At 34.5% G+C, this 144,179-nt stretch overlaps 1 protein-coding gene across 1 annotated transcript; it reads left to right on the plus strand.

Moving 5' to 3' along the window:
* Positions 1-45,392: 45,392 nt before the first annotated feature.
* Positions 45,393-107,968, plus strand: MTPN (myotrophin). The gene is made up of 4 exons (XM_051963424.1): positions 45,393-45,726; positions 77,875-77,988; positions 78,896-78,979; positions 104,713-107,968. The coding sequence occupies exons 1-4, from the start codon at positions 45,655-45,657 to the stop codon at positions 104,797-104,799; spliced, it is 357 nt and encodes a 118-aa protein (XP_051819384.1). The 5' UTR covers positions 45,393-45,654; the 3' UTR covers positions 104,800-107,968.
* Positions 107,969-144,179: the final 36,211 nt, after the last annotated feature.

The raw sequence follows: 144,179 nt of genomic DNA on the forward strand, positions 1-144,179 counted from the left end.
CTTACCCATCCTGAGCACATATCTCAAACTTCACTAGCCCTGTCTTCCCCTTCTCCTCACTTGGACCTCATATTCCTAGATGTCAGAAATCCAAAATCCATTCTTATAATCTATTCTCACTTTATACTACCACTTTCTTTTTTTTTTCTTTTTCTTTTTTATTTATTAATATACATCGCTTCATGAATCAGGTTAGGAGAGAAAAATCAGAACAAAAAGTGAAAAACCATGGGAGAAAAAAAAAACAAACAGAAAAAAGAAGTGAATATAGCATGTGTTGACTTACATTCAGTATTAGTTCTTTTTCTAGATGCAGATGGTATTTTCTGTCATAAGTCTATTGGGATTGCTTTGAATCATTGAATCCCTGAGAAGAACCAAGTCTTTCATAGTTTATTGTCACATATTTTTGCTGTTATTATGTACAATGTATTTCTGGTTCTGCTTGGTTTGCTCAGCACCTGTTCATGTAAATCTTTCTAGGCCTTTCTAAAATCAGCTTGTTCCTCATTTTTATAGAACAATAATATTCCATTACCTTCAAGTACCACAGTTTGTTCAACCATTGCCCAACACTGATGGGCATCTACTACTTTTCCAATTCTTTGCTACCACAAAAAAAGCTGCTACAAACATTTTTGTACCTATGGAGTCTTTTCCTTCCTTTATGATTTCCTTGGGATATAGACCCAGTAATGGTACTGCTGGGTCAAAGGGTATGCACGATAGCCCTTAGAGCATAATTCCAGATTGCTCTCCAGAATGGTTGTATCATTTCACAATTCCACTAGCAATACAAGTGTATAAGGTTTCCCACATCCCCATATCACCACTTTCTGCTGAGAGCATTCCTCCACCAAAAATGGGGATCCAGTGTAACAGACAAGAATGAATGGTGAATCTAGAATCAGAAGCTGTAGGTTCAAATCCTGGCTCTATTGTTCATGACCTATATGACTAAGCAAGTTATTCTGCCTTGTGGGATGTCAGCTTCCTCATCTATAAAATAAGCATCCTATATTAGAGAACCTCAAAGATTCCTTTCAGCTCTAAATCTATGATCCCATGATTCCCATGGCACTGCTTTGATCTCTTTATTTCATCCAATTTTGACTTAAAGAACCATCCACGGCAATCTCCATGAAGGGAGTGTCTGACATTTGGATAATCTTCTTAATGGACTCAGGTCAAAGCAAGGGATGAGAACAAAGTAGTGATTCAGATTCAGGGTGTTGGCTTTTCATGGATGCAAATGCTAGTGGTAATAATTAAAATACATACATTGTGAAAGAAAAATGTTGATAGGATGATAGTTTTAGATACTGAAAAACTAGAGTGTTGCATTCATTAACAAAAAGAAAACTGGATTAGTTCTATTTTGAGTCCTTTCACCAGCTATGTGACTTTGTATTCTTCTGAATGTCATCTGAAAAATGAGAAGAATGCTTGTATAATGACTCCATGATGTTATTGAGAAATGTTTTTATCAACTGTAAAGTAAATATAAATTCTAGTTATTATTGGTAACAAAAAATACAAGAAAAAACTAAAAATCTTGGTTTGGTTGTATAAAAGTAATGCTAACTCTAGTAATTTACATGAACTTCATATGATTTCTATTGAGATAATGGAAACTAATGTGGAAATCTCATGGACTTATACACATAGAGGTAGAAGAAGCATCAGGGTTCAACGCATCCAACTACCTCCTTTGACAGATGAAGAACCTAAGATCCATAAAGTTTAAGTGACAGTTGCTCAAAGTTACTGCACTATCCTGGGGTCATAGATTTTGAGCTGAAATAAATGAATGAATGAAGAATTTACTAAATGCTTACTATGAACAAAGCCCAGTACTATATGCTGGTGACAAATAGAAAAGTAAGATTTGCTCACAAGGAACTCACATTCTAATGTTGGAAAGAACAAATTTAAAGAGTTTCCAATCACTTCATTTTGAAAAAGAAACCAAAGCCCAGAAAAGGGAAGTAAAACCAAGGTTACAAAGCTACCTAACTAGTAAATGACAGAAAAAGGATATGAACTTTGAGTCTTACCTGTTTCAGGCCAGCTGTGCTACTCAAACTTGTTATAAAGTGACCCATATTCTACATGGTGAATTTTGAAATGACATTTTGTCTCTTCATTGCTTTTTTTAAAAAGACATCAACAAGGTCTATCTTGGAAAGATTAAATTAATTGGCTCAAGACTAGAAATATGATTAAAATCATAGCAATCCTATTTTGAGAACCGAAAGGAGCCAATCATTTTTGTCTCTTGGCCTCAGTCTCTACATCTATAAGGAATGAATGGATGGGGGCGGGGCAGAGCCAAGATGGCGGAGAAGACACATGCACCATTCTAAGCTCCCCTTCTACTCTCACTACTAATTACCAAATTCAGCCTCAGAAATAGTGCTTGACTGGTAAAATCCACAAATATTGGGAGTACACAAATTTTCAGCCAAAGATAATCTGGAAGATCACCAGAAAAGGTTTGTCCTGTCGGGCGGGAGCAGGCCAGCACAGGCAGGGAGGTAGAATGCAGAGGCTAGCACACTAAGCAGACCCGGGCAGGGGTAATCTCCACAGGTGGAAAATTTGCAGGGGGGACTCTACCACAGGTTGGCTGTTCTGCTTTGGTTGCAAAGCAGTAGATCAGCAGAGAAGTAACATAAATGTCAAAGGTAGCGTGTACTCCAAGAAACACTAGAATCTAACAGGATCTGGCTACATCCACCCAGCACCAGAAGTGACTTAACACAGACCACAGCACAGCTGTGCAGCCGCATTCTGTAGCACAGGGCTTTTGCCCAGGGCAGCCACAATTCTGCAAGGGTTGTGGAGAGGAGGGGGCTTTGCCCGGGGCAGCAGAACTTCTGCAGCATATCTGTGCTTCCCAGGGCAGAGACACTTCTGCTGTGGGGCTCTTCCCAGGACACTTCCACAACTCTACTGTTCTTTACAGCCTGTTTGTAGGACAGCTACTGTCCATATATCTATCCCTGTTCTGTAGAGATAGCTGGTAACCTCCTTGCCCTGAAGACATACCCTAGGGCTTTTTAAAAAATGAGTTTAAAAAAGCCAAGTGAATTCTAAACATTGATAGCTTTTATCCAGAAAGAGAGCAAATGGAAATCCCAAGAAGACTAATAGTAGACAGTCTCCAGACAAAACCCCAAAGACGATGTAACCTGATTCTCATTACATAAGACTCTCCTAGAAGAAATTATAAATGATCTTAAAAGAGAGCTAGAATAAAAATGGGGAAAAGAAAGTGAAGCTCTGCAAGAGAGTATGGAAAAGGCATATAATTCACTGAATGAAAAATTTGATAAAGTGGAAAAAGAAAACAATTTCCTGAAATGTGAATTGGAAAAGGTAAAGAACTCCCAGGGAAACAGAATGTGTGAATTGGAAAAGATAAAGAACTCCCAGGAAAGTAGGATTTGTGAATTGGAAAAAGAAAATAACTCAGTAAAAAAAAAAAAAAAAAAATTAGTGAAATGGAAAAAAATTCCATAGAGCAAAACACTCATTTAAAAACTCAATTGGACATATATAAAAAGAAGTTAAAAAAAAAAAAAGCTAATGAAGAAAATAACTCGTTAAAAATCAGAACTGAACAAATAAAAATTAATGATTTGTTGAGACATCAAGAATCAGTCAAGAAAAACCAATATATGTATGTATATATATATATATATGTATGTATATATATATATATATATGTATATATATATATATATATATAGAGAGAGAGAGAGAGAGAGAGAGAGAGAGAGAGAAAGAGAGAGAGAGAGAGAGAGAGAGAGAGAGAAGAGAAAAAAATATATTAAATATCTACTTGGAAAAATAACAGACCTGGAAAATAGATCTAGGAGAGATAATCTGAGCGTTATTGGACTTCCTGAAAATTATGATGAAAAAAAGGGCCTAGACACTATTTTATAGGAAATCATCCAAGAGAACTGCCCAGATGTAATAGAATTAGAAGATAAAATAGGCAGTACTGAAAGAATTCATCTAACACCTTCTGAAAGAGAACCTAAAATAAAAACTCCAAGAAATATTATGGCTAAATTTCAGAACTATCAAATTAAGAAAAAAGTATTATGAACAACCAGGAAAAAAAAAAAAAAAACAATTCAAATACCAAGGAGCCACTATAAGGATCACTCAGGATCTAGCAGCTTCCACATTAAAGGATCAAAGGGCCTGGAATATGATATTCCAAAAGGCAAAAGAATTTGGAATGCAGCCAAGAATAAACTACCCAGCTAAATTGAGCATTTTTTTCCAGGGAAGAAGATGGACATTCAATGAAACAAGTGAATTCCATTTATTTCTAAAAAAAAAAACAAAAACAAACAAAAAAAAAAAACCAGAGCTAAACAAAAAATTTGACCTCCAACTACAGGTCTCAAGAGAAGCAGAAAAAGATCAAAAAAAAAAAAAAAAAAAAAAAAAACTCTTGAGTATTGTATTTCTGTTATGGACATACATAAAGAGTATATGTATAATTTGATTTTACTGATATAACATTTTTAAAAGGGAAGTACAAGTGGAAAGGACATAGTATCAGAAAAAGGGAAAAGGGGAGATAAAATGAGGGAAATTATATCTCAAGAAGAGACAAAGGAAACCTATAATATCTGAGGAAATTTAGAGAGGGGGAGGAGGAACATTATGTGAATCTTACTCTCATCAGATTTGGTTCAAAGAGAAAATAATAGACATGTTTGGTTTACAGAGAAACTTCTCTCACCTCATTAAAAAGTGGGAGAGGAAAAGGGAAAAGGAAAAGAGTAATAATGGAAAGGTATAAGAAAGGGGAAGGAATTCAATGGAGGTGGGAGGGATTCTAAATAGGGAGAGCTGCGTGAGACCAGTGGTACCCATAAGTTTAATACTGGGGAGAGGGAGAGAGGGGGAGAAGGAAGAAAGAAAAAGAAAAGCATAATCTGGGAATAATAAGAAGGCAGGAAATGCAGAATTAGTAATTTTAACTGTAAATGTGAATGGAATGAAGTCTCCCATAAAGTGGAGGCAGATAGCAGACTGGATCAAAAACCAGAACCCTACAATATGTTATTTATAGGAAACACATTTAAAAGAGGGTGATACATACAGAGTAAAGGTAAAAGGCTGGAGCAGAATCTACCATGCTTCAGGTGAAGTCAAAAAACCAGGGGTAGCCATCCTGATCTTAGATCAAGCAAAAGCAAAAATTGATCTAATTAAAAGAGATAAGGAAGGAAACTATATCTTGCTAAAGGGTAGCATTGACATTGAAGCAGTATCAATACTAAACATATATGCACAAAGTGGTATAGCATCTAACTTCCTAAAGGAGAAGTTAAGAGAGTTGCAAGAAGAAATAGACAGCAAAACTCTAATAGTGGGAGATCTCAACCTTGCACTCTCAGTATTAGATAAATCAAACCACAAAATAAATAAGAAAAAAGATAAAGAGGTAAATAGAATATTAGAAAAGTTAGATATGATAGATCTTTGGAGAAAACTAAATGGAGACAGAAGGGAATACATTTTCTTCTCAGCAGTTCGTGAAACATATACAAAAATTGACCATATATTAAGACATAAAGACCTCAAAATTAAATGCAGAAAGACAGAAATAGTAAATGCATTCTTTTCAGATCACAATGCAATAAAAACTACATTCGACAAAAAGCTATGGGTAAATAGACTAAAAAGTAATTGGAAACTAAATAAAATCATCCTAAAGAATGAATGGGTAAAACAGGAAATCATAGACACAATTAATAATTTCACCCAAGAGAATGACAACAATGAGATACCATACCAAAATTTCTGGGATGCAACCAAAGCGGTAATAAGGGGAAATTTTATATTTTTAGAGGCTTACTTGAATAAAACAGAGAAAAAAAAGGTCAATGAATTGGACTTGCAACTTAAAAAGCCAAAAAAAGATCAAATTAAAAACCCCCAATAAAATAATAAACTTGAAATTCTAAAATTAAAAGGAGAAATTAATAAAATTGAAAATACAAAAGAAAAACTATTCAATTAATAAATAAGACTAAGAGTTGGTTTTATGAAAAAAACAATAAAATAGATAAACCTTTGGTAAATCTGATTAGAAAAAGGAAAGAGGAAAATCAAATTATTAGTCTTAAAAATAAAAAGGGGGAACTTTCCACCAATGAAGAGGAAATTAGAGCAATAATTAGGAGTTATTTTGCCCAACTTTATGCCAATAAACTAAATGACCTAAGTGAAATGAATGAATAGCTTCAAAAATATAGGCTTCCTGGATTAAGAGAGGAGGAAGTAAATTGCTTAAACAGTCCCATTTTAGAAAAAAGAAATAGAACAAGCTATTAATCAACTCCCTAAGAAAAAATCCCCAGGACTAGATGGATTTACATGTGAATTCTACCAAACATTTAAAGAACAATTAACTTCAATGTTATATAAACTATTTGAAAAAATAGGGAATAAAGGACACCTACTAAATTCCTTTTATGACACAGACATGATACTAATACCTAAACCAGATAGGTTGAAAACAGAGAAAGAAAATTGTAGACCAAGCTCCCTAATGAATATTGATGTTAAAATCTTAAATAAAATATTAGCAAAAAGATTACAGAAAATCATCCCCAGGATAATACACTATTACCAACTAGGATTTATACTAGGGCTGGTTCAATATTGGAGAAACTATTAGCATAATTGACTATATCAATAACCAAATTAACAAAAAGCCATATGATCATCTCAATAGATGCAGAAAAAACATTTGGTAAAATCCAACATCCATCCCTATTAAAAACACTTGAGAGTATAGGAATAAATGGACTTTTCCTTAAAATAATCAGTAGCATCTATTTAAAACCATCAGTAAGCATCATATGTAATGGGGACAAACTGGAGTAAAACAAGGTCGCCCACTATCACCATTACTATTCAATATTGTATTAGAAATGCTAGCTTTGGCAATAAGAGTTGAGAAAGAGATTAAAGGAATTAGAATAGGTAATGAGGAAATCAAATTATCACTCTTTGCAGATGATGTAATGGTATACTTAGAGAACCCCAGAGATTCTACTAAAAAGCTATTAGAAATAATCCATAACTTTAGCAAAGTTGCAGGATACAAAATAAATCCACATAAATCCTCAGCATTTTTAGACATCACCAACAAAATCCAACAGAAGAGATACAAAGAGAAATTCCATTCAAAACAACAGCCGAAAGCATAAAGTATTTGGGAATCTATCTACTAAAGGAAAGTCAGGAATTATATGAGCAAAATTACAGAACACTTTCCACACAAATAAAGTCAAATTTAAATAGCTGGGAAAATATTAAGTGCTCTTGGATAGGCCAACCAAATATAATAAAGATGACAATACTACCTAAACTAACCTATTTATTTAGCACTATACCAATCAGACACCCAAAAAACTATTTTAATGATCTAGAAAAAAATAACAACAAAATTCATATAGAAAAACAAAAGGTTAAGAATTTCAAGGGAATTAATGAAAAACAAATCAAATGAAGGTGGTCTAGTTGTACCAGATCTAAAACTATATTATAAAGCAGCAGTCACCAAAACCATTTGGTATTGGTTAAGAAACAGACTAGTTGATCAGTGGAATAGGTTAGGTTCAAAGGACAAAATAGTTAATAACTATAGCAACCTAGTGTTTGAAAAACCCAAGACCCCAGCTTTTGGGATAAGAATTCACTGTTTGACAAAAACTGCTGGGAAAATTGGAAATTAGTATAGCAGAAACTAGGCATGGACCCATACTTAACTCTATAAACCAAGATAAGATCAAAATGGGTTCATGATCTAGGCATAAAGAATTATATTATAAATAAATTAGAGGAACATAGGATAGTTTATGTCTCAGACCTGTGGAGGAGGAAGGAATTTGTGAGCAAAGAAGAACTAGAAATCATTATTGATCACAAAATAGAAATTTTTGATTATATCACATTGAAAAGCTTTTGTACAAATAAAACTAAGGCAGACAAGATTAGAAGGGAAACAATAAACTGGGAAAACATTTTTACAGTCAAAGGTTCTGATAAAGGCCTTATTTCAAAATATAGACTCTAATTTATAAGAAACCAAGCCATTCTCCAATCGATAAATGGTCAATTTTCAGATGAAGAAATTGAAACTATTTCTAGCCATATGAAAAGATGTTCCAAGTTATTATTAATCAGAGAAATGCAAATTAAGACAACTCTGAGATATCACTACAGACCTCTTAGATTAGCTAGGATGACAGGAAAAGATAATGCTGAATGTTGGAGGGAATATGGGAAAACTGGGACACGGATACTTTGTTAGTGAAATTGTGAAGCCATTCTGGAGAGTTTGATCCAGCAGTGTTACTACTGGGCTTATATCCCAAAGAGATCTTAAAGAAGGGAAAGGGACCTGTATATGCAAACATGTTTGTAGGAGCCCTCTTTGTAGTGGCTAGAAACTGGAAATTGAGTGGATGCACATCAACTGGAGAATGGCTGAATAAATTGTGGTATATGAATGTTATAGAATATTATTGTTCTGTAAGGAATGACCAGCAGGAGGATTACAGAAAGGCCTAGAGAGACTTACATGAACTGATTCTGAGTGAAATGAGCAGGACCAGGAAATCATTATATACTTCAACAACAATACTATATGATGATCAATTCTGTGGCTCTTTTCAACAATGAGATGAAGCAAATCAGTTCCATTTGTTCAATAATGAATAGAACCACTACACACTGCGAAAGAACTCTGGAAAATGAGTATGAACCACTATATAGCATTTTCAATCCCTCTGTTTTTGTCTGCTTGCATTTTTGATTTCCTTCTCAGGTTAATTTTATGTTATTTCAAAGATTGATTCTTTTTGTGCAGCAAAATAACTGTATGACATGTATACATATATTGTATTTAACATATACTTTAACATATTTAACATGTATTGGTCTACCTACTATCTGGAGGAGAGGATGGAGGGGAGAGGGGAAAATTTGGAACAAAAGGTTTTGCAAGGGTCAATGCTGAAAAAAAACCCATGCATATATCTTGTAAATAAAAAGCTATAATTTAAAAAAAAAAAAAAAAGAATGAGTGGATGGGACCCAGGATTTCAAAGATCCCCTCCTTGTACTAAAACTGATCTAAGAGTAGTTCTGCCAAATCTTGTCAAGAAATAGATGCAGTATAAAATAGTAACCAATTTCCAGCAGGGGGCACTGAACCCATTGAAAGAAATGGGATAAAGATATTTGGAAAATCAATATTACCTTATTCCCTTCCATATACTTAACTCCTACCCCTGAAAAAAAACATTTCTACCTAAAAGCTCCTAGTATGACAACATAGGTATTACTTAGTGAATCAGAGAACGTATTACAAGGAAATTAAATGACTCAGGAAATAGTTTGGGGTCCATATTGAATTTAACTGAATTATCTCTTATGAATATGGTTTACCCCACCCTGGACAATTTAGGACTCTGAGATGTGATGGGGCAGGATGAGCAGAAGTGTAGCACAGAAGAGATGTCTCTCCTCTGCACCTGTTCACTAGTAGCCAACAGCAAAAAAACTGTTTAAGCTATAGGTCAGTATACTATCCTAGGGATCTTTTATCTGAATATTTGGATGGAATAAAGTGGGAACCTAGAGGAGGAATGTTGTACAATGAATTTGTTAGGGACAGCTAGGTGGCACAATAAACTGTGCCAGACCTGAAGTCAAAAAGACCTGACCTTGGCTAAGTCACTTAACATCTATTTACTTCAATTTCCTCATCTGTAAGATGAGGATAATAATAGCATCTGCCTATGTGAGGTTGTGAGGATCAATGAAATAGTTATAAAAAGTTCTTAGTACAATGCCTAGCACATTTTGTTGCTGCTATTCAGTCATTTTTCAATCATCATTGACTCTGTGACCCCATTTGGGATTTTCTTGGCAAAGACACAAGAGTGGTATGCCATTTCCTTCTTCAAATCATTTTACAGATGAGGAAACTGAGGGAAATGAGACTGAGTCACTTGCCTAGGGTCACAGAGCTAGTCTGCATCTGAGGCCAGATTTGAATTCTGGGAATGAGTCTTCCTGATTCTAAACCCAAAACTCTATTCACTCTGCCACTCAACTGTCCAAGCATTAAATAAATGTTAACTACTGTCATGGTCAACTAGATCAGTTTCAATTCTAATCTATGAAATACTATTTTTTAGACAATTTTAGAACACATTAGGGTGAAAGAAGAAGCCTGCTTCACCTTCTGTCCATCCCCTACTAAATCATAATTCCCTCCATTACTCCTATACCCCAAAACATTATATGTCTCTATGTCTATAAACATATAGCATAACTAACTTATTTATATAAGCATATAAACACCAACCTGTTTATACTATATATACTAACTCTTTCTATCACCATTTTCATGGTTACTTCTACCCTCTATTTTCCCAGTCAACAACTAGTGAAAAAGAGAGGAAACCCATGAGATAAGTCACAAGGATGATGTCTTCATCACTACTCAGAGTGTCATAATCTGCTGATTGAGAAAGAATGAGATAAGTAGTGGTAATGTCTGTGTAGGGGAAACAGAGCTGGAGTGGGAGTCAGGAAACTGGTTACTAAATTCACCACAAATTAGTTATGGAAGTCATTGTACAGTGACTCCTACATTTATCAAAAAAGGGCTGCTACTCTCCTCCCCTCTGCCCAATGAGAGCTTCTCCAAGGTCTGAAATGTATCCTGTTCTATGTCCCTGAGATAAAAGGTACTCATCAGTTAGGAGACTCTCTTCTTGGAGGTAGGAAGGTTCACATTTGAATCTTGCCTTAGATACATACTAGTTACATGACCCCAAGTAAGTCACCCAACATCTCTTAACCTCAGTCACTTCATCTGTAAAATGAGAATAATAAAACATCTACCTCCCAGAGTCATTGTTTTGCAAACTTTAATTGTGCTTTTTATATATTAGCTATTTTAATATTATTATTATTTCAATAAAAATTAGTTCTTTATTCTGACCCCAAGCTTTGTGCTTTGAAAAAAAACAAATTATCAACACTATTCTTTCAGAGATGCTATATAAACATATAATGGAATTATAACATCTCCACAGAATGGAGGTTTATCAAACAACAAAATAGAGACAAATGGTGAGCAAGGATTGTCTGCAACATATTACTAATCAAGAATTGCAAGAGGGTCTGGATAAGTCATCCTACTCATTTAAAGACAGAATGGATAAAGAAATCAAATCCTTGAAAAACAGAAGTAGTGCATTGGAAAAGGTAAACAATTCTAAGGAAAATAGAATTAGTGAATTGGGAAAAGAAAATAGCTCTCTAAAAAATAAAATTGAGAAATGGAAAAAAAAAATTCCATAGAACAAAACAACTCACTTAAAAACTCAATTGGACTCAAGGAGACACCAAGCAAAACCAAAGTCAAGCAAAACCAAAAAAAATGAAACGATGGGGAAAATGTCAAATACCTTTTTGGGAAAACAACAGACCTGAAAAATAAATCTAGGAGAGATAATCTGAGAATTATTGGACTTCCTGAAAAATATAATGAAAAAAAGAGCTTAGACATTATTTTCCAGGAAATTATCAAAGAGAACTGCCCAGATGTTATAGAAACAGAAGGTAAAATAGACATTGAAAGAATTCATTGATCACCTACTGAAAGGGGCTCTAAAATCAAAACTCCAAGAAATATTGTGGCTAAATTCCAGAACTATCAGACCAAGGAAAAAATACTACAAGCAGCTAGAAAAAAAGAATTCAAATATAGAGGAGCCACAATAAGGAAATCTCAGGATCTAACAGCATCCACATTAAAGGATCAAAGGGCCTGGAATCTGATATTCCAAAAAGGCTAAGAAACTTGGTATGCAGCCAAGAATAACTTACCCAGCCAAAATGAGCATTTTTTTTTTCCAGGGAAGAAGATGGATATTCAATGAAATAGGTGAATTTCATCTGTTTCTGATGAAAAAACCAGAATTAAACAAAAAGTTTGATCTCCAAATATAGGACTGAAGAGAAACATTAAAAGGTAAAAAGAAATCTTGGGAACTATATTTCTGTTACAAATATACATAAAGAACACATGTATAATTTGTTCAAGAAACTAGAGGTGGGAAGGAAATTATACCAGAAAATTAGTAAAGTGGGGGTGCTACATCCCACGATGAGGCAAAGGAAACCTATTATATCTGAGGGAAAGAAGGAACAGGGATGAACATAGTGTGTATATTACTCTCATCAGAATTGGATTAAAGAGAAAAATATTAGACATATTTAATTTACGGAGAAACTTCTCCCACCTCATAGAAAAGTGGGAAGGGAAAAGGAAAAAGGAAAAGAGTAAGCTAAGCAGAAAAGAATACAGAAATTGTGAGGAAAAGGGGTAAGAAAGGGGGAGGAATTCTAAGGCAGGGGAAGGGATACTAAAAAAGGGAGGGCTGTGAGAAGCAAGTGATGCTTACAAGTTTAATATTGGGGAGGTGGGGCAAGGGGGAAGGAAAGGAGAAAACCATAAGCAGGGGTTAAAAAGATGGCAAGTAATACAGAAGTAGTAATTTTAACCATAAATGTGAATGAGGCAAACTACCCTATAAAGCATAAGCGGATTGCAGACTGGATTAAAAGCCAGAATTCTACAATATATTGTTTACAGGAAACACACGCGAAGCAGGGCAATACATACAGAATAAAGGTAGAAGGCTGGAGCAGAATCTACTATGCTTCAGATGAAGTCAAAAAAAAAAAAAAAAAAAAAAACCAGGAGTACCCATCCTGATCTCAGATCAAGCAAAAGCAAAAATTGGTCTAATTAAACAAGATAAGGAAGGACACTATATCTTGCTAAAGGGTAGCATAGATAATGAAGCAATATCAAAATTAAACATATATGTACCAAGTGGTGTAGCATCTAAATTCTTAAAAGAGAAATTAAAAGAGCTGCAAGAAGAAATAGATAGCAAAACTATAATCATGGGAAATCTCAACCTTGCACTCTCAGAATTAGATAAATCAAACTACAAAATATATAAGAAAGAAGTCAGAGATAAATAGAATACTAGAAAAGTTAAGCATGATAGATCTTTGGAGAAGACTAAATGGAGACAGAAAGGAGTACACTTTCTTCTCAGTAGTTCATGGAACCTATACAAAAATTGATCATATATTAAGACATAACCTCAAATTCAAATGCAGAAAAGTAGAAATAGTAAAGGCATCTTTTTCAGATCACAATGCAATGAAAATTACATTCAATAAAAAACCAGGGGAAAAATTGACCAAAAAATAATTGGAAATTAAACAATCTCATACTAAAGAATGATTGGGTGAAACAGCAAATCATAGACATAATTAATAAACTTCACCCAAGAAAATGAATATAAACTGCTTGCATTTTTGTTTTTCTTCCCGGGTTATTTATACTTTCTGAACTCAATTCTCCCTGTGCAACAAGAAAACTGTTTGGTTCTGCACACATATATTGTATCTAGGATATACCGCAACCCATTCAACATGTAAAGGACTCTTGCCATCTGGGGGAAGGGGTGGAGGGAGGGAGGGGGAAAATTGGAACAGAAGTAAATGCAAGGGATAATGCTGTAAAAAATTACCCTGGCATGCGTTCTATCAATAAAAAGTTATTTAAAAATTAAAAAAAAAAAAAAAAACTTCACCCAAGAAAATTACAATAATGAGATGTCATACCAAAATGTATGGGATGCAGCCAGAGTGGTAATAAAGGAAAATTTTATATCTCTAGAGGCCTACTTGCATAAAATAGAGAAAGAGAAGGTCAATAAATTGGGCTTACAACTAAAAAAGCTAGAAAGGGAACAAATTAAAAATACCCAGTTAGACATTAAACTTGAAATTCTAAAAATAAAAAGAGAGATTAATAAAATTGAAAGTAAAAAAAAACTATTGAATTAATTAATAAAACTAAGAGTTGGTTCTATGAAAAAACCAACACAATAGATAAACCCTTAGTAAATCTTATTTTAAAAAAGAAAGAGGAAAATCAAATTGTTAGTCTTAAAAATGAAAAGGGAGAACTTGCCACTAATGAAGAGGAAACTAAAGCAATAATTAGGAGTTACTTTGCCCAACTTTATGCCAATAAATTTGATAACTTAAATGAAATGGAAGAACACCTTCAAAAATATATCTTACCCAGATTAACAGAGAAAGAAGTAAATTGGTTAAACAGTCCCACCTTAGAAAAATACAAAGAACAAGCTATTAATCAACTGCCTAAGAAAAAATCCCCAAGACTAGATGGATTTACATGTGAATTCTACCAAACATTTAAAGAACAATTAACTCCAATGCTATATAAACTATTTGAAAAAATAGGGATTGAAGGAGTCCTACCAAATTCCTTTTATGACACAGACATGGTACTGATACCTAAACCAGGTAGGCTGAAAATAAAGAAAATTATAGACCAATCTCCCTAATGAATATTGATGCTAAAATCTTAAATAAAATATTGGCAAAAAGATTACAGAAAATCATCCCCAGGATAATACACCATTACCAACTAGGATTTATACCAGGAATGCAGGGCTATGCTAAAACTATTAGTATAATTGACTGATCAGTAACCAAATTGACAAAAACCATATGATCATCTCAATAGATACGGAAAAAGCATTTGATAAAAATCAAAATCCATTCCTAATAAAACACTTGTGAATATAAGAATAAATGGACTTTTCCTTAAAAGAGTCAGAAGTGTCTATTTAAAACCATCAGTAAGCAGCATAGGTAATGGGGATAAACTGAAACCCATTCCCAGTAAGATCAGGAGTAAAACAAGGTCGCCCACTATCACCATTACTATTCAATATTGTATTAGAAATGCTAGCTTCGGCAATAAGAGTTGAGAAAGTGATTAAAGGAATTAGAATAGGTAATGAGGAAATCAAATTATCACTCTTTGCAGATGATATGATGGTATACTTAGAGAACTCCAGAGATTCTACTAAAAAGCTATTAGAACTAATTCACAACTTTAACAAAGTTGCAGGATACAAAATAAATCCACATAAATCCTCAACATTTTTATACATCACCAACAAAATCCAACAAAAGAGATACATAGAGAAAATCCATTCAAAATAACTGCTGATAGCATAAAATATTTGGGTATCTATCTATTAAAGGAAAGTCAGGAATTATATGAGCAAAATTACAGAACACTTTCCACACAAATAAAGTCAGATTTAAATAGCTGGAAAAATATTAAGTGCTCTTGGAAAGGCCAACCAAATATAATAAAGATGACAATACTACCTAAACTAATCTATTTATTTAGCACTATACCAATCAGATACCCAAAAAAACTATTTTAATGACCTAGAAAAAATAACAACAAAATTCATATAGAAAAACAAAAGGTCAAGAATTTCAAGGGAGCTAATGAAAAAAAAAATCAAATGAAGGTGGCCTAGCTGTACCTGATCTAAAACTATATTATAAAGCAGCAGTCACCAAAACCATTTGGTATTGGCTAATAAATAGATTAGTTGATCAGTGGAATAGGTTAGGTTCACAAAACAAAATAGTCAATAACTATAGCAATCTAGTGTTTGACAAACCCAAAGATCCCAACTTTTGAGATAAGAATTCACTATTTGAGAAAAATTGCTGGGAAAACTGGAAATTAATATGGCAGAAACTAGGCATGGACCCACACTTAACTCCATACACCAAGATAAGGTCAAAATGGGTTCATGATCTAGGCATAAAGAATGAGATTATAAATAAATCAGAGGAACATAGGATAGTTTACCTTTCAGACTTGTGGAGGAGGAAGAAATGTGTGATCAAAGAAGAATTAGAGATGATTATTGATCACAAAATAGAAAATTTTGATTATATCAAATTAATAAGCCTTTGTACAAATAAAATTAATGCAAACAAGATTAGAAAGGAAACAATAAACTGGAAAACATTTTTACAGTTAAAGGTTCTGATAAAGGCCTCATTTCCAAAATATATAGAGAATTGACTCTAATTTATAAGAAATCAAACCATTCTCCAATTGATAAATGGTCAAAGGATATTAATAGACAATTTTCAGATGATGAAATTGAAACTATTTCTACTCCTATGAAAGGGTGTTCCAAATCACTTTTGATCAGAGAAATGCAAATTAAGACAACTCTGAGATACCCCTACACACCTGTCAGATTAGCTAAGATGACAGTCAAATATAATGATGGATGTTGGAGGAGATGTGGAAAAACTGGGACACTGATGCATTGTTGGTGGAGTTGTGAATGAATCCAACCATTGTGGAGAGCAATTTGGAATTATGCCCAATAAGTTATCAAATTGTGCATGCCCTTTGATCCAGCAGTGTTACTACTGGGCTTATATCCCAAAGAGATCTTAAAGAAGAGAAAATGTTTGTGGCAGCCCTCTTTGTAGTGGCTAGAAACTGGAAATTGAGTGGATGCCCATCAATTGGAGAATGGCTGAATAAATTGTGGTACATGGATATTATGGAATGTTACTGATCTGTAAGAAATGACCAGCAGGATGATTTCAGAAAGGCCTGGAGAAACTTACATGAACTGATGCTGAATGAAATGAGCAGGACCAGGAGATCATTATACACTTCAACAACAATACTGCATGAGGATGTATTCTGACAGAAGTGGATATCTTCAACAAAGAGAAGATCTAATTCATTTCCAATTGATCAGTGATGGACAAAATCAGCTACACCCAGAGAAGGAACACTGGGAAATGAATGTGGACTACTTGCATTTTTGTTTTTCTTCCCACATTATTTTTACCTTCTGAATCCAATTCTTCCTGTGCAACAAGAGAACTGTATGGATCTGCATACATATGTTGTATGTGGGATATACTTTAACATATTTAACATATATGAGACTGCCTTCCATCTAGGGGAGAGGGTGGAGGGAGAGAAGGGAAAAGTTGGAACAGAAGTGAGTGCAAGGGACAATGTTGTAAAAAAAAATTACCCATGCATATGTTCTGTCAATAAAAAGCTATAATTTAAAAAAAAATTGCAAGAGAGAAGCAACCCAAAAAATGTTATCAGAAAATATACATAACTGGAAAGTAAGAGGAAGTACTTGTAAAAGCAAGAGACAATGAACTGTTCCTATATCCCATTGCTATCAACACAAGTCAAGAATTAGTTGATAAATATTTAATGCCTATTATGTACCAGGCATTGTGCTATAAGTACTAAGCATACAAACAAGGGGGAGGGAGAGAACAGTTGCTGCCTTCTTGATCACTCTGCAGTCTAATACTGTTAATCAACAACTTCTCCTGAATACTATCTCTTCTATCTAGATTTCATGACCCTGTACTCTCCTGGTTTTCCTACCTGTTGGATATTCCTCCTTAATCTCCTTAATAGGATGTTCATCAATATCATGTCCTCTAACTATAGGGGTCTCCCAAAGCTCTGTCCTGAGCCTTATTCTTCTATAAAATTTCACTTGGTAATCTCAGAAGTTCCTGTGGATGCAATTATCATTTTCATGCAGATGATTGTCAAATGTACCTGTCCAATCCTAATCTCTCTCCTGATTTCCACTGTCCCATCTCCAATTGCCTATTGGACATCTTGAATTAGATATACCATAGATATTTTAAACTCAAAATGTTCAAAACTAAATACATTATCTGTCCTCCTAAACCTTCCCCACTTCCCAGCTTCTGTACTATTAGGGATACATGATGGCATCCTCACAGTCAAGCTAAAAACCTGTGTCCTTTATTACTCACTCTCTCAAACCCCATATTCAATTAACTACCAAACCCTTTTGATTTTGCCTTGGTAATATCTCTACTAAACACCTGCTTTTATCAATTTACACCTAGACTATTGCAAAAGCCTACCTGTTGTTCTCCCTGACTCAAATCTCTTCCCACTCCTATCCATCTACATTTAGTTGTCAATGATATTCCTCAAGCTCAAGCCTGGTGCCATTCCCTCTATTCTACAAACTTCAGTACCAAATACAAAATTAGCATTTAAAACCTTTCATAACATAGCCTCTTCCGTCTTTTCCAGTCTTCTCATACTTTACTCCCTTTCATATGATTCAATTGGCCTCCATGCTGTTTCTTGCATCCAATGCTCCATTTCCCAACTAGAGTATTCCCATTGTCCATCCCCCATTCCTGGCATCTCTCTCCTTATGTATGCCTCCTACTTTTCTAGCTTCCTTTAAATTTCTGATCAAGTCCTACTTCCTACAAGAAGCCCATTCTAGTCTTCCTTAATATCAGTACCCCCTTCTGTGATTATCCCTATGTATCTTATTTGTACATACTCTTTCCATATGTCTTCTCTCATTAGACAGTGAGTTTCTTCAAAGCAGAGACTGGCTTGTGGGTTTTTTGTGTCATCAAAATTTAGCTCAGTGCTTTGCACATATTAGGAATTTAATATATGCTTGCTGACTGACAAACTAAATGACAAGGCATGGATAGATTGTAAGCTACAAAGAAGTATGGACATGCATATAACAGTAGGATTCTAAAAAAGTCTTGACAGGTTGGAGCAGTAATTATCAACTTTTTTGTTGTAAGGACAGTCTTATACTCTTAAAAGTTATTGAGGGGCAGCTAGATAGCACAGTGGACAGAACACCAGGCCTGGAGTTTGGAAGACTCATCTTCTTGAATTCAAATCTATCCCTAGATTTTATTACTAGCTTTGTGATCCTGAGCAAAACAGTTAACCTTGTTTGCTTCAGGATCTTCATCTGCAAAATGAGCTGAAGAAGGAAAAGGGCAAATGATTCAGTGTCTTTGCCAAGAAAATCCCAAATGGGGTCATGAAGAATTGGATACAATTGAAGAACAACAAAAGAATTTTAATTTATATCTATCTTTTTATATCTATCAAATTTACCATATTAAAAATTAAATGTGTTGGTACTTTTATGAAAATTGTCTTGGCTTCAAAGACATCAAGGAGTCCCCCAACCACACTTTGAGAATACTGGGACTAGATCATTGGATTCAACTTAATAAGATGAAATTCAAGAGGGATAAATGAAATGTTTGGCACTTTGGTACAAAAAAAAGCAACTTCGAAGTATTAGATTGTAGAGGGCCATAGATTTTAGGCGAACTCTGGGTGAGGTATAAGACCCTTCAGCCCAGAGGGAACCTGCTGACAATGTCTGTTAGCTCTCATCTCCCCTTGGGGGCATCTCAGCCTTCATGAGATGGCTGTTCTACTTAAAGCATAGATACTTGAAGCAAGGAGGCAACTACAAAATAATAGCAAGGTGCTTATGTGGCCCCCCCATACACAGCATTCTATAGTTGGTGCGTGCCTAGTATAGTTAGCACATATGCAGTGTGCTATAGTGATAGAATTATCCTAGGGTATTTAAGGTTGAGAAAACTTGAAATAAATGGACTCCTTTTTGGACCATCCACATGGGTCCTACCCCATCACTCCTCTCCTAAGATCAAGGACTCAGCCTACTACCAAGATCCTCCAGAGAGCTAATCTAGATACTACATTAGATGAGGGAAGTCAGAGATAAACAGACATCTAGTCATGTTAGTAAATATTTAACAACTAGCTCTTGAGGCTGGAGCAATGTGGAACACACATTTTCTCAAATCTAGAGAATCAATAAAATAATCACAGAAACCCAGGTTTGTACTGAAATGTGAACACTCACATTGAAATTCTAACAATCTTTGGCTCTTGATAGAGAGCCCGTATGCTCTAGAATTCTAAAAAAGATATAGAGATTTTGTTGATTGAAAGTTCAATATGGGTCAATGTAATATAGGATTTGCATTAAAAGAGAAAGAGAGAGATAAAACTTCCAGAAACATGAAACCTATAGTCCTATTGTATACTACAGTGGTTAAATTTCATCTGCAGTCCTATGTTCAGTTCTGGGAAATAAGTTTTTGTTTTGTTTTAGTTTTAGTTTTTAGAAATCTTATTTAATCCATCTTGGAATATGTTTAAAACAATTCTGAACTCCTTATCTCTCCCTTTAGAACTTTTATTTCTTCTAAACTTCCATATTAATATTCAGCAAATCACCATCTTTCTAGTAATCCAAGACCATGCCCTAGATGTCATTCTCAATTAGTCACGTCTATCCTTCTATATTCAAATTGTTTTTTTTTTATTAAACTTACTAATCTTCAAAAGATATGCATGGATAATTTTTCAACATTAATCCTTGAAAAATCTTCTTGGGAACTAAGTTTTCAGAATGATGTTGATAACTGAGAGACTTTCCAGAAGGGAATGTGAGGAATAAAGGGCTATGAGTCCCTGTCATAAGAAATTTGGTTGAAGTAATAGAATATGTTTGTCCTGAAGAAGAACAGGGGCCAGAGAGAGGAAAGGGAGGAAGAAATATGATAGCTGTCTTTAAACATCTAAAGAGATGTCTCACAGGAAAAAAAAATTAGACTTATTGTGTTTGGAAGAAAAAGGCAGCAGATCCAAAAGCAATAATGAAATTACAGAGATAAATTTAAATACAGTATCAGGAAGAGCTTCCTAATAATTGGAACTCTCCAAAAATCCAGTGAGATATCTTGAGAGATTTCACTGAAAATCTTCAAGCAAAAATTGAATGGCCACTTGTTGGATATGTTATAGTGAGAGTTCCAACTCAATATATGGGTTGGACTAGTTGGTATTGAGATCCCCTCCAGTTTTAAAATTCTATGAATCTGTGATTCTGACACAGATTTAACAAAGTATCAAAGCTCTGAATTGAAGTTCTGGTTCTTGAACCTATCTTAGCTTTTATGGCCACTACCTACTTACTAACTCAAATTTATCTGTGGTCCTTTTGCTAATACTAGAATCTTATATGGCTCTCGTGAGCTTAAGTCCCTTTCTATAGAACCTACTCAATATATTCAATTTTGTTAAGCTTGAAGCCCTGTGTTGCTTCTTCCAGTCTTTTTAAGGACTGGAACCTTGCCTCCAAATGTCAGCCTCTATCATTGGATTCCCACTTGTTGATACATATTTCTCAAGTTGATTGCCTGTTTTTCTGCTTTCCTATTACCTCCTTGCCTTCCACACAACTCCCCTGACACCATACTCTGATACCTGCCTTCTTAGATACTCTATTCAACACTATTGAACTTCCTTGGTACTGACTGCTAACTCATCCAGATTGCTCTCTGTAGCTTCCTGACATGTTAGTTATTCGCTAAGGCTACTTTCTTCTGGCCCCAGCGGAGACCTAGGTCAATTGCCAGATCTGCTATTGGCTACAAGAACCTATGTAATCTATAGTTGCTGGTGATCACAAATATGAAAAGTTTGCCTTATACAAAGCTCTGGTATTGACTTTACAATGTGAACTCCTAGAACTCACTTTATACCTATAAGCTATAGTTTTCTTATCTATAAAATGAGGAGGTTGGACCAAATGATCTCTAATGTCCTTTCCTAATTTAAAATTCTATGAATCTCTTAATTTGATTCTCTGAAAATCCAGCATAAAAATAGAATGACTAGTAAACTGAGGTGGTGTATGCTGGAAAAAGAAAAACAGATCGAGAACCCTCTCACTTCCCAAAACTATCATGGAACTGTCTGAGATTCTCTTTTACCTTCCTTCCTCACTGGAGAAGTTCATACCTGCCTCTTCCTAAAGCAGGTTTGATTTGAGGTAAACAAGGGTTATCTAGTGAGAAAAGCTATTTCTTGTCTTATATGATCGCAAATAAGTCACCAGACATCCTTTTGCTTCAGGATATTCATCTGTAAAAAGTGAGGACTAGATTAGATAATCTCAAAAGTCCCTTGTAGTTTTAAATCCTATAAATAATTTTTCTATTATAAATATATCATGTATATTGTCGATCTGGTATAGGAAATGGCAAAGTAGAGGGAGGACAAAGTCATAGAATCATGTTTCTAAGCATGAGGCATTCTTTAGCTGGTAATTTATTTCTAGGCATTTTGCATATGGAATATTTTCATGGGCTTATTTGTTTTTTTATGGAGAACAAGCTGTTGTCAACAATCAAAGTGATGGATTATTTAAAATGTTCATTTCATGTAGTTTACAAAACATACTATAAACTAAAATACTATCATTGCTACCTTTCTATTTTGCATATTTTAGCAAGACCACAGAACAATACATTTAGCTATGCATAATTCCAGGTTGATTTCTCTAACACAATGCATTCAACAGTCATATTACATTTAAAGGCAAAAAAGAAAGCACAGAAAAGTAATTCCTTTTTTAAAGAAACATTTATTTTCAACTTAGGTTGCAAGTGAATGCTGCAAATTCTACAATATTCTACAAAATCGTTTTTGTTCAGGTAAAATTCCCATAATAATCATGGTATGGGAAGTAAAAGCATGAAAATGAATCTTTTCATAAATTGGATGTTAAACTATACCATTATACCCTAAATGTAGATCTCAACAGTTTATTATTCAAAACAAAGCTGTCAATCAAGTTGTACTGTATTTCCATATGAACTTGATGTAGTTTTATACATTCAAAGCCTAAAATTTTGTAAAAAGAAAGAAAAGTTTGTTTTTAGGACTTTTTATGGATAAATTCTATAATCCCTGGATATTAATTATGTAACAACCCAAAATTGATTTCTTTTTCTTCTTTGACATTAATTCATGGCAAAAAATGAATCTTTGAAGAACCCCCATTCAGTTCCTACCTCTAATAATACTTTATGAGAATGGAAAATTTTTCCCTTTTCTTAATTGAAAAGTTTTTACTCTATCTTTGGCCATAATAGATTTATTATGAGTTCATTTGACAGTATGGAAGACTGTTTTCAAGGATTCATGATTTGACGTTTCTATTATAGAAGGTCTTCCACCCCTAGAAATTCATGATTCAAGGTTTCAAACATCTGAGTGTCCCCATGCAATAGTTTTTTGCACAGTATAGTGCAGAGGTCTTAGACAGGAAAAGAAGCAGATGGCAAAGGGTTGCAATACTTTATTTTACTCAAAGCAGATTAGTTAAGGGGTAGAGAAAGATAGGGAGCAAGGGATTACAAATGTAGAAAAGGATTGGCACAAAGTAGCCAAGGAGATATGGAAACCCTCTCCCCAAAATATATATTAAAACATTATTTTCAGTATACATATGAATATACATTTACAGAAGTAGGAAAGGCCCTCTGCTAATGTAAATAAGTAACTATTCAGTATATTCTTAGAGAGCTAGGATGTATCAGAGGCCAAAAAGAATTGAACACAGATAAGTCTAAAAGATCAGATTTTTATCCTCTGCTTCTGCCTGATTGTCATGTGTCATATGGAATTTGGAGCCAGAGGACCTAGAGTAAAAAGATAGTTCTGCTACTTTTGACCTGTTTGACCTTGTCAATCCCTGTCCCTGTGGGCCTCAATTTTCTTATTTGTAAAATGAGGGGTTAGACTAAGAAACCTCTAAATTCTAGACTCCAAAGAGATTCTAAACTCTCTTTGGCTCAAAATCTGTGAAGCTAAGTGGCTCAGTGAATAGAACATTAGACTTGGAATCAGAAAGATTTATCTTCCTGAGTTCAAATCAAGTCTCAAACATGAATGACCCTGGACAAGATGAATGACCCTGGACAAGTCACTTATCCCTGTCTGCCTCAGTTTCCTCATCTGTAAAATGAGCTAGAGAAGGAAATAGGAAAGTATTCCAGTATCTCTACCAAGAAAACTTCAAATGGGGTTACAAAAAGTTGTACACAACTCAACAATAAAATGAGCCTATGTTCATGTATAAATACACATATACATACATATAGCCTATGTATACTTTTATGTACATAAATGTTTCAAGTACATAATCTCTGTTTATGTATGTATGTGAGAAACACATGATTTCATCCACAGAAAGGAAGGAAGAAAGCAAGAAACATTTACTAAGCACCTACAATATACTAGACATTCTGCTAAACACTTTACAGATATTTTAACTGATCTCCACAACAACTTTATAAGATGAATACTATTATTATCTCTATTTTACAAATGGGAAACTGAGGCAGAGTTAAGTGACTTGCCTACATCATACAGCTAATAACAAAGTGTCTGAGATAGTAGTTGAACTCAACCCTTCCTGACTCCAGCCTCAGCATTCTGTTGTGCCACCTCCCTGCTGAGAACCAAGAGATGGCAATATTAAAAAATAAAAACTTAAAGAAAATATTGAGAAAAAGATGATCAATGGTTTCAAATGCTACAGAGAAATTAATAAGCATCAAGATTTTTAAAAGACTATAAGATTTGACAATTAAAAAATTATTGATAATTTTGGAAAGAGATATTTCAATTGAATGATGAGGTAGGAAGTCACATTGAGGAGGGGTACTAAGAAAAGAGAGAAGAAGCATAAGCACAAATTGAAGATGATTTTCTCAAGGAGTTTAGCTATGAAGAAGAAGAGCAGTATAGGATGATAAACTGATAAGACTGGTAAAGTAAAGTAAGGATTTTCTTAAAGATAGAGGATATCATGGGATCTGAAGATCAAAGATAATAAATAGAATGGAGGTGGAGTAATTTGCTGGAAAATTCAGTAGTGGTCTGGATCAAGGTCACAAAAAGAGGGGTTTATCATAAGTAGAGCAGTAAGTAAAAATGCTTGGTGAATGGCCTCAATATTTTTGGTGAAGTATGAGGCAAGGTTAATAGATGACAGGGTCAGGGGAATGAGTACCATGAAAGGCTCAAAGAGAAATGAGGCTTACTTATAACAGCCAATGTGGAGAGTGGGTCAATAAATCAATTAGTGAGGAATAGAATGTTTGCCTGGTTGCAATGGGGACCCAGTTGAGATTAGAAAACAGACATTTTAATGGGCCAATCAGTGTGTTCAACTGGCTGTGTTCAACAGTCAACTGGCTGAGCCTACTTGCTGGGCAAAGTGGGAACCATCATCTTTTCACAAATTGCCTGCAACCTGAAAAGATACATCCCCTCTACTAATCTTTCCTTTCCACCTATATATTGCTGCCTAATATCTGAAAAGAATTTGCTCTGAGTCCAAATTCCTAGACATTTCTTCCACTCATTTATACCTTACCCATTCCAATAATTCATTGTCATTCTTCAAACCCCATTCTTTACCCTTTACTGCTTGTTCTTTTAATCCTATTCCTTTGAACCCAGGATTCTCTGCCAAAATTTCTCTCGAACTATCCACCCCTTCCACTGTGCATCTTGAAATGATTGCTTCATGGGTAACAATTTTTTTCATCCTAAAGCTTTCTCTTTCAAACTATGTCTATCTCATTTGGACCTGGCTCCCTCCTGATAACACAGCCTCTCTAATCACTCTTTCTAGCACCAGTTGCACTTTCAATTATAACCTTTCACAATCACTACTCAAAGTGAATGAGTTGGAAATTTCCTTACTCCCAATTATCATTTTTGGACTCTTCTGCTACCTCTGTCTTTCAGTAACTTCTTCTTTGAAGTTCATTCAATCCATACCTGGCATGCAATCAAAATTCTGTAGCTGCTATCTACTTGCTTCCAACAAACTGTCCTTTGTTCCTGGGTGAATTCAATATCTGACTCACAATCTTTCTCTCCTTTCCAACTCCTACTTTCATACTAGGGTATATCAACAAATATATGAATACTGCCTCAACTCTCTAACCTCCAACCTCCTCAACTTACTCATTTCCCCATGACTTATTCCTCCCACCCAACTGAATACTTGTAAGGGTTCCACTTCTATGTTCATGAAATCTAAAATTCTATTATCTGACTTCAATCTTGTTCCATGCCATCTTTCCATCTGCTTTGCAACCCAAAACCCTATCCTTCATTCTCATCACAACTTCCAATTCTTTCAATCCTCAATAATTTTCCAAACTCTCATCCCTGTACTGGTCACTCTCCTTGCTTCTCTATCTTGAGCTGATGATATACTACTTCAGCTCTATACTGTACTCTTTAATTGAACCCCTAAACTCATATAATGTTGATCTTGCCCTGCCAAGAATCGATCTTAGACAATTCACTCCATTTGCTATCTTTGTTAGTACTCACATGCTGCCAAATAAACCTGTAATAAACCTTTTCTCACTCTATTATCCCTATTCTCACACTAATCTTCAATTTTTCACAGTCTACTGGCTATTTTCTTACTTCCCACCTGCTTGTGCCTTTACTATCCTCAAAAAAAGATTGACTTGACATCCAACTTGGTTATCTATCATCTCATATCATCAGTTTTGTTGTAAATATTTTGAGAAGACTAATTATAATTAGTACCTACACTTCTTTTTTTCTCTCATTCTCTTCTTCTTCGCTTTCTATAGTTTCACTTCCACTGTCATTTTTTAATCTGAAACTGATTAAATATTAGAATTGGAAAAGTGGAAAGCTAATGACTCCATGAGACATTAAGAAACAATAAAACAAAGTCAAACAATGGGGGGAAAACAGAAGAAAATATAAAATATCTCCCCAGAAAAAAAAACTGATCTGGAATATATTTCAAAAACAGATAATTTGAGAATTATTGGACTGCCTGAAAACCATTAATAATAAGAGTCTAGACATCATATTTCAAGAAATTATCAAAGAAAACCGACCTGATTATCATGGAGTTGGAGGACAAAAATAAAATTGAGAGAATACCAAAATAAAAATTTCCAAGAATATTATAGCCAAATTTCAAAGCTCTCAGATCAAGAAGAAATACTTCAAGTCTCCAGAAAGAAATACTTCAAATACTATGAAACTACAATCAGGATCATACAAGATTTAGCAGTTACCACATAAAAGAGCAGAGGGTTTGGAATATATATTCCAGAAGGCAAAGGAGCTAAGATCACAAGAATAAACTATCCAGAAAAACAGTATAATCTTAAGGGGATAAATTGGAAGATGACATTGGATTAGAATACTTTCAAGCATTTCTAGTGAAAAGACAATGGCTGAAATTTAAAAATTAGACATTTAAACATAAGATTCAAAAGAAGCATTAAAAAGGTAAATATGAATGAGAAATTATATAGGACTTAGTAAGATTAAACTGTACACTTTCCTAAGTGAGAAAATGATACAAGTAATGCCTACAGACTTTATCTTCATTAAGGTAGTTAGAGTTACCTGGACAGAGTATGAGTATGAATTCATAACGTTGGAATGATCTCAAAATAAAAATGAAAAGCTGAAAAAGAAGGGAAAACTTCCCCACACATAAAAGATACATAAGGAAAAGTTTTTATAATGGAGGGGAAAGTGGACAAGGGAAACAGGTAACACTTCCTCTGATCTGAACAGATTCAAAGAGGGAAATATAAATGTATGGGAATATACATATCAGATGTATATGTGGATGTGTTTTCAACACATACACACACACACACACACATTCATCTTGCTCAATAAGGAAGTAGGAAGGGAAGGAATAAAGAAAAAATGGGCAGAATAAGGAGGAGGGCAACTAGATGGCATAGTGAATAGCACATCAGGCACAGAGTCAGGAAAAATCATCTTCTTGAATTCAAATCTGGTCTCAGACTCTCTTACTAGCTGTGTGACCCTAGGCAAGTTAATCAACCCTCTTTGCCTCAGTTTCCTCATTTGTAAAATGAGCTGGAGAAGGAAATGGCAAACCACTCCAATCTTTTTGCCAAGAAAATCCCAGAGTCACAAAGAGTTAGAAACTACTGAAATAAATGAATAACAGTAAAGATTAAAGAAGGCAGTAATCAGAAACAAAACAAACTTTTGAGAAGAGAACAGGATTTTAAAAGAGGACAACTATAAGAAAATAGAATTGAGGGAAATAAACAGTTAGAAATTGTCACTGTGAATGTGAATAGGATTAATTTACTCATAAAACTGTAAAAGACAGAAGAAAAGATTAGAAACTAGAACCCAGCAGAAAATATGATGGTGCTTAGAAAACCCTGAGAGTCAACTAAAAAACTAGTCTTAATAATTAAATGACTTTAGCAAAGATATAACATATGAACTCATCAGCATTTTTACATAGATACTTATATTTGTATATAGATATACTAACAAAAAAATCCAACAGGAAGTCTATTTTCTAAAATACACCTAGGAACTATGTGAACAAATTACAAAACATTCTTCACAAAAATAAAAAAGGATCTAAGTAATGGGAGAAAAATTAATTAATCACAGGTAAATCAATATAAATATAATAATGCAATACAAAAATGGCAATACTACTTAATTTACTTATTCAATGCTATATCAATCGAATTACTAAAGAATTACTTTATAGTTAAGAAAAATAATAATAAAATTCATGTAGAGAAATAAAAGGTCAAAACTATCAAGGAGATAGTGGGGAGAATGGGGAAACATTAAAAAAGGGGACCTAGCAGTTACAGATCTCAAATTATATTACAAAGTAGTAATCACCAAAATAATTTAATATTAGATAAGAAATAGAGTGATTAAGGGAATAAATCAAGTACACAACAAACTAACAAATGAACACAGTAACGTACTATTTGAGAAACCCAAAGTTCTTTGGAGAGAGAACTCACTATTTGACCAAAAAAAAAAAAAAAAAAAAAAAAGGCTGAGAAAATAGTCTAGCAGAAACTAGGTTTAGACTACCATTTAACACCATAAATAAGCTCAAAATGACTACATGGTTTAGACAAAAGTGGTGATATAAGCAAATTAGGAGGTCACAGAAAAAATTATCTACTGTGTTTCCCTGATAATAAGACCTATCCCGAAAATAAGCCCTCCCCTTACTGTATAAGATTCCTCTAAAATAAGCCCTCCCCTGAAAATAAGCCCTATTGAGATTGCTACTGTAGTGAAGATGATCCCCTGAGCTACACACTACATTACTGTACCCTCTGTATGCACCATCCCCTTCTACCCCCCCCCCCCGGGTGAAATGCATGCCACACTCCAAGCTGCATCCAATCAGAGATGCAGCATTGAGCGCGTCATCCTGTTCTTCCCCAGTGATTTGCTTGCTGGCTCCATTGAGAGCAGTGCCACGGAGGAGAGCTGAGGCAGGACAACATAAAAACCCGGTATGTAAGCGGGAGTGAGGGGGCATGATGGAGGATAAAAGGGGCATGATGGAGGATAAAAGAAGAACTCAGGGGGCATGATGGAGGATAAAAGAAGAACTCAGGGGGCATCATGGAGGATAGAAGGAGCACTCAGGGAGCATGCTGGGGTTAAAACATTATTGAGGGGCATGATGGAGTGAAAAGAAGGACTGATGGTCATAATTTTATTATTCTGTCTACACAGGTCACCTGTGTTTTGGCAATTCGTTTGGATGGAAAGAAAGCCACACCTCTAATCATCAGTAAGGGCAAGAAAGATAAGATTGAACGTGTATCAGGCATTTACATTCTTGAAACCGAAAAAGCCTGGTGTACACAAGCCGTTATAGAAAGTGGGTTGGTTTAATGCTGCCACTTGATATGCGAGGTCAGCACTCACCGCGCTAAAGAAATGAAGAATTTCCTTGCAGAGAAAAGAATAGATCAAGTAATGATTCCTGCAGGAATGACTGCCTATCTCCAGACCCTTGATATTGCAATAAACAAGCCATTCAAGGACCATTTGCGCATGGAAGTCAATGACTACATTGAAAATAGAATGGAAAGAAATCAGCGTGGAAACTTTGTGAAGCCCTGTCTGCAAGAAGTCGTGACTTGGGTGAAGAAGTCATGGGATAAAATTACTGACAGCTGTGTCGCCAAGGCACTACGAGCAGGTTACCTGGACAAGACATGTTCATTTAAAGAGAGCTATATTGCTGGACATGACAGATTAGGTCTACTTCTTCTGAAGGAAATAGAGGAAATAGACATCCAGGACAGAATTCAGGGTGATGGACACTTATGACGATGTTGTTGAAGAAGATGACATGATCATTATTGAATAAAAGTACTTTTTTTTGTTCACGTTTACCTGTTTATTAAAATTGCTGTCAATGTTCATTAAAATAAGCCCTCCCCTGAAAATAAGCCCTCTGGTGTTTTTCTGTCCAAAAAAAATTAATAAGACAGTGTCTTATTATCGGGGAAACACGGTATTATATCTCTGGATAGGGGAAGAATTTATGAGACACAGAAACATAGAGAAGAGAAAGACAGATAGTCAAAGAAAGAAGGAAAGAGAAATAGAATCAGAGAGAGATTTACAATAGCTAAAGGGGATAATTTTGGTAACAAAATTTAAAAGTTTTGTACAAACAAATCAGTGCTGCAAAAATTAGAAAAAAGTCAAGAAATGGGGGCCAGGAATTTTACAGCAAGTTTGATAAAAAGCTTGTTTCTGAAATTCATAAAAGATTTATAAAAATAATTAATAAAAATAATATAAAATAATTCATAGAGATTTACAAAAATAAGAGCCATTCTCCAATTGATAAATATTCAAACTATATGAACAGTTTTCAGAAAAGGAAACCAAAGCTAGTAATAATCTTATGAAAAAGCTCTAAATCACTAATAATCAGAGAAAGGTAAATTAAAACAGGTATCACCTCACAACTATCAGATTGCTAACATGACAGATAAGGAAAATGACAAATGTTACAGGGAATGTCAAAAAATAAATACATTAATGCATTGTTGATGAAGCTGTGAACTACTCTGATCATTCTAAAGACTAATTCTGAATAATACCCAAAGAACTATAAAACTTTGCATACTCTTTAATTCAACAATACCCCTACTAGGTCCCTATCTCAAAGAGATCAAAGGAAAAGGAAAAGGACTCATATGGACAAAAATATTTATAGCAGTCCTTTTTGTAGTCACAAAGAATTAGAAACTGAAAAGTGCCCATCAATTAGGGAATGACTAAGCAAGTTCATATATCAAGTGTGATCTACCACACCTCCAAAGGCTTCATTACAGAAAATGGTATCCATCTCTAGAAAGCTAATAGAGATTCAGAGTGCAAATACACTTTCTTTACTTTTTTGTAATTTTTTTCTTTATTTTTCTGAATACAGACATGTGTTATATGATTTCATATGTACAGTGGGCACCATATTTCTTGCTTTTCAACAGGTGAGGGGCTGGAAGAAAGGAGATAATATGGAACTGAAAGCAAAAATAAAAATAAGCAATGTCATACTACCCCTAAATTTATATAGAAAATAAACTTTTAAGTCTTTTCAACCTGTGTCAGTAAGAAGCAATGGAAATGTTTTCTTCTATATATCTTCAAACCGCATATTGTTTTTCCCCTTTGAAATCAGAAATGGGAAAACTCAATTAAATAAAAGTATACTGGTTGATTTAGTGGATTTGATTTAGCTTTCATATTTTAACATTTAGGGGATTTAAGTTTCTGAGTTATTGGTGATTACAAGGGGAAGGGGAAATTGCAGGGTTTTTTTTCCTTTACTAATAAGTCATTAACTATATATTTTGCAGTAATATAAAGCCTGTGCCAATTCAGCACTCAATGGTTGTTGTATGATAAGCCTCTCACTCTTAAAAATTTAATTGTCCAAATTAATTATTTCCTTGGAAGATGTTCAACATACAGATATTTATTTTCTTTCTATGGGATAGCTAGCTATGATAGTTTCTCTCAGCATGGACAGTTGGATGTTTTACTTTTATTTGTTATTTGAAACTGGTAAACCTGGTACAAAGGATTCCTCCATATTGCTGAGGCTTCAACGTTTACGTTTATGAAACAGAAAAGGATCTGGATATATATCTATGAGCCCCCCGATTTATGAAGATTAGTTGCTATTGTGATATTTTAAACCCTCTCTAAATTCAACTTAGAATTCTTCAATCATCCTTGACCTCTTTTTATTTCTCTCCCCTTCTTCTTCCCTCTTTTCTTCCTCTCCTCCCCTCCCTCTCCTCTCCTCTCCCTTCTTCCCTTGCTCTTCCCTCTCTCCCCCTCCTCTCTCTCTCTCCCCCATCTCTCTCTCTCTCTCTCTAATTTAGCCTACACCTCTATAGGAAAGTAGGAGAAGATAAGACCCTGTGATAGCCCCTATTCTAGTGGACCACTTTTGTGTTCTGCCTTTCCATGGAACCAAAAGCTGTATCCCATACCTACTTTCCCTGAGTTACTATAAGCATGGTTAGCTTGAAGGTGGCTATGTCCAACTTGTGGAAGTCCACAAGGTAAGCATAAAGACAGCAGTCTCAAAAAGGAGTAAGCATGTTCTCCCAAAAAAAACAAGTTTCTCAGTCCCTAAAATACCAATACCCTCGTTTGCCCCACACTATTTACATCTCTGATTCCCATGATTATGGTTTTATAAACTTCATGCTAGAACAATCATAGAATTAAAAATGTAGAGCTAAAAGAATCTTCAAAGTCATCTATCCAACATATTCATTTTGTTGAAAAGAAAACAGAAGTACAGAGAGGTTATATATCTTGGCCAAGGTTACACAATTAGTAATACACAGAACAGGGATATAACCAGGTCATTTGATGCCACAGTCATTCTAATCCTTTCCATTCTACCTTCTTTCCATTCTCAATTCAGTTAATATCAAGCAAAAATCATAGATATGCAAACATATTGTCTACAAACACCTTTCTCCTCCTCATCTCTTTCAACTCTTACTCTGTGAGTTGGATAAAATGTCCATTCTTTTCTCTTATCCATCCTTATTGTTCCACTTATGAGTCTACACTGATACCAATCATGATTGATAAATATGAATAGTGCTGATGTCATCCCTATATTAAGGAAAAAGCAAATTACAAAGTTTAAACTATAATTAAAGTAGTAGTATCATCAAATTTTAGAGTCATAGAAGGTATCTACTATTCTTTATTAGGTCTTTACAAGTCTATATCTTCCTCTCATTCTCTAATGGAACTTGTTTTTCCTGAACTCCTTTATATTAAGTGAAATGTTTTTATTCGTTTTATACTATTTTGTTAAATTACTAGTACTAGATACAAAATTATCATTTTACTATTATTAAACTATAGATGTACAATATTTCAGCTACATTATGTACTAAATGGGACTATGTGGGCTATCTATAAAGAAAGTACAAGTCATTCTCAAAATAATAATTGTTACATGGGCAGGACTGATTAATATAATTAATGATTATTAATTATATTGGTTTATTCATTGCAAAGAAATAATTATAACCAGAAAAATAAATTATTATTAGACAGTCTCCATCATGATACGGATGTAACTTTAGCCTGAAAAACACATTCATTTTTAGGAAATTCCTGGATTGAAGAACCTATATTGATTAATTGAACCTCAGCTTTGTCCATTCTTATATATGGCAGGATATATATCAATTAAGAAAAATTGGGAGTGGGGTGGAGAATATAGCTAAGTTGATTGGGGTCAAGTGTAGAAAACATAAGAAATTTCAGAAATAGCAATTTATTTAACATATTTGTTTAATCCATAATTTACTCAACATATCTTAGAAATTCTCTTCCAATATTTTTCACATCTCTTCCTTCTTAATTCCTTCCTCAATTCATATCGATCCTATATCATATTTAAGCTACTGAAATAGTTTCCAAAACTTGTTCCCACCCCTTGCATTCTATACCTCCTCAAATATATCCAACATACAGTTGCCAAATTATCTTACAATCCTTCCTAATTACAAAATCACCCTCTCCTAAACCTTTGCTTAAACTTCAATAGATTCCCACTACTTATTAAATGAAATGCAGGTTTTTTGAACTGAAATTCAAGGTCTTTAACATTCTAGTCCTAATCGAGGGCTATCTGGTTTTTTTTATCTTCCATTATGCCCCTATCTTTTCTTCAATGAAATAGGAATGACTCACCCCAAATATGTGACATCTCCCACCTGTGTGCCTTTATTCATGTTATTCACTCAGGATCATAGGGTCATAGTTCAAGCCCCTTCTTTTAAAGATGATGTAATTAAGACCCACAGCAGCTAAATGATTTACCCATCACGGAGGATTCAAAAAAGGGTCTTCTCACTCTTGTGATGGCTTTATGACCTAATCATCTCCACCTCTTGAAAGCCAATCTGTTAAAATCCTCTGACCAAGAAAATAGGGAACTGCTCAGAGCATACAAGGACTTTTTGCCACAGCTTTTATTTTGGACCAATTCACAAATTATTTGGACCACTCACAACCTATGAAATGCATAGTGCTCTGCCTAGTAGAAGCTATGATTTAAAAGTTTTAATGAGTCAAGTGTCTACTTGTAATTGGTGTTAAGTTACAAAATTGTATTTCATTATCACAATCAACCTACTTTTTTGTAATTTTTTATTATTATAGCCTTTTATTTACAAGATATATGCATGGGTAATTTTTCAGCATTGACAATTGCAAAACCTTTTGTTCCAATTTTTCCCCTCCTTCCCCCAACCCCCTCCCCCAGATGACAGTTTGACCAATATATGTTAAATATGTTAAAGTATATGTTACATACAATATATGTACACATGTCCATATAGAATCAACCTACTTTTTGAGGGCATTTGCCTCAGAGAAAAAAGACATCTAGATACAAGACTTAATAGTAAATAAGGTCCAGGCAGAATATGGGCTAAAACACCAGGAGATTCAATCTTGTTTAAATACCTGTAGAGAAGTAGAAAGGTAATGTGGCTATGTTGCATTTGAGATTAATATTGTATAGGACCAGGCTGTTCTAGTCATATTCATTATAGTTCACCTAAGTCAGAAATAAAAATCTCTCTTATATGCCTCATGCATTCCAGGCATATTCTCTCCTAGATGAACATAGACAGGTATATTACTCTCTTGATCTACACATAATTTGTATCAGTATATAAGAGCTACTTGAATCCAAAACTCATTTCTTAGTGTCAATACATCAGCTTAGATCATTAATGTCTGTATTGATATTGTGACCTGTGCTTCCAATTTGCTGAAGCAAACATATAAAGGCAGATTTTTGCTGAATAAACCAATGAGACTTTGCTTTATGAATTAGATTTTTAGAGATACCATAAACTCAACCTAATATGACAAAGTCACAGCAAGCTAAAACCATCTCTTAATAAATTTAACTGGGCATAACTCCCAGAGAACTCAAACTCAGCAAGTGCTAGCACTTTGGTATAATGAGTGTATTTACAACAGAAGCCTTTCAGAAGCTATGCATCTTCTTTTGGGAATTAGTCTTTTGGGAACTTCTTTGAGAACTGATTAACAAACATTTATTAAGTATCCAGTATTGTCAGGTGTTACAGTAGCCACTGGGGATAAAAATTAAAAAAGTGAGTTAGTGCCTGGCCTCAAGGACTTTACATTACTAACAACCACACTGGTAGTGGTCCCCTAAGTTTGCAATTTTTAGGTCAGCTACTGATTAGTTTTGTACATCTCTAATGTAGTTAATGCATATTATTGTGCTTCAGGATTATTGGTCTTTTATCCTTCTATTACCCAGTAAGCTCTGTAAGGGCAAGAGTCATGTCCTATCCAATTCTGTATCTCTCTCCACCCCTAGCACTTTGCAAAGTATTTTGTACATAATAGTTGCTTAATAATTATTGAATTTAATTGAACTTCTCAAATGGTTTAAATTTCGAAAAGCCATGAATAAACGACAAATAAAGGATGTAACATGCTATTCCAGGCAATTATACTTTTTCTAGAAAAATAAATAATTGTGAAAATAGTATGGCAAGTAACTATTGATAATCAAAAAAGTCAGATTTAGAATACTACATGAAGAAATACTCATCTATTTATATAGTTATGCACCTACTCACCAATCTTTAACTGTAATCCATCCTGAGATGTTTTTATTATCTCTGAGTCCATACTCTTCACTTTAGGCAGGTAAACAAGACCTCATTGACATAATTCATCTTCTTCCTAAGATAATTCCTTATACTTGATTCCTGACAAGTACTTTACCTTTCTCCTATGATAAATGAAGAGGTTGAAATTCATAAGCTTTGAAGCTCCTTCCAAAGCTAAATCTATGATCCTATGAACAGTAATAACCAGGCTCATCTACAGTAAATTCTCTAACTAAAGGTTTGCTCAGGCCTTACTCGTTCATTCATGCTTTATCTCAGTGAAAGAAACTGCTCAGTCCTTTTTGTTATACAAGTTTATAAAGCACAGTATATTCCAGGTGATTGTACTAGTCAACTAACAACATCAAGAACAATTCTAATTAAGCTTTGTCCAGACTTTAAACTTACAATCGTTAACATTCCCTAATTGTTTGCTCACAACTCAATTATTTTATAGATCCAGAAAATATCTCCTCAATGTAAGTTAATATTTTTGACTTTCCTTGAACCTGGGACAAGGGGAAAGAATTCTTGAAATGTTCCAGCTAGCAGGCAGAGTGACAAGGAAGGCTTTTACAATCTTTACTATCTCAAGGCTATGGTGATTATCTCAGTGTCTTTCAAATATCCCAGTGCTCTGCGAAATACAAGAATTCCTAGGAGATAATAAAAAGGGACCCAAGATTCTTTATGACTGTCTCACTGACTTCCATCCCAATGTCCATGTGTTCTTCAGGTAAATCTGTTCCTTCTCAAATAATAAGCTAAAATCCTGAAAGTCCTTTGAAACAATATATAATGGGATTTTTCTTGTTCATCTCAATTTTTATCAATGTCCCTTTAATGCTTATGTTTCTTGGTGGTCAATAATGGTGTAATGATATTGCTTTGGTTTGGTATTCTGAGGACTCTTAAAGTACATAGATTTCTGTAGCAATTATCAGCACTTCCATTCACTGATTTCTTTTATTCATTCACTCAAGAAATTGCAAAATTCTGCCTTACTCGGAAGGACAACATTCAGGTGTTCACACACACAAACATATCTCTTTGCCTACTTTGGTAAGAAGAGTGATTAAAACAAGAGAAGAATTCAGATAGCTATCACATCCCTCATCTCCTGTTCCTATCCTGGAATCAATCCCATAAAGACTAATTGTGTTGTTGCATGGATCTGTATATTTGTTCTGCAGTTTTAATCAACATTCTATTGTTCACTTCATCCCTTCCTACACTGAAAAGGGCATGACCATGACAATCTACTACTCTATGTTCTATTCACAACTCCTGTGGCTTCTTATGCCATGATTACCACTCCTTATTGGCTCTCCCTATTAAAATGGAAGTGCCTTAAGAAGACAGTCTCATTTTTGTGTTTGTATTTGAAGTACTGAATATATTGTCATATGGTATTCTTTATATTATTTACTTAATTATTGAAATTTTTTTATTTAAATTTTTTTCTGAACCTAAACACCAAATAAACTAAACTAACTATGTGCAAAGGAGAAGGGAGAAAGAGAATTGTATATGAAACTTCAAATTTCTATTCTATAGCTTTCTTTTCTTTTAAATATGTACTTAATTCAAAATGTAATTTTCAAAACTATACTGTTTTTCTGTTCTTCCATCTGGCCTTTCTTCTCCTATCCTCTATTCCATGAATATTTTTTAAATGTTTTAATGAAGGAGGAGGAAAGAGAAGGGAAGTGAATAAGCATTTATATAGTGTTATATGGTGTTATTCTGTGCTAAAATCCTTACAAATTTTTATTTGTTCTTATAACAATCCTATGAGGGGAGAAGAAACTACAGGAGGGATAAACTAAGAAAGGTGAATGATCCATAAACAACAAATATATGTTTAAGTGACTTTATGAATATGCCATCTATATACATATTTATATAATCAAAAACTACAGAATTTAGGGGAAAAAAACCACTGAGATTCTTAGTAGATTCTTGCAAATGAGAGTAATATAAAGCAAACATAAAAATGCAAAGGTAAATAAAAAAATTAATTTATATATTCATATGAGTTCTTTAAAACATGGATACTGAACTTCAAAAAAGTCGTTCACCCAGAAAAACATTGTGAAAAAAAGTCTTACCACAAGAAATCATATAGAATAATTTTCTAGAAATACTTTAAGCAAACAGCAAAGCTTATATAGAAAGAATTCATAGAGTATCAACATAAATAAACCCCAAGTTAATTCCATCAGGTCACATAATAGTGAAATGTCAAAACTATAACATCAAAAAACAAACTTTGCCAGTCCCAGGGGAAATTCTTTCACATTAAAAAGTGAATCATTCAGAAAATCACATGATTGCCCCATGGTTACAAAAAAACAAAGAAAAATTAAATGATGTTCCAAAAAATAAAGATTATCAACAACAAATATATTTGATGTGTATTTATAGATATATGTTATATGTGTACATACATATTTGTATATATGCATGTACTTACACACATATGCAAAACTAAAACTAAGCATCAAAGGAAATAAATAGATGTTCAGTAAAAGGGAAAACATTTTAATTATTTGTCTAAAAGAACCCAGAAGTGAATAAGGAATTCTTCACCCAAATTCATTGAACAATAAAAAGTTAAATACTTTTAGACTATACTCAAAGACTAAGAAATGTAATATGTGTTTTCATGTTACTAAGGTTGGAGTGGAATAGGGATACATTTTTGTTTGATTGATTTCCTTCTTTTTTAAAAGAAAATTTTCCAAGTAACAACAAGAAGGCATGAAGAAAATTACTCACATAATATAGTGGTATCAAACTCAAATGAATATGGAAGAGGGTCACAGGATCTGTGAAACTATATATTAATGATCCCTGTAGACCACAGTTTACTTAGAAAAATCACATGTTAATGTTACCTGTGTTTTGTTGCATTTTCACTTATTTTGTTCAACATTCTAATTACATTTTAATCTGATTTGGGCTGAACTCAGAAGTGTTATGGGCCATTTATAGTGTTTTGATCATTGTCATCAAAGTTAAAACAGAAAATAGTTAAAAGCAGAAGAGGTCAAGTAATTCATTTGAAGAAACAAGATTTAGAACATTTAGAAAAAAAGATAGTTTTTATATATAGTAATTAATGGAGCAATAGCACTTTTATATCTCAAACTATATTGTGAAGCATTATCATCAAAACTCTATGGCACACGTTAAAAATTGTTAAAATAGTATCAGTGAAATATACTAGAAAAGGAAGATTCAGAAACAGCTGAACTCAATAACCTAGTGTTTGATAAACTCCAAAATATCACTTATCATTGAAGTAACTCCCTATTTGACAAAAATTTCTAGAAAGACTGGAAGGAATTAAATTGAGCCCAATATCTTATATCATACCTTCCCTCTGCTAATCATTTCCCATTTATCCTGTATATAGCTTGTTTGTAATATTTGTTTTCTTGTTGTCTCCTCCATTAAATTGCAAACTCTTTGAAGACAGATGTTGTGATAGGGGAGCTACCTACCCGTGGCTGCTGGAGGTCTAACTCAGATCTGTAGAATAGATCTCTTCATGTGAGCAGATGATGATGATACAAGGAGACTGAGAGGCAGTTGTGTTCTCTGACCTCTCCACTGAGAGGGAGTTGCATTGTCTAACCTTTCTCCTCTTCCCTCTGACTCTAATTTATTTCATTCCCCATCCACAAGGAACATCTATGTCAGCAAAGGCTGCTTTGCAACTCCTTCAGATGTTATGATTCACACCCAGCAGGGGTCCTCAAACTTTTTAAATAGGGGCTCAGTTCACAGTCCTTCAGACTGTTGGAGAGCCAGACTATATGTTTTTACTATAAACAATTACTTTGTTTTGTGGTTCTTTAAATAAAGAAACTTCATAGCCCTGGGTGAGGGGGATAAATGTCCTCAGCTGCCGCATCTGGCCCGCGGGCCCTAGTTGGAGGACCCCTGCTAGAGGCTCTTAGAGAATTGAACTGTCCCTTCACTTAAGGATGATCCTTAATAAATAGGTATATCTTTTACCTCTTTTTGAATATCTGGCACTTAATTAATGCTTATTGACTGAGTTAATGGACACCACAATAAATTCAAAATGAATATTTCAAATGAATATTAACATTATAAATTTTAAAAGAGACTCAGAATAGATCCCTTTCATATCTACAACTAGAGGAAGAATTCTTAACCAAATGTAACAAGTGTATGTCGTATCCAAACACATTGTAGCACCTCACATTTCACAAAGAGTTGGTCAGTAATTGTTCATTTCAATCTGCCTTCACAATGATAGGTTTCTTATTCCAAAGAAATGCTATCACATAGTTGCATTCAAACTGTCTCTGGGTCCTAAGGTTTATACTGTTGTGGGGAAAACAGAGTGGTCTTACTTGTAAGTTTAGCTTTCAAGTCCTGATCAATGTGCTTTAATCTAAACAAACCAGCTATGATTTGATAATACTTTTAGATTATAAGCTTGAACGTTTATGTAAAATATGGCAAATAATAATAACATGTATATGTGTGTGTATATATACATGCATACATATATATAAGCATGTATAATAATAATAAATATATCACAATCACTCATAAGTCACTCTCCCATGACTGTATTTAGTATCTCAGAGGGAAACCTGACAAGAAAACAGGAGTGAAGAAAATTCATGTTCTTGAAGTAACTCACAGTTCTAAATTATAGGCTTTGAAGTCATTAGGCCGTTGAGGAACATATATGCCACATATAAATGCTCTCCAGCAGACTCTTACAACTCTTCTGATGGGCAAAACCTCTTCTCATTGGCTCTCAAACTAATAAAGCAATTACAAGTTCTTTCATCTAATAATCACCCTTAAATATCATATCTTATTATTTAACTAGTAGTTCTCTTTCAGCCAAAGAACTGAAAGCTCATTAAATCTATATTTTTTCTGGGATATAAATATACCAAATACAGACAGATACAGATACAGCCTTCTATTAAGCATTATGCTATATTGTCTAATCAACTTGAAGCAAAGAGAGTTCATTGCAAAGTAATTAAAGATGATTTTTTGAGCAAGACAGACAAGCCCAGCCAATTATTCATTCATCTGGATTCTGAGTCATACAATTAGATATCCCTTTCAATATAACCAAGCTATACAACTATTTTCACCAAACCAAAGAAGATATCAAAGAACAGCAAAGACAGGAATATAGGGTTGACGACCATGTGTCTTGCTTGAATTTCTTTTTAAAACACTCACATATAGAGACAAGAGAGACACAGAGAGACAGAGACAGAGAGAAAGAGAAAGACAGAGACAGAGACAAAGAGAGAACCTGAGTGATACTGAAAAAATAACAAAATCAATATCGATTAGCTAAAAAATCTAAATAATAAAAGATATAATAAATTAAATACAAAACTCTAGATGTCATGGAAGCACAACTTCTTATCCAATGAGTTCTAATCTCTCTTCAACCAATGAGCAGCTTGCTGCTGAAATCATGTCAGCTATTTCTCTGGTAGTCACCTCTTTTCACAGTGTTTCTACCCCTGGTTCTAGGCCAGTCAATCTTCTTCATTCACTTCTTCACCCTACATTCTCTAGAACTCCATGACTCATTTTTCACTTGATATTAAAGACTTACCAAATATACTTCATGAAATCAACAATCCTCATTTAGAAATTCTATAGCCTTCAGTTAGATAATTTTTCATTGTATGTTCCTTACCTCCTTGAATCACAAAATATGTATATGCAAATGATCAGAGAGTCTAAAATGCTTTGCAGCTTTAGCTATTCCATAGTCTTCAAAGAGTCAATTTAACAAAATGAACCTGACAATTGTTTCATACTTTCATATTTTTGTTTTATTAATTTGTTCAAAATAAAAATTATTTATATGCACACCTTTAAATTTACATTGTTCAAATTTAAGAAAACTCTTAGTTTTCTCCCTATTGTCCCTCACCAATATCCCCCAGCTATTAATGCCTTCTACTCAGAAATCAACACCTACTTACTCCATTTATATCTTGTAAACAAACTAGTTGTTTCCATGTTGTTTCCACTCATTAAAAATGTGGGCTCTTTGAAAGCAGGGAGTGTTTTTGCCTTTCTTTGTATCCCCAAGTTTATCATGGTGCCTAAAACACACTAAGTGTTAAATAAATGCTTGGTTACTGACTGGTTGGCATTGCCTACATCTTTTATAGAGGAATATAGCTTATGCCACAATTAATTTTCTATTCCTTCTATAACAAATGTGTTCAAGACTTTCTGAAAATTGTGTTTCTTTAACATTTAGATTTTACTGAGTTTTTATTGAACCAAATTTCTTGCTCTACTCTTAGGCATCATCTATTCTATGAAAAGGGAAATACTTTATATCCCTTATTAGTAGAGGTCATTATCTGTCTTTTCTTATACAAAAATACACTTTTGCCCTTTTTATTCATCATTTCTATAAAGCTAAAGTAGTGATGCCAGTTCCAGTAGAAAAATATCCCTATGGGGCTGCATATTGAATTAGAAAACTACAAATTGACAATATCTATGTTGTATTGTATTTGTATTTATCTTATTAATTATTCCTCAATTGCATTTCCCAATTCTTGCGAAACTTGACACTTCTGCCTTACAAGAATAATAACTTTCACAAATACAAGACAAAGTGGATTACAAAAAAGGGGATAGAAATAAAATTTTAAAACTTAAAATTTAAATTAAAATGATTTCATTTATTGAAGTTAAAAGAATTGGCATGAACAAAATTGGCAGGATAACACTAAGTGTTTGACAGAGAAAAAATCTTTGAGACAACTATAATAACATTCTTATTAACAAACTAAACAGACAATTGATAGACATACATAAAATTAAAAGACAGTTCATAATGAGTAAGTAGTTGAGATATAAACAGTGATCAAAAGAACTAAAAACTATCAACTATTATATAAAAGATGGTTCAAAATCATAAATAATCAAATGTTTATATAAGGATTGACAACACTAAGAGGGGAGGGACAGTAAGGGATTAAGAGCTTCAAAAGAAGTGAATAAAATGTCTTTAGTTTCTCGCTCTTGCCTTAGATGGGGGGGGAGGGGAGAAGGGCGGGGCGGGAAATTAAGAATAGGCTATTGTGAAACAAATCATAAAGGGAGAGCCCTCTCCCAACAAATTAATTCACATTATTTTGTGTATATTTTGTATATTTTTACTTATACACATGTTTTCTGTTTGGGAACATGTTATCTCTTCCAATATAATGTAAGTTTTTTGAAGTCAAGGACATCACTCATTTTTATCTTTGTATACCAAACTCTAGCAAACTGCCTAGAACATTGGTTGATACATTTTTCTTACTGATTCAAAAGAATCTAGCCTTAATTGATGTGTTCCCATCAAGAATAAAGTTATTTTATGGCATTTCAAACTTACTAAATAAACAAATTAAAGCATTAATTCACTTTGAAAAATGTGAAAATTCAACTTAAAGGACCTTGCAAGCTAAAATAATGAGACAGAAATACCAATGGCAGACTGGAAAAAATTTAGATTAATTCTGTTAGAGAGAAGTATTTTTTTAAAAGAAAGAATTTTTGGAGTGGCAAGTATGGAATTAAGCAATCTTCACATATAAGAGAAATCCCAATAATCTTGTGTTGGAAGATGAAGTATTAAGAGGAGAACATAGGAGGATTCTAAATCCTCAGAAAAGGGAAAATTCTGAAAGTTCTCTGAAAATATTTCTAGTATCATAATATTAAGCCATCAAAGTCCTTTCCATCATCATTAGTTGAATTTTCTAGTGAATTTACTAGAGATTTCTATTCTATGAGGACACATCTCTAACTTGTAAAGACAAAACAAATCTTGTGTCCAAACAAGTTTATGAGAAAAGTCGCTTTCAATTTACAGATATTTCTATTTATAATTAACATTACTGAAATATATCCATTCTATATAACAACAAATATCCATACTATATTACTGAATGAAGTCTTTGCTCTTTGAAAGCATCAAGCTATGGGACGTTTACCTTCCTAGTTACCTAACTAGACTTCCTAGTTTTTTTGAGTCAGTTCCATTTTTGATAAATTTCACCCAGTGGGCATTTGCCTTCAGAAAATTCTGCCTGCTCCCAAGTTATTGGCTTTGAAAACATCTGTAGAAAAGCCTTGAAGTACTTTCTGTTTCCATGGTATGACCAAAGTGCTATTACAGCACTTTGGACTCTGAGAATCTTCTGGAGCATGAAGTTAGCTATGGGAAAAAACCAAGACTCAAAACTCAAACATGCTTTAGAGATCATATAAGATATGAGGCTGAAGGAAAGTATTCAGCCAAAATTTCTCAGTGCCTCTCCTTCACTAACAAGTCAGACTGGACTTAGTCCCACTCTGCTCTGCCTCCATATGTTCTTTTTAAACTATCTTTCTTTCACTTATTGTGTTGAATGAGACTAAATTTAAATCTGAAATAGATAATGGAAAAATATTAGTTTGGATTGAGTAACCTCAATTTTAGGCTTAGCTTTCTGCAAAAGATTTCTGATGATCAAAGCATGGGTAGAGTGAATCTCTTGAGTTTTTTTTATATATGGAGCCCAATTGGCCATTCTTTGCCTCAGTTGCTACCTAGTCTTAATCACTGATAGGGCATTGCTTTAGTCAAATGAGACCTGTTAAAAGACCTTAGCTTTAAAAGGCCAAGATTTCCCACTGTATCCTGGGCTACATCCAGTCATCCTGATCCGTATCTTGCCTGGACACAGATGGCTCCGAGGGAGAAAGTAAGGCTACTGACTTTGCTCAGCCCTGTTACAATTCATTTGTATTACATGGCATCAACTTTTTCATATAATGAACCTGAGAACAAAGGACAAACGTCGGTAAAATACAAACAGTTATAGTTCTTTAGAAGCTAACACCAAGTTCCCCTCCCAACCTTTTTATATATTTTTTTTTTTTGGGGGGGGGGGGTTTTCATTCTCTATGGTCTAACCAAAGGACATCCTTTCCTCACATAGGACAGTCCATTTCCCTCTCCAGGACACCGTACAGAGGATAAATTTTCCAAGTCTTGAATGCACTCCCACCTCACATCTCATTAGTTCAGCTCGGGTGTAACACTCTCCATACAAGTTTCCTGATCCCTCGGCAGCTAGTCGACGTTTCTTTCCCCAAATTATTTGTAATTTTGTACTTGCCTTGGATATAATGTTGTGTATCCTTTTATATCCCCATGGGTGTTATTTCCCCTAGTTGGACATTATCTCCCCAGTGACGGGAACATACCAGATGCTTAATAAACGCCTAACTGATTGATCCTTCCTAGCTTTAGGAGCACCTAAAGTCTTCTACAATTAATGGCCTTCTCCATCATCCCCACTATTGCCTCCTCTAAGATTCAAATCATTCCACCAGCCCCCTGATTTAAATGCGCCTGTGCAAGGAGCCCAGTCAGTCACTAACAATGCCCCGCCCCTTCCAAACCCCGTGTTCTCGCTGGTGTCTAGGGCGGGGCTTTGATCCGGGCGCCGCAGGGTAGAAGGGGAAGAGGAAGCTGGGGGCGGATCACTGGGGAGTAGGGTGGAGCGTGAACCGGAAGTGGAAGAACCTTCTCCCTTTCCAGGCGGATTCCGTTTGGCGCGGCCCCCGGCTCTCAGAGAACTTTCCTTCTCCCGGCTCCCGTGGTTGCTGCGTCCGATCCTCTTAGCCAGCAACCCTGCTGTGCCGCCTTCAGTCCGGGCTTTCCCGCCGCCGCTGCCTTCGCTCCTCGCCCTCCCGCCCGCCGTCTTCGTTCCTACTCTCCATCCGGCCGGCCCCGCCGCAGTGATGTGCGACAAGGAGTTCATGTGGGCTTTGAAAAATGGAGACCTGGATGAGGTGAAAGATTATGTAGCCAAGGTAAGCGTGGGCCGGGAGAGTGGGGGCGAACCTCTGGGGACTCGGAGAGGGGCCGGGGAATGGCCGGCGGCTAACATGGGGAAGGCTTCTCCGCCAGGTCCGCGACGGGGAGGGTCACCTCGAGGGACAAGGGCAAGTCGAGAGCTTTAGTTCTCTCCAGAAGATAGACTGAGTCCTACTCGCTCGGGTCAGTCAATCAAAATTACCATCTTCTCAGCCAGCCAAGTTGACTTCCCTGAAATGTAACCCCATTCAGCAACCCCAGACTCAGGAAGGCTGGTTAGCTGTAGTCACATCCACATCTCCCGGAGAAACTCTTTGGGTTAGGCCGTTGTCCCGGCATTTCTTAAGACCTCTGTGATTGCTATTAAATCTGTGTTGAACCCACTGATAGTGAGAATAAAGTCATCCAAGTGGATTAACCGGTGTACCTTTCTTTAAAAATGTTGAGCCTGACATAGCTTGAACGTATTCACAGAAAATGGTAGTTTTAAAAATAGCATAATTCTGAAACTAATATCGTTTTAAGGAGCCTTATTTTGGGTGTGGCTCTTTTCCTCTCCCCTGCCACAATACAAATATACTTTTATTTCAAGTGGTAAGATTGTTAGCTGACTTATGTTTAAAACATCTTAGCAGTTTTTTGCTCGAGTATCAATCCAGCCTTCTGACTGATAGCATCCAAAATACTTGTCTAATAAATAGGGTTGTTCAGTCATAGTTTATTTGGTGTGAAGAGAAAAACAATTTACAACCAAATCCACATGTATAAAAATTGAATCTATATTGTCCCAAAGAGAAGTATTTAACTATCTCAGTTGTTTTTTTTATCAAACAAGTTACTGTTTTTGTAGATGTGACAATGTAATTTTACTCCTCCGTTAGTTGCTTAAAAGAACTCCAACACTAAACACAACTTTTAAAGAAAGTCATAAGTTCACAACAGATACAAACATAAGGCCCATATAAATTCTTGTTCCTCTGTTGAGCTCAAGAATTGACTTTTTCTAAGAAAAATGAACATTTGTTTACCATTGTCTTTTTTTTTCAAGTCAGTTGCCTATTAGGAAGCAACAAACAAGTAGAATTAGTGTTTCTGAATGTTTAAACTATCTAAGACCTTGTGGACAGCTAGTAACTTTTTCCACTGTCATATTCCACTCCGCATCATTTAGGCCTTGCTATCTACTCTGTCAGTTATTTGCAGCAGATTATGATTACTATGTTGTGCTTACTCCCCAATAGCATTTTGAAGCCAGATTCCATAAATTGGTCAATATGAGTTGAATAATAAGCAACTATATATAATTCCCTGTCATTATATTGAAGGGGTTAGATTAAATCTCTGAGGCCCCTGACTTGTGATTGTGGTCCTATGAATAATACAATGTTAGATTTAGAATTGGAAAGGACCATGGTCAATCAGTCCAACCCCTTCATTTTATAGATATGAAAACTGAGGCCCCAGGAAGGGTAAATAAATTTGATTCAAGATGACTGAAACAGTTTTAGAAAAGTAACTATTCCATCTCATATCATTTGAGTTCCAAATCCAAATATTTCCCCCACTTCATCTAATTGACTTCACAAACTAAATCTAAAGCTAGAATATTCCATAAAAACCAACTGTTAGTATTTTCGAAAGGTCTAAATACATAAAATATCTTTTTTGAGTCTTTTATGTTCAAATAGGTTTCTTTTATGAATTAAAATGTCAGTTTTAATTGCTTGATTTGTGTGGAAGGAAATTGTCTATCCATTTTCATTTCTCTATATCCTTCTAATGTATTAGGGAGGAGAAACAGGAGAGAATAAGGAATGATAGTTTGACCTAAAAAGTTCGGATATAATAATACCTTATAAGCAAAACATTTAATTTTTCTCTTTCTTAGATTTCTAAGTGTGATTTTACTTATGTCTTAAGCAATGGAAAGTAGTCAAAAGCTTGTATTTGCTGACCACTTCTTTTTTTTCTCAGCCACTTTTCTTAGTGTCTTCCACTGAAGTCCTACCTTTATCGTTTATTTATTCGCTGGCAAAACTGTTCATATGTATGTTTAAGGTTTTTTTACATAAAAGTATATATGTGTGTCATGCTATTTTGGCTGTCATAATTAGATATGAAAACTAATTAAAAATTCTTCCTCCTCTACCGTACCTATTTTGAAGATCTTCTGACATTTTTCACATGCTAAGACAACCCTTTTAGTTGACCATTCCCTCTTTAAATTTGTATTTAGGAATATGTGGCTTCCCTCAATCAGTTGTGCCTCCCCTTTTTGCCTTACCTCAATCTGCTTCTGGTTTCTTCTCAGCAAAATTGAAAAATTATGGAGAAGTTAAAAAATAGTGGTTCAGGATACATTTCTAGATCAGTGAAAAGTTAGCTAAGAGAATCTCCAGATCTGTAAGAACCTATCATGGATGGATTGAATGTAATTCAGAAGAATATAATAACTTTATATATATCCAAGTTAACTATTGAAGTGCAGCTTTAAAACTGTTAAAAGTCATTTTAAAAGTAGTTTAATTTCAAGGAAGCAGTGTCATACTGGATAGAGTTAGCAAGTCTCAAGTCAGGAAGATCTTGATTCAAGTTCTACTTCTGACACATATGGGCTATATGACCATAGATAAGTTACTTAACTTTTCAGTATACTAGGCAACTCTCTTAAGGCTATAAGTTGCAGAATAATAGTTGGTCTGTACCTCTATCAATATAATGCCAATGAAGAAAAAGGTCCATAATGGAAAAAAAAAAAAAAACATTTAACTTCTGAACATGCACTTTTATTGTGAAGTGCCCACTGTGCCCTAAACACTTTACATATAAAGAATGTAAAAGAAGCAGAAAATATGGCACCGGACCTAGCAGGCAATCATTTCCCAGTCTGACCCTTGACTACTATTTTTCTCACTTTACTGTTCACTTTCCCCCCACCCCCCAATCCATGTGCTATTCTATTTGGTAAGTTGAGGCTATATCATTATACATGTATAAAATACTTTTAAGAGACTTTGAAGTTCACATACAAATGGTAGTAAATCAACACTTTAATTAATCAGAGGTTCCTTACCAATAGTAGCCTCAGTTATGTAGAGCAGAACTAAGAATTTTATTGTTTTCATGTAGCCATAATACACTTCATAAAATCCATTAATCTCACATGTTAATGTTTCAATAGATTAATCTCTTAGAAAATCACTCTGATACTTTTTAAAGGAAATATGTAAAATGATGTTCTACTTGCAAAAGTGCTTTGCAAACTTTAAACCATTATATAAATGCTAACTATTATTCTTATTAATATTTATTTTATGGTGGTGCAGTGGATAGAGCACCAGTCCTTAAGTCAGGAGGACCTGAGTTCAAATCTGGCCTCAGACACTTAACACTTCTTACCTGTACCCTAGGCAAGTCACTTAACCCCAATTGCTTCAACAAAATACACACACACACACACACACACACATTTACTTTATACATTACTTTACCATGTTCTAAATACATAGCAAGTTAAAAAGGTCAATGAGGACTGAGGTAGGCATGAGCTTAAAAACCGTGTATCATGATAGAAAGATAACAAAAAGGCTGTTTGATGTATGGAATGAATAACCCTGTCAACTTAAAGGATATAGAAGATATAGCTTTAAAAAGCCTAATTTTTCTTATATGGCTTATGAAGTTGATCTCATTTTGTCATACCTCATTTGTTAACAAAACAATCGATCATAGAACATAATATTATGTACATTTTACTCAAAAGGCAATAGTATTCATTTTAGAGATTTCTAGCCAAAATTTTTAAATTAAGTTATACCAGTTAACAGGTCCAAAAAAAAAAATAATAATAAGGCATTGTTGCATTGAAAACAGTGCATAAGTACTGAAAAGATGAGAAGTACGTGTATCAGGGTACTATTGGGCCTAATCCAGGAAAACTACTTGGAGGAGATACCTCTTATTATACCTTAACTAGGTTTTAAAGTAGTTTGATTGACAGTAGCATCATTTAAATACCTACTGTGCACAGAGCATAATCTTTGCCAGGTTTGGAAAGTTCACTAAAGATGAGTACTATTGAAATAGAAATAGCAGGACAAATAGGTCCATGTCTGCATCAGGTCTGATACGTACACTGTGTTGTTTACATGTACTTCTATTTCACTTTCTGTGAAATACTATACATCAGGTCTCTAACTTCCCTTTCTCTGTGGTTTCCTTTCCCTCTCCATCCCCCATTCTGACTGTGCTTATCCTCTACATTTTAATAAGGCCTCAGGTTTAAAAAGGCAACAATTGTGTGAGAGAAAATAGGATCACTTGAGCCTGAGAAAGAAAAAAAACTTGACCAAGAATTGACTGTTTTCTTTAGAAATTTGAAAACTTTTTGGATTTACTTTGATGTTGTTTCCTAAACAGTATCTAGGTTGAAACAGACTAAAATTCTATCTGCTTTGTATCGATCACATTCAAGAACTTACCTTGCCTTGAAATTAAAATGTTATACTTTTCTTATTTTAGAGAATATCAATGTTACTTATTTTCTTTATAGCAGTAATCCATAATAATAGTAATCAGTCAAGTATTAGATCATGCTGCTCTATTAGTAAGTGCTTTAATTAGATATGAAATATTTACTAATGTAAATTTTCATAAGAAAGTTTATCTCTTATTAGTATAATCTACCTAATGTTGATTGGTTTGGGGAAACTTTAGTTTAGCCATTGTTACAAGAGGTAGTTCCATAAGAATAACATCACAAATGGGCACTGAGCCAAACAGTACCATGGAGTTTCGTAACTATACAGTAGATTGGTTTTAATGAAATCATCTCTGTTGTGGCAACCTTGTGTTAAAACTTGGGAAGGCACAAGCTGCTTCAGTGTCTTGTATATGCTTGCTTGATAAATTAACAATATTTGTGAAATAGAATCTAGGATTGCCATACATAATAGGTAATACCTAACCAAATGTTTGTTTGTTGCCCTTGCATAAGCCCCAATCTTGGAATATTGTACAGTAATAAATACTTTCTTCCTTGAATATGAAAATAATCTACCATTATTAGAATATATAATTTGAGTTGGGGGGATGGGTTGTATTGATCTATATTTTCATTTAATTCATTTTGTCTTTTTAACAGTTAACATGAATTTTCAGAGTGTCTGACCAGGGCCAGGTGTATTTAATCTGTGACAATGAAATAGAATTTTGTCTTAAAAGAGAAATGATTGATCTTGGAAGCAATTCGAAACCATTATTAACTTCTAAACTGATTCATGCATAGGTGTGCCACACAATATCATCACACATACTTTTGTTTATTGCACAATTTGTAGCCATTGCTAGAACCAGATTGCCTTTTGTGGCAGCTTCTTTTGGAACTGGGAAACTGAGCATTTCTTAAATAACTAATTTGTATGATTGAGTGCCGGAAAACAAATGAAAAGAGTATCAAGATAAAAGATAAGTTTCTATCTCTATTTCTCTATTTCCTTTTTAATATGGTCCTCTTCATTCCAAAAGTATTGTGCCATCATTATGCTATCATTCTACCTTCTAACAATCCAAAGCTACTTTCTCTGACCCATAAATGTCCTTATATGCCCATTATAGTAGTGATTCTCCAGTGAAGTGTTCCATACTCCAGTGTTAGTTCTAATGGCTTCTTTTAGATGTCTTAGTCCCTCAAACTCAATGCTAGATATTTGAAAGAAAGCAAATCATTTAAGTGCCTACTGTGTGCAGAAATCAAAGTTTAAAAAAGATAAAGGTCTTACTTTAAGTTAATTGAACTCTTTCTTCACCATCCCTATGAAATAGTTCAAGTAACTTTTTATGGATTAAGAAATTAAGGCTCAGTGAAATTGTGACTTGCTGACACCAACATCTAGCACAGTCTTTTACAACAATATTAACAATAGTGAAGCAAAGTACTATAAAGCTTGGAGGGAAAAGATGAACTGATTGTGGTATAATACAGAAAGAGGAAAAAGAGATGGCATTTCATCTAGACTTTGAAGGATATTTGAGAATCCAAGAAACAATGGGAAGTAGAATATTTTTTTTAAAAAGGGAACAATTTAAGCAAAATAAAACTATAGTGTTTTGGGGCAAGAAGTAGTCCACTGTAACTAGAACATAAAGTATATAGGAAATAAATTTAAGAAAATGTTGAAAAAGTCAAAATTTAAGACCATGCCAGATTGGAGAGGGCCTTGAATGCCAGACAAAAAAAGTTTTAATCTTTATTTTGAGATTCATGGTTTTGAAAACATATAACATAACTAGATCGATGCATGAGAAAAATTGTTGTGTTAGCTATGTGAAGCACTGAAGAGAGTTGAAGGTCTAGTTGATAATTGGTTCTACTACATAAATCCAGGCAGGTGATAAATTAAAAGTCTGGACTGGTTGAAGTCAGGGAGATAAAAAGAATAGCCAGGAGACAGTGGATAAAAATGATATTGTAAAGGTAGAATCTGTAGTACCTTCTAATGGATTAGATTTGAAACGTGACAGTGAACATTATGTAGAAGATTATGAGCATGGGAGATTGCATATATTGCTATAGGTAAAATTAGTGCCTTAAAGATATAAGGGAAGGGCAATTTTTAAGGTGTGACTGGGACATATAGGAAGAACTATTCAATAGGCAGCTGGAGTTTGAGGTCTGGAGCTCAACATTTGTGATATAAATTAAAATGATCCATTTCATTCCCTCACACCATCATCCCCAAAGGTATGAATAATTCTTAGTATCTCCTTTAATCCTCCTAGGAAAGTATTCTTGTTTAACAGAAATGAGACAATATAAGGGAAATATTTAGAGGAAAGAGAAATCATTCCCCAACCTCACTCCACCATAGCCAGTTCATCTATAGATAAGGCCTGAGATTTGAGAAGGAAGTATTTTCAGTCCTCAGCCTGCTTTATTTAATGTTTCCTAATGCTGAGTGAAAACTTGAAATTTGAGGGCTCTCTAAAGATCTAGATTCAAAATACAGGACCTTAGAAACATCATTTCCTTATTTCTCTCATTGAACACTACACTCAAGTATTCCAGAAGGTATAGGCTGACAGGTTTGTCCCATTCCTAAATGTGATATTACACAGCACAGATATACTGTTAAATTTCAAACTGGGATTGCTTTGTACTTTATCTTTCATTGATTTAGTAAGGCACTATGTAGATTTTAAGGATTCAAAGATAAAAAAATAAATTTAAAAAAAAAAAAACAGTTTTCTCAGCCCTGTTTGACCAAAAAAGTAATGTGAGCAAAATAAATTAATGCAATATATTCAAAGTAATTTCAAGAGAATAGAACCAAAAAGTAACCAAAAAGATCAGGATAGACTTTTGTATATGAACTGAGCCTTGAGAGAAACTAAGTTCTAAAAACAAAACAAAAAAACAGCCTGTATGCAAAGGCACACATAAACAGCCAAGACAAAGAATGATGTGTATAGAACAGTTTAGCAGGAACATAGAAAATATGAAGGAAAATATTATACAATAAGCCTGAAGACAGATTGTAAAGGGTTTTAAATATCAAACAAGAATTTGTATTTTATACTAAAAATAGTTGTGAACCACTAGAGCATCCTGACTGAATAAGGGAGGGACCTCAATCCTTTGTTTTAGTAGAATTTAGCAAATTTAGCAACTTTTGTGGACAGAGAGAAGATTCTGGAGTCTGGTAGACCAATTAGAAGATTATTACCACAGTTAACAGTGATTATATATTATATATAATCTAATGAGTCATTTGAAAAGGCCTTTGACTGTACTCTTGTTGTTCAGTCCCATTCCACTATGGTGGTGACTATAAATGTAGAAAAGTTATAGAAATATAATCAAAATTTGGCCACTGATTGAACATGGAGGATGAAGACCTGACAAAGGGTCAGGCAAGGATGACTTTGGGATTGTAAACCTGGATAATTAAAAGGTTGCTGGTGTCCTTCAAAGAAATAGGAAGAGAGGAAGGTTTGGAAAGAAAGCTAATAAATTCTGTTTTGAACATACTGAATTTAAGAAGCCTGAGGGGATAATCATTTGGAGAAATCAAGTAGGTTGTTGGTAAAGTGGAACTTAGGCCGATTATCTAGATCTGAGAGTTAGCTGCAATAGAGTATAGGGCCACCTAGAGAGTATAGTAAGACAAAAGTGCAGAACCTCGGGTCATACCCATGTAGTTGATGATTCAGTGAAGGGGCTGTCATATGAGTAGGAAAAGCAGACCAAGAAAGGAGAGTACTTAAGGGGTAAGGGAGTGGTTAACAGTATTCCCAAACTTTTGTTTCTTCTTGGTTCCTCTTTTCATCCCTTTCACTTTTACCTAAGAAGTACTAGGGTTTGTCCATTTAGTTCTTCCTAATCGAGTGACTTTCTACCATCTGACTTTTTCTGAAATATCTCTTCTTGTTCCATGTCACCAAAAGAAAAACCTAGGAGGAGTAAATAAAACTAACATTTTCTTGTTTATCATCTTATCCAACCTATTGCAACTAAACCTTTCTCCTATTTCATAAATTAAACTATTCCAGCTAAAACTTTTACTCTTCTATCTAGCCCAAACCTTTAAATACTTTTTCAAAAGGGACTTAAACTCCTTATTCACTTCATTCACAGAATGTTTGGCCTGCGGGCTGTTTAAAGCCCATGAAATCATTTGATAATGCAACTGTAGGCTATGATGAGCTGAAAGCTAGGTACACCAATCTCCTATCGCTTGAGTAGTATAATTTGTCCAGTCTACAAATGATGTTGTAATTATTCAAATGGCTCTTGGCTGAAGAAAGGTTCCCCATCACTGATCTAGCCTAATAATTCTACAGTAGTAAGTACAATGACAACTAAGACCTAGGTAATTTGGACTGCTAATTGCATAACAAATGAATGGTGAGCTTTATTGACATTTTTCTCTAAATTTTAGATAACTAGGATTCACAGTAATACTCACTGAAATTTCCTTGTTAGTTCTGTTTGTAAGATAATTCTGGATTATTGGTAAATAGATTAGACTTTTCTGGAATACCTTTCTTATCTCTGATGAACAAAAAGCTAGAAACTGACACAGAAGAGGTAAGTTATATTCCCTGAACCATCCTCCTTTTATTCATACAGATTGCATGACCTGTATTAAGGGCTTAAAGTGTGAAAAGAAGTAGTTTTTGGTCATTTTCTCTTCATCATTTCTAAAGCAGAAAAATAGCACAAAGAGAATCCAGCCTTTCCTAGCCAGTAGCCATGCCAACAAAAATATAAATCTTTTAATTTCTTTCAGCATCTAGATAACATGTTTTTGCTTTTTATTCATTAAGAATTATTTTGGGCACTATGATGATGAAATATTTTGGAAAATACTTCCTATGTTTGAAACCTGCTCTCAGCAGTGAAAGGATGTTTAGATATCCTAGACAATCTTATTGTGATAGAATTAATGAGCCTTAATAGTTATTTGACTGTCACAAGACATATTGTAATAAGTATTATATCTGAAAATAGCCTCTTTGTTTGCTTTAGCCTTTTGAACAATTCCATGAACAAGAATGAGGCCTTTGAATACTTTTTCATGAGGGACTTAAACTGCTTATTCATTTCATTCACACAAATCTAGCAATGACTCATTTATCTGGAATTCAGCTATCCAGCAAATTAACCCATCCAATATACAGCCTTTGTGTAGCCAAAATATCACAAAGTATTTTTGCACTAAAATTCATTCATTTTACTCCTAGGAAAGTGCTTCAGATCCTAAGTTAGAAATTACTTTCTACTTTCTACTTAATTCTAAGAAGTTTGACCATCTAATTTCCAAATTGACAGATTAGAAGCAGAAAAGTAGAAGCTAAAAAGGCATTTGGCTATAGTTAGAAATACTAACAACACTAAGATGTGATAAGAAAGAAGAGGTAGCAAAGGAAGATACAAGCTCAAAGAACAAAATTCTTGGAATTTAACATGGGCAAAACAAAACTATACACCTTAATAGACCCTGAAAACATCATTGAATTGTACTCGAACCTTAAACTATATAGGCATTTGGTAAATATTTAATTTGACTAAGCATTTTTTTTTTTAATTTTTACTTTTGGAGACAGGTTTAGTGACTTTCCTAGGATCACATAAACCAGAACATGTCTGAGACAGTGTTTGAACTCAGATCTTTCTGACTTTCAGACCAATGTATCCACTGTGCCACCTAGCTTGCCCCTAGCATTTTACACAGCAACAAGATGATTATGTGATGATCAACAGTGATGGACTTGCCTCTTTTCAACATTAAAGGGATTCAAGACAAATCTATTGGAATTGCCTTGAATCCCTTCAATGTTTAGAAGAATTGCACATTTTTAACCTATATTGGATTAATTGCTGTTTAGGGGAAGTGGGGGAAGGTAGAAAAATTTGGAATACAAGATTTTGCAAAGGTGAATATTGAAAACTATCTTTGCATATTAGAAAAATAAAAAACTATTTAAAATGTCGAATTGTATTCTGCATACTGTATTTGAGATTTGGATATATTACTACATTTTAGAAACATTTCTACACGGAATTTTACTCCTAGTAGACGTAACCATTTTCTTCCATTAATTTTTTATTTAAAAGAGTTAAGTAGTTATTCAAAATTACGTGTATCCCAAAAGCTATGGATAGCTGAAGTTTTATCATACTAGCTCTGTTTTTTTTCTTCGGAAAAGTTATTTTTCTTTATTGTCACCAAATTTTCCTTCCAGACTTTGAAAATTATCATCTTGTAGTTTAAAGGGAGATGGCATGTACACAAATAATAATACAGAGAAGTATTATATACTTTGTGTGTGTCACAAAAGTCACAATGAAGCTTCATAAAAGTTCATAGAGGGGGAAGTATAATCAGGGAAAGCCTCAAAGAGATGTCTTTGTAAGAAATTTATAAATTATTTTTGGACCTCTTCACAATCTAGTAAAAAGTCTATGGATATTCTTTTCAGAATTATGTTTTTATATGTATGAAATAAGATTTCAAAGGGAACCAATTATATTGAAAGTTATCAAAATATTAAAAAACACAAGTTCATAGACTCTAGGTTAAGAATACCTAATTAGTCAAACCCTTAAATTTGAATAAATCACTTATCTTGATAATGTTGGGTCCATCTTTGTAGTTAATGATATATATTTGGAAGATAATTTACAAAATTATACTTTAGAACTATTTATACTATTATAAGGATGATGGTTTTTCATATTTCCTGATATTTATTTAAATTACATTTGAAGTTGATCAAAATTTTTTAATCCCAAATTGAAAGTTTTGTATTTTTTTGAAAGGCATTCATGACAATAAATAGGTTTTTCATTTTGCTTCATGTTTGTTCATTTGAGGGGAAAAAAATTCTTTGCTATCCCTCATTCCTTTTTATGAATAATGTCAAGGAATAACAGATTGCAAACCAAATTAAAATTTTTCTTCTAAATATTACTGAATATCAAAAACAAAATTCATCATTAGCAAGCCTAGTAGTTCCACTTTGAATTAGATAAATTCTATAGCTTTAAACAGTTAAAGGAACAAGTGTAGATTTTGACAAACTGCATTAAGCAAAGATTCCACTAATTAGATAAAATGAAAATATTTTGTGCAGATAAAACATTAAGGGAAAAGTGGAAACCTAAGGTTTTACTGAGTAAAAATGTGGTAAATTTTCTTTTAGTTTTGAAAATATTTTGAATAGAATTGCTTTGACACTTTTACTTTGGATTTTTTTTGGGGGGGATTAGGGTTTTTTTTTTTTTTTAATAATAGCATTCTATTTTTCCAAATATGTGCAAAGATAGTTTTCAACATTCACCTTTGAAAAATCTTGTGTTCCAAATTTTTCTCTCTTATTCCTCCCTCCCCCAAACAGCAAACAATCCAATACAGGTTAAACATGGCATTTTTTATTTTAAACTTTATATTTAAAAAAAAAACAAAACAAAAAAAACAGAACTTTGTCATGTGCCCAGTAGAACATCAGGAAGGAGTCAAAATATATAACAAATTACCAGTTTGAAAAAGGATACATAATAATAGAAGAAATTATATTTTTGAATGTCCTTCTTTTCTTTGCTTCCTTTTGGATTGTTCTTTTGTTCTCTGCTGTGCATTTCTTTTACTTACTTTTGCATTACTTTTACTTTATTTTTTTCTGCTTTCATTCCCTCTACCTTCCCCAAGCAGGTTATAATTAAGCACAGATATATTTAGATATATGCCTATTTGTGTTTACATACATACATATACCTGTCCCACCCCATATGTATTATATATACATATACACATTCACACCTACCTGTAGACCCACCCACATAAGCATATCTCTATATACACACAAACTAGATCAATATACATACACACACACACACACACACACACACACACACACACACACACACACAGAGTTACCATGCACCTAAAACAATGTTAGTATGTCTGATATAATATAGATTTCTCCCTTAATTAAATCTTTAAGTTGGGCTTTGCCTAAAATCAATGATTACCAACCGTACTTTTTTCCTAATAAATTCTTCTCCTGATCCTTGTAGTATTTGTGTATATCTCATTTTTCCTATGCCTGCTAACTAATGCATTTATTCTGATCCTTAACTTGCCTTGCTATTACTTAACCACCTCTCATCCATGAATCTCTTCCCTTACCCCTTGCTTCTCCCTCTGCTCATACCTCTCCCCTTATTTCTTTATAAATTTTGGAGGGTACTATACCTCCATAGTGTAGTGTTGCTTATTTAATCCATTCCTGATATGAGGTTTTCAGAACTAAAACTCTCCTTTCCTCCTGTAATGCCTATGTGTCTGTTCTTCCTCTACATCTCATTTATATAACATAATTATCATTTTTGCCTTTTCCTAGACGATTTTGCTTTTTAGAGTCAGATCATATTCAACTTTGTCCCAGTCTTTTTTTCGAGTTATCCAATTGCTGATGTCAATCTTAAACATATGGTATATATTTCCATGTAAAAAATATAGTCAATCTGTCCATGTTAAGTTCCTTGAAATTGATCTTTGATATTGGCTCTTATATATGTTAAATTTTTCATTGAATTCTGGTTTGGTTGAAAGTCCTGAAAATTTCCAAGGTCATTGAATGTCCATTTATTTTCATTCAATATTATGGATAATTTTGCTGGCTATGATATTTTTGGTTGCAAGTCTAATTTCCCAGTATATATATATGATTCCAGGACCTGTGGTCTTTTATTGTGGCTGTAATAAGTCCTATATAATTCTAATTGTAGCTCCAGTGTGTTTGAATTGTTTTTTCTTATTTCTTCCAAAATTTTCTCTTTGATTTGGGGATTTTGAAATAAAATTCCGATGTTTTCCACAAAGGATCTCTTTGAGATAGTGATTGGTAGATTTTTTTCTCTTATCTACCTTCCTCTCATCTTCTGTCACTTCAGGACAGTTTTCTTGGATTATTTCTTGCATTATTGAGTCAAGGTTTTTTTGCTTTGTTTTGTTTTAGTCACAGCTTTCAGGTTGTCCAGTTATCCTTGTATTTTCTCTTCTTGATCTTGTTCTTCAGCTTTGTTGTTTTTCTTATAAGATGTTTCACATTCTGTTCTATTTCATTCTTTATATTGTTTTGTTATTTGTTGGTCTCTTATAGCTTCACTAGCTTCCCCTTGCCCAATTCTAATTTTCAAAGAATTATTTTCATCTTTGAGAGTCTGTATCTCCTTTTTGAGTTGGTTAACTTTTTTTTTAATAATCTTGTTTTTCTTAGATGGTTTTTATTTTTTATTTATTTGTTTGGTTTTCCCTCAATGTCTCTCATTTGATTTTTAAATTCTTCTTTGACTTATGTAAATTCTGTATAGTCAGGAGCCGTTTAACATGGCTTGTTGGAATAGAAGAAACTTTTTTGAACTTCAGTATCCTCTGAAGATGAACTCTGGTCTTCCCTATTCTGTACTAAGTTTCTATGGTTGGGTTCTTTCTTTGCCAGTTCATTTTTTTTTTTTAATGAGAAATATTAGTATAAAACCTGATCTTAGGTCGGTTGGATGGTGTCTTTAGCTTCACTTCAGCTCTCCCTTCTGACCTGGAACCCCATCCTGCATCACCCTCCTGCAAGTGCCCACAGCCAGCAGTATCCCTGCCCCACTGCTTCTGCTCTCATCAGGCTTTTTTCCTTCTTGCCCAAGGGGGCATCTTTGTTGCACATCTGGATCATTAACAAAATGACAGACAAAAGTTTCTGTGGTTCATGCTAAGCTCCAACCAAACCCAGCTAACCCCAGGCTTTCTCACTTGGTGTTTCTTTGAAGTTAGCCAGGAGTTGTTTATGCTTCACACTGGTTAATCCCAGGCCTGTGGTCTGTCTTTGAATATTCTTGGCTTGTACTAGGAGGAACCTTTTTCTGCCCCAACCCTTCTTGATTTTTCCCCAATTATATCGACTCTGAAGCACTGTTCTGTTGTGGGGGAAATCTGAAGAGCTTGAAATTTATGAACCTACTCCGCCATTTTTTCAGAATTCTCTCACTGCCACTTTTATTTTGAAAGCACATATGAGTTAATAACAATCTGAATTGATTGTTAATGATAAATTGTATATTTTGTGGAGGAAAAGATGGTTTTGTTAATATGAGAGTGTTTTCATTCATAAAAGCAAGTGTAATAAGTGGTAATTTAGTAATTCCTTTCTCCAATTAAATAGATCACAGCCAGATCCTCTCCTAAAATTGATAACAGTATCAAACATTTTCTTGAGCCATTGCAAGTGGTAACTGGAGAACTGTTACATAGTAATCCCATTTTTAATATTAGTCTGCTGTGGATTTTAACATAGTAAGAAACACATTTCTGACCATTTGAGCTGTCTAGTCTTCATGGTAATCTTCATTAATCTTGTTTTAACAAAAATTTAACTTAATGATCTGTAATATAATATTTGAACTAAGTGAAGTTTAGTTCATGACAGTGTTTACCCTGGATAAGAGAAGACAGGAGATGTGATAGGGTTTATTCAAGTATTTAAAGGCTTGTCATGTGGAGGTGAAATTAGACTTGCTCTCTTTGATCCCACACGGCCAAACAAGGAGTAATATGTAGATGTTGTAAAAGGGCAAATTTTGGCTAAATTTAAAAAAGAAAAAATTTTAATTTTAAGGCAAAAAATTTCTAATGATTAAAATTGCTTAAAAGTAAATTGATCTGACTTGAAAAGTAAATGCCGTCTATCTCTTTGAAAGTCTTCGTACAACATAACTATTTTTGTTCATTCTATATGATATCATATCTCATGATTTCTTCATGTATAAGTTAGACTAGATGACTACTAAAGTCCCTTTCAATTCTCAGTTTTTTGTTTTGTTTTGTTTTGGTATTCTATTCAATACTTGATAGATAACAGTAATTATTGATAATTTTCTGATAACAAAAATTTCTGAAAATAAAATTCACTAATAAAATTTGATGTTTTGGATGTTTTTCTTAAAGTATACATGAAATAAATGATGATCATTTTATAAACACTGAACTTTTCTTGCCTTTTTTTATCTATACTTGAGGAAACAAGTGGCGGTTTAATTCCATAATTTTCAGATACTGCTTTATTTTTTCTCTCTTGCTGAATGTTGAACATCTCATTTATATTAACTTTTTGATCTCTTTTTTTGTTGTTGTTCAAGATAGCAGATTTTGCATTCACATCAATTGACAGCATTATTGAATCAGCTATTGTTACTAGGGATCTGTTTTGACAAAAAGTAAAGTTCTTGATTGTGAGCTTATACTCTAAAAAAACTTTTTTAAGATGTGAATGAACAAAAGCATAGTACAGTGTGAAACTGAAATTTTGGAGAAGCAAAAACTCATTCATACAAAGTTTAAGTTAAATGTTAGAGTTTCTTTTTGTTCTACTATCAGTTAGTTGACTAGTATTAATTTACCTGCTGTGCTACAGAATGGTGACACATCTGCTAAATTAGTCCATTTGTTAAGTAGATTTTGGGGACACAGGTCTCTTGTGTCAGTACGGTGTGTACTTTTGCAGTACAGATCAGCTGCAGTATTATGTTGTAAGTTGAAGATAAAGAAAAAATTTTCATAGTTTTTCTAGATGAAGAAAAATAAATTAATAGTGGAGATTAAATTTTCGTTTTATTTAAAATATGGTGTTAGTATCAGATTAGAACTTTTAAAAGTTTCAAACACTTTATTGTATTTTAATATTTAGCATACACATTAAACCCAAAATTATTAGAGTTGCTTTTTCACTACGTATTTGTAAATTCTAGTATTAGAGAACCTCACGGGAGCTACTGTGCCACAAGAAAAAGAAACTGATATCCAAATATAAGTAAAAATCTATTTCATTGATTGAGTTTGGTAGGAATGGAGAATGATAGGTAACTAGGAAAAGAAGATGGCCTGATTATATGATGAAAGCAAAGGATTATAATTGTAAAACACACTGTTCCTGATATCCTCATATCAGAAGGAAATGAGGAAGTTTTGAACTGTTGAATGGAATTCTAAGTTGAAAGTATAGAAAGGCATAAACAAAAGTCATTTGCATCATGCTGTGTGACCCAGAAAGTGTTTTCCTCATTTTGGCTTTGTAAAATAGAAGCTATATTATTATCATTGTCTTTGAGATCAAAAAATTGAGTCTCAGAGAGGTTAATTGACTTGCCTGTGATAACAGTTAATTTTAGAACTGTTACATATAACAACCTAGTTCTCCTTCCCCTTAAGTTCAATTTTTTCCCATATATCCTGCTGATATTTATAAAAAATTAAACATTTATAAGTTTTAACAACATCTAATTTAAACATTTTTGCCTTTCTTGATTTCCTAAGCACTTTGCACACTGCAGGTGTCCCCCTTTGTTTTTGTTGAGCTTGAATTATGAGTGTAGAACTGAAGTCAAAGTCCATAGTATTTTGCCAAATGAAGATGCTGGCAAAATATAGGATCTAAACAAATAGCCCAAAGGTCACTGTCTAAGGGGCTAAATCAGACTGAAGATCACAGGTATAAACAGAATATAAATATGTAGGTATGAGCAAGTGGTACAGTATGCAATCTGGGGAGGAAATAACAGAATCACAATTGATAGCTAGAGATTTGGGCCCAGCATATATAAATGAATCCACACAACAAATAACACAAGTCCACACAAGAAGCTAATTATGTCCATTGATTCTAGAGCATAGGCTGTCTGGCCTCTATCTTTGTTTTGATTTTCATCAATTTAGGGAAAAGATATTAATGGAAAAGTGAAATCCTTATTGAAAAAATAAATATTCCAAAAGTGAGTTCAAATTTTGGCGACTTTATTGATCCCAGATGTTATATGTGCTAATGATATTAAAGAAACAAATTTAGTCTGATAAGAGGAACTTTTTTAAACCAATCACAATGCTGCTCCTGATTTTGGTGTTTTTTTTCCAGATTGAGAGAAGTATTGTTGATAGCAATTAGAAGGAAAACTGAAAGCTGGTCTAAGAACTGTTTTTACATGACTGTACCAGAACTCTTAAGGCATATATTTATGTAAGTCTTATATATATTCTAAGACAGAATCTTTTCAGTACTTCACCAAAGGCCTAAACCCCAAATTAAAATATAATAATCTGCTATGATTTTAAGTCTCTCAGAGAAATTTATAAATCCAGGATATAAGAATTCCTTTTTTCTACATAGATCACCCCTTTATGTTAGGCTCAGAAGAACCAAATGACTTAGCTAGCAATTATCACAATTAATAAGGGTTTTCCTCACTCTTACACCTAGTGTTTGTATTCACCTAATCCCATTGCCATCAATGTATATGATATCATAAGGCTTTTTATTGTCTTTTTGTATAGACTGATTCCCCCATTTGAAGGACCAATGCAGTTCCCCACCCACCCACCCCGCCTCCCAATTTAAACAATACAAATGTGGGGAAAAGAAATTTAAATGACTGTACTTGAGGGGAAAAAAAAAACAACTTTATGTCTAATGAATTTTTACTTGCAATTGAATTAACTTATTGTATATATCTTGGATTTTATTTTAAGCAAACTTTTGTAAGAGTAAAACTGAAGAATATGTAAAGAGTTGGCCATTATTGCCATCATTACCTCTCTAGTCTCTGGACAAGCCTCCTCAATGTCACACACTTCTTCAGTTGTAATTTAATAGTTTCAATCATGTTCAACTATTCATGACCATATTTACTAGAATGCTTTGCCATTTTCTTCTCCAGCTCACTTTATAGATAAGAAAGCTAAGGTAAACAGCAGGGTTAAATGACCTGCCTACATTTTTCTGACTTCAGGCTCAGTGCGCTATCCATTGTACCATTCCTGAAGTTTACTTAGGCTGACAAAAAGTCTCACTCCAATCTTTTGTTAGGTCTCCCACTATAAAATTTGATTTCAGGCGTCATTTTAAAGTTGTTTGGAGGGGAATGTTGGGAGAGATCAGCTGGGTGGCTGTCCTTAACCCTTCATGTTGGCTTCTCTCCTATTCAGTATCTTTAATGATTATTACCTGCATGAAGAAATTAAGACTAAATTCATCATATTTGTAACAGAAACTAATAAAGACCTGCATTAGTTTTTCAGTGCTTTGTTTCATAATGGAGCTAACCCTAGGTTTGGCAGGTTCTATTAAGCTAAAAAGACTTGACATAGACCTGGGGGAAAAATTGCCTGGTAGAACAGCCTAGGTAAAATCAGAGAAATTAATCAGGAGTTTGGCTTTTCTACCATAATAACCCTCCAAGACTGTTTACTAAATCATAGAATAAACAGTTACCATTGTCAGAAAATTCCTCACTATCACCTGGCCCAGCTTGAAGAAATAATACTTTCTCCCTTTTGGTGGTCTCTTTTTTCCCCCTAAACTGTTTTTTCTTAATTAACATGTGTACCTTAATGGTATTGATTGGGGATTCTGGAGGAGTTGGTTTCTGGAAAGCAGTCTTTAAAAAAAATCTTGAGACTGAAGTACATGTAGAGTTAGCCCAAACATTCCTACCATAAACAAAGCAAAGGAACTTTCCCTTCCACACTTAACTCTTTTAACTATTTTGTGGCTTCTTATCTCTTTCAGCAGGAGATAAAGAGTTGAAAATTACCATATTTAGGTGAATACAATTTACTGACCCCTAGCAATTGGAGGCATTAATAATGGTTTACAAGTATTTTCACTTTAACTGTTTTACGAATAATTTCAAGATTTTACGTAATATTGATTGCTATATCAAATTTTTAAAAAGAAAATAAAATGTCAGTCTCTACTTCCCTTGAAGCTTTCTTTTCCTTTTTTTAGAACTATTGGCTATTCACATTCCCCTCTCTACTCCTGTCAACCTTCCTTTCCCATCTCTTTGGGTAGAAGGAAAATTTCTCAATTCTAAGAAACCGAGTAAAATTGTTAATTATATGTTTAGTTTTATGGATCCAATTATGATATGTCATTGTCAATGAGTTTTCTATTGCTTTATTTTATGATATGTTGTGAGGTATGTCATATAGTGATAATAATGGTTGCATAAATGATATGGTCAATATTTTTATACCCATTTTTTGATAGAAAAGTATTTAGGATAGCAATGTGGTATTAGTAAAAGACCATTGGTCTTAAGTATAAGGAACCCTGAATTTTTGTTCTACAGCTAAATAGCTATGTAATCTGGAATAAATAATTTAACTTCTCTGGAACTCAATTTTCTCATCTGCCAAAGGAAGGAAGGTTGACTTGATGACTCTTAAAAACCTTTCTAGCTTTCGAATTGTGTGACTTAGTCTTCTCAGAAATAGAGCTCCCAGCTACAATATCGTTCCACTATGATTCACTTTATAGAATATAATTTCCATGGAACATACTGTAATTAAAACAAAGAGCTGCCTCTATTCTGGAAATAAGGATAAAATTCATAATGATAAATTACTACAGGTTAGGAAGGGACTAGATATGTGTGTATATAAGAAAAACAGACTGGGAACAAATACTAGGGAGATCCAAAAATTGGGAAACAAAACAATGAATGAGTCAGCCAAAATAGAGCTGTTAAGGAAAAGGGAATGATGCACAATATTGATGTGCCATACCATTTGGAAAGTAGTTCTTCCATTCTACCTGCCTTAGAATCTTACTAAAAAAATAAGTACTTTGAAAAGCCTGTGGGATGGGGGGTGCCCAATATTCATAGTAGTGACTAATCAAAATATACTATGCCATGTATGGATTGGTTAGAGAAAAGCCCAATAAAAAATGTAATCATTTATCCTAAAATATTTTTTAAAATTTTTCAGAGGAGAATGTTTGAAAATTATCTTCCGTATCCGTGAAGGACAAATGAAAACTAAATTAATTTGTTACATATAAGAACTTAAGTAGCTACAATATTTACTATTATATTCCATTAAATAACTGAGAATTTTTATTAGAATGTTATGTTTCATAATCATATAATATTTTTAAGTACAATCTTTATGAAAGAGATAGCAAGTATTATTTTTTCCCTCAGTGTTGTTACAGTGACATCAGGGAACTAGCGATTGAGAATAACCCATTCCAAATCAACCAATTCACTGGCTGCTTATGAAGCGCATCCATTTATGAAGGTGTATTGGTCATGACTGCTTCTTTTTAAAAGGTTTTGAACGTTATGAAAAACATTTTAAAATTTTACAAGAAAAGTTACTAAGTTATATATAATCTTTGATCCAGCAATTTCATTATTAGACTATTCTTGAACAAAGGTTATTAAAAGCTAAAGGAAAAAAACCCTTAAATACAGAAATATTCATGACATTATTTATAACAAAAAGCTTCCCACCCTCCTGTTCCCAAAAAATATGTCAGACATTTTCAGAATGGCTGAATAAGCTATGGCAAATGTTTGTAACTGGATATTATTACATATGAGCGATGAGTATGAAGAAGTAAAATATGGGAAGCTACATAATAAGGTGATATAGCACCATCAAAATGTTAAAAGAATATTATATAAATACTATAATAATTTTTTTTTAAAGCATGCACTGAGAATTAGGAAAAGTTGAGTTTTATGCAGTGACCATTTTTTAATGTCATTATCAAATTTAAAGGATATATCTTTCTGATAGAAAACTACAAAAAAATTTTTTTAAATCTACCATGACTTGCAAAAATGTTGTCTATTTTCATGTAAATTTTTGGGGAGTACTCTTTGTACATATTAGGTGTTTATTGGTATGCGGTCTTGTCAAAACAAAATACATCAATAAATTTCTTAATATTTAATCTCCCAAAAAGTTTTCAGACAAATCACTGTAGAGATAGGATTTTGATAGGGATAACCAAATTTTCTGATTTATAAAAGAAAATACTGATGATATGAAATTCAGAAACTATGAGATATGTATAACTTCTGCTCTTGCATATTTTATTGTTTTGTCTACATTCTTATTCTTCCTCCCACTAAAGTTTTCCATATCCCCAGCTCTATTACTGAAATATTCATACCTTTCATTTATTGCCAAAGCTTCTACTTTGTTAACCTTAGCCCATGATAGTGGATGTGAAGAAAGAATTGAGTGTTAAATCCTGAAAGAAACCAGGTCTGGGTCATAGGATGCTCTAAAGACTTTGAGAAGTGAGACTAGAATTACTGAAATAAATGTTATAGTAGACAGGAGCTTTAAGCTACTAGTTTTGTGGCCTCAAATAAGTTATCTAACCTTTCAAGATCATTTTCTTCATTTTTAAAATAAGAGAAGAGATTTGGCTGGCACAGATTCTGTTCCTCTTGATTTTTGGTAAACTTCATCAGGTTTTTGGGGGTTTTTTTGCATACTTTGCAAATAAATATTTTTGCTTTTCAGCTATAGGTTACACATTTAAATCGAGTTGGTCAAGTTTGTTGTTGGGTTTTTTCTTAATTGAATTTTGTGTATGGTGTTTTATTTTTTCCTTCATTCAGTAATAGTAATACATATCTAAATAAGTCTCCTCTGTTGTCATTTATTTAATACCTATTGTATATATCAGGTTCTGTTTTGTATACTAATTATACAAAAGCAAAAAATGGGACAGCCCTTACTTTTAAAGAACTTTTACAGGAAGGAATGAACATGTACATATATAATATCTAGGGTTTTTTAGATAGTAAATACTAGATGGCTATATGTTGGAATATTTACAAACTATTAAGTCATTAGAGTTGATAAAGACAATAATTATCTAATTTAGCATGGTTCAGTATTCTTGATCTAATCTTACAAGGAGATGTTTTGGGCCAGAACCTGAAACAAGGTACTAAGTAGAACTAATTGATACAGTGCTTGTGTTCACACCTTTACTCATTGGAGTTCACATGTTTGGGAGATTTCAGGATTTAGTATGAGATATCTGAATTCACACCTCCCTTAAAGCTCTTAGGGACAGAGAGTACTCTGGGAGAAAACCCATAATCCCACTCTCTCAGATATAAGAAGCGGACAGAGGCCTAGTCGGGAGAATTGAGCTGAATTAGATTGGAGAGAAGCACACTGGGACAGACACAGAGCACTCTGGGAGATTGAGAGCCAGAAGCCCTCTCTCAGAGACGAGAGATTCATTCCATTTTCCACTTGGCTGGCTGGAGGTTGGAGAAAGCAGAGGCAGAAGCAAAAGACAAAGAGCTCTTAGAACCAAGCAGAAAGCTAGGTCTCAACTAACTGGGCTATTTTGGAAGGAGAAAATAAACGTTTGCATTTTTACCAGCTGGCTGTATTTGGGTGATTATTACCTTTGACTGAAACTAAGGCTGCCTCCAGAAAACCTCCCTGAGAAACTTGCTCTCACCCAGAGAGAACCATCTATATATTATAGTTTAAAGAAGAAAAACACCATAGCTATAAACTAATCTTAGATAATATTAGGACATATAGGAAGGGAACAATTAGAAAAGCCTAATAGTGGAGAAGGAATATGAACTGAGTTTTGAAGGAAAACAGAAGCAAGGAGAAAGTATATTTCATATGCAAAAAGTTGTATTCATTTTGTCATAATACAACAATTTATCTAATTATGCTTTTTAGAACGAAAATTTAATCACTTTTAACATTTCACATATCATTTCCATTTTCCACAATAATTGGAAACAACTTTTAAGAATCAGGGAAAAGGTCTCAAATTGTTCTTACATCCCTCTCTTGATAAGAACAAAACGGATTGTACCTCTTTGTTATATTTTGCTGAAAAGACAGATTAGTAATGTTTATTTTAAGTTAAGAAGGTACAGTTTACAGCAGTCTAGTTAATTTATATTAGCTGTGAAACTTAATTAACCATTGCCACAATAATCATTTGCCCTGAACTTCAGTGAAACAAGATTAGTTGCCTAGGTTAAGATTAATAATGAAGACTGATGAAAAGAAAAGTAGTTGTCACTGAAGTAACCACCCAAGAAATTTTCTTGTTGTAACACTTCAAATTTTGACTTGTAAGTCAAATTGTAAATTTGTAATTGTACATTGTAAAGAGACTTTTGAAACTGCAAATAATCCCTATTGCAATTTAAATTTGTTTTCTGAATGTATACAATATGTGTTTCTCTAAAATCCCTTTTTTATTATAGAAATAATAGCCAGAATTCAGAAACTTGTTCCTTTGTCCAAATATGAAAAAGCCATTCAAAATCAATTTGCATTTATAATAACGCAAATGTTAATTTGTTTCTAACTTGAGCTAAGCAGAATAAACAACTTTTTTGAAAGGCATTTTTGAGATTTAATTTTAGTTAGATTTTGTTAAAGTAGTTCTTATTTGGAATTGTTTACTTAGTTCTAGATCAGGATTATTTTTTTCTCCACAATTATGGTAAATTTAATATTGTTCATCCTAGAGAAAACAGAGTTCAACTCAAATTCAAGGAAGGTGAATTCTGTTGTTCTGCAGTAGACATTACCTTTGCAAACATACAATTTACTGAACAGTGTAGAAAGTATTAGAGTTTTCTGTGTCTATTTGCAATTGTTAAAATTATTTTTAAAGCATTTGACTTATGGTAGTAATAATAATAATAATAACAATTATGTAGCTTTTATAAAAATAGGCTTTCTTTCCAGACAACAATGCAGGAATTTGGGGATAGGGCAAAAGGAAAGGGTTAGAAAATACATGCTAAATGAATATGAATAAATTTCTTTTTTTCCCCCCCAATTCTTCTATTCATATTTCCACAATTATGCTAGACAGCAAAAATCAGATCAAAAAAGGAAAAAAGTGACAAAGAAAAAATGCAAGCAAATAACAACCCCAAAAAGTGAAAATACTGTGATGTGATTCATACTCAGTCCTCATAGTCTCTTCTCTCTTTGGGTGCAGATGGATCTTTCCATCACAAGACTTTTGAAACTGGCCTGAATCACCTCACTGTTGAAAAGAGCCACATCCCATCAGAATTGATCATCATATAATCTTGTTGTTATGTATGATGTTCTGTTAGTTCTTCTCACTTCACTTAGCCTCAAGTCTCTCCAGGCTTTTTTGAAATCATCCTGCTGGTCGTTTCTTATAGAACAATAATATTCCATAACATTCATATACCATAACTTATTCAGCTATTCTCTAACTAAAGAGCATCCACTCAGTTACCAGTTCTTTGCCTCTACACAAAGGGCTACTACAAACATTTTTGCACATGTGGGTTCTTTTCCCTTTTTTATGATCTCTTTGGGACACAGGCCCAGTAGAAACACTGGGTATGCACAGTTTGGTAGCCCTTTGGGCATAATTCCTACTCTCCAGAATGGTTGAATCAGTTCACAACTCCCACATCCCTTCCAACATTTATCATTATGTTTTCTTTTCATCTTAGCCAGTCTGAGAGGTGTGTAGTAGCACTTCAGAATTGTCTTAATTTGCATTTCTCTGATCAATAGTGATTTAGAACATTTTTTCATGACTAGAAATGGTTTTAATTTCTTCACCTGAAAATTGTCTGGTTATATCTTTTGGCCATTTATCAATTGAAGAATGACTTTTATTCTTATAAATTTGAATCAATTATCTGTATATTTTAGAAGTGAGGCCTTTCAATGAACATTTCTCAAAAGAAGAATTGATTATTATTAACATGTATTTGAAAGCATGTTCCCAGCCACCTATCATAAGAGAAAAGCAAATCAAAACCCTGAATTTTCTTCTCATACTTAATAAATGAACAAAGATGGCAAAAAGACAGGAATAGTCAATGTTAATGGGGTTGTAGAAATCTGAGCATATTAATGAACTAAATTACACAATTCATTGTGTAATGAATAGACAGTTGAATTATGAATTAATATTACCATTCTGGAAAACCATCCATAATTATGTAAAGGAAAATGACTAAAGTTTCACAGACTTTGACCCAGAATTTCCAACATGTCACCAAAATATTAATAGCATTTCTTGTGATATCAAAGAACTGAAAATAGAGTAGATGCTCATCAATTGGGGAATGGCTAAATACATTGTGGCACATTATTGTAATGGAATATTACAGTGCTATAAGAAATGTTCAATATGATGATTATAGAGATGAAAAACTTATATGAACTGTTGCAACATAAAGTAAGCAAAGCCAGGAAAATAATAATAGTCACTACAGCAATATAAATTATAAAGAACAACACACAAATCAATTATTACCAAATATTTTGGAATTAATATCATTGAGCTTGACCCCAAAGATAAAATACACCTTCCTCATTTGCAAAAGTGGAGAACTATGGATATGAGATATTATACACAATGCAGACTTTTATTTGATAAGTTTAGTTTTGTAGAACTTCTTTTTCTTCCTTTCTTCATACTGTATTATAAAAAACGGCTCTGGGAAATGGTAAAGGGAAAGATGCAGTGGGGGAAAGGGGTTCATCTAAAAAAAAGTCAGCATTTTAAAAGATATTTTACTAACTATCATTGGAGAAATGAAAGACTACAGGTTTATCTGGCCTGTTGAATTATTATATCTTAGAATCACAAATTTAGAGTTGGTCAGAAATTTTGTCGGTCATCCATTGTGAATTGTTGATGGACATACCAGTAGTAAATGGAAAGGATAGCATTTGACCCCCACGTTGCTACATGGCTGAGTATGTTCTGTCTGGTCACTTAGAAATTCTTGAGTATGTTTTGTATACTATATATATTTATACTGTTTGCCATTATATGATTCTGGTTAATAGCTAAATGTTAGGCTACTCTTTGTGTTTGTCTGAATGTGTGCCATACTCTTGTTCTTGAAAATCAGGATGTAGAGATAATCACATTTAATAAATGAGGTTTGAAGTGGAAAATCAGTGCAGACAGATGTAAGATGAACAGAACATACATAAAATTCCAGCCCCATTCACTCTTTGGAGAACCTTTGTTCTTTCTCATATACTCTAAATAAGAATAAGTCTTCATCTTCTCCTCAGTGTTTGATTTGTTTGCCCTTAGAGTTGGGAATAGTGAAGACTGCCATAGCCTACTAAGATCTGATACCAGATATAGCTGCCAAAGTTATACTCTCACAATACAGATAGCAGCATGTCACTCCTCTACTCAAGAATTCAGGTGCTCTCTGTTGCCTGCAAGATAAAATGGAAATATTTTATTCACAATCTGTCTTTTCTTTTCCAGTCTTTTTGGAAATAGGATTTCACATATCTATATGTGTATAAATATAGATAATAGATATACACACACACTACATACATACATATGTGTGTGTATGCACACACATACATATACGTGACATAGTGGGAAAGGGTAATAGGTGCAAAGAAGCAACATTAGTTTAGCTGTTTGGAAAAGCTTTCTAACAATTAGAGCTGTCCAGAACTAGAATGGAATGCCTCACTCTTTCCCTCCATAAAGAACTTAAAGCAGAGAGTGGAATAGCACTTTTGGGATATGAAGATTCTTTTGATATATCAGTAGAACTAGGTTGCAGTTTAGGTCTATGATTCTGTCCCAGTATTTAAAATTGTTTCTTATTATTCAAGGTATAGCTCCTCTGCTGCTACGTCATGCTGAAAATGGACAGTGTTGTTTGCCTCTAAATGTAATACAAAGTTTGCAGCTTGGGGATAGTAACAGGACTTCTTAATTCCAAGCACAGTATTATGTCCATTTTGCTACAAGATAAGTTAGAAAGGTAAATCATAATGTGGAAAGATTTGAATGCCAAATTACAGATTAGATATTTAGCAATAATTAGTAAAATTACTAAAATTTACCCTTTAAATGGTATGACATTGATGAAATTGTTACCTTTAAAAAGCTGGTTCAGGTAAAATATGAAATTAATATAATTATTACAGGTAATTTTCTTCAACCTATTCTTGTTTTTCTTATCCCATAATTCTTAAATCTAGGTCTTGAGTTAATATACTTTTATTAAATTTGTAATGAAATAATGAGAAGAAACAGGTATTCTGTTTCTAGATTATAGAGGCCATGATAGTCTTGTTGGTCATTTCCTGATCGTAGCTAAGGATTCAGTGAAGATGATATAGTTGCTTTGAGCTCTTAAAAATTAAAATCTTTCAGTTCTTTGTGTTAGAAACAATATTCTTTAGGTTATTCCTAAGTGAATGGAAAAAGCTAAAAGTATTCTATATCTTTAGAGAACTTAAAATTTATTCTCATTGTAGAAGATTTTGAAAAAACATGAAGGCATTCTGTGTGTGTGTGTGTGTGTGTGTGTGTGTGTGTGTGTGTGTGTGTACCTGACTTCATTAAACTGCTAGATTTCTTTTAAAAAAATAAAAACTATACTGCTAATTCTTTTGTACAGATTATTTCATTTCCTGCCTCCATAGCTTTATACCATTGTTACCTTGTGTCTGGAATGTACTCATTTTTCACCTCCAAGTCAAAATCCCAATTTAGTTTCAAAGTACAATTCAGGTTCAGCTTTCTTACCCAAGATCTTACATTAATTTTCCCTTCCCTTCTCCCTCCCACCCATGCCACCCCACTTACTATTATTAGCCTTGTTAAAATTATTACTTATTATTTTTGTTGTGTTGTTCATTTGTTTATAGTAGTATCAAACTGTGATTACATTTTGAGTTTTCTTGGTAAAGATAATGAAGTGATTTTCCATTTCTTTCTTAGTTCATTTTACAAATGAAGAAATTGAAATATACAGGGTCAAATAATTTGCCCAGGATCACACAGATAGTAAATGTCTGAGTCTAGATTTCAACTTAATAAGATGATTTTTTTTTTTCTGACTCTGGGCCCAGTACTCTATCCACTGCACACCACTTAGGTTTGAATTTACTTTGTAGTTACTTAGCTATTTATATGTTGGTTCTCTAATAGAATTTTCTTGTGAGCAGAGATTGTTTCATTTTCATTTTTGTACCCTCAGCTCCTAGCACAGCATCTTATAAATTGATTTGAAGATTCATGTTGTATGAACTGTGTGGAAACTTTAGTAGCAGATTTTAGTAGTGTCTTGTATTCATTGATATACCACTTCTGAATAAGAAATGACAGAAGTAGATTATGCTACAGAATTTATTACTTATCTTCACTATGTCATAATCACAGTATATATATATATATGTGCTCTTTACAGCAGTGAAGAGCCATGTACCTCTAACTTTCTATAGAACATGTTCTCAATTTCTAATTATGCTACATATCATCCGTGATTGTGAGAATTCTTTCATATGTAACTGCTTAATAGTAACAGTTCTTTTGAGACTTAACATATGCATGAGATATCTTCTTTTAGTAGAGTTTTTAATGTTACATTTTGCTCAAAAAAAAAAAATAGTACTTTTGCATAGTCAGCAACAAAAAGTACAGTGGAATTGTGGTACTTTCCCTCCCTGCCCCCCCCCCCCCCCACTTTTCAGTTAATTATGTAAAGGTATAGAGGAGGCTAGATAGCTAGATGGCTAGTCCTGGAATCAAGAAGACCTGAGTTCAAATCTGGTTTCAAATACTTATTAGCTGTGTGATTTTGAGCCAAGGCACTTTGACCACAAGGTCAAGAAGGGTCACACCCAGCTGAAAGGCAACAACAGAGGTATAGAAGAATTTGTGAAAGCTTGACTGGTTTCATATTTCCATCAGCTATAATCTTAATGTATATAAAAATCACTTTTATGGTGAATTTTTAGAGCTGAGAGCATAAGCTCTCATAAAATGAGTCATATGCCATTCAATTGAAATAACTCCAATTTGACCTATTTAAATGAGTTATTGACACTTAAAAATGGGAAATAGATAAAAGAACAGTTATTGATCTTTAAACTATCATCATTTCCTAAAAAAAGTTTGACTAATATAAGTAAATTTCTAAAACGAGGAGACCACAAGAACCTAAAATCTTTGTTTAATCAGTAAATAGTTTATTACCTTTCCAAAGAAGAGAGAGATGGAACAGGACTGATTTAGAATATAAATGCATTTGTAAAGTCTTATGGAGAAGGATGCTGGAAAGTTATAAGCAATATCGCCTCATAAAATAGTGAAAGTCAGTAATGGGAATAAAAAGTTGGTGAGAGGTCTGATTAAGCAAAGACATCTCAACAAGGGTATTTATGGATGAAATTGCATAGTGAATAACGACCAGGTAAAAAATGGATGTCTAGAGAGAATTTTATAATTTTTCATCCCAGTTAAATTACATAGAAACGATTACATTTGAACCTTTAACCTTCCAGTGTGCAATATATAAGGAAGTGGAATGATATTGAAAAGTAAAGATGAAAAGAAAGCAGTTGAAATAAAACAAGTGTATAAGGAGACAATTCATGTTGGAATCAACATAGTTCCTTAATATTATGGGAAAAAAAGAGGGTACAGAGGCTTGAGGAAATGATCTAATGTTATTATTGCTGGCCCTCCCCCCCAAAAAAAAGTCTGCTGAAAGAATTATCAATAACTAATGATCCATGGGTCTAATTTCCTTTTGCTTCAGAATTTTTCTTAGAATAGTCTATGCATGCATCAAAGATGTTCTTGTTAAACGTTTGAGAAAAGAGTACAGGATATCACACTACTTATTACTTGACTATACAGAAGTGTTCAGTTCATAACCTTAAGAGCTTTCCTCTAGCAAGTCTCCCTTGCATATGTCAAACTCATACAAAATTTCTTCAAGGTCACTACATAGAAGTTTATTCAAACCTGTGGTTAGTAATGACAAATAAGGTATAAACTAAGGAGAATATGCTTATCAATGGGATTTGCTTCTGTCCTGGAAGATGTTTAGTATAGAGTTGAAATAGAAAAAAAAGATTTTCCTTAGAAAATACTTCTTTTTACAGATAATATTATACTGATTGCATCAAGATTTAAACTATCTTAGAACTTCTTAACTGAGATAATTATAATTGTTTAAAAGTTTGTGTAATTGTCCATTAGAGAAAAAGGAAGTGAATAAAGAATTCCTGTTCTTCAAACTGACATTAGACAACTTGTAGAACTTGACCCAGCATATATTTTGAATAGTCCTTACAAAGGTGACTCCAGCAAGGTGAATCCAGGCTTAAGCAGGCTAAACTGTCTTTGGAAAATGGTGCAATGATTTGAGTGACCTGAAACAAAGACCCTTCTTTTATAACAACAGTACGCTTCCAGGAATACTTTACTCAAGAATTGAAGATGAGTTTCATTTATATCATGTAAAGAATAATAGAGAGGTACATGGTGAACATGAGGAAGTTGCATTATTACAAATACTGATGGAAGAAACTTTAAAGAATGTTGTCAGAGAAAGATATGACTTGGGCATAGAGATAAATGGACCATTCATGTAATGAAAATTAGGAATAGCTTTTGAAAGTCATTGTGCTCCATAAGTATATGCACAATGTTAAGAAAACTAGAGGAAGATTCCTCAACAGATTGAGGGACTAATTATAATGATTTATGGAAGTAAATGGACTAGAGTTATGTAAAATGAGCTAGCAGAATTAGGTTCTTATATGTTGCATTGTAGTAAGTTTTGACAACAGTGAGAGCAGAGATCCATTAAAGTAGTATTATGTGTTCTCACTTTCACTCCACTCCCACTTTTGCTTTCTCTTCCTTTGCCTCTCTCTTTAATGTTGTTTGATGTCTTCCCCATCTAGAAATCTTGAAAATTGATTCCTTAATGCCTTTTAAATTATCATCTTCAGGATGAGTCTTTTCTCTATGTTCTTCCCAACATTGTTTTCTTTAGAGCTATTTCTGCTTCTTTGTATAGTACATTAAAAATTGATATTCAAATGTGGTTGTGTTTGAAAGAGGAATATATTTTATTGTAGCAGGGATCACTTACCTTAATTGGATTAAGCTCTCATATTTTGAATACTAATAATTAAATGTGTTTTAAGACCAACTACAGAGTTGTAGATTCTTAGCACCCTCTGCATCCTTTTCTGCCACTCTGTCTAAAATCAGTGAAAAAGCAGCCTACAAGATAACTTATAGGTCTTAGAGCCACTTTGTACTTTTCTTTGTTTTGCAGGTTTCTACTGCCAAAGACTTTTTATCTGGTTTCCAAACTACTGGTGATGATTTTCTCCATGCTTAAGTTAGATCCAATCTAGCTAACTCTAGAACCATATTCAACATCTTTCCAGCAACGTTAAACCTTCCAGAACTTGAATTCTGCTTGCTGGGCCTTGAGAACTCTGCTGAGATCTCTGCCGAGAAAATCTCAAAATGGGGTCACAAAACTTCCAGACCATCATAAAGAATACGTCCTATTTCTAAAAATATGCCTGTCCCATACAGTACCAATTACCAAGCAGCCTCTCATCTAGGTACAGACAAATACTTAGATATACTAATTATATTTTACTTTCAAAGTAACAAAATTTTAGAAATGTTTGGATAGTGCATCTATATAGGTAGTAATATTGTTTTATAGGTATTCATAATTAAAGTAACAATTTGAAATGTATTAGGTGTCTACAAAGCACATCTCATTTTTTCCACACATCTCATTCACTTTTCACCTCTAATGGTCTTCATGTTCATTATTGTACTATATTTCCATTCAAATTTTATTAGTCCATTTTAGAAAATACAATGATTTGAAGAAAATACTTAGTTTTAGGGTGGGAAATGAACTCCATTTCCCTTTTCCAACCATCATTTTTTACCATTTTTTTTTTCTTTTTAAGGGTGAAGATGTTAATCGAACACTTGAAGGTGGTAGGAAGCCTCTTCATTATGCTGCAGACTGTGGGCAGCTTGAAATCCTGGAATTTCTGCTACTGAAAGGAGCCGATATTAATGTATGTCTTAAAAAAAAAATTAGGTATCTTAGTTTAAAATAATTCTGCTCTATGGTTTAGGTAATTGGTTATTATACATTTTTAAAAGCTATTTGGAAGAGCCTCTTTTTGAAGAAGAAAATTATTTAAAATTGTATACCAGTTTCCTAGTCTTTAGGAGATGATTTGAGACCTTTTAGAATAATAACCAGGATGAATTGGCTTGATTTTTGAGGTTCAATATTGGAAAAGAAATTGGATTTTCTTTTACATATTTAGCTGTTTAAATTAATCTGAGGTTACATGAATTACTTTTCATTTGCACATATACGCATGTCCTAAGTCTACTTTTTTAAAACTTAGCTTCTTATTCTTGTAGTTTGCATTTGCTAGATATACTAAAGATTAAAGAGTTAAAACTTTGTAGGGAACAAGTAAATATTACTTTAGTGACATGAAAACTAAGTCTCTCCTTATCTATAATGATAGTGCAAATTGAATGTTTTAAGACCAAGTTTTAAATCATTTCTTTTTTCAGTATGAGTTAGTGTGATTTGACAACAACAAAAAAATTCATTTCATCTTAGACTGAACTTGGGGAACTTCTAGCCTGAACTTAGAGAAATTGAAGGATTGCCATTGAAGGGGGAGGTACTAAATCCCATTTCAATGAATAAAAATAGAAAGCTTTCAGCACACTATCTCTAATGATGAGCTAAGATTGAAATGGGTTGCCTGCTAAGGTGATAGTGACCTCTGGAAGTCTTGAAAGAATAGGTGATTACTCTCACTTTGTCAAGGATGTTATAGAAGATATTCTAGCTCAATAGAGTGTTATATTAGATGACCTCCGAGGACACTTAACAGCTTTAGAATTGTATGCTTTAAATAAATGAGCTTTTTTAGCCATTAATTTATTATTTTGTAGGCTCCAGATAAACATCACATCACTCCTCTGCTGTCTGCTGTATATGAAGGTCATGTCTCCTGTGTGAAACTGCTTCTGTCAAAGGTAAAAGTTATTGCTGATTTTCACTGATTTCTCACTGGTTAATGTTAAAAGACAGGTTAAAGATATATGAGTTTTTAAAATTTTCTTTGTGAATTTAACATAGCATAGGGCACATAAGCACTTTAATGAATGCTTATTGGTTGACTAAAGATAAATTGCCAAGTTTTATTTTGTTTCAAATTGTATCTGGTATCAGGCATTGAGTTCTCAGTTGAGACTGAAGTCCCAGATTCTATTTTCTGTACTGTATCCAGACTAAGTATTTACTTATACAAACATACTATAGAAGTACTTTAGTCAAAGCAGTACTGGACTAGGGATTTAAGAGTTTGTAGGTCTTGGTGTTGACTGGCACTTTTAGTTAGCTAGATAAGTCATTTAACCTCAATGAGTCTTAGTTTCTTGATCTATAAAATAAGTATTTTAGACTCTGCTTCTTTTATCTCTTAAGATTAATTTTTCCTGTAACTTTCCCTTCTCAAAGAGAAAATTATATAATATATAATAAAATATCAATAATAATATTGAAACGTATCTCAGGGAACACATTTAGTCTAATCTCTTCATTCAGTGCCAAAATTCTTTCTCTGACATTTCTGATATGTTGTCATTTACCCTCTGCTTGAATGTATAGCTCAGCATTTTATGAAGCATCTCACTGTTATGCAAATTTGGTTAGAATTTTCTGTTTCCCTTGTCTTCCTATTTATAATTTTCACCTTGTCTTCCTATTTATAATAAAAACCTAATCTACTCCTTCCTTTTACTTAGTAGCCCTTCAGATATTATATATTCCCTTAGTTTTCTTTTCTTCTAAATATCTTCAGTTCTGTTCACCATTCTTTATCTAATAACATGGTTTCCTAAATTCCATTTTCTTGGTCCTCTTTCTCTGGATGGATCAAATTTTATCGTACCTCACAAAATGTTATTCTTAGGATTGAATACATTTCAGGCAGCCCTAAATTGATAAATAGAATTGTCTTCCAAAAGTTTGTAAGTTAGTGATTCAGAACTAAATGTATATTTACAATAAACTAGTATTACCTGGCCCACTTGAAAAAGCCAATTTAACGTCTAGCTAAAAATGCTAACATTTTACGGTTCTAATAATGTATCTGAATCAGTGGACTTCATGTAATGCTTTAGTGAAATTATATTGTATTTACAATGTGCCCCCATCTTTTCTTTCTGTTGTTCTAATTAGTATTTTTCCAAAAAGCCCAGCTGATTCTGGACTCTTTGCCTTTCTCATGCCATTTTTTGGAGTTTGTTAAACCCTTTTGTAGTTAGTTGTTGTAATTAGTGGTTTTGCTAGGTCAAAAGATAAAAAGTTTTTATTTACTTGACAAGCACTATTCCAAATTGATTCCCATAATGGTTAGGGCATTTTACAACACCCCTGAAAATGTATTAGTGTTCCCATCTTCCCCAGTTTTTGTCTTTTATCATTTATCACTTTAAAGGAGTTAAAAGTTTGGATTTTATCACTTTAAAATATTCTGTATATTTTTATTGGTATTTCTTGTTTTTAATTTACATTCATTTCTAAATTTATTCCTATATCCTAAATATATCAACTCTACCCAGAGAGCTGTCTCTTGTAATAAATATTGAAAAAGAAAGAAACCAGCCAACACTTTAGCTCATAATTTCCCACTCTTCTCTGGGTCCAAGTTTGGTTTTAAATATACAAGTCAATTTGTCATGTTATTCATCCATCTTACATTGTTGGCATTATGGTTATTTTTTCCTTTGACTTTGTTTACTTTCTTCTGTATCAGCTTGTATGTGTCTTTTATGCTTCTCTGAATTACTATTCCATAATTTATTTAATCATTTCATAGATGGGGGACTAATTTCCAGTTACTTGGAAAAGCTTGAATTTCTTCAGTTAACTAAATATTATACAGAAAATATTGATCTCTCTGAAATTTTTAATAAAATGTTTCAAGTATCTCAGTAATAGTTTTCAAACATTTTGTACTGGAGCACAAATGACATGGTTCTCCGGAAGTATTTATATGAACAGAATTATCTATTTTATCAGGCAGGCAGTAGACATTCTATTAAGAGCTTATTCTCTGCCCAATATTGTGCTAGAATTGGGAATAGAGATACAAGCAAAAAGTAAAGAGTCCTTGCCTTCAAAGAACTTACATTTTAATGAGGGAAAAATCACATGTAAAACAGAAATGAAAAATGTTGGGGAGGGGGAAAGAAGAGGAATTCATATATTGGGGCCAAGTCCAGACATCAAAAGTATAGCCAGAAAAGAATTAATAGAACAAAGTAGAGGGACTATTCCATGGGGAAAGGACAACTGAGTCATAGTGGCAAACAGTCCAGAGAACATCCGAGTCCTCTTTGCATACTGTGATTGTTTATGAAAGGATCTCTTCATTAATGTAGAACATAACTTCTCTGTAACTCAAGTCTTCAAGGAAAAATAGTTGAAAAACTAATTGCTGTGCAGCCAAACTGATGATGTGGTTTTCCAAACACAACTATCTACAAACTATCACCATACCCATAATAAAGGACATCTTTTCTATTTGAACTTGTTGGAATTCATACTCTGATAAACCTACCACAAGCTACAAAATAGAAAACAGAAAGTATATTCTGTTCCAGGTCCATAATGACTGTCCTTACCTTGATTATTCTTCTTGTTTTTAGTTCTTCTTTAATGCAAAGAATTTTAACTTAAGATTTTAAAATCTTTGATGAGTTTTTCTTCCATTTTTTTCTTCTGTCTTAAAATTATCACATGTTGAAAACAGTTGTCAAGGGTTGTTGTTTGTTTTTTTTTTTGAATTCAGGGAAGGAATTAAAGTATGCAGCTTGGAAAGTTTTTAACCTGTTAGGTGGCCAAATATAATATCTTTCATAAGTTATATATTCCTTTGATGCAATTTGACTCATTGTGAGAACTAAACCTAGTTTATAAGAAGAAACTAGGAAGTCACCTGGAACTGTGGAATCTGAAAATCTGTGTTTTAGTCCTGCTTCTATCAAGAACCCACTTGGGGTCTACATTTCTCTGCATCTTGTTTCAGAGGAGGCAGGGAGAGAAAAAGGAGAGAGAGGAGAGGAACACATGCAGTCAATTTCAGAACTTTAACCTTTATCTTATTGTCTGTCTTTTGTCTCTGAAAACACTTTTGTCTTTGAAACGTGATATGAGAAGTGAATAACTGAATAGAATTGTTTGGAGAAGTAAACTTGTAAATGAGATGCATCTCTCAAAGACTGGGTTATCAGAGTATGAATTCCAACAAGTTCAAATAGAAAAGATGTCCTTTATTATGGGTATGGTGATAGTTTGTAGATAGTTGTGTTTGGAAAACCACATCATCAGTTTGGCTGCACAGCAATTAGTTTTTCAACTATTTTTCCTTGAAGATTTGAGTTACAGAGAAGTTATGTTCTACATTAATGAAGAGATCCTTTCATAAACAATCACAGTATGTAAAGTGTATGTGTGAGTATTTTCTATTTTTTTTTGTCTTGTCTTACATTTGTGGCTACCTTGATTTCTTCCTATATCTGTGTATGGTAGCCTTCAAGGATTCTGAACAAGAAACAAAAATACTGTCCTATAAAAGAGAACATATTATTAACATTAACAAACAACTCATTAACATTATATCTCTTCCCCTCCCAACTCCGCCAAAAAAGGGCAGTTAGTAATGAAGTATTTTAACAAGTGGACCAAAGAACATTTTTTTCCCCCCTGACCTGTGCTCCTTTGTTTTTTCCAGTATGCTTTTAAAACCGTAAAGTTTTCAGGTAATGTCTTTGTGAACTTGTGTTTACTTCAGAACTACATGTATTTCTCTGCAAATTCAAACAATTCAGGTTTCACTTCACACTCAGTAAATATATAAAAGTAACAAAAGATAGGAAAAAACAAATACATTAATACTTTGTTGGCCAAACTGATCTGGGAATCATTTTTAAATTCTGCTAGCCATATGATTTAAGCTAGCCCTAACCATTGACGAAAAGATTCCATTGATGAAAGGAAGTCAAAGATGAAAGGCTGCATTTACATTAAAATATTTATAGTAGTTCTTTCGCTAGTACTTAAGAACTGGAAATGAAATAGATGTGTATCGATTGAGAAATGGCTAAACAAACTGATAATTTGAAAATGATAGAATATTGCTGTGTTTTAAGACATAGTGAATATTGAAGAATGTAGTAAATCATAGGAAGGCTTGCTTTAACTTTTGCAACATGAAATTAGCAGAACCAGAGAGGCAATAAAAGAACATAAATGGGAGGGAAGATGGGAGGGAAAAAGGGAGAGAGGGAGGAAGAATATACCAATAGAAATGTTTTTAAAGTTTCTTTTACAGAAACAAGAAATAAAGCCTTACCCTTTTTCATTTTGTGAATTGGAATGCTCTTGGATTAATTTTGAACAGCAAATAAATTATCTGTAACATAAAAACGGATCGTTTCATCTGATTTTAATAAGTCTACTAATAGTTCTCTCTAAAAGGCAAGTAAATTATGGTACATATAAAGAATCCCTTTCAGACCGTCTGTTTGGTGTATGTGGTCTTGAACCTCTTTTTATAAGGTATCCTCTTAGGGTTTTGGACTAGTCAGTCATCTCTTGATGGGAAGTTAAAAGGAAGAGAAGAAAGATCAGTTGTCAGAATCAGGCAGTTATTTGAAGGAAAAAGAAATGGAACACCAATTTAAGAGGGAAAGCATACTTGAGTATAGAGTGGGATGCTCAAAATTAGGCATGTTAAAACTGAGTTTATTTTTCCAGGTCTTCCCCATGCCTCTTTAACCACATCACTTTAGTTAGATAGTTGAGGCATATATGTAATATAAATGAGATGGCAATTATGACTGTTCTTCTCATTTGATCAGTGAGAAAAGGGGAGTTAAGAAGGACAAACCCACACAAATTTATATCACCATATAAACTTCTGTCCTTAATACTTTACTATCCTTTCATCTCTAAACTGATCTCTGAAAGCTTGCCTTCTGATAATCTACTAAGTCATGTGTGTCTGTTTAATCATTTCCCAATTGATTAGCATCTATTTAATTTCTAATTCTTTGCTACTACAAGAAAGTTATTAAAGTTTTTCTTTAACAACACCTCTCTTTTTATGAAGCTCTACCACTTTGTTATTCCTTTCTTTTCCAGGTACCCATTAATCTTATACTATCTTGAGTGTAAGAAGAATTAGACTTAATTTTGGTTTGCCTCATAGAGGGCAGAATGAAAATCAGTGGTGACATTAAAAGATAGCAAATTTCAATGCCAAAAAAAAAAATCTTTACTAGTATAGCTGCCCAAAAGTAGGATGGATTGTAAACTTGATTTATAATTTGGATAAAGGTTAAATTAGATCCCATTTTCTTAAACTTTAGTTTACAATCTTATATGGGGTCTCATAACTGAATGTGGGTATTGCAAAAGTATGATTTATTATCAATAAATGTTTGATTTGTATGCCTACTTTATATTATAAAAATTTACCTTGTAACAGATAAATTGTCGAATTATTTTTGAATTGCATGACAAATGTAAAGATATGTTATTCATGGAATTTCAACTCTGCAAAGGATGAAATGCTATTTAAGATGGTGATGTGCATGCATAAGTGTTTGGTCCCTAGCCTCTTAAGTTTAGGTTTATAGTTAGCCTATATTATTTTTTTAAATCTACATTTCCAAGTTGAAATTTGCTTAAAGCTATTTGCTACAATGACTGAATTTTTACCTGTTTACATTAAATAAATTCTAAAAATATTTTTTAATATATAAGAAAGTTTTTTTTTCCCCTCAAGAAATTTTTATTTATTAAATTGAATGAAAGAATTCAGAATCAGAAGAACTCAATTTTAATCCATGCTCTACCTTAGCAAGTCACTTGACTTCTCTAGCCCTCTGTAACTTCTTCGGTAATTTAAGCATTGTACTAGACCTGTTTAGTTACTGACATGATTTTATAGATGTGGTCTTAAGCATTGCACTGAAGTAATTCAAGTGTTAATGTTATTTGTAATCAGCAAAGAAGTTACCTAAAATTACTTTGACAAAATTAGTTAAGGCCTTGCTTTCACATTTCTCAATAGTTGTACAATAATGTATTTTAAAACATAAGAATTTTGGAGATGAAACTTATCTATAAAAATCTTGCTACTTAGTTCTTAAACATATGTATTTTTGCAGAAATACCTAAATTACATTGGCATTATTATCTCAAGTAGCTATTGTCATCACAGTCATCCAGTAGAGAGAGTTGGATTTTTGTGATAAATAGGGTTTGAGCCATTCCTGTGACATTTATAAATATCTGTGTGTCCATTGGAAAGTTTTAAAACATCTTTGAGCTTCATGTTACTAATAGGGAGAAAGTGAACAGTACTTACAATTTTTAAGGGAATTTTTGTGAACAAACCTTGAACAATCATAGAGATTAAACTTTTATTATTTGTGATAATCACAATGATGTTTCCTCCATTTGCAATTCAAGTGCAAGGATGATTTTCTACCCTTCCTTAACACTTCCAATATTACCTGTAAAAATTAGTACAAATGAAGTGGTTCTTTATGTTCATTAATAGTTTGGACAACAAAAACTCAACCATAATCTTAAAGTATATCAAGAGGATATGTCAATGTTTGTGATAGGAAGGTAACATCATTGTCTGAAAAATCTCTTCCTGGTTCTGCCACATATATCCTGACCCTATTTTTACTGCCTCCTCTTCTTTAAACCCCACCTTTACTGATATTTAGAATATAAGCTCCTTGTGGAAATGGTGGCTTATACACCACCTGTCTGGGTGTTGTACTTGGGGTGTTGCCTATATAATTGCACAATTTACATAACTGGTAGTGGCATTGTTGCTGAATTATTTTGATATACTCTGTTACTTAGTTATATAATATTCCCAAGTTTAAAAATATTATTTTTATTGATTTGCTTGAGATTAATTAATATAAGAGTGGTTTAATTAGAAAAGAGTCATAGAATTTGTGGTCAACCATACATCACCATAAACTTTATTCACATATCCCATTGAAACAGCAAATCCAAAAAAGACCAAAGAATAGAAAGTTGCATTATTTTTGCAAATGAGGACATTTGCATATTATTTTGAGAAAATTGGATATCATTCCAGAAAGGATAGGTGTTAGTCTGGGTTGAGTTAAAAATTTGAGTATGTCCATGTTGCCAATAGAGAACTGGTCCTAGAATCAATAAGATCTGGGTTCAAGTTTGCTTCTGATACATCATAGCTTTAAGATGTCACACAAGTCACTCCTCAGTACCCCTGACAACTCTTAATACTTTAAGTTGTAGAAACTATGTTCAGGGAATTTCCTCAATATGAGTTTCTTACACCAATGAAAAACAAGGTCCAGTCTAAAAGGAAAAAAAAAATACTTAAATGGATTCATGATTACAACAAACCCTTGCTTTCTCATTCCATTTTGTAAAGAGATAGTTGCTAATTCAGCTGTTATACAAATAGTTATCTTCTGGTTGATTCAAAATTTTGTGAATACCAGTGCAGTAATTAGATTATCTGTTGTAAGCTCTCTTTCTTGTTATATAATTTAGCCTACCAGCTTTTCCAATACTCCTACTACTTCTTATACTACTGCCTTCATTGATTGGTTAGTAGGCTACAACCTACTTAAATCTACTCTGTGTCTTTCTGTCCTTCTTTGTATCCTGAGATTGTGATGATGTCTGATTCTCATCCCTTAAGTCATTATTTCAGAAATAATTGGTGTTGAAAAGATAGATTTTTGCCAGAAACAAGCAGTTTGGGATTGTTGATAGCACTGAAAATTTTCTGAGAGCCAAGTGTTTTATAAAAAGCTCATTATCCATATGTAGTAGGGATGAAAAAGAAGCAAAAAGACAATCCCTGCTCTCAATGAGCTTAAAGTTTATTGAAAAGGACAACTTACAAATATAAAAAGCAAGCATATATAAGATAAGTAGGAACAAATTACCAAGAAAGGCACAATAATTAATTTATTGTTGTTTAGTCATTTTCAGTCCAATTCTTTGTGGCCTTATTTGGTGTTTTCTTGGCCAAAATACTGTAGAAGTTTATTTCCTTCAACAGTTCATTTCACAGGTGACAAAAGTGAGTCAAATAGGGTTAAATAGCCTACCCATGGTCACACAGCTAGTAAGGGTCTAAGATCAGATTTGAACTCAGTAAGATGAATTTTTTTAACCCCAGGCCTGGTACTCTACTGCTCTAACTACCTTATGAGTTGGGAGAGGATTCCTGTAAAAATTGGTATTTGAAGGAAAGTAAAGTAATCAATAATTAGAATGGAGGAGGTAGAGCGTTCCAGATATGGATAGCAGCCAGAAAGAATGCCCAGAGCCAAGAGATGGGAGGTGAGACTGTTTTGTTAATGGGGCAGTCAGGAGGCCAGTATTGCTGAATCAAAGAATACATGGTAAGGAAAAAGGTATGACTGGAAAAGTAGGAAAAGAGTAGGTTATGATAAAGAGCTTTAGATGCCAAACAGAGCATTTTGTATTTGATCTTGGGAGTGATAGGGATCCCTGGAGTTCATTATAGCTTTCCTTCTGCTATATTGTAAGTTCCTCTAGGGTTAGGACCAGTTTTGGTTTTGTCTGTGGCCCTAATATACATGCTTATTAGCTGATTAGTTTTGTGATCACCAGCAAGTCTCTTAACCTCTCCAAGATTCAATTTTCTCATTTGTAAAATAGCAATAATGTACTATCTACCTTACAAGGTTGTTGTGTAAACCTGAAAAACTTCATAAATACGATTTCTCAGAAATCTCTTTTACTTTATGATTTAAAAAAAAAATTTAGGGATACTTTCTAAATATGTCAGAAGCAGTAGGAAGTGAAGGGACAGTGTGAAATAATAATTAAAATGTTAGTATAATTGACTGATACAATGAACCCTACAGTTCACCTTTTTATGTAGAGTTCAATAATAATTTGTTGACTAAGCCAAAATAATAAAAGCTGATAATTTATTTAGCACTGAAATAAATGTAGACTATAATAGTTTTCCCTTAAACTTCTTCTCACTCTTACCTTCTTCTCCCTCCCCACCAATTATGCTTTGTTCTAGATCTGTTACAGTTCTTCCCTCACCTGCCTAATGTTTCAAAGTTTAAACTAGTGATAACTGTGTGGTTGTATGAACAGTGGCCTCCTTTTTACTTTTCCAGAAAAGTCCAGACTAGTTCTCTGAGTAGTGAAATAAAAGAGAAATGAAGCAAGTTGTTGACCTCTACATTTCTTTCTCCGCGCCTATTCTTCAGCAATTTCGAACAAATTGAGATCATCCTCTAGTTCTCTAGTTCTAGGGACTTTGCACAGCTACTTAGCCAAAGTATTCACTTCTTCCCTTCTCTATGTTTCAGGCTGAATAGACCTCCCATTCCTCCAGGCCAAGAGTCCAAGGCCTCTTAGCAGGAACTTGGACTAAGCCTTAGGGAAGAACTTTCTCTATTTGTACCTTCCCTTTACCTCAGAATCCAGTCTGCCTGACTTCTTCATATTATGACACTGGGTGGGTTTTTTTAAATGAGCACAACTCCTTTGTTAACATAGTTTTTAAGAACTTCTTTAGTAGTTCTATGCATGATCTTCATTAAGTTTTTAAGTTTCCTATATTCAGATATTGTTTTAATTTCTTTTGCTTTCTTTCTGGGGGGGAAAAAGGACACTTAAAAAAAATTTTTTTTTCATTTATTTAAAGAAAAAGTCTAACTTTTTAGTTTTGAGTGCTATAAGTGTACTTTTGTTTTATGAAAGAAAATGATTGAAGTTAGGGGACTCCAGTTCAAATTCTTGAATCTTATATTTAAAACTTAAGCTCAAGTTCTAGACCCTCCCCTATACCATTTATGTGACATTGGGCAAATTACTCAGTCTCTTAAGGCCTCAGTTTATTCATTTTTAAAATAAGGAAGAAGGATTGAATGATCTGTAAAATTCCTTCCAATTCTAATTTCTGTCTATCAAAGGAACAAGAAATAGAATGCTTTTTAAAATATAATTAACATTAGCATAGCATCTTTCAGCCAAATACATTCTAAATTTACTGTTGATATTTTTACGAGGTCCCTTTAGCTCTCCCCTCTCCACATACCTCCTAGGTTTGCCCTCTAAATGAAGGGAAGAACCAAAGAATTATTTATTGTTAGGGGGTTTGCAAATGAAAGAAATCTAGTCCCAGAATTTGAGTTCTTTCAGGTTATATGATGAGTAAAACATAAAACAGACGATAAAATCGAAGACTTGTTCTCAGATTTCTACGTATTACTCTTGATAGTAGTAATATGTGTTTCAAAACAGCATACATTATAAAGGGGAAAAATTTTAAGAAATAGCCTGAGCATTCATTCAGCTTTTTAGTTTCTTCTTAGAAGACAAATTTTTTTATAAAACTTTGCTTTTAGTTTTAAAGCCTATTACTCATTTTTATTTTTAGTTATTATTTGCTAATACATAATTGCAATAGTCCATGAATGCTAACTTGAGATTTCCTTATCTTTTTGCTTCACACTGCTCTTTCAATTCAATTCCCATGGAATAATTCCTTTTCCATCAAAGTGTATATTATCAGAAGAGATTTGAGGTTCTAAGGCTACCTTATTCATTCCAAAAGGGAATCAAATACTTCATGTTTTAGTGAAAATAATCAGAAATTGAAAAAACCTGTCTTACTCCTTAGAATTTTGTGTTTGATATACTTTTGTTTAGAGCAGTTACATTAACATTAGTTTCATCTCTTCTGCAAAAGGGGATTTTACAGTTCACCCTATTGGTTTGTAGCTCTGTATATTGTTAAAGACAACAGGTTTTGTTGTTCATTTATGTCCAGTTCTTCATGACCCCACTTGTGGTGTTTTGTTTTGTTTTGGCAAAGATGCAGGAGTAGTTTGCCATTTCCTTCTTTAGTTCATTTTACAGATGGCGAAACGTACAGGATCTCGACTTACCCAAAGTCACACAGCTAGTAAGTGTCTGAAGCTGGATCTGAACTCTGATTTTTCTGCCTCCAGGTTCTCTGTCCATTTCATCACATAGAGATAGCAATAACTTGTTAATAACTTAGTTTCTTTGTAACTTGTTAAGGACCATGTCTGGGTGAAAGGGCAGGTCAATTCTCTGAGAGCTTCTGCAGCTGTGGACTGTGACACTTGAGGGAGCTGCAGGGCAGCCTTTACTGACACTTGTGGACTGGGAATGAAATAAATTGGAAGCAGAGGAAAGAGGCGAGAGATCAGACAACGCAATGACTTCTCGGTCTCTTTGTATCATCATCCGCTCACAAGAAGAGATAACAATTCCAGGTACTGGTGCATGGATTCTGGAAACCACAACAACAGCAGATAATAGTAACTCTGTCCCTTTTCTTTTTTTAACCCTCTCTTTGTGACCCTGAATGTGTGTGTTGTTTTTTTCTTTTCATTTGGTCATTTTTGCTCCCCCCAGTTATTTTGTTCATTATGTAATGCCAGAGAAACTGAGGCAAGATAGAGATTAGAGTTTTTAATGTTTTATTTGGATTTCTGAGAAGGAGAGATTTTGGGGACCAAAGGATCAGGGAGAAAGGGGTAGAGTCTGAACACTGGTAAATGATGGGAATTTCCAAGGACAGACCATCATTCTGGTTCTGACAGGGTGGGGGGTGAGGACCATAAATTCTTGATAACTTAGGAGGACTTAGGAGACAGAATTTGAACTCTCCCTTATCTTGAGATTACACATTTACAGTTTATAATCTTAGAGTAGCCAGCCTAAATTATATCAGTCCTAATGGTCAGGGAGGGTGGGGGCATGCAACCAGGGGGATTGAGGCAGAACAATTTAGGGAAACTGACACCGCAATTACTGATCATTTCTCTCGTGTATCTCTCACTGAGCTTGCTATCCCAAAATGAGAAAAGTATAGATTTGGGTGGTTTGTAGACTTGGACTACTCATGTAGATGGTTGGACAGAGGGTCCCTTTTGTTACTAAATCTCTGCCGAGCCAAATGATAATTCTTGCCCATAGTTGAAAGAATTCTTTCCTTACAGCTCTTACATCATTTAAGATCTCATGTTATTCCTAAGTTTTTAAGTCTTTTTTTTCCCCATAAGCATTTATGTAATAGGGGCCTAGTCCCATTCTCAAGGATCAAAGGTTTTAACCTGTTTTTTCTCATACTCTCCTTTGGCAAATGGTAAAGCCTATACCCACATCAAAATGATGTTTTTAAGTGCCTAAAATAAAATTCATAGGATTCCAAAGTAAACCACTGCCACTTGAAGTATTTATTTATTTATTTGTTTGGTTTTTTGTTTAAACAACCTCTTAATCCCATGTTTAAGAGCCCCTGCTTCAAATAGTCCTCTTTCCAATTCCTTCTTTCACCTCTGTTTACCAAAAGCTTCCAAAATCTATCTGGAAATTACCTAGGTTCGTTATGAATGAAAGGAGAATATTCCTATCTGCCCTCTCTTTAGTCATCCTGAGTTCTGTCTTTTGAAAGTGTAAACCACAATGAGATCCTTACCCCAAGAACGGTGGTCTCTCCCAGTAGCTAGAACTGTCTTCCTTATTCTTAATTTTCCATTCATCTAGAAAAAGTCACTATTATTTACTTAAATGTGAAGGCAAAAACCCTATTTGACCTTCCCTTTTACTAGGATATATAGCTAACTAGTTGTAAAACTATTAATCTTGTGAACTTCTAATCAGTGAAACCTTGGGATTACAGGACTAACTTTTTTGTTCAGAAAAATGAAGCCTTCAGTCCCAAATCAAATCTCTTGTTTCATACAAGATAGGGGTTGTTTTTTTTTTTTTCTTTTTGGTTTTCATGTCCAGAGTCTATGATCTAATCTATGATATAATTATCTTTTTTTGAAGAAGTTTCTTGCCTTTAGACCCAATACTCTTATTCACAGTGCCACACAGCTACCCATTGGTTCAAAACAGAAGAAAGTAAACTTACCTTCTGAGTTCTGCAAATCTCTTGTCAATCAATCCGTGGCTAAATTAATTTGTCAATAGACATTGGAGTTGATACTCCAAGGTAGAATTGATTCCCATAAGGTCTCAAGAAATTCAGGTCATCATCAGTGGCCAGAAACCAGTCATGAAATTTGAGCAAATACAGAGATAGGTGGTATCCCTTTTCCTTCCTCGGACCTGAGTTACTTAATACTAATTTGCATAGAAGCATATAGTATAAAGTTTGGGGCCTTCCTGAGAAGCTTTTATATATTATATAACCTATTAACATACATTGGGATACATATCTGTAGGGTATTAATATTAATCTATAATCCTTCATTTTTATTATTTCAAGATTGACCTACTGTTGAGTTTACTACCATGAAGTTTTGTAAACCAGATCATTGAGAAATTGTGTTCTTTATAGAAAGTTTTTTAACTACTAGAATGTAGCTCAACTAATGTTTCATTAAGCAGTAGGTCTAGACTCAGACATTTACTTAAGTATGTGATTCTGAGCAAATTACTTAAGTTCTGTCTACCACTACTTCTTCACCTGTAAAATGAAGATTAGAATACCGACCTCATGGATTTGATTGTAAGGATCAAGTGAAATAATAATTGTAAAGGACTTAGCACAATAAATGCTTTATAATTGTTAGTTGTTATTATGAAATGGAACCATAAAAGCAGTATTTAAAGCGAGTATAAGTATTTAAAATACAGCTACTTACTTAAGATGGTATGCCTATCTTACTATATTGGCTATATATATAGCTATAATGGCTAAAGTAAGATAAAAGTAAGGAAACTCAGCAAACATTTACATAAACTTTAGACAACATAACTCGCTGTAGAGCTGTAATTTATGGAGAATTTTCATGCATTATTTCATTAGATCTCTATGATAACCTTATGAGATAATTAGTATATTGCCATTTCCATTTTATAACTTTGGTAACTAAGGTTCCAAGGATATTTGTGATGCTCAAAATATCGAAATAGCCAGTACTGGCTGACTGAGGCAATTGGGGTTAAGTGACTTGCTCAGGGTCACACAGCTAGGGAAGTGTTAAGTGTCTGAGACCAGATTTGAACTCGGGTCCTCCTGACTTCAGGGCTGCTGCTCTATCCACTGCCCCACCTAGCTGCCCCCATCCAGTGCTCTTTCTAAAGAAATAAGCCAAGTGGAACATGGAAATGTCTGCAGCTAAAATATATTTTACAGAATGTGGGATTCAGATACTAACACATATCTGACCAAGACATCTTTCTACAACATGTCCAGTCAAGTAACAATTCAACCATCACTTAAAGCCCTCAGATAAATAGGGAACCATTTCTTCTATGGGAAGTACATTCCTCTTCAGAGTAATTCTCATTAGGAAATTTCTTCCTCTCTTTTAGTTCTGTCTTCTGAAGCCAAAAAAGAATGTCTGATATCTTCTATATGACACTCCTTAAGATAGCTTTTTAAAAAAAAAAAAAAAAAAAAGTCCTCACCAAGTCTTGTCTTTTCCAGTCTAAACATCTTCAACTTTTTTTTTTAGCAAGTTGTTTTATTACGGTCTCTGATCTGATTTCTGTTTAATCAGCTTAGATGATTTCAAGTTTATTTGTGTCCTTACTAAAATGAACTTGAACACAGTATGCCACTTATATATAGTTAAGATTTGAAGTGTCTGTTAATTGGAGGCGAAATCTTTACAGCAGATTTATCTGATGTCTAGATATATGGAAAAAACTTTTGTAGCTATGTAAGAACATAAGTCATTCCCCATGAATGGGCTGTTGGGGGGGGTGGGGGCGGGGTAGTTCAAAGGAATAGCTCCAAATCATGAATGATAAGAAAAATGCAAATTAATTCAAATGTACCTTAACACCTAAAAATGACAGAACCAGAAAATGGTCCTTGTTGGAGAGGCTACTGGAAAACAGGAACTTAAGTGTACCATTAATGGAGCTGTGAAGTAATCCAGCCATTCTGGAAAGCAATTTGGAACAGTACCTAAAACATCACTTAACTATGCAATACCCTTTGATCCAGCAGTACCATTTTATGTTTAGTCCAAAGAGATAAAATAATAAAAGGTCCTATAAATACAAAAAATGCTTTTTAGTAGCACTTTTTTGATAAAGTAATTCTAAATTACCAAATTCCAAATGAGACATAGAATTTCAGACACAACCAAATTGTAAATTGGTTTTATGTGACTATCCTTATTTATTAAAGAAAGGTTTTGGGGGCGCTGTGGGGGGAGGGGGGAGAACCAGAGGAGCTAGTGATGGAGATCCCACAAAGTTAAAAATCTCATTGAAGCATTTTATGAAAACAAAAGGAGAAATATAAAAAATGAGACAGCTTTGAAATTGAATTTATTTTATATATATATACACACATATATATTACATGTCTTTAAAAAGCAAGTTGTATGTATTAGATCTTCGCAGATTCATATACAGTCTCTCCCTTTTTTTTTTTAATTCTATATATGTGGAATCCATGCTGGTATTTGTGATGACGTTCAGAGTAAGAAAACCTTGCTATATGAGAACCAATTATCACTGTTAGAAAGTTCATATGTCCTATCATTTTTTAGGTTTTTCTTCCTAGAAAGGATACATTTAACTGTGTAAAGTACTTTACAAATATCTTATTTGTAACTATAACAACAGCCCTGGGAAAGTAGATGCTTTTATCTGTTTTAGTTGTATAAAACCTAGAGATTTAAGGTACACAGCTAGTAAGTATCTGAAACAAGATATGAATTTAGGCCTTTCTAACTCTATATGGGCCTTATACACTGTACCACTTTTGACTTTATTTTGATTATTGAATTCGACATTCTAATAAGAGCCCTTCTTTAGAACTGTGACTTAATTCATTCCTCTCAACTTTTCTGATTAAAAAAAACTCCAATACCCATGCTTCATTTAATGTTGGATGAAGCAGTTGTTTTTGTAATTGGATTTTGTAGCACAATGTAATTTGAAAACATTGTTAAGAAGAGTGGTAATTATAGATAAAAGTTCTCTCGAATGATCAAGCGATTAGCATCAGGCATTTTCTAGGCCCAGAAGTTCATTTATTTTAACATGTACTTTATCTAGAATTCAGCCCCATCTTAATTTCTATAATTTTAATATACAATAATGAGGATTGCCCTAGCATTAGCACTCTTTGTAATATTTAATAAAACTTACAAATCACATTGTTACTCTATAAACAACAACATAGGATAAGAGATTTTATAAGATTATAAATCTGTCTTCCTGCTCTGATTATATATCCACATCATGAGCTTTAACATTATAAATTTTTAAATATTTGCCTCCAGCATCCTACATTTGGGGCTAGAAATTATATATAAATGTAGTATACTGAAGAAAGTGTAAAGGTTTAGAAGGATGGTCTTTGATTCAGCAAACTCAAATTTGCTTTAAGAATTATCCATTTTCTATATTGTACATGCTTTTAGTAGACCTTAACATAAAATTCTTTAAAGGAATTATAAATATAAACTTTATAAATAGTATTGTGAATCATCAAAAACATATGAATTAAGATTTTTAATGATGCTGTTTTTAAATTCAAACTCTTCAAACACTTTTAAATTCAAAACTTATGACTAAGTTCATACTAGATATAATATGTTGTATGAGATGCTAATGTACAAAAATGAAGAACAGACCATGCATGCCCTTGGGAGCTTTTAATCTTCTCTAAGAACATATGATATATACACAAAGTATAATAGTACAGTAACAGTACATTAAAGGCAAAGAAGAGATCTAAATAGTTTGATGAATATTTGAGGGAAAGAACTCTTTCAGTAGGTAATGTTCAATCAAGGAAGGCTTCATCTTTTAAATGACCAAAAATAAAATACTAAGAACTAATTGTACTGATGGAAACAATAAGGTAATACATAATACTAGTTAATTTAATAAATATAAAACATAGAATTTTTTTTCTTAATTTGCTAAATCTGTACACTACAAAACATTGAAAAAGTTATATGAGAAACCAAAACTTTCTCATCTGACATCTTAAGTAAAGTTTTACAGGTTAATTAAGTCCCTAAAATCCTATAGTGTGCCATTTGAAACATTATTTCAGTCTGAAAAAATAGGCAGATCCATAAAATAAGTAATATACTTACTTTTATATATTTATCAGAATATCTTACGTTACTATTAATATCCTGATTGACCCCACCAGAATGATTTGGCTGGAAAATAGATACCAAAAATGTTGAATGAAATAGCACATTTACTGAAAATTATTTAAATTTGATCAAGGAGTGGAGAAAACTGGCTCAAGTATGGAGATTTCACTCTGTATATAACTAGGTTTAATTAATAATAAGCTACTACTTTTAGTAATAATTGACACACTCAATCTCATATTAAGATAACTCCCAGTGTAAAATAGTAAAAGAATATTCGTTGTCTTTTTTTCTTTACTTACTTTGCAGATGTGGAAGAACAAATATAAGTCATCTGATAATTGTACTTGGGCATTTGAGATAAAGTTTAAAAAGAAACGTTGGTAGGATACAGTCTTAATGTTATTGAAATGTAGAATTTTAGAATTAAAAGAATTTTTAAATTAACTAAGAGAACATGGTCATTTCACAAAGGGCAAAACGACATCCCAGACAAACTAAGTGATTTACCTAACTAGTTTATAGCACTTGAGACAAGTCAGATTCCCTTGACTTCATTTAGTGGTTTTACACTACCCTATATTACCTCTTACATGTCATGATAAGCAGAGTATAATATTATATATGGTATTCATAACTCATCTATCTTAGACATTTTTTAAAAATACAACAGTTGAGTGGTGTGAATAGAATAGATAAATAAACCATTTTGAAATGTCATGGATATCAAATATTGTAGTATAAGATTAGATTATTCCAAAAACCTCATAGGTATATTTTATTAGATTCATTTTGTTTATACTGTTATCTGTTCTTTTCACTATCCTGTACTAACTCTTAGAACAGCCTTCTCTGAAGAAACTTACACCCTTGCTTTTGTAAAAGGCTTTTGTGTTTAATGATGGGTACGGTGTATGGCAGCAAGCTACTAACCAATGCAGTATGGTAGCACAGAAAATTTTTTGTGTTTTTTATATTTTCTGTTTATTATAGCACCATAGTGTCCCATATATCCTTCTTCCTACCCAAGAGCCATCCCATATTACAAAAATTTTTTTTAAGAGAGGAAAGTAAAATCAACAGAATTCATTGATACACATCTCTGTAGAACTCTGTTCAACAAAAGGATTAATAATAATAAAAATTTTGAATAATTAAAAATATTCCTAATATACCTAATTAAATTAAGGAAATTATTCTATTCTAAGTGGAAGAATGTTGAAGCATGATTCTCACCTCCTGACAAAAAGACTTGACTCAGGGCACAGGAGAAGATAGATGTTTTGGGGCAGACTAGTGCAAGAATTTGTTTTACTCAACTATGCATATTTGTTACAGGCCTTCATAGCTTTGTCTTGTCATAACATTGGGAGATATGGTGTTAGTCCATATTAAAACATAGATTCATATTTAATCATAGAATAAAGCAGGAAAGAATCTTAGAAATCATCCCACTAATTTTACATTTGAAGAAGCCTAATTAGTTCCAGTATAGTTTTGACTTAGTTTCTATTAAGTTAAATGAACTTATATACTATGTGAATAATAAACTACTAGAGCATTGTGGGGGGAGGGGGGAAGAAGAAGAGGAAGTAATTGTATTCTATTAAGTACTTATGATTTTCAAGTCCTGCTTTAATGCCTTATTGTGGCATAGATTGAAACTGTCTACATCTTGTTAGAGGACCAGCTACATTAAATTCTGGAAAGTTTTACCATGGATAGGCTCTATAGAGTGATGAAATGTTATGCCACAACTCTGTAAAGACTATATTGTAGAGAATTTGTAGAGAAGTTATGATCTATTTCACTTTAAGGACATTGCTCACTTACTCTGAAAAATCATAGAACTTTGAAAGAGTCTTCAAAGCCATGTGCTAGGTACAATAGTGCGTGCACAAGTGACCAAAAATTTTTGAACTCTGCAGATCGGAATCTAATAAGGGAGATGACATATATAAATAATTATAATGCAGTATAGAATGTGGTACTACAACAAAGGTACAAAATGCTATATTAGCGTGGAGGAGGGTGAAATTAAGAATACTTGATTGGAGTCCAAAAGGCTTCTGGCAGTTGATAGCATTTGAGCAGCACCTTGAAAGAGGATAAGATTTAAACTAGTGGAAATTGAGAATAGAACATTCCAAATGGAAGAAGCATAAGTAATGAAGAATTTTTAAAACTGTAGTCAGGAAATAACAGGTGGTCCAGTGTGGCAAAAGCATAGGACATATGAAGCCGACTATTTTCTATTCCTGAATCTCAGAAATTAACACTATTTTTAATACTGAAAGACTGCCACATGTGACTTTTTTCATATTTCTTAATTTAAAGGGGAGCTAGCATCAATTTTTTCAAAGAATTTCGATTCCTATTACCTAGAACATTGGGGAAAGAGAAATCGGACTGTCCTCCTCCTGAAAGTTTTAGCTTTTAATTTAACAATTAAATTTGTTAATTTATCTATCTCTGTACTTTTAATGTTTTGCTTTTGTATTTTTCTGCAAGTTTAAGGCTGAAGAGCTATTTAAATAGTTACTGTTCTTTCAAGAAACTGCAGTTTTTGCCTAGGCTACTGATTTCATTCAAAAAAATAGAAGTAATTTCTATCATCTTTCATAGAAGTATTTAAGCTGAAAAGAAATAGTTTGAAAGGAAGTATCCCATTTTTCTTAAATTGTTGGATTAAGAATATCAAATACTTGATTACATATCATTCTAATAATTCTTAAATGTTTGTAAATCTTCCCTTTGTGCAAGGCTAACAAGATTTTCTGGAACCTGTCTGTTTTATTTCAGATAAATATTTTGCTTTTCCATAGAATCTTTTCTTCTTTGAAATATCAAATTTTTCCTGACACCCACATCTTAACACTTAACTAATATAAATGAGACAGAGATTATCAAATAATTAGCTTACTACTTTGATTTTTAAATAGCTCAAATACAAAATTATTATTAACATATATTGGCATGATAAATCAAAACATTTTCAAAATTACTAATTTTTTGGTCCTTAGGTCTTTTCTCCTATTTTATTTTTGTGGGGAATAAGATGTTTGGGGGAATAGATGTTATGGGTACATTTTTTTTTTCTAAGATCAATCTGTAAGTCAGTAAAGGACTTGCCTAAACTACCTTAAGTTTATTTTCTAGTAGTTTCTTACATAATCATTTTATTTTCCTAATTAAATTTTTGGTTCCCTAAGAGTAGAGATAAGGATTTTGTTTCTTCTAGTGTCCCCTCTGGTATCTGTGTACACACAATGCACCTATTTTTAAACTTACAGATTAAGGAATAATAGAAGCTTCCTTTCAGTGTTTGAAACCTGTTGTGATTCTCAACCTGATCTTTTCCTTGATAATTCCTGCTACCTCCACCAAATTAGTGCTTGACAGAAATCTTCCTATATGTATTAAGAATAGGTAATGATGAGATTTAGCAGGTAAGAGAGCTGCCAGAATAGCAGGCTTTCCAAGGTGAGACTTTCTTAAAAACAAAGGAGATAGAGGTTTGAAAACTTAAGATTTTCCAAATTTCTTCTACCAAAAAAAAAAAAAGATGGAACATCACCTCAAAGTGAACATATTGGAGCAGAAATAAATAACTTGGGAAAGAGGTCACTTCCAAAGACAGCTTGAGAAGACTTCAGGAAAGACCCTACCTCCAGGGTTGGAGGTTTAGCTTGAATGAAGTGCAAATACTATCAGGCTGACTGCTGAATCACTGGTGGCATCTAGGTTGGAATGCTGCCTCAGCTTTAGGAACGTTCACCTCAAGGACAGTGTTGGGGTCAGACAACTGAGTAGGAGAAAATTGAAGGATCTTCCATTGGGATACCAAGGATAGTTCTGCTGGCCAGATGTGTTCCTGGGTGCAGCTGTGGGGGAGAAGGAACTAGCCACATAGTGCATAGCAGAGGAGCAGGGGTTCTGCTAGCTATGGGCATTTATAAGAGAGCAGAGTCCCTGATTTCAGCTCCAGGGCAAAAAGGACAGTTGAAATTTGCAATCACCAGTAGGACCACAGGAGCAAGAAAATTCATAAGAGGAAGAGAGGGAGGGGTGGAGATGAGTATCCAAGTTTGGGTCTTGGAGACAAGAGTTCAGAAAATAGCAGTAAGAAGGTGAAGCTTAGAGGCATCAATCCCTACACCTGCAGACTAGAAGTTAATTATAATAATAATAATAATTACTAAAAACAATTAAAAACAAGTTAAACAAAGGAGAAAGAACTCTACCATCCCTTGAAAACTTAAGGGGGAAGATACTAGATGGCATAGTGGATGATAGAGCACCTATTCTGAAGTCAATAGGATCTGAGATCAGATCCGAACTCAGATACTTAAGTACTAGCTGTGTGATCATGGGCAAGTCCTTGGACCTCATTTCTTGTTCCCTTCTCCCAAAAATTGAATTGAATTGGAATAAGACACCAAAAAACAACTTACAGGACTATCATAACCAAGTTTCAAATCTCCTAGGCTAAGAAAAAAATATTTCAAGCCACAAGAAAAAAAAATTAATATTTGCAGAGCTACAATCAGGATTAGACAAGACCTAGCAGCTTCTGCATTGAAGGACTTTATCTCTTGGAACATTGCATTTCAAGAGGAATAGAGCTGGGGTTACAACCAAGACTGACTATGTCCAGCAGAATTAAATATGATCCTGAAGGCGGGGCGGGGAGGGCCACATTAACATATTGAAAGACTTTCAGATCTTTGTAACAAAAAGAGCTGGACTTAATGGAAAATTTGATAGGTAAGGTAAACATTAAATATCAATTATAAGGGATTCACTAAGGTCAAACTTTACTTTTTTATAGGAAAATGTTTTATGACTCATTTGGGCAGTTTGAAAGAAAGTTGAGTTGTGTATGGTGGGGTAATTCTTAAAAATTTTTGGAGAGAAAAGAGTAATCTCAAGACAAATGAGGCATGAAAGGAAGAACTAATACAGATGAAACAAGTGAGAAAGGAGGGCTAGTAGTTGTGGAATCAAAGGTCTCATTGGAAATGGGTTGAAGAGGAAACCACATACATCTAGGATATAAAAGTCTTACTATGAAAGAAATAAGAAAAAGGGGGTAAGTAAGATAGGAAAAGACTTATTTCTATAAGTGTATAGATTAAAAATTAGGAGGGGGAAGGGATAAGGAGAAAATCTTGGAAAGATAGGTAAATTAAGGTTGGGGTAGAGGATAAGGGAAGCACTCTCTGAGATAGGGCAAAGTAGCAGATAGAAATGATAGGAAGTGAGGAGGGATAGGGTAAATAAGATATTGGAAGGATAGTGAAGAGAAATAGTTTAGAGGGAAATATATAAGTAATTTCAGCTTAGAATGTGAATAGGATGAATTTACCCATAAAATAAATAAATAGCAAAATGGATTAAAAATCAGAATTCAGTATGTCAGCAGAAACTTATGAAATCCCTGTTATTTGAGAATTTCTGTTTACTTTCTGTTACTTGGAGGGTTGATTGAAAATACGAGGTTTTCCTCTGTATTCATACATAAATTATTGACACCATTTTTAGTGTCTAATCCTAAATATAATAAGATTGGGGTGGGTGAAAGAAAAGAAGAGGAAGGATTCTTGTATAAATGTAAGATTTCTGTCTGATGTTAATTAGCTGCACATGTGAGTAGTAAAAATTAGAATGGAAATAATAAGGAAAGTATACTGGCCTCTGGCATCAAGAGGGACTGGACTCACATACCAGCTCAGCCATTTCCCAATTCATGTCACTGTAGACAAGTCACTTATTCTTCCAGGACCTATATCTTTTAGGCCCCTTTTAGCTCTAAATCCATGAAATATGTGTGTGCTAATCCCTAGATGAGGAGATCATACCTCAAAGAGTTTGTCTGCCCCGGGGAGTGCTGTTGTTCAAGAACAACAAGGTTGCTATCTCAAACAACTATATTAACTTGAAAGTAGAGTGAACTCTTCTTCTGAGAGTGGCAAGAAAGAAGATAGATGCAGCAAGTAGGCTATGTTGAAATGAAGTTAAATTTATACACTAGAGAACTCCACGTAACTTGACATCCCAATTTTAGGAAATGCATGAATGAAGAATGAGTCAATGAGAATGAATTAGAGAAGTAAGAAGAAAGTCTGGAGCTGCTGTGAACCCTGTGCTGGAAAATCATCTTGGGCAGTGCAAGACATGGGTTAAAGTGACAGGTCTCCTAGTCAGAATCCAGAGCAATTTGGGAAGCTAGCCTGAAGTAGTTGACTCTATACATAAGATAAAGAAAGGAGTCCATTATAGTAAGGAAAAATTTAATGAATTTAATAAGTGGGATATGCTGTAGTCCTGTGAGAAAAGGTTTAATGGACCTTGAGAAGATAGGGAAATAGTAGAGATGGCAAGCAGATATTTGGGAGACATAAGAAATGCCAAATTAAGGTCTGGGATAACGATGGAAGACTTTGGAGTCAAAGGACATTAGCTCAAATCCAAGATCTTCTACTACTATTCTTGTGTCTTGGAGAAGTTACTAATCCTTCCTGAGCCCCACTTTGCTCGTCTGTAAAATGAAGAGGTGGGACTAGATAATCTCTAAAGATTCCTGTCCTTCTAAAACTATTTTAAGTATATTAAGTGAGTTCTGAGAATCTAGAACAGTATTCCAAAATAGAAATCTAGGGAGGTTTTCTGTGGACTGACCCATAGATTATATAGTCAACCAAAGGATGAGAAAATAGATTGCATGTTATTCTTACGTACTTTTGTCACCTAACATTTCCCCAGTCTTCCCTGCCCCTGCAATTATCATAATCTTTACTCAGGGACTTGAAGTGCAAATCTAACAGTAGTCATATTACTACTCAATAAATTTAAATGGCTCAACTCCCTTTTGTTAGAGGTCAAATGTTTCATTTTTTTAATCACATCTTTTTTTATGTCCATTTTTGTGTGATTTTATAATATACATAATACCACATGTATTATATATCACATAAATATATGATTTATAAATAAGTATATGCATATTGGTAATGTATACTCAAAAAATAGTTTACTGTCAGGTAACTTTAAAAAAGATTTGAAGATGACAACAGGTGTAGAGAGTAATCTAAGTCAAAACATTAATAACATAGGAAATGACAAAAAGAAGAATTATAAGCAAGGTGCTAAAGTCATCAAAGTATGATTACAGGATCATAGATTGACAGTTGGAAGGGACACCACCTTGTCCAACTCCCTCATTTCAGAGATCTGAAATTGTACAACTTGCCAGTGGTCACTAATAAAAACTGATTAGAATTCAGGTCTTATGATAGTAAACTCATCGCTGCCTTTCATCTGGAAGTGAGATGGCATGGTAATAAATGTACTGAAAAGGAAGGAATATAGTGGTTTCAATGAATTAGATAACAGTTAGGGGTGAGTTTTAACCTTTTTTCTGCCATAGATCCCTACACTTCTCTTTGGTAGTCAGAATAATGTTATTAAATAGATAAAATAATCTACAATGGAAACATACATTGTAATTTAGTCTCAGAAAATATTTTGTATTTTTATACAGACTCAAAGTTTAAAACTCCAAATTAGGACAGGGAGATTTAGGGGGAAAGTTAGCAATTTGGTAAATAAAGAGAGCTTACACACAATGGAGCCAATGACAATAATGAAGGGAACAAGGGTAGCATCCGATGTTGGAGGAATCATAAACAAGAACTCTGGACTGAGTAGACAGATACAGATGATAACACTTATTATAACCACAAGGTTATAGGTGTGACCTGTGTATCCCAACAAATTAAATTAAATATATTTTGTGGAGATGAGATAGGTGTGCACATTAACACACACAGATGTATATTCGTTAGCCTAAGTACAAAGACTACACAACCCAAACAACAGCCTAGCATTACATATGATTATTCATCCAGGACTAACACAAAATTTAGAGTAGTATGGTGGTCCATCAGAGAAGTAAGATGCAGAACAGAATATTCTCCATAACCTATACATTATTTGAAGCCCATATTTTTACTAAATGAGCAATGTCATTCTTCTTATCTGGCTTTATATTCTAGCTATGGATTTAGTGTGTATGTTCATTATGTGTTATATGTAGTAACTTTTCAATCTTGAAAAGAGAATTAAAGATAATTGATTCTTCTCATAACTTTATTCTATTTATTTATAGCATTTTTACCATGTGCTAATTTTCTATGTAGTCTACATTGTCAAAATATTTGTTGATGGTTAAGAAAATTTTTTTCTCCCATCTAATCTTTTACCTTTTCCCAACCTATTTTAATTCCTAGACCCTTGTGCACTCATGGTTTGTTCTTTAGAATCATCTTGGAGAACTCTAGAACTCTATACTGAGATTATATACTTTGCCCTGGAAGATACCTCATAAATCATCTTGTCCAACTCCTTTCTTTTCTAGATGAGTAAATTAGCAGGAGGACATTAAGGAATTTTTAATTCTCAGTAAAAACATTCATCTAAACAAAGTAATCTTGTAACAAACTTTACACTAAATTAATGATAACAATTCATCACTCTCTCTCTCTCTTTTTCAGGGTGCTGATAAAACTGTGAAAGGCCCAGATGGACTAACTGCTTTTGAAGCCACTGACAACCAGGCAATCAAAGCTCTTCTTCAGTGATGGCTGGATGGACTGATAAATATGGAAGAATGCCTCTCCCGTGGCCTCACACTGCTGCCTGTCTGTCTGTCACTCTCTATCTGCCAGCTTCTTCAGCTAAATATTTTAAGAGAGGTGAGGGGAGAGAGAAATTCATAATAAATCAGAACTACCAGAAAAGCTATTTTTAGAGAGAGTAAATCCATATGATCGGAACTTTATTAGGATTCCTGATCATGTCACTCTCTCATGTTTCTAATAAAATTCAGCTCATGCCCTGAAGGGCAAAAACAAAATATACTGTTTAACATTCAACCTGTGCAGCTCCCTAACTAGTTTTATTAATTAGATTGTGTTGAAAGGTCTGATTATATAAAGGCCTACTTCTATATATTTTGTAGCCCTAACCTTGGCTACCATGTTGTAAACTTAGGGTGCTGAGATAAGCAATTAGCTATAGCCCTCTGCCTTAAGATTGCACTGTAATGGGGATTTCCTGGCCTGCTTAAGAGTGTTACCTATGGTTGGTGACCAAATCTTTCCTCAGTAACTTTGATTTAAACAAAGATTCAATTCAGATAAGGAGGGGCATACCCTTTAAGTAGCTGGATGACTGGACTTTGAATTTCTCCTCCTTTTCCATGTGGGTTTCATGTGTCCTTAAGTAAAACTGACCAGTCTTATTTATAAATCTTTGGGGATCTGAAGGAGAAATAGCATTCCAATATATTCATTTTCTCCTCTAGTTCGAGAATTTGTATTATGTATGAAACACTTTCAGACTAGCAGTGAGTGGGGATTTAAAAATAGAATCATAGCCATAAGTTTGTTAGTATCATAGAAAAAGAAAACAAGTTTCCTAGTAACTGAAGGTTTTCTTCTACTTATTTCTATTTGAAATTTTTCTTTGCAATAAATTTTATTTGAAGAATCAAAGAAAATAATTTGAATAGTTTCCTCAGCCCAACATTGGATGTTGATTATTATGGGATAAAATTAGATCATGTTTAGGTGGGATTTAGCATTTGGATAAAATTAATTTGACCCAGTCTCCTCAAACATGATTTGTTACCGAATATCTCAAAATTTCTCCTGGACATATGGCAACCCACCTGGATAATACCTGGACAATTGTAACTTCCTGTTTTAAAATCATGTATTACATAGGGTATGATACACTTTAAAAATGATTCTTACATTTAGAATAAGTATCCAATTGCAGTGTTTTTATAACTTGAAGAAAAATATTGTATACACCACGTAATATGTATTTCCTGAGCATTATGGCAAAGCAAAATATGAATACTTAATTTTAATATCTTGCATTTAAATAGTAATACAAATCAGAAGTATGCACTAAACAGAAACATCCAGATAAGTTTAGTTTGCTAATAAATGTTGGATTTTTTTTTTAACCTAGTCACACAATTTTGAATGTACCTCAGATTTTTTAAAAGGCCTTGCATTCAGATTGTGGAATGGGAACAATTTAATGAAGATTTTTATACATAGTGCAGCATCCTTCCAGGGAGTTAAATTACTGCTAAGAACAGCTAGCCTGGCCAATACCAAATCATGTTGAACAGTTGCCGATTGGTTAAGTGTTATGGCTTTTTTTATTCAAGATCTTTTCCTCTTTAAATGATTCCTCTTCCTCCCTCCCACTTCCACGGCCAGTCCAACCCCATGATTTCCCTTACTCTGAGAAGCCAATCACTGAATAATTGTTTAAAAAAAAAAGTATATTTGGATAATTCTGCTGTCTTCATACAGCCTTTTTATATTTAATAAAACTTATTAATCAGGGCTGACCTACATCACTGAACTAAAATGGAGACACCTCTTAAAATGTAGGATATCTGTCCATTTTAGTTCCATTAAAATAGTGCAGTGTGTGGGTTTTGGTTCAGTTTTTCTTTTCCCCCATTAGCTTAATACTATCTAAAGGCTTAGAACTTATCCTTTATACACTTTCCCCCTTACCTTTCAAAGTGTTTCATTATAGTTGACTATTACAGAATGTATACTGTACTTTTTCCCAGGCCTTCTGCTTTCTTCAGACATTGTGGTATATTAGACTAGCTGATGCTTTGTACAAAGTTATCCTGTTTCTTGTAATCCAGTAAAGGAAGTTTTTTGCCTTTCCACCTTTCTCTTTAACTTCTTGTAAGCAAGCCCCATAATTGTTCTCTTGCTAAGACAACATACTATTTCTATACTGACCAAGATGGTTTGGAATTTATTTTTTTTTAACTAACTTCATTATTTATAATATATCTCTGAACCACTTTGGCAGAGAAATTGACAACGATTTTAACATTAATATTTTTGGGTAAAAAAAAGCTAAAACTGTCCTTTTTTTGCACTACATGCATCAGTAAAAGGTCAAATTACCATTTTTGTCCTCTTGAAGTAAAATTTAGCATCTCAGAAAGATAGCTTGCATTTTCTTTTGCTTTTTTTCTTTGATTTTCTATTTTCATTTCCTCCTCTTGTCTCCAGTAAATACTTACAGGTGGCTTACCTTTACCTCACACCAGCACATCAGTGAAGTGTCAAATTACAACCGCCACATTTAGACAAATTACTAAGAACTTGGAAATTCACAGTTCCTTTCCTTTACACACCCATATATTTCTTCTATGCACAGCACACTTTCCTAATTCTAGTTGTGTATAAAGGACAGGTAGATATAATATGTGGAAGCTGCTGACAAGTAGGCCACTCATTCCTTATTGTTTTCATCCAAACCATGGTGAAAGACCTATGAATACTTACTGAATTTTATATCCTCTGCACCCTCTACTATGTTAAATTACATTGAAACTTAAATTGAGCTGCTACCTTCTCCCATGCAATATTGTCCGCATGAGTGTCTATTAGAAGAAGCTGGTGAGAGTGCACTCCCACATAAGCAATTGCAGTGTTTTGCATGCAAAATAAATAAAGCTGTCCTAATTCTATTTTGTAAATGGAGGAACAATCATATCTTTCTAAGCAGTAATGAAAAAAAAAATAGTGCTTTTGTGCATTTTGATATATCTGAGTTCATTTTTCCACAATGTAATTCTTTTGACACGGTTAGGTTTCTCATATTATCCTAGTTCATAAAACATCAGAATGCTAAATAATACTGTGTTTTAAGTTTTGTGTTGCAAGAACAAATGGAATAAACTTGAATTGTGCTACAGTTGGAGAAATCTTCAGTTTTATTTTTTGCCTTTCAGTCCCTTTTACCTACCTCTCCCACATATCTCCACAAGTATAGCAAAACCTTGATTAACTTGAACTTTCAATTAGAATTTTTCAGCCTTATACTAGGGAGTTCTAAGTGTTTTGTTTTTAGAAAAAGAAAATTTCTAATAAAATGTAACAATATAAATTTGTCCAGTTCTTCTGTATCAGCACTAGGAAGTTCTTAGAAGAACATAGAAAGATTCCATTATATCCTTTATGCTAATACATTTTAGGAATATTTTTTTAACAAAAATGAATTTTGACTTAGCCAACAGCAGTTAATCCTCAAAGCATTCCAATTAAGTCAGATCTTTATAGCACTTATTCTAGAGTATTTTGATTTATTGGCATCATAAATGTGTACAGAGCATCCAAATTCCACTAGGTATAAACAATGACTTTTGTCATTAAGCTGAACAAGGTTTTGTGCAAAATAGTAAATTTGACTATTGAATAATCTTAATACTGTATTAGAAAACTTCATATGAAATCTAAGTTCTTAGAAGGGACTTCAGAAACTATCTAGGCCAAACATTCTTAAGCTGATGCTCTTTAAATATTTGGAAAATTATATTTCACTATAATTTGTTTCCTTCGTAATCTTATGTATTTTATGCAATTAGCAATATTGAAAAGGTCCATGGGTTCTTCCAGCCTACTAAAGGAATCCATGACATAAAAATGATTATGATCTAGGCTAATCCCTTCAGAGGGAAGGGAAGTAGATCCTCTCCAAATCTAGTGTTTGTTTTCACATCAGACAACTAGATGGTCACCAAGCATGTAAATAAACACTTATGTATCAGGTACTGTGCTAAGAGTGGGTAATAAAAGAGCAAGGCAAAAACATATAGCCCCAAGGAGCTAAAATTCTTAATGGGGGAGACAGTTATCTCTTCCACATTTTCGTGATTAGGGACACAGTGGCTCTGCAATCTGGAAAATCCATGTAAAATGTTTTGGCCTTCCCTTCATACCAAAGAAGTCTGAATTTTTTTCATTTGGGTTGGGTTAAATATTTGGTCACAGGCTACATGTAGGTCAGTGTTAAATAAAAATACTGTATGAAAAAAATTTTTCTTAAATACAAAATAAATATGAATTTTTTTTAAATAAGACAAATTTAAAGAGAATACACTGTATAAACAGAAAGCACTTTAAAAAAAATTAACCATTGAGTAGTGTGCTTAGTGTGCCTTAAATATCTGTATTACCCCTGATTAAGAGGCTGAATGAATGATGTGTTAGGTGGCGTATAGACTACTTCAGGACCTATACTGTAGAATTTGTGGCTTTCTGGGTGACCAGGAATGTATTGTCCAGAAGAAAAGGTAATCCCTTCCTGGCAAAGTCTTTTCTAACCTTAGATATAAAACACAGATGGAACCATTTAGTTTCTTATGTCAACCCATGATACATCAAAACCGCTATGTCAAAAGTCAATGTGGAAAGGACAACTCTGCAGAGTAAACTGAAGGAAAGGCCCTACAAGTACAGGAGGCTGAGAGAGGCCTATGAAGATGTTGGGATTTGAGCTATCTTGAAGAAAAAAAGAAGCAAAGAGGAACATAGTAAGTAAAAAAAGTACAAAATTAGAAGATAGGAGAGTGAAGATCATCAAGACCAGTGTCTCTGGATTGTACAGTATATTGAGAGACACTGAAAAGGGCTTCAGAAGCCAAATAGGATTTGAAGTTTCATCTTGGAAGCAAAAAGGAACCACTGGAGGTCAAGTAGCATAGTAGCATGATCAGACCACAATTTAGGAAAATCACTTTGACAGCTAAATGGAGAGTGGACAGGATAGCAGAACTCTAATCTAGTTATGAGGGGATGGGGCCTGTACTGTTATGGCAGTAGCATCGAGAAGAGATGAATGTGAAAGATAATTAATTAAAACAACATGACAACAAATATGTGTGGTGAGTGCAAGTAAGGAGGCAAGAATGAGTCTTGTGAGCCTGAATAACAGTAAATAAGAAAGTTGGAGAGAAAATGATAAATTCTTTTGGCATGGGTTTAGAAGTGTAGAATTTTCAGTTCAAGATGTTCAGTAGTTGATAATGAGAAACTAGATATTGGGATTGAATAAATAGATCTAAGAATCATCTGCATAGAACTGGTAAGATCTGCAAGTGAAATAGCATATAAGAAGGAAGGAAGCAAGGACAAGTCCTTGAAAAATGCCCACGGTTAGTGAGTGCTTCCCAACGAAATGCAAATGAACCCTGCAAAGGAAACAATAGTTAAAACAGGTAGAAAGGGAGTAGAGAGCATGGTCACAAAAAAAAACTAGAGAGGAAAGGGTGTCCAGAAAAGTGTCATTGGAATTGTCAAAGAATAAGAAAAGGCCATTCCCTCTAATAGTCAAATGGATTATTGAAGAATTAAACAGATCATCAGAAACAAAAGTGTAACAACTATCTATGGGTTTTTTGGTGCTTTAATGGGTGAGAATTAAACATAAGGAGCCAAGAGTAACGTTAAGCAGAGAGTTAACATTTTTTGAATGCATGAACCTAATAAAATTCTTTTTCCAGAAGCTGGAATCTATAAAGAAACTATGAAACCATATCTAAAAATCATTTGTGATCTTTTTGTGGTTCTAACATTTTTTAAAAGATCTGAAAATTCCCAGCTCTGTCTAAGCAAGTTTTAAAGAAATTTTGAAAATAAAATTGAATAGTGTATCGCCCACAGTGAATTTTTATGTATCATCTATTTTATCTCTTTTTCACTGTAAACCTTGAAATTCTATCAAAAATATAAGCAAATCAGACATCTATGCTGGATATTACTGAATGAGATGAAGTGAGATCTCTCAATACTGTTGTGAAAATCAAGTAAGGCTTCATCCACTCCAGAGTTGGAATAGGCCTGAAGGTAGTACTTGGGCATTGATCCAAGGATATACCTACTTCCCCTTCCTGCTATTCTTCCATGACATCATTTCCTTCCTACCTCAATCCAATATGGACAGCTATGCTCTTACTGGTCAAAGTTCAATTTCCTGAGTAGTTCCCATTATTTAGAATGTAAGACCCTCAGCCAGTGAGGATGATGGTCAGTGGTGGGAGGGATTTTTGCTTTAGGGACTATTTAAACTGCTGATCTGTCTCTTAAGGTACATCATCCCTTTGACTGCTTCTTCCACTGGAGTGACTGCCTGCTTCTTGCAAGAACTTATAATAAACCATTTTGCTCCTAGAGATATCTCTGTTTTTGTTATTTTGGATTTTTTTTAATATAGTGGGTCACTCACCTCTCGGGGCTGCATATTACTCATAATTACTGTCATTTCAATCAGTTGGATTTCTCGACAAAGATACTGGAACAATCTGCCATTTCCTTCTCAAGCTTACAGATGAGGAAAGAGACAAGATTACTTGACTTGCCCAGGGTCACACAGCTAATGAGTGTCTGAGACTGAATTTGAGCTCAAGATGAATCATCCTGACTCCAGGCTGAGCACTCTATCCACAGCACTACTGCTAGGTACCCTTATAATTATCATGAGTACTATTTACAATTTTCTGTTAGCTATTGTTTGTTCTACCCTTTTACTTAGGTTTAAGATTAATGGTATGTGTTTGGATTTTGTGATTATAAAAAACATCTTACTTCCCTACCCAATTTTCATTAATTTAAAAAATGCTAGAAAATCATTAAGTTGTTATAAAATAAATTTCTCATTGGAATTTTGTAAAGCCAGAAGAGAGATGAAAACGATACAGTTTCTAAGCTGGGAGTCATTAACTGTTGTAAATGAAAAACCAAGTGCCAGTAGTATAAATAATACTGCTTTCTGTCTTACAGAATAGCTCACATCTGAACGGTGCTTTGTTCCATACAGCATTTCTCTCATAAAAATTCTGTGAGGGTACATAACATATTTTGCAGATAAAGATACCAACATTTAGAGAAGTCCTAATTTGTCTATGGTCACACAGTAAATGACCAAGTCAGCACTTAAGTTTCATTGAAAATCCAAATTGATTTTTCTTCTGTGACACCCCGTCACTCAGCATTGTAGCATTTAAACAATATTTTGAATATTAGAAAGCAGTTTTTAATGCCTTATCAAATGTTAAAATAACATTGTCTATACCTCCAGACAACTGCCAGTCCATCATTCAAGCATTGTATTGATCCACAGTACACCCCCACAAAAGATGACAGAAGTAGAAAGTGAAATTAGTGGAATTACTTAGTGGAATCAGTAGATTTTGTTACCTTTTGTTGACATGTCAACTGATAACTGAAGATATTGAGGAAGAGTAGTTCTGAATTGTTCACTGGGTTTTAAGGACAAACATTATTACAAAGATTTTCTTTGTGTTTGAATCTTGGTAAAACCTAGAATTCTGCAGCTACTTTAAAAAAAAAAATTTGGACCCAACACATTCTTTTGAATATTTAGAGTTGAGCTGATACCATCCATCATTCACTGCATCACATGCAGTTCTAAGAATCAAAATGTTCTTAAGATACTGAGAAAAGAACAGACATACAATGATACAATCTGAATCTGAAGCACTTCTGGTTAAAGGTCTAATGTAGAGACAAGATTAAGTGACCTGAACTTTGGTTCAAAGCAATTATTTAATTTGAAAAAAAAATTTTTTTTTTAATTTTTTGGGTGGGAGTGGAACAAGGCAATCAAGGTTAAGTGACTGGCCCAAGATCAAACAGCTAGGCAGTATCAAGACTAAGAACAGACTTGAATTCAAGCCCTCCTGACTCTGGGGTCAGTGCCTTATATATTACACAGCCTAGTTGCCCTGAGGAAGTGATTTCATGAAAGAACAGGTAGATGGGGTATGTGTGTACTTACTTTCTCTATAATGCTAACTATACATGCTCATATACAGAGGTGTACCAAGTACCACAGGAAGAGATCCTGCTCCTAGCACAAAGATGTGTTTTCCCAGAAAAAGATGAAGCTAATGTTTCAAATGCCCCATAAAATTTAAAATCTTTTCAAATGACTTAGGGATACTGTCAAGATGCCCGATGTGTTATCACACATCCAAAATCAACTCTATGTAATGCCAGTAATATCCCCCAGAGTTTGTCAGCAGCCAATAGGCCACAGCTATTTAATGTGCTATTCTCAAAATTGTCTGATCATTGTCATAAAAAAAGGCAACACTGCTGGGAACAGTTCTTTCAAGATTCACTTGCACTTCATGATTCCTAAGAAAAGCAAAGAAAATGGCAAGATCATCTCTTGCATATAGACATTCAATAATGACCTTTCAGTTTTAGAAATGCTTCAGTGGAAGCTGTCTGGAAAGAATGAGTAATGTTTTGGTTTTGGTTTGTTTGTTTTTATATTCTGTGAGATCTATAAGTGAGGAATGATTATAGGTGGATAGAACCATAGATTTCAAGCAGAAAGGAAGCCTATTTTATAAGATGCTGAGCAACTTCCCTGTGGTTTTACAAGTAGTTTGGTGGCAGAGGCAGATTTGTCCCCACTGATTCTAAATCTAGCACTTATGTATTACAACCACCCAGAGGTCAGATGGCTAGATCAAGAAGAGACCTGAGGAATCATCTGGTCCAATTCAACAAATATTAGGCTGTATTCTGTTTAAGGCACTGAACTAAACACTGGAATACAATAATCCCTATCTTGAAGGGACTTAGAACTTAGTGGAATGGGGAGTGCAGTTAAATTAAATGTTAAAAAAATCACAGAAAAACTCAGCAATAGCCCCAAACCCTTTTACTCTTAAAAGTAAAGGCTTTACCTCTTCTACTTTGCACTTCCTTATTTAGATGGTAGCATTAAGTGCAGTGACTTGTAGCATCAATGATGAAACTTAAATAATTAACCCAGTACCTCGTGCTGGACCCAAGAGATATTAAGTACTTAATATTTTTTTCTTTTTTTATTTGATTATATCCTAATTATAACTTTCAAAAAAAAATCTTAATCAATCTGATCAATCCAGTTCTTATCCCAGCATTAATGCAGGAGAATAGACTAGAAAATCAAATATCTAGAAAAGGTTTTATTAAGTCATACATAAGGCTGCTTATTGACATAGAGAGCTATATATTAGCATCATGTATGTGCTATATAATTTATTAAATTGCTTTCCTTCTTATTAAGGAGACAGATGACAAAGATTGAAAGCTTTACCAAATGTTAATAAAAATAAAATAAATTTTATTTTATAATAATGTATATTATATATATTTATAATAAAAATGTTAATAAAATAAAAATATTAAGACAAGATTTTTTTAATTTTTAAATTATATATGTATGTTCTATTATATTTTTATTTGTTTTATTAAATACTGCCCAATTCTAATCCAAGACTCTTACCACAGAGCTAATATGTATCCCATCTAATCAGTAAAAGTGCCAAAAAAGCAAACATTTGTACTAGTGAGTATTCTTCAGCAAGAGCATATCTCCATTTCCACTTGAGTGACCAGAATGTCATCATCTCACACTCAAAAAAAAAAAAAAAAAAAAGGAGAGAGATGTAACATGTTCTCTTTGCAAAATAAATGCATAAATAACATGCGGTATTAAAACATGAAAAATGCAAGGAAGAAAGACCAACATATGGAATTTCAGACAGGTCATCAGGGGTCATCTAGTCCAAGCCTTCCGTTTTTTACTTGAAGAAAATAAGAACCAAGAAGTACTATGTGCAGAGCATTGTGCTAGGTACAAGAGGTCCAAATTGAAATATGATATAGTCCCAGTGAAGTCATCAGCCACAGGAATAGTATAAAAATAACAACACAATTACCTGACTTTTTAACAGTTTTTCAGCCTTAAAGTTTATGAATGGAAGAAACTAGGAAGGGGAAGCTTATAGCAATAGAATTGAGTTCAGAATCAAGCTTTCATGGACCCTCCAAATGCTTAACCCCAGCTAGTGACAGGGAAATAGTAGAAGAATTTTGGATGACATTTCTCCTCCCTAAAGTTCACTATTAATCAAGAGCCAGCAGCAGATCCCAACACTATTGGCTTAACTCTAATTAGATTGTCTTAATGGACCTGGTATGAAAGAAGGGAGTCCTGAATTGCCCTGATGCAAGACAGAGAAAAAGAAATATGTACATAAAAGACTAGAGCTTTATATATTTACCTGTGTGGTAGGGGTGAAGAGGTAGTGTGTGTGAGAGAGAGACAGACAGACAGACAGTAATGGAAAACAGAATCATCCATGCCTTATAGAAGCCCAAAATGCCTCATCTTTTTCACATCACTTGCAAATCCTCAAAAGTTTTTGTCCATCCTTTTCTTTTGCTTTATATTTTTGATGGAGCTCAGTACAGTAGAAAAAAACAATGGATTTAGGGGTGCAGTGAATAGAGTACCAGCCTTGAAGTAAGGAGGACCTGAGTTCAAATCTGCTCTCAGACACTTAACACTTCCTAGCTGTGTGGCCCTGGGTAAATCACTTAACCCCAATTCCCTCAGCAGAAAAAAAAAAAAAAATGGATTTGCTCAAGAGGCCCTGGGTTTGAATTTTGGTTCTGTCAATGGGCATATAAATCTGGATATGTCACTTAACCTAACCTTTCTAAATCTTGGTTTTCTAATGGGGATAATGCCGATATGCACCATAGCAGTGTGATAAAGATCAAAGATATTAAAATTTCTTTGCAAACAATAAAATGCTGCAAGTATCAATTATTTTTTTAAATTATCAAATCAAAAACTGTGAGATTATCAGTTTCAATTCCTACAAATTAAAATTATTTGATGGTATTCATAGTAATCAAATGAGATAAGATCTGTAAAGTTCTTAACACAATGCCTGGCATATAGTAGGTGTTTAATAAATGCATGCTGCTTTCTCCCTTATTCTGAAAACAGTAATGATAAACCAGGATAATGATCCCATAATAATGATGCCATAAAAATAATTGTGTATCCTTAGAAATCCAATGTGCCTTTCTGGGACTCAAGTTTCCTTATTTATAAAATGAGAGGATCTCTTCTCATCCTTAAGTCCTAAAATCCCATGGATCCTATGATATTTACCTCCCAAATGTCTATTCTTAGGACCATCATGTCAAGTATTACACTGAGCTCTGGAGATCACATTTGAGGAGAACATTAACAATATAGAGTAGAATAGTGAGGAGTGTGAATACCAAATTACATTAAGGCTGGATGAAGAAACAGAAGAAATGGGAACAATCTGCAAGTGTGGAAAGGGTTGTCTCACAAAAAAATACTCTGTTTAGCCCTAAAGGGCAGAACTAGTTACAAGTGAAATCTGTGGAAAGGAAAACTTAGCTTTAAGTAGATCTATCCAAGAGTAATAGAGTAATCTAAGAGTAAAAGAGTAATAGGAGGCACTTAAGTTCCTCCTTCCTGGAGGTCTTTAAGGAGAAGTTAGATGAACATTTGTCACAGAGATGAATGAATGAATGAAAGAACATTGTTAAGTACTTGCTATTTACCAAGTATTGTGGAAATAGTAATGTCATAGTAAGGATTCATGTCCAAGTACAGGTTGGACTAGGTGACTCCTGATGCCTCCAACAAGAGAGAGTATTAAGTCAATGGACATTTTATTAAGCACCTAAATTCTGTGCCAAGAACTAAGTGTTGGGGCATAGAAGAAAGGAAAGCAAAAATAGTCCGTCTCCTAGAAGCAAGTACCAAAGAAAGAGCTCTTCCTCTGTTGTGTTATAGTCTAAGGAGGGAGAGAACATGTAAACAAATATGAACAACATAAAAACAAGTAAATCAAAGGTGATCTCAGAGGGAAGGCCTTGGAAAATTAAGGGGGCCAGGAAAGGCCGCCTACAGAAACTAGTTTTCCCATCTCAGCTCCCTCTAGTGTCATTTCTATTTATTCTATAAGCATAAAGCTATATGTAAGAGAATATAGGATTGTGATGGGGCAGCTAGACAAATTCAGAGCATAGAGGGCTGGACCAGGAGAAAAGATGATGGCAATTCTGGGTGATCTTGGACAACTTGTTTTACCTCTCTTGGCCACAATTACCTCATTTGCAAAATAGAAAGAATAATAGCATTTTCCTCATAGAGTTGTCTTAAGGATCCACAGATATGTGTATATACACATATGTGCAAAATATGCATTAAATTTAATACATAATCATATATATGATATGTCAGTGTGTATGATATATATAATATATGTATATAATACATCACACTACTGTGTATATATGACGTTATATGTATAATATATAACTATATCTGAATAATATATACAAATAAAAAATTTTTTAATGTGCTGAGTTATCATAAAAATCTGAAAAGTCATTCAGTCAATATAAACAATTGAAAATACAGCCATATAGAACAAGTAACAGAGTTCCATTTTGCCAACTAGCAAGTACCAAAGAAAGAGCTCTTCCTCTATAGTAAATAATGAAGTCAAAATAATGAATCATGAATGGATGGGACCAGGGATGAAGCAAGCCTCCTGAGTCTCATTAGAAAGGTGACAGGGAACAGGTAGATGCAAATTATAAAGATGGCCTGAAGGTTCATGCATTTTCCTTAACTATTTTTTGTTGTTGTTGCAAGGGAGAGGCAAGATTGTTCTGGGACTGTGAGGAATAATCAGGAAATGAGAGTGCTATAAAAATTAATAAATATTTTTAAAACATAATTGAGCCGAAGGGAAAGTATATGTGCACATACACATATATGTTTTCATTCATATATATGTGTGTATATGTATTACATATTGTATATTGTGTGTATTTATTCTATACGTATGTGTGTATTTATATACATTGCACTGTGTGTCCACATAGGTATTTGTGATTATATACATGTATACACATATGTGTATGCCTATGTTTGTGTGCATTGTGTCTTTTATGTGTGTGTGCATTTGTTTATATTTAATGAAAAGATTTCCCATTAAGAGGCAAGATCTTGTTTCACAAAATTGAAAAAGGTAGTACTATTAAGAGGTAGCTATGGAGTAGTTGATCAAATGTTGGACTTTTAATCAGCAAAGCAAAGTTTGAATCCTCATTTGTTCACTAACTGTGTGACCCTGGAAAAATCATTTAAATTCTCTCAGCCTCCATTTCCTCATCTATAAAACAGGCATAACAATAGCATGTACCTCCCAGGGTTGTTGTGAGAATTAAATGGGATAAGCTATATAAAGCATTTTGCAAGCCATGAAACACTATATGAAAGTTACTTACAAATAATTCTTTTTTCCCAGTAAGTCAATAAACATTTATTAAGTTCCTGCTTTGTGTCAGGCATTATGCTAAACACTGGAAATACCAAGAAAGGTAAAAACAAATCCTTGCTCTTTAGGAGCTCACAACCTAATGGAGGAAATAACAGAACATAACTATGTAAAGACCAACTATATACAAGATAACTTGGAGATGATAAACAGGAGGAAGGTACTAGATTTTTTTTTAGAATTTTTGGAAACAATATGGGTAAGTGATTTGCTCAGCTAATAAGTATCTGAGATTGCATTTGAACTCAGTTCTTCTTGCTCCAGAGCCAATAACTTGATCTGCTGTCACCTATCCGGTCCTGGAAAACACTAGAATTAAGAGGGATTAGGAACAGCTTCTCATAGAAAGTAGGATTTTGAAGAAACTTGAAGAAAGCCTAGGAAGCCAAAAGACAGCAATGGGGAGGGAGAGACTTCTAGTCATGGAGAAAAGTCAGCAAAAAGGATTGAAGTGGTCAGATTGAGTATCTTGTTTGAAAAACAGCAAAGAGGAAATGGGGAGGAAAGAAATAAAAGAAATTAGAATATTATAAAGATGGGGGCAAGCCAGGTTATGAAAGAGATTTTATATTTGACTCTGGAGGTGATAACCCTAGGAGTCGACTGAGTAGGGAAATGACATAGTCAGACCTGCCCAGGAGTGGAGGATGGACTGGATTGGGAAGAGGCTTGTGCAAGATAGACAAACCAGCAAGCCATTGCTGTAATCTAGATAGGAAGTGATGAGGGCCAGGTGTTACAAAGGTAAAATGACAACAGATTGGCTATGGAAGGTAAAAGAGAATGAGCAATCAAAGATTTCACCTAGATTTGGAGCTCCAGTGACTGAAAGGATGGTGGTACCCTCAATGGTAATGGAGAAACAATGAGGTCAGTTTGGGATAATTCTTGTTGGTTAAACTTTAAGGGGCAAAAAGATTATTATGAGAATACCCTCCAAGCCTAGAATGTTTTTATTTGACAATGAGTTTTATTTCCATTCTCCTGGGAAGTCTTTGTCTCTTGGTATATTGGACTTTTTTTTCTAAAAGAGTCAAATATGTATCTTTAGTTGTACAAGACTTCATAAAATTGCTGTTATCTTAGCTATTTACTCAGTTATAGATAGTCCTGTACATGCTGACACATTTTCAGGAAAGAAGAGTGCCCCAAAACATTTTGTTTTGTTTTTCTTTCCATAGTTGGACCATCTTTGACAAAAAAATAATACCACAGCACCTCTTCTCGATTTTGAAGCTATTGTCTTTGCATATAAAGGAGGAGGAGACTTTGCAATAAGAAATCCATTAACCAATTATTTTAAAGAAAAAAGTTTTAAAAGTTTGAAACAGGAAAAGATGAACCTCATGAGCTTTTTTCTTTTTTATCTTTTAAAATATCATTTATCATATTCAGTGGTTCTCAGGGAAAGAACAAGGGATTCTAAATGAAATGATAATAACATAGACAAACAAATAAATAAAAACATAAAAAAAAAAAAAACAGACTTGATTGAAGCCAGAGGTCAAATATTTCACATGTACTTACCAGGAAAGGTAGAATTGATTTGATTACTGATTAAGTATACTCAAAACTAAAGATGGAAAATTGGGAAAAAGAGGAGGTTATATCTATGATTACATGGTAGAGAGATGAAACCTGGAAATAGTGGGCTTGAGCCCATGGAAACCAAAACCCCAAACCATGGAACGGTACTTTCAATTCTAGAAGAAGGTAGAGATATGGGGCAGTCAGCCTGGCTTTAAAATGGGTTGGAAGAGAAACTATAGCTAAATGAAAGGATGATTCATAAGCTCTATTGGGGAAATTGGTATCATTTTACACCCAAACATCATTCCATGGGATATTAGATCATTAGACACTGTACAGAAGGAGCATAAACAAACAACTACTGTGAAGATAACTGCAACATATACACTATATGCCAAATAAAGTATAAAAAATTCTTTGAAAACCTTGACAAGATTCTTCAAATAAAATGTGCTCATAGTTTGCAGGCACCCAATGACTTTGGTGCAAAAGGGGTTCTAGGGAATCATAATGAAAATTGCACTGGAAAATGCTATTCCAGTTTAAGAAATGAAAGAGGCCAAGGATTTATTTATAGTTGACTCAGAAACCTTATACCTGTATATCATGAGTACTTTCTCCAAAAAAAGAATCTGGTTTATTATAAAATAGAAAAAAATAAATGACATAATAAAAAATTTAAATGATCATATCTTAAAACAGAAAATAATTAATCAAATAAGAAATCAATATGTATTAAGCCCCTCTGTGTTCCAGCCACTGAATAAAGTGCTAGGAACAAAGAAAGAGGCAAAAAACAGTTCCCTCCCTCAAGCGGCTCACAATCTAATTAAAGATGTAGCAGTCATTTCAGAATAAGCCATTTATGGACAAGCAGCTGGCCTGTTTAGCTGCCTGTCTTGGCTAGAGCCAAGCAGAGGGCATGTAGTACCAAATGAAAAGAAAGGATTAAGATGAAAAAACAATACTTTGTGCGATTATAATGGCACTGACCAGAAATACCGAAACTAATTATTAACAAAATATAGTACTGTGGTTAGGGAATGACCTCCAAATCAGGACAACCTTCATTTGAGTCCTATTTCTGACACACACTGATTGTGTGACTCTGGAAACTCACTTAACCTGTCTCTAGGCAATTCTTTAATTGAGTTAAAATTGCTATCTGCTTTGGTCAGGGCTCCTTACCTACAGCTCCTTATGCTAATGAAATCACAAGTCCAGGGGAAAAAAAAAAAAAAAACAAAAAGCAAAAAACTGAAATGCAAAACAGCACACACAGAAAAAAAGAATAAAAAGCCCCCAAACAGCTTCAGCCATCAAACATATACTCTCTTTGTCAAGCCAAGAGATAAAGCAGTCAAGGTCAATAGTGGTTTAGAGTACAAGCTCATTTGCAAAATATCACAGAGGAGGAAGATGGAAAATTCTGATCAGTATCATTTCACCGAAAATGTGTAAATCAGTTGAGAGGAAATCAACAATGACTCAGAAGATTCAATTCACAAACACTTAAGCATTTACTATGTGCCAGGGATACAAAAATTACAAAAGAGCACAATTCCAGCTCTCAAGAAATTCACCATCTCAATAGAGGATAAGGCATTTACACAAATAAGAATGAGATAAGGCTGAACAGAAAGTTAATTTTTTAAGACCAAACCCTTTTCCTCCTGGTGCTTCAGAAACTGAAGTCTTAATCCTCACCATCCAAGCCTCTATAATGCTACCTTGACCACTAATGCAGAGAACTGAATTGTTCAGTTCTCTGAGCCCCTGACAAGCTTTTACTCCCATTAGGAAACCCCCATGATGCTATGTGCCTATTAACTAGAATCCCTGATGTAATACCCCTGCCTTCCTATTAGGACACCCACAAACTACTAGGAAATACACAAACTTCCCCCTGCCAGAACTCTCCCTTGCTGATGTCTCAGATCCCCTGTCCTATTCCAGTAAATCTTCCAAGCCTGTGACCTAACTGTTCTCTGCCACCTAAGTCAAACCTAACACCATAATGTCTTCTCTGACCCTTTGAGCCTATACATATGCATTTTCCTTCTGCAAACTCCTATTGCAATTATAATGGGCACAACAGAGTGGAATGCTGAATCATCCATTCCACGTTAGCTCTGTCTCCCACTCTGTTTTTTAAAGTGAGTTTCCAGAGCCCCACAGTCAGTATATGTCAGAAATAGGACTCAAAGAACGCTTTCTAACTCTCCTTTCTCCTCCCTCATAGCAACCAGCACAGGCCACAGAAGACAGTAAGTAAGCACTTGTTCACTGACTGATTGACCTAAAAAGCCCAGTTTCTGGGTATAACTACCTTTAGTCTACTCGGGACAAAGAGATAGCCATCCTATTTTTAAAGATCTGAGAAATGTATCTAAATACCACATTATTTCCGTTACTAATAAGCCCACAGAGCAGCATCAATCCTCATCCTCAACCCTAGGAAACCTTATTAGTCACCTTTGTCCATTCCAATAGAGGAGATCCTTCTCTTTGAGCTCTCTGCCTTCCTGTTTATTAATACATGACAGTGCTGATTCTTCTGCCCCTATTGTTAACTATGTTTTCAGAACCTTTTGAAAGTATAAATAAATGATAGCTGTCTCATCTCCTTTCTCCTACATTTTGTCAGGGTCCAGAATCCTGACAGCTTACAGAGACATGATTTACCATTACAAATGCCAGGTGAGGGAGCTCCAATCACCCTCTATTCATAAAGGTACTTGATAATTCAAAGTGCCAACTCCTTCCAGCAGTGTCAAAGAGTTTAATCTAATTTGCTCCTATGGAGCTGTGCTGTATACTTTTAATATAGCTCCTGCCATTGTGAGATAGGTTATTTCCATTCAGTAGGCCAGGCTAATTTCCAGGAAGCCAAATTTCTGTAATGTTTAGGGGAAAGAGCCAGAGTTTTCAGGATAGGGGACATATCCACTATAATAATAAAAATAAGTAACGTCTATATATCTCTTGATGTTTATTTTAAATCTATTATTTCATTGGATCTTCACAACAACCAACAAGGAAGGCATAATCAGTCAACATCTCAACAATAAATGTATTAAATATTTTACTGGAAAAACAAAGAAAGGCAAGAATATAGTCCTTGCCTTTAAGGACTGTTTTCCATCAGCAGCTCCACTTGGCTTCCATAGCCCTGGTCTCCCCCCCTCCATTTTCAACTTCTCTTTGTGTGAGACATTTTTCCAATAGATTGTAAGTTCTTTTTCTTATTTGTATCCCCTGAGTTCATCACAGTGCTCAATACCTAGTAGGTATTTAATAAATGTTTACTGAATTAAAAGGAGGAACTTCCACTCTAAGGAGTGATGCAATATATAAACATATAGTAAATATACAGTACAAGTGGGAATTAATTGAACAAGGGAAAGAAGACCCAAGGAAACTCTTTTTGCAGAAGATGGGATTTGAGCTGAGTTATTAAGAAAGCTGGGAGATAGAGATAAGGAGAAAATTTTTCAGGCATGGGGACAGCAAGGGGAAAAAGCACATGTTGGAGATTGGGGTGCCCTGTGCAGGAACAGAAAAGAGACCGGTGTTACTGGATGGTAGAGTATGTGAAGAGGAGTAAAAGATAAGCAAAATAGAAGGGCATGAAGAGTCCAGGTTGTGAAGTTCTTCAAAAGCCAGAGAATTTTGCATTTGCTTTTGGAAGTAATATGCAGCCATTGAAACTGGCCTTTTTAAGGTCAATCAAGTAGTAATAAGAAGCCATATGGAGCCATATCTCCATTTGACAGAGAGGGAAATAGCTGAGAAAGGTTAAGTGATCTGCATAGACTCATACAATTAGTACTGTCTTAATCAGGATTTGAATTCAGTTCTTCTTGCTGTGTCTCTATTGAATGGCCTAGTTACTTCCCCTGATAGATTTGGATTAGGAAAGAAGCCCAATGGGTAGTTATAACTTTCTAGCTCCAATTCTTTGCCCTTCCATTATTATCTTAGTGAGAAATAGAGCCAGGGTGGTGCTGGAACCTGCCCATTGTTAAATTTTCAGTGAGTAGCTACACCTCAGACACTGACAAACATTGCATATCAGGGCTTGATTTATTGTTGTACTAATTTACTGAAGAAAGTGATTAAATTTTAAAAATATCCTGTGTACATTTGGGGAAGGGGAGGGAGAGCTGGTCATTAAACACTAACCTGTGGTCAAACCTAAGTAAGCCTCAAACTCAGGTCTTCCCATTACTGGTTCAGTGCTCTCCCACTGCACTGTGCTTCCTCTTGGAAGAATGTTTGTGGGGCAGGGAGGGATGGGAGATTTATAGCTGTGAGCTGACAGCAATGGCTTCTCACAATGAGATTTTGGCATCTCTGGCCAAATAGGTGAGGGTCTAGAAGCTGAAGCTCCAACAAGGCTTTCTTCTAAAACTTGTACGCTACATTGTCAGACAGAAATATTCTGGTCCAGCTCAGTGGTCGGAGGCAGGAAGACTCAAATACCAAACCAGCCTTAGTTACTTATTGTCTGTGTGACACTGAGCAAGTCCCTTTATTTCTTCGGTACCCTGAGACTAGTCACTGATTTAGTGACTAGTCACTAGTCACTAAATTTCAGGAAAATGCTCAGCAGCATTAGTAGGGTCAAGTCAACAAACAGAGTGGGTTTCTTCACCAGGAGTTCCTGACTCAATAAAGTCACAGCTCTGCCAAGCAACTCCTCAGTGACTGCTTGGATCATTCTTATAAAGGTTTTCTAGAGATAAGAAAGTAGGCATATTAATAATTCCTAATCTTTTCTTGGTCACCCTTTTTGGATAATAATGCTCTGTATAGTTTCCATTTTTCAAAAATTTCTCCTTTTTGAGATCTTTATCATGGTGTTTGAACTATTCCACTAGATTTGTTGCTTAGGATTGTAAAGGCTTTTCAGTTTTTAAGAGATGTCAATTAGCAACTAAGTAGTGATTAACTTATCCAACTCTTAATCTTCCTAACAAGTGAAGAAGAGGACAATCTGTGGAAAGCTAGTCCATGTGCCCCCCCATCCACATGTACACACACACACACACACACACACACACACACTGCCTTCCATTGGAGATTACTGAGGTGTCAGCACTTACACAAGCTAATTCAAAGTATTTTTGCCAAAGATATTTTGTGACTATATAACCTATATCAGATTGCTTGCTGTCTTGGGGAAGGGGGGAAAGAGGGGAGGGGAATTTGGAACTCCAAATCTTACAAAATCTTACAAAAAATGACTGTTGAAGACTATCTTGTAATTAATAATATGTAATTAAGGGGGAAAAATACTAAAAGTCTTAAATTAAAAAAAAAAAAAAAAGACATTCTGTGATTATTTCAGCACGTACTATCTTAAAAAGGATGCCAGTCATTTTAAAGTGGATTTGAGGGGCATGTGTGTGTGTGAGAGTGTGTGTGTGTTTTTAAATAAGTCTTAATACCTTGATACTTTAATACCTTAATACCTGATACAGAATTAACAACAGTAAAACCGAATCTCCACTGACTCTTCAGAGGAACTCAGAGGGAATGAAAGATTAACGTTGCGCCACATCGCCCCCTGGTGTCCTTGCACCGCAGTCCCTGTCCTCAAGTACAGAGAGATTAAGATGGATAAATGTGGAAGCCTGTGCTGCTGGGGGAGAGAAGCTCAGAATGGAGTATTCACCTCGGATGATATGCACGGGCTAATTGAGACGCTGTCGCATGCGGATATAAGGTTTTCCCTTCTTCTGCCTCGTCCCAGCAGGAAGGAAAGGGCTGCGTCCCTCTGAGAAGCCCTTCGGTTCTTAAAGGGAATTCAATTTCTCTGTGCCATCCGGATGCCCTCCTGAAAGTACAAAGGGATGCAGGCTCCCTGGCAGGAAGCCACGGGAGAGTTGTCAGACATCCTGATAAATAGGGATGATCTCTATTTTCAGACTTTGGCCTTGCATCTCAATCGTGCTCCCTGACACTCCAATCTTTCACATGCTGCCAGTGTCCTTGCTGCCCCCCGTCCTTCTGGGCCATTCCCCAGCTCAGAAGCAGCTGCATGCAAAATTTCGGGGATGGGGAGCAAAGCGCAGCCCCGGTTAGTCCCTAATATGGTCCCCCCGACCACTGACACTTCCCCCCCTTATCCCCTGGCAGCCCCGAGCCATCCACCCAGTCCAGCAGTACCAATATGGCACGGGCCCCCGGAAGAACAAGGGCCAGTTGTGAAAGCCCAACCGGAGGGCAACCTTGGACACCGCGGAGGCAATCCCACTCCTTTGTTTACAAATGGGAAAATCGCTAAAGGTCACACAGTTAGTTAGTGAATGTCAGGGCAGGGACTGGGCCCTGGCTCTTCAGATCTCTATCCAGCTTGACTTCCACTGGGCAAGATAACTTTTCAGAGTTGTCTTCTGCACTGCTCTCAGAATAAGTTTTCTTGAGCTACTTCCCTGACATCATTTGTACTTTGGTAAACAGGTAGTTCAAACTTCAGTCCTCCATCTAGAGCTGAAAGGAGACTTAGAGGCCATTTGGTCAAGCCCTCCCCCATTTCACAGATGAAGAAACTGAGATGCAAAGTGGCAAAGTAATTTGGCTGAGGTCACACATGTCGTAAGCATCAGAGGCTTGAATCTCGTACCTCTGACTCCAGAGCTATTGCTCTTTTTTTTACTATACTTTTTTACTGTACAGAAGTGATAGTACCTTGTATGCAGAAAAGTTACTTTTTTTTTTAATTGGCTAAAGCCTTGAAATAAGAGAAACAAGGTTGGGGATAAAAGAAGCTAGAACTGCCATGTTGCCACTTTATTGGGCTTCAACATTCATTGGCTGGCAACCTGGGAGGATGGTTACCATTAGAGAGATAATCTGTTGGCTGAAGGAGAGCAGTGGATATTTTAGCAGCCAAAGGAAAACTCTAGCATCTATTGTATCCTGCAGATGTCATAGCTACAAGTGACACTGTCTTGAGATGGAACATTAACAGGCTTGACTTGGTATTTATTAATTACCCACGCCTATGGGATTCAGGAGAGGGTGACCCCAAAACAACTGACATTTTAGAAATTATAACAAAACAAGAGCATCTGGGCAATCAACCCTGGGAGCTAGAGAGATGGAATTATTTCCTTTGCTTTGTTGCCCCCATCCAGAATTACTCTAAGAAAATCTCCAAATATAGATTAGCTATGACTCATATCTAGGTTGCCCAAAATGTGGATAAAAGAATCCCCAGATCCCATTCAAGCATCCAACTACAGGTGAAGTATGAGATAGTCACAGGAAACTACAAATAAACATAAAAAAAAAAAATGAGACACTCAGATAGCCCTAGAGTAGCTAGGCAACTCAGTGCATGGAAAGCCCAGGTTAGGAAGACCTAGCTTCCAATCCATACTCAGACATTTAGCAGCAGTGTGACAGTGAGCAGCTCACTTAACCCTGTTTATCTCTGTTTTGTCATCTATAAAAGGAGTTGTAGAAGGAGATGATAAATCACTTCAGTATCTTTGCCAAAAGCACCTCAAAGGGGGTCACAAAGAGATGAATGCAACTGAAATTACTGAAAAACTGTATCTCTATTGATTTCCTTTATGAGGGAATTCTTTGAAATTCAAGTGAATTTCTCTATCTCTATCAGAGTTCAGAACAATCCTACTGGGACTAAGAATTTTTTCTAGAGTCTAGTCTTCCCTCACTTTGGGGCTACAGAACAAGCAACCCTCTCCCAATCAGACCTATGACATATGATCAATTCGTTGGCTTTGCTCTCCAAATTGGATGCTGCTCCATAAATATGCAGCTTTTTTCTTTAGAAGTTCTGACTGCTAAGCTCTCCAATTTTGAGGCATCCTCCATAGCTGGGACTCTTCTCATTGTCTAAGGGAATATACATATGCCCGTTTCTGCCATGTACTTCAGCAGCAAATCCCACAATGCCCCAATTGGTACCATCTCTTAAGCTAGAAAAATCCATTTTCTGCTTCTCTCCTTTTGGATTGAATGTAAATGTTCCACATTTTGTCTCATCCTTTAGAAAAGAATCAGGAAGCTCCTTAAAAGTAGGTACCATGTTTTTGCCCTTCTTTGTATCCCCAGCACTTAGCATAATACCTAGAACATGGTAAAAAAAATTAATAAATGTTTGTTGTCAATTGATTTCTATCTCCAGATACCTATTTTCTGTTTACAATGCCAGTAGACATGCGAGCTTAAGAACATAGATTTGAAGCTGAAAGACTCATTAGACTCACTGAGTCCAACCCACTTATTTTACAAATGAAGAAATTAAAACACAGGAACATTAAGGACCTTTTCCAAGCCATATAGCTACTAAGTGTCTGATGCAGGCTTTGAATATAACTCTCCCTAACTCCAAGTACAGTGCTCTGTACAGTGTCACATGGCTCTACAAATACAGGTATCCTTTCTCCCACCCTCAATCCCCATCACAATGCAGCTTCACTTTGCTATGTACTGATTTTTTCTTCTGAACAAGGAAGGGAAGAAGGGATGATCTGTGTTCCTCTTATCTCTCAGAACAGAATGTAAGCTCCTTGAGATCAGGAATCATTCTAGTTTTTCTCTGTAGCACAGTACCAAGCACTTAATAATTGCCTAATAAACGTTTGTTGGATTAAATTGAGCAAAACTGATCATGATGAGTATCAAGCAGCATTAACATCTATGTGCATTATTTGAAATCCTTGAATATTCTGTGATTCCAGAAGGATGGATGTTCCTTCTAACAATTCAGATTACAATCCATTTAGATCTGTCCATCTAGTGTGACCAATCTCCAGGTCCTCTCATAAAAGTGCCACTAAGAAGTCTGTCCAATGTGCAAATTTCCTTGTTTTCTCTTGCTATTACGAGGATACAGTTTACCCATTAGCTATTCTTTGGTCTAACAACATGACCAGCACATCTTCTGAGGTATCTCCGTGGTGCAATGGATGGAGCACTGGGCCTAGAATCAAGAAGACCTGAATTCAATCTACCTTGGACAATTCCCAGCTATGTGACTGGACAAGTTACTTAACTTCTCTCTGCCTCAGTTTCCTCATCTATAAAATGGAGAAAATAATAGCACTTACTTTCCACTTGTTCTGAGTTTATAAAGTACTTTGGAAACATCAAAGCATTCTATAAGTCCTAGCTATTATTATTAGCTGTTATCTTCTTTTCTTTTTTTAAATTGACATGCTTTACTTCTTCATGGTTGCTTATTTGCTCTGTTTTGCTATTTGCTTACTCCCATTATTCCTCTCCATTCTCCACTAAGTGATACTCATTTTTAATTTTTCACATTGTGTTTCATGATTTTCAGGTATTTAACAACACCATCAAAAAGGGGGGGGGGGCTTTACTTCTTGGAGACATTTGGGAGCTTTATATATTTTGGAGCCAATTCTACAAGTCCTTGAGTGACCTCTCCAAGGAAAACCTGTGAGCCATCTTTGCATTTAACTTCAACTTCCTTCTCCATTTTAGTTTCATTTGTAGTGAGAATGTCATACAATAGTCTTCTAATAACATATCCACTCATTGGTTCTTGAACAAGAACTAAATATTTAAAAAACCTGTATCTAATTTATTTCAAGATAGTCTAAAAATTGTGTGATTCTCAGAAGACTCTCCCCTTCTCCTCTGCTCTGTCACTACAATTTCAGCAACTAAAGAAGGACACACAGGACTGAGGGTTATTTTTATTTTTTTATTTATTTTGTTATTCTTTGTTTCCTGGGTGGCCAAAAACAATTAATTCATCCCAGAATGGACAGACTATTTTGATAACCCTCTCCATACTTAATGCTAATAAATACTGAGAAACTCCTTGCTAAAGTGGAAATAATGGAAACCTTGGGGAGAAGTGACAAGTACCATACTAATGTGTATAGATTGAGAATATGTGGGAGTATAAGCAATCAATCACATAACCTATGAGTCAGAATATTCAAAGTAAAACCGATTGTCTTTCCCTTTCTCTTAATTTCCCAATTTGTGCTGAGAACACGATGGAACTCTCAGTCACTCAAGGTTTGTAACCTTGGAATTACCTTTGACTCATGATCTATGATTTCTAATCAGTTGTCAAGTTTTGTCAATTATACTGTCACAACTCTCATATTCCTCTCCTTCTTTCTACTTATATGGCCACTGACCTAGATCAGATGCTCCTTAACTCTCAAATGGATTGTCACAAGAGTCTCTTATGTGATCTCCCTGCTCTCCAACCCGTGATCCACATTTCTGGCAAGCTTGGAGGCACAATGGGTAGAGCACTGGGCTTGGAGTCAGAAAGACCTGCCTTCAGACACTTGCTGGCTATGTGACCCTGGTCAAGTCATTTAACTTGTGTTCTAATACATAGTTCTATGATTGATGTTATTGCCAAAAATGATCTTTCTGAAGCTCAGGATAAATCCTTGCTTAAAAACCTTCAAAGGTGGGCAGTTAGATGGCACAGTGGACAGAGCACCAGCCCTGAAGACAGAAGGACCTGAGTTCAAATCCGGCCTCAGACATTTAACACTTCCTAGCTGTGTGACCCTGGACAAGTCACTTAACCCCAATTGCTTCAGCAAAAAGAAAAAAAAAACTTCAAAGGCCTCCTATTGTTTCTGCCATAAAATACAAATTCCTCAGCTTGTCCTCTACAAATCTGTCTTTTCATATAGACATATATGCATATACATTCATATAAACTCCCCTATATTCTATGTTCTAGCCAAACTGGGCTATTAACTGATCCTTGATCAGGAAGGAAGAAGGGAGGGAGGAAGAAACCTATAATTTGCCATATTTAGTCAGAACTTATTAAATTCACCTAGTTTATTTGATAGATGAGAAAATGGAGATCTAGAGGTTGTGTCTTGTCAAAGATCACATACTAGAAAATTGTCGCATCTAGATTTGAACTCAGGGAGGAAAAGAAAATTGTTTGAGCAATCTAACCCAAAGAGTGATGATTAATGGATTAAAATCATCTTGAAGGAAAGTTTCTGGAATGTTACAGGTCTCTATGGCAAATATCTCTTCAAGATATTTTCAATAAATTGGAAGATGGCCTTAATAATATGGTTATCCAATTTACAGACAAAATGGAGTTTGGAGGGATAACCAATTTATGCTGAATAACAAAATCCAAACTTTTATACTTAACTGCCTATGTTGTCACATTAGGCTAATCACCTGACTTTTGTAGGCCCATGTTTCCTCATCTGTAAAATGTTAAAACTGAACATCTCTAAGGTCCCTTCCAGCAATAAATAGTAAGAATTACAAAAACCAAGATACAAACAGAATTTTTAAGTTTGAATGATGAGACAAATCTCATAAGGTAAAATCAATACAAATATAAATTTCTAGACCAGATTTTTTTTTTAATTTTTATAAAAGCAATCACACCATCATGGAATGGAAGAGGCATGGTGAGACAACAGTTTTGATGAAGTACAAGTGCAATGAGTCTCATTTTGGTCAGAACACTAAATTGAGTCTCTGCAGAAGAGGATCACCAGGATAGTGTGGGACTTAAAATCATTCCATACAAGAATTAGTTGAAAGAATTAAGAATGTTTAACTTAGATGAGAAAGGTCACCGAGGGAACATCAAAGTTATTTCCTAAAATTGGAAGGACTATCATGTTAAAGAAATATTCAATTTATTCTGCTTGATCATAGAGGACAGAATTAAGAAGAATGGGCAGAAGATGCAGTGAAGCACATTTTAGCCTGGATATGGATAAATTTCTCAATAATTGGCACTTTCCAAAACTAAAATAAGTGGTCTTAAGATGTAATGAGCCCCCCTCATAAGTTATCTTCAAGCAGAGTTTGAAAGACAATTCAGGGACACTGTACAGGGGATTTGGGCAGCTGGACACTGCCATAGTGCTGGGCTGGATGGTTCATCTTCCCGAGTTAAATCTGGCCTCAGATACATACTAGCTGAGTAACCCTGGGTAAGTCACTTTACCTTATTTGCCTCAGTTTCTTCATCTGTAAAATGAGCTGGAGAAAGACATGGAAAGCCATCCCAGTATTTCTATCAAAAAAACTCTAAATAGGGTTATGAAGAGTTAGACACAACTGAAAACAACCAAACAACAAGACAGGATTTCCATTCTGGAACCAGTTGAGCTACCTAGCCCCTTCCAACTCTAAGATTCGATGATTTGATAAATACCAGTGAAGGAATCATGTCCCCTGGCAGCAGCTACCTCAAATGAAGGCACAGTGCCTACGAGGAGTTAATTTACCTTTATAACTTTAGCCTTCATCTCTTATTCTATTTCAGTGATGGAAACATCACAACCAGGTTGAAGTATTTGGATTGGCCTTAGGAAGACATTTTAATTTCATGAAGAGGGAAGTAGTGCCCAGAAAAGACTAAGTGAGCATAAGGGTAGAAATAGGTAAATAGGAAAAACGAAAACCAGGTAAAAGGTGGTTGTAGTAATCCAGTTTCCAAAAGGAGGTGATGAAGACCTGATCTAGGGAAGATCTAGACAGGAAAGAAAATGATGAGGAAAGATAAAATAATGGTTTTGCAGAGGATAATTTTCAGGGAATTCACAAATATGCTTAGTAAATGAAAATACTAGCTACTAAAGTATTTTCTCAATACACAAAGAAAGTGCTCACTGTAGGCATATTTTGATGATGGAAATTTATGCAGAGCACTACAGTTAAGCAATATATTCAAACAATAGGAACAAGAGATGGAATGTCATGAAGTAATGGAAAAGAAATTGATCTTAACCACATTGAAATTCTTATTCCAAAATAGCAGAGGACACTGGCATCCAAGGCTTATCCCATACAATCCTAATTAGGATTTTTGGACCACATGTGATTTCATAGGGGTAGAGAACTTTTAGGGAGGAAGTTCCCCCTACCAATTCAGCTTACCACAAGCAACCTAGGATGTCATTAAATGACTTGTCCAGAATTACCCAATCACCATTTGTCAGAGTTCTGATTTGAGGGCCCAGCCTGCCTCACTCAAAAACCAACTCTATCCATTACAACATGCTGCTTATCAAAAATGTCTTAATAAAATCCTCAGATCTCAGAGACAGGTAGGGTTCCAATTTTTTTTCCTTCTCTTATCTCATTCTCTCTCCTAGATAGCAAGTTAAATCCATAAATATTAAACATGTACAATTTTTCTATACATATCTCCACATTTATCATGCAGTACAAGAAAAAGCAAATCAAAAAGGAAAAAATTCAAAACAAACAAACAAACAAAAAGCAAGCAAATAAAAGAAAACTTGAAAAAACAATTTATGATCAACATTCAGTCCCCACAGTCCTCTTTCTGGGTGCAGATGGCTCTCCCCATCACAAGACTATTGGAATCTATAGTTATGTGGGGAAAAATACTCTAAATCTCTATTGATTAGAGAAATGTGAATTAAAACAACTCTGAGATACCAACTCATACCTCTCAAATTGGCTAAGATGACAGGAAAAAATAATGATCAATGTTGGAGGGGATGTGGGAAAACTGGGACACTGATGCATTGTTGGTGGAGTTGTGAAATAATCCAACCATTCTGGAGAGCAATCTGGAACTATGCCCAAAGGGCTATAAAACTGTACATACTCTTTGACCCAGCAGTGTCATTATTGAGTCTATATCACAAAGAAATCATAAAGGAGGGAAAATGTGTGATGGTCACCCATGAAAGACTTGGTTCTTCTCAGTGGTTCAGTGTTGCAAAGCAATCCCAATAAACTTTAGACAGAAAATGCCATCCACATCCAGAAAAAGAACTAAGGAGACTGAATGTAAATCAATACATGCTATGTTCACTTCTTTTTTTCTGTTTTTTTTCCCATGATTTTTCCTTTTTGCTCTGATTTTTCTCTCCCAATATGACTCACAAAGCAATGTGTGTTAAAAATAAATAAAAAATAAAATTAAAAAGCAAGTCTATTGAAATTGGCTTAAATCATTTCATTATTGAAAAGAGCCACATCCATCAGAATTGGTCATCACATAATCATGTTGCTATGTACAATGTTCTCTTCACTTCACTTAGCATCAGTTTATATAAGTCTCTCTAGGTCTCTCTGAAATCATTCTGCTGATCATTTCTTGTAGAACCATAATATTCCATAACATTCATATACCATAACTTATTCAGTTGATGGGTATCCACTCAGTTTCCAGTTCTTTGCCACTTTTACAAAAAGGGCTGCTACAAACATTTTTGCACGCATGGGTCCTTTTCCCTTTTTTATAATCTCTTTGGGATACAGGCCCAGTAGAGATACTGCTGGATCAAAGAGTATGCACCCTACCTTTCTATGTATAATGAAGTGGTTCTTTCATATGCCTAATTACAAAAAAAAAAGAGGTTTAATAAATAACAGTAAATAACTAAAAATTATAGCCACATGAGAATATTTCTTCATGAAATATAACTAATATAAATAAGAAAGTAATATCAAACTGTCAAGGATTCTAAACTTCTAAGTGGACTTTAAAAGTCACTTCAATGAATCTAGGAGAAAAGAGATAAAGAAGAACCCAGCTCTTTATGGGATGCTTCACAGGCACAGAGAAGAGCTGGGGGAATAAAAGTGAAGGCTGAGGTAGTTGCCACAAATAAAAAAGACCAGGATCCTGGGAGAAGGCTGCTTGGATAGATAAAGCATAAAGTGCAGCTCCAAACTACAGACCCCAAGGTAGATAATGCTATGATTCTTTTCTTCTCTTGATCTTCCTCTTTGAAGGCTGCAACTTTTCCTTCTTGACTTGGGAACAACTGTTTACCTCTTTTGTCTTAATTTTTTACTTCATTTTTTATAAGCAGGGTTAATCATAAGTTGTTGCTACTTTAAGGAAATTCACAGAAATAAGGGGATAGTTGAATGGGAAATATCCCTGGAGAAGAGAAATAAAGAAACCTTTAGTGTTTTTCCAGGTTCTCATCTCTGGATGGGGACTCAAAGTTACAAAACTTATAGGGAACAATGCTTTGTTCCAAAGGAAACAAATGCTTTGATGCAAGAAAAAAAGGAGGGCTTATAGTGGGAAATCCATGTAAACATTGAATCAACATCAGGGTAAAGGAGGCAAACAGAAACAATTAATTGCCCAACTCAACATGCAAAAGCAGGCACTGCTAACATAGTGTTTGGCACATAGTAAGCATTTAATAAAAGCTTGTTGATTGTTTGATTGATTGCTATATATCCACTCAAGGCCCATTTATTCACTTTTCTTTTTGGTACTATTGCTGATACATTCAAAACAAATAGTAGCACGAAGTCAGCCAAGATTGTCATGAATTGTGGCAGATCAGAAAATAAGCATATGGAGGCTGTTCAGGAAATAAGGCTAAAAGCACATCGAGTGCATGATGCTGCACAACGCCAACCTCACTCTAGTTTGGGATTTTGGTGGCATGGGTAAAATGGTACTCCAAAGTACAACTAATGAAATTTTCAATAGAAGAATGGGAAGAAACGAGCAATTGTTAAGTGCCTTCTAAGTGCTTTACAAATATTATTTCATTTGATAGTAATAATAAAAAGGAAAGTAAGTATTATTATCATCATTTTTCAGTTAAGAAGACTGAGGATGACAGAGTTCATGACTTGCCTGTGATCACTGAGTCCTGATTTGGATTTGGGTCTTTCAACTCCAGGCTCAGAATCTTATACACTAATCTATCTAGCTGCTTCACTAGCAAGAAATACCTGTCATGGAGAAGATCCCAAATTCACAGAGCACCCATATAAAACAGAGACACATCTTTATAATATGACACATTAGCAGGACATAATTAATTTAGCATTGAGTGCGTAAACACTATAGGAACAACACTAAGAGAGGCACCCAGTATTCAATATGTGTATTCTAACTATAAACACAAATACTATATGAAACCTGTGAACAAAAACAAACAAAAAAAAACTGTAATGAGGATCTCAGAGAAGGAAGAGATCATGTTTAGATTTGGTGACTGGTGAATAAATTGGCCAAGTAAAATTTGTGGATCAGTATATTAGAAATAATCACAGGTATCCCACAAGGGTCAGCAAAAACAAAGAGGCAATTAGATGTGACACAAAAACACCAAGACTCGGTAACTATGAGAGATCTTGGATAATCAATTGGTCCTCTCTAAACTTCAGTTTCCCTATCTATCCTGCAAGCCCCACAAGCCTGTTCTAGTTATCTCTATTCTTGCTCCTATATCATCAAAGCTAAGTTATAAAAGTCTTCCCACCTCTCAAAAAAATAAAAAGCATGTTGGCATTTCTTTTCCTTAACAAAAAATGTTTCTAACCACATGGGCCTATGATTTTTATCTTTACAATAAAAAATTCTGATCTTTTTTGTTTTGTACAAAAAGATTTTAAAGTGTTATATTAATATGTCATTATGACCATGCATTAGTCTCTACCATTCCAATTTGCCATGTTCTTATAACCAATTTGGACACTCAGCTTGGAAATTAACTAGACTTGAGATGAGTAGAAAAGGAACAAATTGAAATGGTGAAATTTTCACTTTGTGAAAGAAAGATCATAGAAATTTAGTAGCTTCTTCTTTCAGAGATAAATGACTCAAAGGTAAAGCACTTGTTTTTAAGCTTGTAATTAAAAAAAAATGAAAGGAAGAAGTCCTATAGACTATCTGATTTAATGCAGCCATTTTTCAGGTAAGGGAACTAAGAGCTAGAGGGATTAAATGATTTGTCCAAGGTCACACACACAATTAGTTAATATGGATGAATCATGACTAATTAGAAGTCTGTCTCCTGCACAATTTCCTTGCCTCCACTGTACCACATATCACTTCCAATTACCCAATGATCACCCAGTGCCTCTGACTGTTCTTCAAACTTAGGGGGTTGGATAGCCTCCAAAATGCATATCATAAAGTACTTATTTCTTAGTAGCTCGAAGGAAATTTAATCTATAAAGCTCTAACACACATAAAACTCATTTTGGAGATGTTGAGTAAAACTGGCAAAAAGACTCAAAGTGTCTTGTAAACCATATATAAAGCTTTCAGGTCAATTTTTTTTGGTAGAGAGAGGTGATTTGGGGTCAAACATAAACAAATCTGAACCTCAAAGGGTTCAAATCTTGTTACTCTACCTACATATGGCTTTTAAACTTGGCAAGGAGCCTCTTTATCTTTCTGGGGACTTAGTCAAATAGAATATAGAGGTCAAATGGAAGTGATTTGTACTCATTAGTTTTCAAGAGCCTGCTGAGAGCTATGGCCTCAGTAAATTGGGAAAATTCCAGATTTCTTAGTGCCTTGTTTTTAACTAAGCCTTTTCTTATCAGGTACCTCTTCTCTCTTCTACCCAGTGACACTTCTTAGCCAAACAGTTTCTTCTTCATTGGAGTTTGAAAGGCACTGGGAAGGTCCCCCCCCATCCTCCCAAAAATATCTCCCAGCATATCTACTAAAGAGAATTTCATTTATAGAGATTGACGTTTGAAAATTCAGACCTCTTACAACTCATTTAGATCTTATCATTCATTCACCTGTTAGTGTGAATTGATATTTAACCTCTTCTACATTTTATCATATTTTAGTTTATCATATTTTCCTCCTCCTTCCTTCATTAATAGAATTCAATCATTAAAATGTAGAAAAGGAGATGATTTCTATAGCAAAAGGAACTGACAGTTCAGTCCTGGCTTAATTACTGCTGAATGAACAAATGAACCAATCAAGTATCTCAGTTAATATACATTCCTGAGGTTTAGACAGAGAGGAACCATGAAGCAAGAGTATGATGCAAAAAAAAAAAAAAAAAAAAAAAAGCTGAGAAGAGGAAATCTAAGATACATGTTTTTCTTTCTTCATTGTTTTTCCAAGAGCTGATCCCAAAAGTCATTTCTCTTCTTCTTTCTCTACAAGTTTTTAGAAAAAATTCAATTAAACTCATTATTTCTGTTTTTGTTTTATAATTTTATTTTTATTGTGAATTTAACAAACAAAAATTTTTCAATATATTAGGAAAAATAGAGATTATAGACATAGTATATATAGATATATATGGATATAGATATGTATCTGTATTAAATATATAGCATATATCTATAAATATATAGATATCTATCTGTATGTATAGAGATGTATCTATATCTCTATAGAGATATATATATCTATTAAAATATATAGCATATCTCTATGTAGAGATATATAAATATACAAAGTATATATCTATATGTTGTATAGATATATACTATATACTATACTGTACATATTATATATAGTATATATTTTACATAGATAACTATAGATATTTTTATCTCTATAAGAGAGAGATACTATATATATTTGATAAAGATGTCAATATGTAGACATACATACTATAAAAAAGAGATATGCTTTATATCTTTTTATAGACAAATATAGTACACACATACAACCATGAATATCATTTTCTCTGACTTCATCTTCCTCACTGTGTCCGAGGCAACAGACACTACCCTTCTTCCAACCCTATCCTCCCAGAGCTTTAATGAGAGAAAACAAAGAAGTTCATAAAAACAATGAAACCTCCTTTTTCTCCTTCAGCTGTTTTTCCACAAGAGCTTTCAAAATAAGAGCAAAGATTTTTCCCCCTGTGAGTGGCCTTCTTTCTCCCATCTCTCAAGCAGAGTTGACCTTACACTAAACAAATAAAGGATGTTTGGTCTCTTTTTGATTTATTTCAGAGAGATGAGAAAAGAGAAACTAGTGGAAACCATCCCCTTAAAAAAAAAGTTATTGCTATTCTTCTTTTTTTATATTACAATCATTTTTGTATATCCATTCCACCATGAAACCTCCTTCCTTGTAACAAAGAAAAACAATTGATACATTAACCATATATGGCAAAACATGAAACATTATCAAAGGCTATATACAATGTCTCTGAAGTCCCTATATTTCTTACAAGGAGATAGGTATGTTTTATTCCCTATTCTCAGGAACCATTTCCATCTCTTATTGAAAGGGAATCCAGATATCAAGCATGGAGGTGTAGTTCCAGTGATAACAAAAGTATAGGCAAACCACATGCTTGAGCTCATGAAAAAAAAAGAGGAGACAAAGAAATATCTTTGAGACAGCAAGAGGCATCAATGCATCAAAATTAGCAATTACAACTTGAAAATCATCAAATAATACAAATCAGGACTTGAATTACTATTTTGTTGCTGGTCCAGACTTAAGAAAATGATGGAGAAAATTTTAATAATGCAGATTAATTTTAAAATATCTACATTTCCCTCCAAAAAGAGCTGGTAATTAAACACTTAATCAGCATAACCTCTTCATTCCTCCCTCCACTAAAGAAGAAATCGAGACAGGGCCTAAAAAGTATTTTTGAGGCCTGAATATAAGCAGATTTGTAGTAGGCACCATAAAGTGGTAAGTGAGCAAAGGAGTTTTCTGGTGGAAGCCGAGTTGATTTAGTCAATGATATCTTCAATGCACAATGACATGATCACCTAAGAATATAAACACATTTAATATGGCTACACTGCAATCTAATCCATGTATCAGAATACTCAGCATACAGATGCTTCAAGAAGCTCTCCAAGGAATGTTATGTTATCTTATGGCTTCACTTTTTTTTTTTTTTTTTTTTTTACTAAAAGTAAATCAAGGGAGTAAAGTAAGGAGAATGATGGGGAAGTGGAGGTGAAGAGGTTAAGAGATGCAGGAATAGATAATGAGATTTCTGATCAAGCCTCAGATGGACTAAAATCTAGATTGGTAAACTGAAGAATGGAGATAGGGAGGAAGACATGAAAATAATCCTCAAATATTTGAAAAACTCTCACATGGAAGAAGATTAGAAGATCAGATGTTCTCCCTGAACAGAGATTAGGACTCAAACCAATGAAGGGCAGTTACAGGGAAACAGATTTCAATTCAGGATAAAGCTAATATTCCTAATAAGTCTATCTGTCCAAAAATAAAAAAATTGAATAGGCTGTTTCATGAAGTAATTAGTATTTTGTCACTATAGTTATTCAAGTGAGGTTTGGATGACTACTTTGTAGGGAGCATGTACACAGAAATCATGCTCCTGATATGAGAGAAAAGAGGCCCCAGAATGGGAATTGGGGACAGGAAAAAATCTTGATAAATACTATGCCCTAGCCCTGCTTAGTAATTAGTAGTATTAATACAGTGGATCCCACACATTTTCACATAAGAAAAAAAGTAACTTAATGAAATGTTATTGGTGACTTTCAATGCCAAATAAAACTACTTATCAGTCTCCTTGGGACTCACCGTCCTTCACATGGGAATAATTGGGCCTGTCCATCCCTTTTGTCACTTGGAAGACAACCCTACATCAAGGACCTCTTCTTACAGGATGGTGAAGGCCTGAGGTCCTAATGAACCTCATAATGAACCATAAACAGACCCTCCCAAGAAGGAAAAACAGTCCTTCATTAATTCTTTCCCCTCTCTGTCAGCCTTGGTCACTTTCCCTGTCATTCACCCAAATTCATTTCCTGATACAAGAACAAAAAGGAAGAGTAGATTATCCCAAAGGATCTGGGGTAAAAGTACAGCCAATGGACACAAATCTTTCTGAGAAGAGAGCAGAGCTCCAGCTAGCAGCTGTCAACTCTGAATCATTCTTCAAGTAACCCATGATCTTCAAAGGACATGCACTTCTCTTTCTTTCTGTTAATATCTCTTTTTCTCTCTCTCTTCCTCTCCCCCCCCCTCTTTTCTTCTCTCTCTCTCTCTTTCTTTCTCTCTCTCTCGCTCGCTCTCTCGCTCTCTTTCTTCCTTCTTTTCTCTCTCTTCCTTCCTCCCTCCCTCCTTCCCTGTCTCTCTCTCTCCCTCTCTCTCATTTTTTCTGTCTCTGCCTGCCTGTCTCTCTATCTCTGTATGTCCTCCTCTTCTTTCTCTCTCTGAACCTGTCTCTCTCTCTCTCTCCCTTTCTCTCCCCCTTCTCTTTTTCTATCTCACTCTGTATCTATGTCTGTCTCTCCACCCTTTCTCTGTCTCTGCCTCTGCCTCTGTGTGTGTGTGTGTGTATGTGTGTGTATGTGTGTGTGTATTGTCTCTGTCTTTGTCTCCCTCCCTCCCCCTTCTCTGTCTCTCTTGCCTTTCTGTCTTTGGTTCTGCTTCTCATTCCCCTGGCTCTGACTCTGTCTCTCCTTCCTTTGTCCCCTTCTCCCCTCACCCTTTTCTCTCACTCTCTAACTTCTATCTTTCTCCTCATTCTCCCCCCAACCTCCTCAATATATGCATATGAAACCCTGGATTCCTGTGCTCCCTAACCAGATAGCATTGCTATGGAGATACTAGATTCAAGCCGATACTATCCCAGAATTCCCCAGTTTAGTGAGATCTCTTTGAAAACCTGCCTTTTAAAGTTTCTCTTGAGAGAAAGCCAAAAGATAAGAACTAGTTCCTCCATCTTGAGCATTACAAGTACCAGTGGCAAGGTCACAACTTCTCTGATTTCTATACTAATTTCCCAGCCCCCCTACTCTAAGACTGTAGTGGGCTGTGACAGGACTACGACATTCAGTCATACACACATAATGTGTACCCTGATGAAATGTTCCCTTCTTTCTGTGAAACAGCTAAATATCAAAGTGACTATAAGACTTGAGTTCCAATCTAGCTAGGACCATACACATCACTTAACTTTTTCTGCCTGTTTCCTCAATTGTAAAATGGAGATAATAATAGCAGATATAGGCTAGGGGTAGTTGTGAGAATCAAATGAGAAAATATAAAACATTTAACAGGGTATCCAATACATAGTAGGGACTCCACAAAGGTTTGGTCCCTTCCCTCCCTCTTTTTCCAACAGTCCCACCCAAATCTGGGCTTTGTTGGAGGAGGAAGAAACTGGAGAGAAAAATCTAACCTCTCCTTGTTCTCCTGGCTTCGGCCTGTGACCTATTTACTTTTCAGTATATCCCTTCCCTGCTGTCATGTGTGTCAGGTCTGATAAATAAGGAAATCTGGCAGCTCTCAAAGCCTGTCTCTTCCTCTCCTCCCCCCCACCCAACCTTATTGAAGATTTGCAAAGTTTTGACTCCTATAGGGAAACAGAGGCTACAGATACCCAATTCAGCTTAGGAGGGGAAGACTAGACACTGACCCCATCTGGAAATCCCCCGTGCAAGACAGATATAATCAAATCACACAGTAGCAAGCAAAAGTTCTTGATAAATGGAGGCTCTCTGAAGAAACATGCATTAGACACATACAGGCAATACAGATAGGATGGTTAGGAAGATTTTCCTTATGGCGTGTTCCTTATGCTTCTTTATTTCCTTATGCTTGTGCTCCAATTTCTTCTTTCCCATGAGGCCTAAGTCTCAGCATGTCTGTTATCTTGGGATCACTGAAATCCCCCTTTTTTTTTTGTACACGCTCATGGCACACACACAGAGCGGGGAGAAGGAGAGAGAATGAGAGGGAGAGAGAAAGAGAGGGAAGAGAGGAGAAGGGAGGAAAGATGGGAGGGGAGATGGGGAGGGAAGGAGATGAAAAAGGAGGATGGGGATGGGAGAGAAAAGGAGGGGAGGGATAAAAAGAGGGAAGGGGAGAAGAAGAGAGGAGGGGAAAAGGGGAGGAGGGGAAGAGGGGAGAAGAAGAGCAGCAAGCCTCTGGACTTCAAGCTTTCCACATACAAAATACTACAAAGTACTTTCAAGAGAACACTAGATTGTATCCCCCTAATGGAGGGAATAATTAACTCCCTTAGGGGAGGAGAGAAAAGAAGAGGGGAGAAGAGAGGAGGGGACAGAGAATAAAAATGAGAGATAGAGACCTAGACAGAGATAACGAGAGGCAAAGAGGATACTTTGTCCCTAATTGGAGTTCAGAAAGATGCTCCCAAAACATCCATTTAAAAAGAGGGTCTAGGACAAGGCATCTCTCATTTTCCAATGGGCTACCCTCTTTTGACTTCACCATATCACCCCACTTTTTCATGTCAGCCTCCTTTTCTGGGTGGTCTTTTCCCATTAGATAGTTAGCATCTTGAGGACAGAGACTGTCTTTAACATATCTGTACCCCCAAGTATGTGGCACATAGTAGGTGCTTAATATTTACTGAGGCACTAACATATTGTGAAGACCTTAAGAGGTCAATCAGACTTCAAATTTTGTCCTAAAAATCAAAAGAGCCCCTGAAGCTTCCCACAACTTAACACAGTGCCTGGCACACAGTAGATACTTAATAAATATCAATTGATTAATTGATTCTTGAGCCTTGGAGTGACATGGTCAAATTTGTGCTTAGGAACACCAATTTGGCAACTGTCTGAACAATTCAAATGTTAGTCAAGCAGGCCAGTAGGAGATGAAATGAGGGTGAACTGGAGCATAGAGAGAGAGTGAGGGACAAGGGATATGTGACTGACTCAAGGTAGCACCAGTCAGCTATAGAATGGTTCATCTGAGATAGAAACATAGACTTCCATTCACCTACGCAATTGACAGCCTCATTTCTAAGTGAATAGTCTAGACCAGTGAAGGTGAAATGAGGAGAGGAAACAATAAGGGCCTGTGTTCTGGCCTAAGGCTAAGAATGATAAGGATCTCTGAATAGCCTTAATAAAGCCCTAGAGTTTGGTTAACTGGAACAGCAGCCTTAAACCAGGGTTAGAAATTGCAACTCCTGAATTTCAGGTTCAAAGCAATGAGCCAAAGGACAAAATTTTTTTCCTGGCATTTCTTTGCACTGAGGAATCATGTGGGCCCCAGCCTGGGAGCCTCTGTCAGGGAATAACCTAACCCTTTCTACCTGTATCCCACTCTCAGGCAGCAGCAGCATCCCCCTTGCCCTGTTTTCAGAGAATTATTGAATACTGTCTGCCTGCTAGTGCTCACCAGATTCAGTCTGTCTTCTGTTCCCTCTCTGAGGAAAACAAAAAAAGGAAGAACTGTTCTTCTTCCAAGATAAGCTCATTTCTGTAATTCCAGAATTAACACCAGCCACCCAAGTGTGTTGGTGTCAGTGAGCAGTGTGAGCTTTCTTTCAGGTATGAAGCCAAGGGAGGGTAGAGCCAAGATGGCAGAGGAAAAGCAGGAACTTATCCAACCTCTCCCCAAAACTGCTCCAAATTCCTCTGAATAATGACTCTAAACAAATTCTAGAGCCTCAAAACACCCAGAAAGATGGAGTAGAACATTTCCCAGAAATGAGGGCAAGGGTCTTTTTAACCTTGAAGAAAGATAATTGAGTCTATGGAAGCTGAAGAATGATAGGAAGATCTGGTTTGGTTTTTCATGGAATAAATACTTCCTGGGAGTACACAAGGAGAAAGGGAGTGAAGGGCCACTATATGGTGTTAAGGAGACTAAAGTCAAGGGGATGCAAAGCTTATGGCACCTGCCCCTACTCAACTAATGAGCTTAACCCACTTTGA

This window comes from Antechinus flavipes, chromosome 5 (assembly GCF_016432865.1).
Source record: "Antechinus flavipes isolate AdamAnt ecotype Samford, QLD, Australia chromosome 5, AdamAnt_v2, whole genome shotgun sequence".
Classification (NCBI taxonomy): Eukaryota; Metazoa; Chordata; class Mammalia; order Dasyuromorphia; family Dasyuridae; genus Antechinus; species Antechinus flavipes.

Coding starts and splice junctions, on each gene's coding strand:
- MTPN (XM_051963424.1), top strand. CDS start 45,655: ATGTGCGACAAGGAGTTCATGTGGGCTTTGAAAAATGGAGACCTGGAT. Junction 45,727..77,874: donor TGAAAGATTATGTAGCCAAG/GTAAGCGTGGGC, acceptor TTTCTTTTTAAG/GGTGAAGATGTTAATCGAAC. Junction 78,980..104,712: donor TGAAACTGCTTCTGTCAAAG/GTAAAAGTTATT, acceptor TCTCTTTTTCAG/GGTGCTGATAAAACTGTGAA.